General features: G+C 34.8%; 2 protein-coding genes across 9 annotated transcripts; one reads left to right on the forward strand and one right to left on the reverse strand.

Moving 5' to 3' along the window:
- Nucleotides 1–4,307: 4,307 nt before the first annotated feature.
- LOC102698960 (complement factor H-like) lies at nt 4,308–41,369 on the reverse strand. 4 transcript variants are annotated; one of them, XM_069194142.1, is made up of 19 exons: nt 41,237–41,369; nt 39,434–39,613; nt 38,862–38,967; nt 36,094–36,170; nt 35,070–35,252; nt 31,718–31,888; nt 30,599–30,793; nt 27,895–28,086; nt 27,301–27,474; nt 26,386–26,571; nt 25,887–26,063; nt 25,206–25,385; nt 22,859–23,038; nt 18,758–18,940; nt 15,806–15,829; nt 13,855–14,037; nt 8,211–8,402; nt 6,069–6,106; nt 4,308–4,530 (listed from the first exon to the last, which is right to left on the reverse strand). In XM_069194142.1, exons 1-18 carry the CDS (start codon nt 41,295–41,297, stop codon nt 6,084–6,086), a joined length of 2,667 nt encoding a protein of 888 aa, XP_069050243.1. In that variant the 5' UTR covers nt 41,298–41,369; the 3' UTR covers nt 4,308–4,530; nt 6,069–6,083. The 4 variants fall into 4 exon arrangements, with proteins under 4 accessions (XP_069050243.1, XP_069050245.1, XP_069050244.1 ...); XM_069194143.1 differs by lacking the exon at nt 4,308–4,530 and adding an exon at nt 4,625–5,973; XM_069194144.1 differs by lacking the exon at nt 8,211–8,402.
- Nucleotides 41,370–42,825: 1,456 nt separating this feature from the next.
- On the forward strand, nt 42,826–98,683 carry kcnt2a (potassium channel, subfamily T, member 2a). Of its 5 annotated transcripts, XM_015355533.2 has the most exons (31): nt 42,826–43,043; nt 58,207–58,286; nt 58,572–58,671; nt 59,191–59,223; nt 59,944–59,988; nt 60,391–60,439; nt 60,903–60,962; nt 62,322–62,396; nt 62,793–62,876; nt 65,444–65,538; nt 71,972–72,152; nt 72,564–72,728; nt 73,114–73,250; nt 74,620–74,683; nt 79,203–79,311; nt 79,539–79,647; nt 79,916–80,065; nt 80,830–81,059; nt 81,637–81,850; nt 82,555–82,660; nt 82,950–83,122; nt 84,724–84,795; nt 86,088–86,222; nt 88,118–88,229; nt 89,953–90,054; nt 92,190–92,273; nt 93,131–93,259; nt 94,406–94,426; nt 96,067–96,367; nt 96,766–96,850; nt 97,393–98,683. In XM_015355533.2, exons 1-31 carry the CDS (start codon nt 42,949–42,951, stop codon nt 97,508–97,510), a joined length of 3,513 nt encoding a protein of 1,170 aa, XP_015211019.2. In that variant the 5' UTR covers nt 42,826–42,948; the 3' UTR covers nt 97,511–98,683. The 5 variants fall into 5 exon arrangements, with proteins under 5 accessions (XP_015211019.2, XP_015211021.2, XP_015211020.2 ...); XM_015355535.2 differs by lacking the exon at nt 84,724–84,795; XM_015355534.2 differs by lacking the exon at nt 59,191–59,223.
- Nucleotides 98,684–144,179: the final 45,496 nt, after the last annotated feature.

Genomic DNA, 144,179 nt, shown 5'->3' on the forward strand with positions numbered 1-144,179 from the left:
ACTAGAGAAATCAAGAAAAGCTTTTTTTTCTAGAATTAATAAATGCACACCCTGTTCACTGGGGAAATTAAATCCACACTGAGCAATCTTCAATATGTTCAGAATATGACAGCGAGAATCCTATCAGGGATGCATTACACATGTTTTCAAGTCCTTGCACTGGTTACCTATCAGGTTTCGAGTCAACTTCAAAATCCTCATCCTCATTCAGTACCTACAGCATTGGCTTATTATCTGTCTACTCCCCACCTTTGTCCGTCTGACTCTGGTCTTCTAGGTGTCCTCAAGAATATCTACATTCAGTGGGTGACAGGGTCTTCTCTAGCTGCACCCCAGGGCTCTCAATTTGTATTCCCAGTGATATCAGTCACGTACCCTGAGTGCATTTAAATCTAACCTCCGAACCTTTCCCTTCAGAAGACTTAGTGTCTGTATCTGCTTCATTTTCTAATTTTGGTAGCACCTCTAACTGCTTGTCTTTCTTATATGTATTTACTTTGTAATCTGTGGTCTTTTTATCTGTTTTTACATCTACTGTATTGCTTTGAGATGCCACTTTTAAAGGTGATATATAAATAAAGTTTTTTATTATTGTTATAGAGAAACATGATCAGATTTTCCCTGGTTCTGAAAAAAAGATCTAAAGTATACTAGTTTGTCACTCTTCTCATTCCCTTTGCTAAATGACTTTTCATACTAATCTGATCAGTCTAACTGCCTGTTTTCTGTGCTTTCTCTATCCTGCTAGATTTGCAATTATTCTGAAAATTTTCTTCTTGAAATAACTCATTTCTAAATATCTTTTTTCACTGTTAACATCTTGCAGCAACTCTGCGACAAAATATACACTTAGCTCAACCTGACAGTTCATCCTGCTACCAACACTGAATAAAAAAATCTTAAGATTTCTATATTTATGTCTTTATTTAGTGGTTTCATTAGTGACAAAGGCTAAACTTTCTTGGAAAAATGTCTTTTATGTGTTGGTGAAAAAACTGACTTGCTTTAACAAAATCTGTTTACAAATCCTTTCACCTGGCAATCTACCTGAATGCCCAACTATCTGAGAAGCCCTCCATGAAACCATGGTTGCTATTAATTCATTTAGGGCTCACTGACAGAATTGCTGTTTTTTATACATGCTAATTTTCTGATTCCTCACTCTGTTTCATGTTTATAGATAAGACTTTATTGATCGCGAAGGGAAATTGATGTACATGTTCATGTACATGATGAACATGTTTGCATGTTCTTTTGTAACATACACCTTTTTGTGATTTTTTTGTATATCTAAGCAAGTGTTCCTGCATCCCTCTTCTGCACTATAGTCATGTCTTTTTTTCTGTTTGCTTATTTCAAAGCAACACCTGCTCCATTTCTAAAACTTTTTGCTCATGTGCATTTTTGTATTTTTTACACCTCTAGCACTTTAACGTCCTGAATTTTCATTTGCCTTAATTTGTAGAATGAATTTGAGTTTTAGCCTTAAAAAGTTTTCACTATCTTTTGTTTCTTGTCCTACAACTGTTATTATTGATCACAGAAGTATTGTACTTGACACGACTTCATTCACCCTTTCCTGAACGTCTATGACAGGCAGAGAGAGTGCTGTTTCTGGTGCGATCTTTTGCAGCTGACATTTCACTGTTTTAAATGAACAAGAAATTAGATTGCTCATAAATCGAATCTGTTTCGTTGGTTAAACGCAATGATCACAAGCACCACCATGGTAACTGGGATGTGTAGTTTTTAATTCCGTTTGAATTATAACTGTACGTACTGTCTTCATATTTGGCCAGGGCTTTAAAGAGAAGGCGCGCCAAAAAAATTCGGTGCCGTCATCTCCGCTTTAAAGGTACCCCTGTGCTGGAAGAATTTGACCTCGGAACGTTTGCCCAGCGTACTAGTAGTGTTGATGGAATCTCCAGAGTTTTGTGTTTCTGGTGATTGTGTTTTGGGCCAAGAACATTAAGAAAAATTTACCCTCTATATGTTATTGTGCGCCGCCCACCAGAATGGCTTGGGCAGGCAAGGAAGTGTCAGGACCCAAGAGCAAGGGTGTCACAGTCCAAGGGTAGTGGATGGCACACTTCAGAATGGACTCTGCTTCACAGGGCCGTGCAGAAAGCGAGACCAGGGATGGCTGGCCATTCTGCACCTGGAGCCAGGCAGGACAGGGTGCATGTAATCGGGGAAGACCTTCGGGAGATGTACCAGGTATTGCACTGAGCAGTGCACATGTTCTTCACAGTGGGTACTCCTCCAGAGACCAGGCCAAGCACTCACTGTCAGGGAAGAATGGGGAGGTGCCCACTGAAGTCCAGGTCCATTGGAAAGTCCCATGCACTACACAGGAAATGCAGGAAAGCTGGCAGGCTGAAGCAGCAGAATCCTGTGGAAAGTGCAGCGCTGGACTGTGTGGCTGGCAGAACACAGGGCTAGAGTGCAGAAAGGGGAAGACTACCAGAGCTGGCAGCTGTGGAGGAAAGCACAGCAAAGGATGGGCTCCCAAGGTGGAATCTTGGTGGGTCAGGACACAGGCAGGCAACAGGGAAAGCTCAGGCAGGCCCAGTGAAGCACGAGCAGATGGGAAAGATGAAGGCAGGGAGAATTCCACTGGGAAACTGCTGGTAGTTGGCACAGGGCATAAGAAGGCCTGACAACGTAATGCAGGACTCCTAAGGAGACTGGACAGGATTTACATAATCTGTATCACCTGCTGCAGACTGATTTCTCATTGCATTCAGGTGCTATGTGTACATTTATATTATCTCCTCAGAAACCGGTGCAGTATAGGCAGGAGGGAGGAGGCATGGTCCACAGCCACTACAGTTGCACACACCCCACACCTTTACAGCGTTATGGCACTGTAAGCTTATTTAATAAAGACTGGAGTCTTTCCACTGGAAAAGGGAGGAAGAAGCTGCATTTTCCAGTGAGCAAAATAAGGATTGTTAGATTATTTTCTGGGTTATGAAGCAAGTTGTTGGCAAATATGAGGTGTTTTGTGGTATAAAATTGTATAAAATTGCAGAACAGTTCTAGGCTTTTGGTTTCAAGAACCTTTCATTGCATTAGAGCTGTTTTCCTCATTGAAGTTGGATAGTAAGAAAATAAAGACTGTGAAAGAAATAGGATACGTATACTGTATTTGAAAAATGTGTGTATTAAGGGCTTTAAAGAAGGAGATTTCCTTTTGATTCTATAATATTCTGGATTGGCTTATAGAGTGTCCCTGTATTTATATAATAGTCGGCTTCTTACACTTACCTAAGTGAAGCTACTTCCAAGTAAAGTAGCTTGTCTAACTGCACACTACATGAGGTTGACATTGGCCCAGACAGATGGCAATCCTCAGGACACAGAGAGATAAACTAGCACTGCTTTCTATTTTATTCATAGCATGATGGTAGTGTCCACTGCTCCTGAGATCTTTTCCACAAGACTTCATCTGTAGTCCTGAAGGGACAATTGCCCATGTTGGGGTCTACTGTTTTATCCATTCACTTTATATTGTAAGAGTCCCAATATTTAGAGATGTGTTGTTTCCTCACCTGGTGGTGACCAGAAGGTGTACCTCCTTTTTTTGGAACTACAGAGTATTTAAGCATTACTATATACTGTATTTCAATGCAGCTGCAAATTGTTACTAAAAATTACAGCAACCTTTTGTCATGCTTGGTCTGGCCAAAATACTGTTACACTACCATTACTACCAGCTGACCTGTCACTCAACCTGATGCCGTGATGACCAGATCAGCATGGAAATCAATACTATTGGTCCTTAACTGGGTTATTTAAGGCCAGCATCTATGACATGTGCATGCCCAGTCTCATTGATCCTGGTGTTTGTTTGTGTACACTCACCTTGTTACTGAAATTTCTTGGTTTCAACTTCATACTTGGATTTCCCCTTTGACTGTGTTTTGTTTCTGGTTTTGGGAATGTGTTTGGTATAACCTTGTTTTTGATTTTCTTTGGCACATTGTTTGTTTAGGCTTTGACTCTGTGGCTCCCAGCTTGTTTTTATACCATGACCTTGGATTATTTTTCAACTGCAGTTCCAGATCACTACAATTCTATCACGTAAGAGATGCAATTATTGCCTTTGGTTTGAAAATGCTTTGTTCGGCTGTCAATATGACCAATACGTGTATAGAACTAAATATATTGTTTGAGTCCAAGTTTGTCACTACAAATTTTCATGCAGAAGAGGAGACATCTTCCATAAAAGATCAAGATTATTATTGTAAAGAAATATTACTCAGCATCAAATGAAAAAATAAACTTTAAAATAGCATAGGAAATTAGTTTTTGTTTTTTGAAAATATATTTGAAAAGATACAGCTGTTAAATCAAATGTCCAATAACCATGAGTAAAGAGGTGTATTTCAGAATTACAGTAAATAATAAAAACATGTTTCGAAATAATCAGAGTAAAATCACTGTATCCAGGCAAAGCAAGAAAGATTTCCAGATGTCACATGATTTTTAGATTCTTAGTGGAGTAGTCATATCCATATCCCACACCTGTAAAAGAAAAAATGCTGAACTAGTACAATATTTAATATATGGAGAACTAAGGTTTATACTTATGCTTTCAAATAAATAATTATTAATGATAATAATAAAATTAAGATGTTTAATACCATACTGTACATATTCTTCCATTGTGCTGTTAAACCACCAAAGTTGCATCAGCTCAACAGTAGAGCAGCAAGGAATCTATTTCAAGTAGAATGGTAGCAATATCGATCAGTTGAAAATTCTTACATACAGTGCCCTCTACAAGTACTTAAACAGCAATGTCAAAACTGTTTATTTTACAGTTAACCTATTTGTACTTGTGATCATGATAATAATATGAATGGCACATATACTGTTTTTTGGGTAAGTCATATGTTTCATCATATTAGAACAACACACCTTCAATTTAATCCCGTGATTTGATTTCAATTAAGAGTATTAAGATATAGTCACTTTTGGTAAATTTCAGAATAAGTTAGTACTGTGTATGGCTGCAGATCCTATTGAGGCAAGAACTGCATGAAGGGTGCATCCCACTGAATTCACTGAAGTCTTTAGACTGAAGTCTTTAGATAATCATTGAAGGCTCTTTTCAAAGACTTTGCTGCAGACAGTTTGAGTTCTAGCCTAGATTAGGGGTGATATTTTTCAATATGTAAAATGTGTGTTCATTTGGAATAACATGCAGTGTCTTTACTTCATTGGCTACTCCTTAATCCTCTTTTTCTCCTGATGAATTCTTTGGTTGAATTAATCATATATTTTGGAATATTTTCATGGTGCTTGGTTGGGTATGATATGGATCATTAAGGAAAAAATATGAGAAGTATTTTCTCCTACATATACTGTACAGGCAAAATATTTCTGTAAATATCATAACTCTTCCTGTTGCAGCAAGCATAAGTTACATCATCTATAAAGATGAGTGAGACAGTTCCAGAGGTGGTGATGCATTCTAGGCTTTGACATCTGTGAAGCACGGTGAAGGTCACATCATGGACTTTTATGAAAAAATAAAACATATACTGTATTATATTATGCTTATCATTCATATTAATCTCATAATCACAAATATGACTTTAAAGAGAAACAGCTTTTTTCTTGCTGTCCTAATACCTTTAGAAGTTGCAGTACACAATGTATTAAACATTTTTCAAGTTATTTCATTGTTGGATATTCTATCACCCTTGCCTCCAACTTGCAGCTAAACAAAGAGACAAGCAGCCCCACCCTGACAATACTTTCATCTTAATTTATTGTTTATCCACTTTAAATTAAATACATTTTGAATTATTAAATTTAATTATTTGATATTATTTGCAATGTGTGGAACAATGGATTCACATGTGCAGGGTTGTGGGCCAAAACTGCATCATAATCAAATATGCTCATATTCTCAATACAGGGCTTTCACTTAAGACTCTTAATAAGATGGGACAGTCAAGTCTGTTGAAAAAAGAACAATTTTATAAAGTAATTACTAGTGAAAATGTTGAAAACTGAACGGGTATTTATTAAACAAAAGTAAAAGCAACACTCACCAGTTCTTCAATACCTCAATATCTCCTGTATCTTTCACCTGTATGCATAAGAAAACAAACAAAAAAAATCCAACATCATTTTAACAATGAATTTCCCATTGTTTGATTTCAATTGTACCATCTGATTCTTATCATATGCATAATGACTTAATTTTAAATGATGCATGAATTGAGTATCTAACATTAATAAGAGCTTGTGAATGACAAGACCTTATGTGTTAACCCAATAATTTCCTTTTATATGCTAAAATATCTCCTTCCAGTAACACTAATTTAACACACACAAAGATGATCTAAAATAATGTAAGGTACAGATATTTTCTACTTTTGTTTTCCTATAGAAAATAAAATCAACCTTAATGAAATTACTCAAATAGGAGTCTAAATGACATCAGCAATTTGATCAATTACATAATGTTGTTTTCAATGCTGCTTACATCTCATTTTTATGTTTCTTTTCTACTGTAAAGGAGAACAGCGGTTCCTAACCTGTGGTCCACAGATCATATTCAGTCCACGATAAATTCACAAACTTCATTGGTTACTTCATACATTTTTACACAATCCCAGTACAAGTACTGATAAGCAACGCTTTTCTGTAAGTACATTCAGCTTTTCATGATCCATTTAATAATAGAAAGTATGGGCAGCATAATGGGCAGCATAATGTTGTGCTGGTTAGGCCTGCTGACTCATACTGTAATTACTGGGGCCCAGGTTTGATTGAATGTCTTCTGTGTGGAGTGAACTGTATGTTCTCCTGGTGTTTGTTAGGGTTTGCTGGGGGTGATCTGATTTTCTCAAAAGCCTCCCAAGATATGCTTGGTAAGGTTAACTTCTGTGTCTCAAGTATATCCGACCTTGTGTGCAAGCATGCATGCCCTGTGATGGACCGGTGTCCTGCTTAGGAATACAGTCCTGTCTTGTACCTGTGCTTCCAGGATTTGGTCAGGGATGCGATGAACCTTAAGGACCTTTAGAGGTGTAAACAGTTTTTTGAATGGATAACGGGGAGTGATTTATGCAATTTTATTGACGATATAGAAAGCAGAAACTGTACCTGAGATTTCAGAGAAGCCTCATACTTAAATTCACAAAATGTCACTATCACTTGAGGCATGCCTCCTAATCACAAGGTGACAAGAAGTAAGTTGTTAAATCAAAGCTAATTTTTATTGTTTTTTTTGATGGCCTGTTCAAGGAAATGAGAGCTTACTATGCAAACTCCTGCTATACACTTGGGCAAGTCTTACAATCAGCATGAAGGGATTAAAAAATAGGTGTGCAGCCCACTTGTTTGGCAAGTAGGGATGCCTTGGCTTGCGATGTTCCTCAGATACTATCAAATTAGATCAGCCTCATTAAAGGGGAACTGAAGACACAATTTCTTAAACCGGTTATTAAGTCCCAGAAACAAAACCAATTAATTAATTTTACACATTTTGAATTAAGCACAAAATTGTGAACTTTATGAAAGTACTGTTTATTGGGCCCATTGTAATTATTGTAACACCCTCGCCCAGTGGTGAGGAGGATGCGCCCCTACAGTAGGTGCTCATAGTATTGCTGGGCATGCTGGGAGTTGTAGCCGGGGAGAGTCTGAGGGTCAGCACGATGACCAGCAGCTGACCCTACATGTGTAATAACGTTATAGTAGTTCTAGTGTCCTGTGTAGCAATAATAGTGTATGGCCTGTTGTTAAGTAATTACCACCCTAAAGATGTGTACCTGTACTGTCAGTCTCCTCATGTGTGTGTATATCCTGTGTTTGGATTTGTATGGTTTCGATAAAAGAATAAAACAGTCGCTTGGTTAAGTTAATGCGTCTCCACCAGTCCTTTGTCCTGAAAGAGCCTAAATACGCTACATTATGTATTTCTAAATTTGACACTCTCCACAATGTATCCACAAAGAAAACAAACTGAAGACATTTTTTTGCAACATCATTTCGGTTTTCGAGTTCTATAGTCATTTACATGATCCTTTTTTAAACAAAAGTTAGCATATGTGACAAAGTACACAACGGTGTTAATTAAAGGTCAAATCAATGAAAACTATAGATTGTGTAAGAAACGGAATTCTGTAGAATTTCTGACAAAACAAATCAGTTTTTAAATATCAATGAAAATGAATTATACTTACATGTTGGATATTCAATGTCTCCATTAATGCACAGGACAGAAACTGAATAATAATAATTATTCCAGCTATCATAATAAACAAAATTATCTTTGCAATAAAATCTGAATTTCATGCCTTCTTCAACATATTCAGTGTTCCTTGGATTTTTAAGGTTGTAACGGTCATCTATAGGTGTTGGTATAATGCAAGGACCTAAAGAATAATAGTAAAATGTCAATAAAACTGGTGTTTTCAAAAATTATAATTAGCAGAGAGAGTAGTCTTTCATACAGTCTGTGAAACAAAAGTAAACCTTTCTAAATATTTCTGCACTGAGACCTTCCAAGTGACACTTGTGGTCCATTAGATGTTAGTGAAACGATTGCTTCATTTATTGTTTCCATACTGTTTATCATTTTTAATATAGATACTATATTTAATAATATTTTGTAACTAAAAGCTGACAATAAAAATAAAAGAAGCAGAAAATAACAGAATAAAAATAAAAATAACAGAAAGGAATTACACAGTGCCTTTGTGTAATTCCGCTGAAGGCAAATTACACAAAGGCACTGGATGAACTACACTCTCACCTTAACAGACACGAGAATACACATCCTGAGGGGCATTCATCATAGCGGGTTATTTCAACGGTGCGAACTTGAAAAAAAAAAGCCTAATCTACATCAACACATCGACTGCCTGACGCCCGAAACAAACACGATGGACAATGTTTACACTCCCTTCCGGGATGGTTACAAAGCCCTCCCCCGACCTTCTTTCAGCAAATCTGATCACGCCTCTGTTCTGCTACTTCCCGTTTACAAGCAGAAGCTTAAACAGGAGAGGCCAGCGTTAAGAACCATTCAACGATGGTCGGATGAATCAGATTTTATACTAAATCACTGTTTTGCTACCACTGACTGGCAGATCTTCCGCGAAGCTGCTGAAAATAATATCAGTCTGTATACGGACAATGTTACTGGCTACATCAGTAAATGTATTGAAGACGTGGTTCCCATGATTACTATTCGCACATATCCAAATCAGAAACCGTGGGTAAATGGTGAGATACGCGCCAAACTGAAAGCTAGGACAGCTGCTTTCAATTCTGGCGATATGGGTAAATACCAAAAATCCAGATACGACCTCAGGAAAGCCATGATCATATCCAGAGCGGATGTGTGTAAAGTTTTTAAAAAGACCAATCCACGCAAGGCTCCTGGCCCTGATGCCATCCCTGGCCGCGTTCTGATGGCATGTGCAGACCAGCTGGCAGATGTCTTCTCGGACATATTCAATCTCTCCCTAGCTCAGTCTATAGTTCCTTCCTGCTTTAAGAAAACCACCATTGTCCCTGTTCCTAAAAATCCAGAGTCAGTTGCCTAAATGACTCAGCGCCCTGTTGCACTCACATCAGTTATCATGAAGTGCTTCGAGTGGTTGGTCAAAGCATATATCACCTCCTCACTGCCTGACACCCTAAACCCACTGCAATGTGCATACTGCCAGAACAGGTCAACAGAAGATGCTATTGCCACTGCCCTCCATACTGCCCTCTCACACCTGGATAAGTTGTTTGTTGATTACAGCTCAGCATTCAATACCATAGTGCCCTCAAAGCTCGTCATCAACCTCAAGGACCTGGGACTGAACACCTCACTCTGTAATTGGATCCTGGACTTCTTGACGGAACGTCCACAGGTGGTGAAGGTGGGCACCAACATATCCTCTACCCTGACTCTAAACACTGGAGCCCCCCAAGGCTGCGTGCTTAGTCCTGTCCTCTACTCCTTATTTACCCATGACTGTGTCAACAGGAATAACTCAAACTCCATCATTAAGTTTGCGGATGATACAACAGTCATAGGCCTGATCACAGATGGTGAGGAGTCTGCATACAGGGAAGAGGTTGAAACCCTGGCAGTATGGTGCCAGGAGAACAACCTCTCTTTGAACATCAGTAAGACTAAGGAGATGATTGTGGACTATAGGAAACATTAAGGTGGAGACCACACACCTATTCACATCAATGGGACTGCAGTGGAGAGGGTCAGCAGCTTTAAGTTCCTGGGAGTTAACATCTCAGAGGATTTAACCTGGACCCACCACACCAACACCGTGGTCAAGACAGCACTGCAGCGCCTGTTCTTTCTCCGCAGGCTAAAGAAGTTCGGCATGCCATCACATATCCAGGCCAACTTCTACAGGTGCACTATTGAGAGCATCCTGACTGGTTGCATCACTGCCTGGTATGGGAGCTGCTCCGCACGGGATCGCAAAGTATTGCAGAGGGTGGTGAAGTCAGCGCAGCTTATCACCAGCTGTGAGCTACCAGCATCCAGGAGATCTACTCAGCTAGATGTCTGAAGAAGGCCAGGTCCATTCTCAAGGACCCAAGTCATCCCAGTCATAAACTGTTTTCCCTTCTACCGTCTGGTAAACGGTACCAAAGCATTAGGTCCAGGTCCAACACACTACGGAACAGGTTCTACCTCCAGGCAATAAGACTGCAAAATAGCCAACCTGTAGCTCCTTAGCAAATCACCTGTAATGGCTACATGGACACACAATTCTCACTATATTCAGCATAACTGCACTACATGTATATATTGCATACACCATGGACACATAACAGCTCTACTCACATTGAGTTTTATTCAATTTAAAAAATGTAACCTCAATTTTGTGATTTTTGTGTTTTTGTGATTTTTTGTGATTTTTGTGATTCTTGTAATTTTTGTGAGCTCACAGAAAAAGACATTTCATTGCCAGAAACTACTGCTGCACGCCGTATTGTTGTGCATTTGATAAATAAACTTTGATTTGATTTTTAAATATATTACCTTTCATAAAATAGTTCCCCTAATTTAACCCTTTACTCCCCTTCTCTCTAGGTGTTAGCCCTATGATTCTCTAGAAAATTTAGACATGAATCCTGTATCTCTCTGAATTCCCCCATTTCTGATTTTCATTTTTCATCCCCTTCAACCGTTGTGACACACAAGGACATTTTTTTCCTGTCTCCAAACACAGGCTATCGTTCGTTTTGCTTCTAAAAGTCAGATGGTTACCAACGAACACTCCTTTTTAGTCATCCTAAACTCTTCTGGGTATATATTAAGAATGCATAATTTAGGGTTAGGAGGCAATTTCTTACCAATAATCTGTGAAACTATATGCACTACCTTCTTCCGAAAACCCTGAACTTTTGAACATTCCCACATGCACTGAAATAAAGTGCTTTTGTTATCTTTGCATTTAATACAGAAGTCAGGAATATTAGGATTGAATTGACTAAGTTTATATGGTGTGATACTGTATAGTATTCCTATCCTTCCTATTTGATCATAATTTAAATCCTGACCTCCCAGGACAGAAATCTTCATTACCACAATGGGAGTAAACAGACATATCTGTGAAGCTTCCCCTAGAAATGAAAGGGTCTCATCCTAGACATTGTGGAATATCTTATAATAAAATTGAAAATTAAACCTATGTGATCTTTTGATGAGAAAATCATGTACATGACTGATAAATGTTATTCGCAGTGTTATGTCAATTTTTCTGCACTAATACACACAGCATCTCAAGTGCATTAAATATGCTTTACAGTATGTATTTGATGTACTGTACATACTGTATCAAGTACATATGTACTGTACATAGGTTTTGTCCCTTGTCCATACCTGTAAGTTTCTTTACAGGAACCACTGATTTTATAAAATTGCTTACATTGATATTTAACTTTGACACCATGCTTATATATATTGTTTTGAGGTCTCTCTGTAATGACATCACCATTTCATGTGCCAGTGGTCCTCCACACTTGACAGCCATATACAACCCAACACATAAATCTACAGCATACTTTTCATTACCTTAAACACCATATTTGTAATTGTTTCTCAAAGAAGCACCAAAGCATCTCCAAAATAATAAAAATACAACCATTAAGTTTGTTTGTACAGCACTGAAACTATTTTTAAGTAAAGCTGACCATAATATGGTCAAGGCATATAGAACAAGGAATATAGCACAGCTGATGAATTTCACTACTTTTTACCAGCAAAATCAAACACAGAATGCCTCATAAGACACAAGACAACCTAAGCTTCACAGCAGTGTATTTCATAATTAAATACAACATGACAATGCAATGCAATATTTTTTCATAAGAACTTTTATCTGGTGTAGCAGTTCTAAGAAACTCCCAAGTGTATTGATACTTTATCAAGTCCTTCCAAAGCAATATATATGCATAATATATACCCATGCCCATAATAACTTATCAAGCAATACTTAATGTAAATAAAATAAATAGTAATGATGGACTTTCTAATCTTTTCATTAATTCTTTCATTCTTTTCAGTCAGGACCTGGAATTGTTATCATTATCTTTAATTAATGTTAAAACAAAAATATTAATATACATTTTCTTTTTTTAAGGCATACAGTAGATAAGAATTCCATGGCCTGTCTTTATAGAATTTCTGGAAAAATGTTATTTGTTTAATGACTCTGAAAGTTGTTATCCACTGTAGTAGACAGTAGTAGAAATGTACATCCTATGTCTAATACAACTTATAAAATGTGTTTCTTTTTTTATTCTGTTTTTGTTCTGGATATTTCTTTCTATTGTGCATTTGAAGCCCATGTGGTTCCCTTGTATTTAAGACCCTAAACAGGGCTGTACTGTTTATACTTTTTAACATAATTAAGATGATTAAAAGGTGCATCCATTCCTTGAGGACATTGAACTTGGGTTCTATTTGGGGGCATGGTCTAATAAGTAGAGCCTTTGAAGCCAGTACGGTCAAAATTATGCACCTCAAAAGAACTGCACCTCAAAACAAATACTTTTTTTGTTTAGGCACTTAATTATACGTATGATATCTTGCAACAGTATTTACTTCCAATGTCCCAATTTGTTGAGTTAAAAAAGACAAATACATATTTTAACATTTTTAAACAAAACATGAGTGTACTAACTGCGCACTTTTATGGGTAAAAGACATTAAATATTATCAAAAATGTGAAAAAAAAGACTTGTAAAACATGATTTATAATGAATTGTCAACATTTAAAATGCTTAATCTCTCATCAGAAAAATGATGGACACTTGCCCTTTTTTGAAAATAGAATTGACATTTGCCTGAAAACTTCACTTGCAGTCCACACAGTCCCTACTATTTCCACTGATGCAGGGCCACCCTGATGCAGGTTTGAATAGGGGATCTGAGGGGTCAACCTGAAATCTATATGATTACGAAGTAGTTCAAGTAGGTATCTGTGTCAGCATGCGTAGGCTGTAAAGGAACAAGTTAAAGGCTTATTCCATGCTGAAAAGAGAAGAAAGAAAACAATGTTTTGGCTGTGGGGCCTTTGTCGAGGGGCTCCACAGCTGAAACGCTGTCTTTACTTTCTTCTCTTTTCAGCATGGAATAAACCTTTAACTTGTTCCTTTACTGACTACAAAGTATAATCACTTTTTACTTTAGAATCCGATGACAAAATCTAAAAATAAAAGTTATCTTTTGATGATGACCTCATATCCGTGACTGATCAAAGGTATTCTTAGAGATATACCGCATATTCTGCACTTACAGTACACACAGAGCATCTCCAGTGCATTAAATGTGCTTTCTGTATTTGAAGTACTTACGATGACATGTGGGTAGTTTTGTCCATTGTCCTTGTTGGCAAGTTATTTCACTGGAACCACTGATCTTATAAAATCGGGTACACTGATATTTAACTTTGTCACCATGCTTATAGACATTGTTTTGTGGCCTCTCTGAAATGGTATCACCGTTTAGAAGTGCTGGTGGTTCTCCACAATTGTCATCTGGAAAATATGATTAAGGTTTTTCATATTATAAAATATCCTTATTTAAAAATTTTCAAATAAGTTAATTACCCTAGCATACAATAAGTTTTAATAAAGTTATTTTTTTCAGGGTATGAACTTTATTTACAATATTAGTTTACAAAAAGAATGCTTCAGTTATAGGTGACTAGGAAGTGTCTCTAAGAGTCTAGATAAAGTATGTAACACCTAGCAGTGTAAACCTTTTCAGCTTAAAGCAAGGGGGATGTTTGCTGAGATATAGGGGGTCCAGAGTCTGTGATGAAAACAATCATAAAGTTTATCTGGGTTTACCTCAGTTAATTACGTTTTTGAAAGTCCAAAAGTCCAAAAGACGCCATATAAGATCAGATTGGGACAAAGAAAAAGGAAAGACCATAAGACAGAGAGGGAGACAGGAGGAGAGAGTGTGTCAGGTGAGAGAAGAGCTGAGTGGAATCAGTAATAGTTCTGGAGAAGTACAGTATTTGAACCTTACTAAGAGAGGTTGCTATTCTGTAGCTATTTGGGAACTTAGAGTTCCTGAGTGAAGAAAAATTCAGTTTAAAACAGCCTCTCCTGCTTAGTGTGTGCATTTTAGAACAGGGCAAAAGGCTTCCATTTATTTTGTGGCATCTGGGTTTGCAAAGAGAGATTTAATTATAGGTTGTATTCTATGTATATCTAGTTTAGTAGGCAGCTTATCTCTTATTCTGGCATTTGTAGTCATTAAAAGATGAATACTTGGTAAGAGTCTGGGATTTTTCTAGTTGGTTACGACATTAGGCCTTTGGGATGCCTTGTCTATAAACGTGCGTGTTGTATGTCTATGTTATAGTGTAGTTTGTGTATGGTAACTGTTCATATTTGTTTAACTCAGTGTGTCTGAATTATTATTATTTTTACCAGAGAATAAAGAACTCACGTGCCTCCTGTATAATTGTGCCAGCTGCTCAGGACTATTCATGGCAAAATCCTCACAAGTTGGAAGTTATGATTATTTAACTTATTGACTAAGCAGCTCATTGAATTCCTGTTATTCATCATTTTGTAACTTTGATTTGTTACCATATTTTACATAAACAATAATAATTCACACTTCTAAAGCTCTAACAAGTTCTTTTTTTGTGAAATCTTCAGTGAAGAGTTGTCAGTTAAAGCCACAACTAGATAAAATGCAATTACAAATGGCACTAATGTCACATACTGTATTCGTGTAGTCTTAGGGTTCATAAAGCGCTGCCAATGTTTTACCCTGTATACTTATTAGCCATGGTAAGAGACAGGTTTCTAAATAAGACTTTGATAAAATGTGAAATTTGTGAGGAAAAATATATTGAAATATATCAAGAACAAACAATGAAAAATATCGTGCTTGTAATTAAAGTTTACAGAACTGTGTAATTGTAGATTGTCCACTCGTGTTTTGGGAAAATGTTTCATTTAAGAAAAAAACTATAATTAAATGGACACACACTTTCTATGCTCCAAAGTTATTTATTATAACTCATCGATATGTGGTACATACAAACATACACCTTTGGCTAGACAAGGATCTTATGTATTCAGAGTTCAACCCAAAAGGTTTTAGAACAGGGAAGTTGATTTCAAGCCTTTTTTAAAAACATAAGCTTTTAAATTGGAATTTTAAAATAATTAACATAATTTTGATATACTTTTGAATACATGCTGATTCATAAATACTCAGGTTTAAATGCACAAGTGAAAATATCATTATTATTACTAGTGTTAGAAATTCAGTACTTACCATTTGAATGAATATCAGTGCTTCCTGTAAAATAAAATAAACTGTTTACTCATGCAGTGTTCCTTATAGAATATAAGCAGAGAATTCCACAACGGTCTCCTCTCTTTAAGTTAACATACATGCTTGTCTGGCATTTAATCATTGCTTTTTTCTGAAACTTTTTTCACTATATTAAAAATTCACACCTTATTAAAATTTCCTGTGACTCTTTTAATGTCCTATTTGGTATACAATTAGGACAGAAAATATCTACATATCTAAAAAATCTATAGCATCAGTAGAATAAAATTGATAGTATTTCCTTAACAACACAAAGGGCTATGTGGTCTGTTCTCGTTATTAAGCTATTAAGTATTCTTATTTAACATGACATTAATAAGATTATGGCTTTGTGAGGAAATGTTAAAATAATGTTTACAAGTATTCAATACATTTTTGGATTAAGATTGGATCAATATGAGAGGAAGAGAAGCTGGATTGACTATGCCAATAGAACGTCTGATAAATTAACTGATGTTGGGTCTGTGCAGGTTTCTCTGCAAGGGGGCAGAAAAACCTCCTTTCTTTGGTATATCATAAGAGCACGGAGGGCTTCCACAAGCCATTAACAGTGAAAGACCACAAAACACACATGCGTCATGCAGTGATTTGCTGGCTTTGATTCACATATTGTGGCCCAGGGGTCAGCAGTCACCACATATAGTTTTAGAATACTGTTATAGAGTGCTCAACCTAACGTTTAGGGAATTGTTTTCATTAATAAACCTGCCTTTTGTGAAAAGATGCTCTATAATATTATAAGCATTTAAAAATAATGCTTTACAAATGATCTTCAACGATTACTGTAATAGATGAGATGAACTAGTGGGAGTTATAAAATTACCTATGAATTCTCTAAGAATTCCAGCAAAACCCTATTAGTCATCCTTATTTTAAGGAATGTGGGTGGCATTTAGTCAATTTTACTTCATACCTCATATTTTGTAAGTCTGCTCAGAAAGAAATAATCATTACCAACTTCCACAGAACTGATAATAACAGCCAAATACCTTCCTTGTTGAAACGGGTAATAGGTATTTAGAATTGCTCCTTCAGAAGAAATTCTACTGCTACTTTCTTTTACATGTTGTTGGATTCCCTCAATTTTTAATTGACAGTAACCTCGAAAGACTAGGACAAAATCCAATGGGAGGGATCCAATACTTTGAAAAAGTATTCAATTTTCATATAATTGCTTTAAAACCTGCATCTGTGACACTCTGAAGCAGCAAACTCTGTTATACAGATAACCTACTCTGTAGATTCAAAGCAAAAAAACAAAAAGAAAGATGTAATTAGAAATGAAAGCTGAATATCAACATCATCATTGCATACACTGCTGTGGTCCAATCTAAATTAAAGCATGCAAAATTACCTTAACAAGCCACACAATTAGTTGTGTAGCATCTTTCTGTTTGCAGGAATAGTGGTTCAAATGATTCCAGAATTAATACGCCTACTGTACATGTGTACTGTAACTGAGTGACTACTCAGTAACTTTTAAGCAAAGGTTTAACCATGAAGAGCAAGGAACTTTAAAAAAAACTTTAAAAAAAGTTATAGTTAAAGTTATATAAAGACAAAGAACATGAGAAGGGCATACATTTCAAATACCTTAAATATTTATATGATCATTGTAAATATATGTAAAGAATAATATCTGATTAAATCCTCCTTCAGATTTAATTTAGGAACATAAAATCACTTAGCAGAACAGCAAAACATAGATTCAAAGCACAAAGCCAAAGTTAACCTGAGTCTCTTATGAAAGGCACTTCTGTGTCAAGTTTAGTGTAAACATAATATAAACATTTGACTTAAAAGAAAATTGCATTAGTATGATAGGGCCTTTGGAATCCTTGTGTAATAGGTAGTGTGTGGGTGATTAAACTGGATAATCCTTGTAGATGGAATATAAAAGTGTTGGAACAGCCAGTTATGAAGGTGAATCTTAGGAGTGCTGAGTACTTGCATCCTATCAGAGCAAAGGTAGAAGGACCAGGTGTGCAACACACAGTTACAAGGAATGAAGATGAGACTATAACTGAGAACACTGTTACGATCCCTGCCTCCCGGCAACGGAAGAGGCAGAAGAAGGCGTAGCCTTACTTCATCAGTCTACCTATCAGTTTACTTATTCACCACCACACCCCCGTCTCATCCTGTACTTAAACACCTGTCTTTTCCTACCTCCTCGCTCAGTATTGGTTTTCCTTTCGAGCTTCCTAGTTGCGCTACTCCTTCTTCTGCTTTGTGTTTTTCTTGGTTTTTGGATTACGGTTTTTCCCCCTTTGACTACAGTTTTTTGGATCACAGCTTGGCTTCGGTACTCACTCTCTGTTTTGGATCTCTGGCTTCCCCTGGACTCTCGGTTTGCTCTATCGTCTACGGTTTCGGATCATGGTTTGGCTTTGGTAACTCGTTCCCTGTTTGGATCTCTGGCTTCCCCTGGATTCTCGGCTCGTTTCTTCGACTACTGTTTTCTTTGGATCACGGCTAGGCTTTATCAGCTCCTGGAAGTGGGTTCATTCACTGGTTTCGGTTTCTCTTACCGAATCCCTAACAAACACTACTTTTTTAAACTATTTCACAGTCTGTAAGGGATCACAGAAACATAGCTTATCAAAAAGGAAAATGATGAAAGTCACACTGGAGATAATGACCTGGTTAGGTATATCGTTCTTAGAATAATGTATTTTCTTGTGTAAAACCATGTATCTGGGGTCACACTTTTTATTAATACTGAAAGGTTTTGAAAAAAACTAGTGTCTTTGATATTAAACATATTTGCTTCACATAGGATATATATATTGTAGGGGATTGGTAATCATATTATTTATTTTATTTTTGATAAAAGCTTGTGACAAAGAGAACAGCTGGCAGTTATATGAAATTATACATTGCTTTACTCACTTATGCATTCTGGAACTTGACTCCACCGTCCCTTTTCACAAAAAATCAATTTTTGTCCTTGAATTTCGTATGTTTCCTCACAGCTGTATTCCACCTGGGAACCATCACGATATTCATCCAGTAAGGGTGTAATAATTTTTGCATGTTCTACATGAGGAGGGGCATCACAAAGTTTAGTCTGTACTGTATAGGAGACAAAATTGTAAAAGTCTTTACATTTCTCTATCCTTCTTAGAGAACAATGAGTTTCTGGTGCTTCATCTTTAAAACATTAACTAGTAATGATCAAAACCTATCAAAACATATTCAGTGAATCAAAAAACATTTTAGATTGTAAACTAAATGCAATTGTTCTTGTAGTAAAGAGTCCTTGATCTCCTGTACCAGTTTCAATGTAACAAGTACAGTAAATGCCTTTTTAAAACCCAAGATTTTAAAACCTGTTGAACAACAAAATCTGTGAACCTGGGAGTTTCATTTGATGGTTGCAAATTAAGCTTGTGAGCACTGACTATCTGGCCACGTTAACAGCTGTGCAATTGAAAACAACTAACAGTTCGATTATTAAACAGGCTGAACAAGCTTATCAGAAGAGCAAGCTCTGTCATTGGGTCTGGCCTGGACCCCCTGGAGGTAGTGGCTGAGAGGAGAATGGTGTCCAAACTAGAGGCCATCATGGACAACTCCCATCCCCTCTATGACATGCTTGTAGAAATGAAGAGCATGTTCAGCAATAGACTGACCCATCCAAGGTGCAACAGGGAGCACTACAGGAGGTCATTCTTGCCTTCTGCTATAAGTACAACAGATCCACCTTGCGTCTGGGCAGAGGCAACATTGACAGTGATCTGTTTCTGGACTGAACAGTAAACTGATACATCTGTTCTTTTTCTTTTTCCCATTTACAATATATGTGCAGGGATTTGTGCAATACATTTATATTTATATTGTGCAATACAACTTTTTTTGTGTACTGTTCTGTTCTGTTTTGTTCTTTGTGTGTTCTAGACTCTTCTTAGTGTACTTCTCACTGTACTGATTGTATTGTATGTACTGTATTATTATTATTGTATCATTCATTACACTGTTGCTGTGTTGTCTGTGTTAAGCTGCTGTTGCACTTCAATTTCCCTCACGGGATCAATACAGTAGCTATTGTGATGGCAATATGTGACTACTGTGTCATAAAGAGCTTGATCTTTTACAATGTCAAATGTCTTATGAAAAGGAGAATGATACTTTTGCAAGACTATTAATACTATAATCATTTACTCTCTGCAAAGTGTGCTGTTATATAAATTTAAAATCAAATAGGACACATATATATAGTATACAGTATATGCATTTATATGAATGTATTATATACATTTATAAATTCTATTTTTTTAATAAAATGAGATTCTAAATTGCATAAGCATGGCAAATCTAAGGTTAGGTGTACAAGAATATTTAGTTCACTAAATTAACACAATAGTCTCTGTGTGTAATTAAAGTGGTTTAGTTTGACTTCCGAGTAAAAGCATTATTTATTTCTCAAATCAGTGTTCTCTCAAATAATTAAAGCAAGAGCTCACTACGTGAAATAACATATTGATGTGCTGAAGACCACTGATCACTTAAAACACATCGGGGATAAAATGGAAGAGCAGCACATATCATATTTTCCTTTGAGTACAATGAAGAGAAGGAATGGGAATCATACCATCCAGACATTCAGGCCCTCCTTCCCAACTAAGCAGCTAAGGAAACACCAAGCTGGTCATACTGTAGATACTACAGTGAAGCCAACAGTCACTTTGAAAATTTGCAAAATTCCAGGTCTGAAAATGGGAGTCATTGTTCCTAAAGACAATATCCTGGTCTGACATAAACCTGGCCTTATGCAGTATGTACAAGTTATAACAAGAAAACTTCCTAAAAAATGACTTCTTAAATCTCATAAAAGACACACTGAACACAAATGGCAGAAGGTTTTATGGTAAGGAAAGACACAAATTGAAATTACTGGTCTAACAGCAAAGCGTTATATCTAGCATAAGCCAAACATAGCACATCACTCATCATCATAGATGTGGATGCTTGTAAGGAAAAAGGGATTGTGAGTAGCATATTTGAATCCTAGAGAAAAGCCTGCTTGAGTCAGCTAAAAGTCTAAAAGTAGTTTAAAAATTCACACTTCAGTAGAAAAACAAACTGAAGCACAAACCCAAAGGCACAATGAAGGGGTATGACAAAAAGAGAATGAATGTTCTTCAGTGGCCCAGACAAAGGTTTGACTTAGAAGGAAGCCTGACTTAACAGTTGAGTTAACAATTAGGTTTCACTGTTTTGTACACTCCCAAATGGCCAGATTTCTTAAAACTCTCTTGAGTGGAGGTGTACAGTAACTTGTGTATTCTAAACGTGATAAGCTACATGAAAAGGAATAGGGTCTTAACTGATTAGGGTCTTGGTTAATTGCATAGGCTGACCTAACTTTCTGACCTTGTTTACACCTTATATGGTAAGAAAGTGCTACTGACCAATCATAAATGTATGTTTTTGTGCGAAACCTCAAGAATAAAAGCCTGTTGCTGTCCTTAGAAAGTGAGTGAGAGATGAAGTGGACCTGTAACTTCGTCTGTGCTCCTTTCTTTATTTCAATAAAGAAATCTCCAGCTCCATTTACCAGAGTCATGTGGTTTACTGAGAAAAGAGGTGCTGAAACCCAGGACCTTTGTGGCTTTGAGTGTCACTGTGGAGAGGACATTCCTGACACCAACTGGCATTACAAGGTAGGGAGAATCTCCTTTATTTGATGCGGGGAGGAAGGGGTTGTCAAGTTAAAATTTTATGATTTTGATACATAAAATATTCATGAAAAAGTTGGAATACTGCTGCGTACTTTTTTTTAGCTACCGCTACCATCTATTGCATGTGCATTAGGTATATATTACATTATTCTTCTGATTTTATTTTCCTCTACCAAAATCTACCTTTAGATTTTCTCGATGTGTGGATGTAAATCTGAAAGAGGCACATTGCTTTCACAACAAGCTACAGTATAATAATAAACTCTTTTTATATATCCAACTGAGTAATTCTGTTTTGATAAAATAGACCTACTCTTTAATTAATTTAATATTTAACATACTGTAATATACAGTTTAAAATGAATAAAAGTTTAAACAGTATTCAATCTAAATTCTATAACTTGAAAAAGATTGTCTCAAGGGGCTCAGCATTGACAGGGATTTGAAACCAGGTGTTTTTTGGCTTCCATACGCCACGTTAAGCATTCATTGCGCCACCTAGCAGTTGTACAAAATGGTACAGTCCAAACACAGATTTATTTTTTAAAAAGGGTTGTGTTACAGTGCGTTAGGGCATGTGCAATGCAAAGTGCTGCGGTATCCGACACGCATTCTGAATGATGGTTGGATCTGTATGGTAAGAAACTGCTACTGACCAATCATAAATGTATGTTTTTGTATGAAAATGTTGCTCATCTTCAAGATTAAAAGCATGCTGCCGTTCCTAGAAAAGTGAGTGAGATATAAGGTGAACCTGTTAACTCAGACAGTCCTCCTTTCTTTATTGCAATAAAGAAATCTCCAGCATGATTTACCAGAGTCATGTGGTTTACTGAAAAAAGAGTCTAACACTTGAAGCCAAGAATATTTATGGCGAGACATGATGGTTATAGTCCATCAACTATTAACAACAATCCTGTCAGGACAATATTTTTGGAAGGATGAATACACATAATTACAACCTCCCAGTGTGCAAATGGGTGCAGTCTCATCTAAAAATAATGACTTCCTGATGAAGTTCCTTCCACCAAGTACTGCCTTAGAAGACTTAATACTTATATAATCAGTGAATTCCATTTTGTATATATTTACAGAGGTTTGCAGACATTTACCCTTCATCACATATGTGTTAAATTTAATCATGTTTTGAAGAAAATAATTAAGATAAATTACAAAAATTGTAAACGTTACTGAAAACTCATGAACTTGCTATATTATTGGCAGGAGTGAATACATTTTGCAAGACAGTTTTCTTTTCGTTGTGGATAAGGACATGATTAATAATGAACGTATAGCCTGCATTACTTACATGTACATTCTGGAATCTGGCTCCACTGTCCATTTTCACAGAAAACGTCTTTGTCCCCTTTAATTTTATAATTGGTACGACATTTATATTCCACTTTAGAACCATTTTCATAGACAGACTGACGTGGTGGGCTAATTGCATTGTCTACATAAGGAGGCTCATCACAAGGTTTAGTCTGAACTGTTAGAGAAAAAATAAATGTCAGCAATTTTCCATTCTTCTGAGAAAACGTTAATTTTTTCACTAGACTTTCATTAGGAATGATCTAATCTAAAGGTTTTTTTATCCTTAAAAACTTTTAATATTAGTAAAGTAAATGCAACTTAGTTTTTGCTGTGATCAGGAATCCTTGATTATCTGTACCTTATTAAGTACAATAAGCAATTGTGTTTTTCAAAACTGAGATCTTTAGTATATTGTGCATACTGTACTTCCTCTTCTAAAACTGTGGCTCCAGAGATCTATACAAATAACACACTCAGAATATATTTTTTCCAAAGTTAAGGGATTGTCCTGGTTTTAATTTAAAAGTACTTAATATTAACATATTTTAACATACAGTATAGTAATACAAGGTAATAAAACAATGTTGTGAACTTGTATCTTTATCAAATCTAAGTATAAGTTCTCTAGATTCAAGAAATTCACTATCCTGACTACTACCAAACCACCACTATCGCTATGCAACTCTCTTTTATACTGTATGCTAACACACCACTAATGTCCCTTATGTGAGAATGGGCCCTCAAGCCCATCACCGATAACCTGCATTACCTAGCACACAAATTTCTACAATTGTTAGAGGCACTTTAGTGACCTCCAGTGGTCGATTGGTTGCTACTGTAGCCCCTCCATCTTCTGCACTACACTTCTCTGAAGATGCTTCAGTCTGCTTTCAGTTTCATCCAGAACTGTTCTGATGAACCAGCAGCCATATCACTCTGCAACTCACAACTGGCAACCCACTGAAACTAAGCAGGTGTGAGCCTGGTCCGTACCTGGATGGGAGACCTGGGACAAACTAAGGTTGCTGCTAGAAGAGGTGTGAGTGGGGCCAGCAGGGGGCACTCCTTCGGATGAGATGTAAAACTGAGGTCCTGACTCTCTGTTGTCATTACAAATCCCAGGGCGTTTCTCGAAAAGAGTAGGGTTGTAACCCCGGCATCCTGGTCAAATTCCCATTGACCCTTACCAATCATGGCCTCCTAATAATCCCCATCTATGAACTGGCTTCATTACTCTGCTCTCCTCCCCACTGATAGCTGATGCATGGTGAGCGTTCTGGCGCACTATGGCTGCTGTCGCATCATCCAGGTGGATGCTGGTTTGGCTCAGTAACAACCTGGCTGAATTAGGAATCAAGACTTTGCATCTATGCCCATCTGTCTCTCGATTCTGCCTCTATGCTGGACACCCTAACTGGGTCAAGCTAATCCTACGGTGCACACTGATTCCAAATCAATTTGTGGTAGTCATTCTCTTGTTGTTCTTTCGTATTTTCTTACTTCTTTTACATTTTCTGTGCTGTGTGCAGTGATGAGCATGGTCTCTGCACCAGTCACACCATCTGATGTGAGACATATCTGTGGTCCATTAAATGGCCTGAGGTACTGTCAGTTCTCCATGAGACATTACTTGTGCCAGCAATTTGGTTCCCATTAACTCTTCAGATGCTTTTTCCCTTCTTTTTCATAAAGGCGGACTGTTGCCAAACACCAGACATGATGAACGTAGCAATGCCCCCATAAACACTTTGTTGCTCCTCCCAGGCCTTTGTGTGCATATCCTGGATTCCATCTACCATGGCAATGAGGGCTTTCATGGAGTAGGGAGTCTATTGATGTATGACTTTACTCAGGATTTATAAAGGCAAATGACAATACCTGTCTTTATCAGGTTACCACATTGAGTGAGCTCTAGATCTGTATTGTCTGTCACATTGTGAATAAGCTGGATGAATGTGTCCAGTTCTATATTTGCACTGGACCAAGTTAGTGTGAGTGTTTGTGCTTGAGAGTGCTCGATTTATGCTTACCCATGAAAAGTATGGACACCCTAGAACTAAGGCCAAAATTCCACAATTAACATTTGGCATATTCACTTGAAAACGAGACATCTCATATGAGATACAAAGAGAAATTAAAGGATTAAATTTCTTTATCGTCTGTTAATTTTAGATAATTTTAGAGGAAGATCATAATGTTTGGAAGAACATGGACAAAGCCTTGTGTGAATGGGACAGGTTTTTTCTGTATTCTCTATACTAGTGTCAACTACTGTGGAAACTAAATTATCATCTGAAAAAATCCATTAAAGATTAGAAAAAAGTAATGCTGACATTACTCACGTATACATTGTGGCTTTTGGCTCCATTTTCCCTTTTCACAGAACATGTACTCTACTTTGATTTCATATGTTTCCTCGCATCTGAATTCCACTCTGGAACCATCACGATAAAATCTTTGAAACGGTTCCATAATAACTGCATGTTCAACACGTGGAGGGGTTTCACAAACTTTAACTCTTACTGGATAAAAGACAAAATAGTAATTTTTTACAGATTTAAATCATTCCTTCCTTTAAAACATTTTTGGAAACTTGCTTGGCAAAATTCTATACATTAAAGAAATTACATATGTATAGAAAGACCATCTTCAATACATTGTACCTGTTTCAATGCACCGAAACACCATTTAAAAGTGAATACAAATTTAGCTTCATCTTAACTTTGCTTGCATCTGTATGGAAAATGTTACATACTGTATTGTTTATGAGTGTCATTAAGTGTATAAATAGCAAATGTTAAAATCAAGTTTTAGAAAGTACACTCTGTTCTTACTACATATTTTCTCTAATAATTTAAGACTGTATAACAATATAACAATATAAACTATTTTATTATGTACTTTTCTCACAAATGTTCTTAATCCCTGTTTTAAATTGAGTGATTATGTTTTAAGCATTACAAATAACAGATTCTGTTCACAATTTTTTTAAATGTTTTCTACATTTGCTTTACTGTACTTACAAATGCAGTTTGGAACCTTCCATTTTCCTTCAATGCATGTTGCAAAGCTTTCCTTTTCAAATTCAAATGGTTCAAGACATTCGTAGTGTACTAAGCTTCCATGTGGAAAAAATGATGACTTATTATCTTTCACTTTTGCATTTCTGACTGTTGGAAGAGTGGCACAACTGTCTTCAGCTAATAAAGAAATGTAAATTGCTGTTCAGACACAATCCAAACTATGCACATTATTAATGTGAAATGTCATAATACATTGTATTAGTTATTCCTGTTGGAGACAAAATGCATTTTAAGAGGCATACAAAGCAAAATAATTTTTTCCAGTATTTGTTCCAGTTTAATTGCCTCCAAATATAGTATATACAGTACATTTACTGTACAGGTAATTAACATTTCTAGTTGGATTCTCAGGTACACATGTGAAGAGTTTAAAAGCTTTTATACCATCAGACTCAACATCAAGATTTTATGATATTGAAGACATACAGTATTCGCTTACGTATGCACTGTGGAGTTTCTGACCATTGGCCACTGATGCACTGAATTGTTCCCCACCACCCTTCTGTTGAGGGTTTATATTTTGGACTGCAGGCATACAAAACATTGCTTCCATTGTCATAAACCTCCTTCTTTGAAGAAAAATATCCATTAGGTAAATTGGGCTTAGTGCACATTCCATGTTTTGCTAAAGAAAATAAATAAATGTCAGCAAAAATGAAACTGTAAATCATCAATTAATTTACTTAAGAATTTGTGCAGAAAAATAAGTATGTACTGGCAATACATCTCGGCTTTGTGAAAGAAAATACTGTATTAATTATCTACTGTAGCTATTTCTGTATTTTGTGAAGAAAAAAAACAATTAAATTATATGTTTCACAAAAATAGTTTTGTATAAAGTATTTCGAATTAAACAGTTTTTACAGCAAGTCTTCTTTTTTTTTCTTTTTGACCTTGTGACTGTACAGGGTTCTGTTTTCTGTTACCCAGCATCTTCTTGGCAGTTTCAAAACAGAATAATGCATTTGCATCTCAGTTAAACCCCATACACAAGATTGGTGTAAAGCCAGTCTAATGGCTTCTATGAATTTAAACGTGCATTTATAAACAAGTATAGATTTACCTTTTACTTTACCTAAAGTGGTGTGGGAATACGGATCAAGCTTCCCAGCCGTGTTGTTGAAGCCAATACAGTGGTTTCTTTCAGGAAATAGTAGGGTGTGATTACTGGATCAATTAACTACTAACTACCAAATGGACTAGGTGGGCCAAAGGGCCTCCACTTATGTTCTTATTGGTGACTTTGTGCGAAAATTATGAATTCTACATTTTCAAAAATCAAAATATATAAGGTGGATGACAAATAAGGGTAAATAAGCAGAAAGACCCGTGAGTGAATTACTTTTAAACTTACCTGTACAAGAAGGAAGTTTGTCCCAGCCATTTTTACCACATGTGAGCCTTTGTGGTCTTTCTGGTTCAAAATTTGAATCACATCGATAATTAAGAACCTGGTTGTGTTTATATTGTGTTTTAGCTTTTTCGGTTACTCTTCCATTTTCAATAATCGGTAGGTCACAAACAATTTCTAAAAAATACAGAATATAGAACTGTGACTGTAAGACCATTTAACAAATAACTCCCCTCTCTTAAAACTCAGAGCCACACATTCAGAAAGACTGAACATAGGAAATGCTACGTTTTTTTTGTAAAAAGTACTATGAGGGCATTTCAGGTGGCACCATTAGTAAAGGCACTAACTTCAAGCCTTAGGTCAGGTCACTAGTCAACAGTGACTGGGTCTAAACAATGAGAGTGTACTGCCAGTTCACAGCTGCTGTTAGGTAGTCAGGGCAGTAAAGCTTGTAATATGAAATTCTTATGGTAATACCAGTATACAATAATTTGTTTGTGCATGTTGTTACTGGGCATTTAAATTTGAATCAATTAAATATAACAATTCTCATCCAGTATAAAGTGATTTAAGTAAAAAAAGAAAAGAAATTACCATGACAAATTGGTTCCGGCTCAAATCCATCGAATTTACATTTTGCTCTTTGATGTGTTTCTGGTTTGTATCCTGAATCACAAAAGTAAACTATTTCTTGGTCATAATTAAATACAGCTCTTGGATACACACCCCAACTATCTACTTCCTTGACACGTAAGCCTTTACCTCTAGGGCGCTGACAAGTAATAGCTGAAAAAAGAAAAAAGATAAAAGTTCATTCGTTTCTTCAAAAAGGCAACACCATTTGAAATATCATGTGCAGAACATTGTGTAATATTTAGGTTAGTATTCACAAACATCCCAACGTGGTTAGAAGTGTGTGGGAGAAAGACTATGCACATATAATGAAATGCGCAAACCATGAAATAAAATGTTGTACACAAACATGTAAAATTTTGCAGGTATTGAAATGTATAAATGTTGAATATGCTGAATGCAGGTATTTAATTTATACATGTTGAATATGCTAAATGCATGCACATTATGTAGACCAGAAGTTCTCAACTGGTGGGAAAAATAAGGTTTCAAAAGGGTCACAAAAGCTTTTACAGCTTATTTGAAATACATGCCAATTTTTTGCAACTATTAATATAAGCCAACTTTTTTATAGTATTTTATAAGTAGAAACATCAGACTCTGCTTCTAATCGAGCTTCTTCCGATATTTATTTAGTCACTGACTTGCATTTGCTACAAACCACCAAATTCTTTGAAACAAAGATTCTGATCCAATCACAGTAATTTATTATTCTCTGTGCATCCATTTTCATCCGCCTACTGCACATAGTACATGCGAGGCTGGGGTTTCTGCACTTTCAGTGATATCAAATATGCACCTCAACAGACTAGCTGTTGAAAATGACTTGCGTTGTACTCTCAAAATATGTGGTAAATATGCTGCATCAGAACTCACTTTGATAATGTTTTATCAAAAACATTGACCTCTTTAATTTAAGAGGTCAACTCTTAAATTCAATAAACTATGTTCAAATGTGAATTTGAATCATACTATAAGTTAAAAAATAGTTTAAATAAAATTATTAGCCCATACACTGTGGGGTGTATGTGTGTGTGATTTCATGTGAACTGAAAGGGGAGCATTGTATTTCATAGGTTGAGAACCACTGATGGAGACAAAAGTAAAAATGGTAACAGTATGAATGTGGTGTTCACAGAACTCTAAACCAAACCTATCATGTGTACATATTTGAATGTATGAATGTGTTTTAGATTCTTCTTTAAAAAACTACTCTGCAGTAGGAGTTCATCTGAACATGGAGGCCCTCCTTAAAATTTGAGAAAAATACTATTATTGAAGGAAAAAGGATTAAGAAAATTACTTCTCCACATTCCCAGTCTCTTCCCATTTATAATCAGTGGTATTGACGTACATCATTAAACCTAGACAGATTATATCTTAGCAGGAACAGGCATAGGTTCATTCCATGTTGAAAGGTAAAGAAAAGAAACACAAAGTTTTGGCTATGGAGCCATCTTCTGGTGTGCGGGAGGAAGGAAATGAACAGAAAATAAGGTATAGAAGAAACATGAAAAAACAAAAATGTTTTGGCTGTGGAGCTACTGTATGAAGGGATAGGATAAGGCATAGGAGAACAAAAGACCAAGTATTTGAGAAGGGATGTGGAAGAGGGAGGGGTAGGGCATGAAGCAGATGAGAATGAGTGTCTAAACACAGGGACAACAGGAGGAGAGGGGTGAAAAGATGAAGTCTGCAAATGCATAGAGGATTTAGAAGGAGATGAGTCTGTCATTTTAAGATTTTGGTTTTGGGTGTCTTTCTGCAGTAGTCATTCTGAAACCCTTCTGTAAGGATGGAAATGGAGAGGTAAGAAAGATTTTGGCTCTTGGAGGTGAAATGGGGAACTATCAATTTGGAGAGACCTTTGATCCTCACAGCTCTGACATGTTCCCTGAAACTGTCTGTCCGGCTTCTTCTTGTCTCACCAATGTAAATGGCTGTGCATCTTCTGGATTAGATGCAGTAAATGGGGTTGCTGGAAATACATGATGTCATCTGGGTGATCCGGAATTGTCCAGGGGGGCTTGAATGTGTGTAGTTACCTGCTTGAGCTTCTTCTAATATCTTCAAGTGCTACTTCTGTTAAGGAATGTATTCTCATAAGAACTGTTTTTAGGTTACACTGTATGTGCATTTGTACAGAGAGATAGGTAGCCGTGCTAATGACTTCCGTTGTGAATGTATACATACAACACATAGTATACACTATTTACAGTATTTTTGATTTTGCATTATCTTTCATCTGTGAATGAAATGGAAGCACATAACAAATGAAAAACTAAATCTAACTAATTCTTTGCAACTAATGATGTATTAATACATTCTAAGATGTCATAATACATTGTGTTCAAAGTCATCATTCAATTCTGAAACTACACATGGAAATGTAAGTTAATACTTTAGAAGATAAAAATCAAAGGACCCTTGTTACAAGGTCAAATACCTGACTCTGCAAAAAAAAGTTCCTATTTAAGGTACCTATTTTTAATGGCTTCACTAAGTGATGTACATTATAATTAATTATGTTTATTTAAACCGGTCAAAAATTTCAAAAAATGTAAATCAGTTTTAACATAATGATTGCATTCAGAATGGGATTAATCAAGATGTATTCAAACCTCCAGGATGTCTTTAAAAAACATGTTATGTTAATTGTTCTTACGGTAACAGTAGGGGTTCATTGACCACCCTTTAGTTTCACTTGTCCAATTGTCTGTGCAGGTCAGTGTAACACTCCTCGTGTTAGTAATAGTTTTATATCCAGACTGACATTTTAAGATAGCCTGTTCTCCAACATGATAGATGCTTTTGCTATAATCTCCAAAATCTGAATTTACAGGTTTTTCGCATGTTACTTCTGTAAAAAGAAAGGTATTTTAAATTCAGATAAGGAAGAAATAGGATACAGCAGAAATATGATTAGAATTCATATGTAATATACTATAAGCAGTATGATACACTGTGCCACATTCAGTACATTTACCTTCAAATGTTGTCCCTTTTTGCACAGTGCTGTAAAACTGTTATTCAAAAGCTGACCAATCAAAATTAAGACTTCTAAATGTTAGATAAGTTATAGTAAATATCAGCATTAACTAAATAGAAAAAAATAAACATGTTGATTGCACAAGTATTCAGATCTGTAAACATAATATTAAGAGGACATAGCTTTGGCAGCAATTACATCCACAAGTCTTTTTGGTAAGTTCCTACCAGCATTGCATGTCATTTGTTCAATCTTTTTCAAGTTGGTGGGGAATTGGTTTAAGACAGCAATTTTTTTCAGAAGTCTTTCCACAGATTCTCAATAGGTTTCAAGTCAAGGCTTTGACTGGACCACTCAAGGATATCCCCTGATCCCCTACATATTCTTACGCTAACTGTAAACTGTGCGTACATAAACTGTACGCATTGTGGTATTCATCAACTTTGTTTTTTTTTCTACCATATCTTGATGTGTTCTTTTCAGAGACTTAATCCCTCACTTGCTATGTAAATGTTATGGCTGAATCTTTGCATAAAATCTACTACCTGTTCTAGGAAGCTCACAGATAGACATATTTGTATTCTGAAATCATGAGAATAAAATTATTACAAACAAAGGCCACTTACCTAATTTTTGGCTTGTTAAAATAAATTTCTGAACCCAAATTAAAGTGACAAGTAGTACTTCCTTCAGATTGCTACTTCAAAGGGTCATGACTGCAATCTTTAAAGTAAAAAACTGTGCAAAGGTCTGAACATTTTTGTAAGGTGCTATATGTAACATTGAAAATTTTACCTTGGCATTGTGGTTGTGGACTCCAGCCTCTTTTAGTGCACTTTGCAATTGGTCTTTCAAGAGGCTTATAGCCTTTGTCACAATTATATCTAAGATCATCATTATTTCTGTAAGTTGGTTGATCATTTAGTATGGTGCCATGTGTTAATGTGGGAGCATCGCACGTTATTTCTTCAAAATAAAAAAAAACAACACATCATTTACAACTTTACAGGACACATTTTCAGTGTGAAACATATTATACAGCTGAGGTTTTAGAATTTGCATTGTGAATTCACATCAGAATTACAGTATTAATAAAATGTTATTTCTCATTATTTAGGGTTATTGATTGTTATATGCTCAAAAGTGTCACTTGGAAGTAGAGAGTGAGGCTTAATGTAAATTCATTTGCTTTTTTGGCATAAAATGCCTGGATGAATGAACGACAACCTTTCCATGTGGACAGGAGTGTCACAACACCCTCCCTTCTCTTGAGAAATGAGCTAGGGACCTTCTGCAAGGGTGAAGACGGGGTGAAGGAAGGGATGCAAAGGAACATGCAAGTGGGTAATATAGAAACTGATTTTATTTTGTAGGTGGATGGGCAGAAAGCAACGTTAGGGTCTGACCTTCTCCCAAGCTTTCATTTAAAACTTACTTGATAATCAAGTTGAAAGTTTTCTTGAATTGGCAGGGGCCATTCTGAGGTTGATATTACAGCATACTGAATGACCTATAATTTGATCTTCCAAGACTGGGTAAGTAAAATTTAAAAAACATTCAGAATATGCCTATGGAATGATGGCTTTAGATGAACATAGAATATTCAATTTTATGCTACTCTTATTTACTGGAATGAAGATCAGATCAGATGTAAAGCAATGTAACATAGTTTTGCTTCACCTAGTGTCGTTTTTTTTATTTAATAGGTTCCAATGAGTTGTGTCATTGCATCATTACAATTCTAGGAAGGACACAACCATTTTTTCTCCCATTTTTTTCTCCAGGTTTAAAATACTCATTGGACGTGTCCCAATATGCACACTTGCGGTCTTGCGCCCTTCGTATGCGCGTTCTTGCTCAAATCTGCAAGGGCATAGCGTGTCTATTTCTAAATTTGTGTTTCACGAGGGTGCTCATGAGTGCCCCCAGTGCACCCTCAATGGGCCATCTGAGCAGACTGTGCTGAAGGGAATTGTCCTCAATTCTTTGTGGAACAGTGATGCTTCATGTTCTAACCTATCAAAGTGGAGAGGAGTTGTCATTGAGAACTAAATATTTATGTGTCATTCAAGTTTAACTTATTTATAGTTTTAAAAGTCTTAATATTTCATGTAAAAATAATATTGAAACAATATTAATAAATAGTATATAATAATTATTATATAAATATGAATATTCATTTACCTGTGGTATATTTGTATATGCAATATTTAATAGTACAAAGCTTTGAGGTATTGCCAAGTTTTCCTTATTTAGTGAATGAACAAGTTATATTCCTCATACAATATGAAATGTATTTAGTAACACAAAGATTTGAATAAACAGCGACATTGTCAAGGCTTACCTAGTTTAATTCACCTGTTTTAAGTCAAGCCTGCACAATATGAACGAACATGATGTATTGCTACTTTTGTGCAGGGATAAACGAGATGACATTCAATTTGATCGAACTTCAAGCTGAAAATTAAAACTGTCCGCCACTGGAAAAGGAGCATCAACATGAAGTATTTTGAAGGTGAGCCATGTAACCAACGAGTGATGTCACACGAGGGTGTCCTATTACCCTTCTAATAAAATTGCACCCTCTAATACCTGCGCACTTTAAGTCGACACTTGAGCTTCGTCACAGAAGTGCAGACTTGGAGGAAGAGCTTAGGGCGCAGTGGGAGAATTAGGACATGGCCATGGTCAGATGTCCAAGCTGTTGATTGATTGAATGAATCTCAGTGTAACATTTACAGGCAGGTCTTTTTTGTCACCAGCTCCAGTAATAACTCTAAATAATCATCTTCAAACTTTCCTCTGGAAAGACCTAATCTAGCACTTTTCATAGATCACCTTAACCACCTATTTTTGAAGATGGTGATTATTTTATGTCTTGATTTATTAAGCCAGTTATGTTTGTAATTAAGGAACTTTGGTCCTTTTAAAGTGATAATATTTTTCTAAATAACTTCTGGTCATACTTGAATCATTTGTAACTATTTATAAGGAGAGTTTATAAACTCTCCTACTTTAATACACATATCACCTTCCGGAGTTCTCTCTGCATACTACTTTTGCACCCCATATCCACCCTTGGAGCGGCTCCACAGCTCATTCCAATTATGCAAACAAAAGGCACTTCTTATATAAATCATATACATAATATACATATATTCAATGCTATATTTGACAGACCACAATATATTTAATCTCCTTGGTGACGGTAAAAACTGAGAGGATACCATCTCCCTTCAAACAATTAAAGTGAAAAAGTGCTAATAATAGGTGCTACTGTAGGTGCTAATAATATTGTTTCTTTTAATTCAAAAAGTAATCCAACACAAATTAATAAACAGAGTGCATTTTACCAGACAAGGTTATGTACTGGATCTCTCAACATTAGAGACATGCACACATTTACAGGTATTTTTCCAGAAGATTATTTCTATTCTTTCCATAACCGCACTTTTGTTCATCAGTTACAATACAGGAAAATAATCAGAGAGAAATTAAATCTCATCTTGGATTTTGGCATTCAACTCTCTGTTTTATTGGGGATCTTTCAGTTTTGGATAAAATCATCACTTAGCTAATGCTTATATCCAAAATGAGCATGTGCAGCCATTTATATATAGAGTTACATTTTACCATGGAGCTGTGCTGTGCTCAACCTGGGATAAGATCACACAGCATTCCGGGTAGAGGTCGACATATCTGAATACTCCTTTACACAGTTTCTCTATGACTTACTTTACTCGCACTGTTGTTTTCAGACTCTTTTCAGATATAAAACATCACACTCCTATCATTTACGATGGCTAAAATGATAATCTGGCACAAGTGGACAGAAATAATCACTGACTAAATAGCTTAAAGTAATGAGAAACCGTCACCCTAGAAAAACTTCACTGTTGTGAAGTCTCCATCTTAACTTTCAGACCGTTTCTTTGCCTGCATTACCAACATTACGATTATTATTGATTAAGAAATCCTGTATTTTGTTGATTACCTAGGAGCCATTTATTTGTGTCATACTGAGATACTTTCATTCCAGAGTAATATAAGGAGAACTATGGACTGATTTATTTCATCCAGCCTTGTTTATACATCTGCATAATACACATACAGTATCTGTATAAATATTTTCATATACTTGTCTTACCTATGCATTTTGGGAATTTGGAACTCCACTGTCCATTGGCTGTACAAAATATTTCTTCAGATCCATCAAGTTTAGAGTTTGGAAGATTGCACTGAAATTGAATCACACCTCCATACGTCACTGGATCGCTTCCAACATTTGACGTTACACCTTCTGTGAGTTCTTCAGGTACGCATGTCACAACTTAAAAAATATTTAAGAAAGAATACATTATTTCCTCTAAGCTGTACTATTCTATGTCTTATTTTTTTAAGACCACTAAGTTTTGTTAAAGATTTTTGTCATAGTTGTATAAAAATAAACAGTGAATACCATTTTACATTAATTTCATCATGTTTGGCATAGTATCATGTTTAAAAATAAATATTAAAACACTAATGGGAGCAATTTTTTTTAAATAAGCTAATAGTTCAGATACTCTTTTCCCTAAATGCTCTCCTTTGTATTTTAGGTTACAGCAGTTTGAAAGGGAAATTTAGTTGATTTTTCAATTTTTCCACTTTATTTTTAATGATTAACTATAAGTACTGTTGTCAGGGACAGGTACTTTTTCTGTGATCCTGTGCGTAGCCATGAATCCTGCGGGATGCAGGGGCAAACAATCCAAAATTGTAATCCAGAAGCAAGGTCGACAGGAGAAGCTAGAGATCAGTTAAGCAGAAAGAGCCAAGACAAACCGAGAAGACAATCCAAAAGGTGAAATCCAAGAGATGAGATCGAAAGGGAAAAGTTAAGTCCAAAAACCAGGAAATCCAACAATACAAAAATGCGTACTAGAGAACTCTAAAGGAGGCTTCTCAATAGCGAGCATGGTTTGGTGCGTGAGGGAACTTTAAATAATGAGGGGAGAGGGACATGGCTGGATAATTGATTCGGGAGTGAGAATCTGTGGAATCTGGTACCTGTGAGAATGTGAGGAATGAGATCGTGAAACAGTGGGTTTGGGAATATAACGGCGTTTGCGAGGGCGAATGCAAAGCATGACAACTGTGGTCTTAAGCTTATGCATGCTATATATTCTTACCTTCACAATGAGGAAGATCGTTATCCCAACCATTCTCTCGACAATTGCGGGTACTGATCCTACTTGCCATTTGGTATCTACAGTGTAAATGAAAACCACACAATTGTCAATTTCACTCTTCCTTTGTAGGTTTACATTTCAAAATAGATTTGGAACTTGAAACAAATACAGAGTTTTTTTATTGAAACAAATACAGGTTTTTTAATGACTGCACTTACATTTACCACTACCATTTCCTCCAATAATCATATTGATCACCACTTTTGGATAACAGGCACGTACCAAATAAAGACTATTCAAACTACACTAAAACAATGTAAAACACAAGGTAGTCTCTAGTAAAATAGTTTCCTGTTCTTTTTCTAGAAGAATGGCATGCGATTAGGGTATAAATATTTCAAAACCTTGTGAACAAACATTCCACATATTTTATCTATGATTTTGTGTATGCAAAGTAGCAACAGCAGGCTTTGTAGATGGTGGTGCTTTCCAGATCCGTGAAATGGACATTGCTCACAAATATTTGCAATTCCAGAAATTCACAGCAGTGGTTTGCTCTTAAAACAACATATCCCTGAAAAATGTTTCTTGGAGTTTGAAAGGAACATACAAAATTAAAGTCTAAAGAATAAGAAACATTTTTGTCTACAAGGACAATGTTTCTGTAGAAGATTGAGAGAAAGTAAAAAGAAGAATGTTTCTGTAAAATGATCCATACATTTTTTTAATCAAGAAAGCCTTGTGTACAACAGAAACAATTGTTTTCCTGCCTCCAGGTTTTTGGTTTGCCTCCAATATTCTTGATGACACAGTGGAATCAGATGAGTAGAGCTTGTATTTGCATGTATACAGTATATGTGTTGTGTACAGTATGTGTATCAAATGTGACTTCATTGTCTAAGAGAGCTTTATAAAATCCAGAATATAATGAAACTAAGGCTAACAAAATAGCTTTTTCCGTACCTGGAAGAAGGTACATATGTATACATTTACATACTGTATATAAAGTAATGTTGTCTGTGAGACAAAACTAATTTGCCAAACAGCAAATACAGTAGATGACTCCCACATATAGAAGGACCATGCACTATAGTTAACTGAGATAAAATTTGAAAACTTGGTATTTTCGGCAAAGAAACTGTATATACAGACAACTGTATACTGTATGGTATAAGGTATTTAATCCAGATCCTGAAAAAAATCCCACCACAATCTTTTAAAATTCGGTGGTTTGAAATCTTTGTGTATGTTCCTCGCACAGTTAGTAACATCTGAAATATCATATCTCAAAAGTAAATAGGAATTTAAATGTTAAGAGCAAAAGTTTTCTCAAAACCCATCCACTGAAAAACTGAAAAATCCCTGTTGCTGGTATCAAAGCTGTCTGGTTTAATTGAAAAAAACTGAGATAAAATGTTGGAAATCCTGCACTCAGACAGAAAATTCTGATGCCAGTTCTCACATGTGCATTCCAAGCTCAGAAATATGGATTGTGCAATGTCTTGAAAGTGCTTTAAAGTGTTGGAAATAGCGGAAAGTTTAGGCATTAGTTTCCTGAGAAAAAATGAAAGAAATGAAGAAATGCCTTCCACGTTTCCTAAAAGGCCCAAAACAGTTTGATCTGCACCTTACAGACGGAGATTGAGTTCATTCACATGTGTGGTAATGTCGATTGGAGACATTAGTTTTGAAATCCATTTTTCATTTTGCAGTTGGGGGTAATTCTGACCTTTTTCTGACAAAAAGATCTTAATTGCATCAAGACATTCCACAAAGCATGCCAAAACCTGCCCGTATGTTTACCATGTTTGACTTACACTCACATGTGAATGTTCTGTGAAATACATTTCTGTGAAAACTACAGGCTAAACCCCCTTAAAAATGCAGTAAGTAAACCAAATTAATCATTTTTTCTACACCAAAAAACTTTGATTTAGTAGCATGTTGTAGAGAATTACAGATCAGTCAAACATAGTTTTTATTATTTTTAAAACTTAATTCCTTTGTGGTTTATTAGACATTTACTGCACTGCTGCTTTCATTGCATGTGCTGTTAAAAATCCTTTTCCAATAATGACATGTGGGCTGCAGGTGACAGCATGACCAAGCCTCCATACTAATCTTACCTTTCCAACTTAAAGAACTGCTCCATTACTTCAGTTCCTCTGCTTAAGCCCTTTATCTGCATACTCATTCCATTCAAAATCCTAGTTCTCACATATTGCCGTCTCTCTGCCTGCCTCTTTTCTTTCCATGCTTTCCAGTCCACACCCTCTCTGCCCCTCATCTTTTAGTATGACCACTTTTTTGTGCCCACACTCCATTCTCCCTATAAGGTACAATACTGGGACCTCTGTCTTCAGCGTCTTCACAGTGGGGTTCATTTTAAATTCTCTTAATTGCACTTTCCCTGGGATATAATTCAGTTTGATCTTCTTTATTTCACACCAAGCAACAATTAAAGATGCTTTATGTGTCTGATTTAAAATAGTTTGAAAACACTATTAACCAAGCTAATACTTAATGCATAAAACAACTTCAAAATAGTAACAGGAAGGGAAAAAGAACAGGTAAAGATCTGTTCCATGCTGAAAAGAATTTGCACCTGTCACGAGACACATTTTGGCCATGGAGCCTTATTGTCTCTTTTCCTTTCATTTTCTTTTCCTTGCAGCATGGAATATACTTTTACTTGTTCCTTTGCAGCCTATGCATACTGACGTAGCTACCTCCTAAAACTATAGCAAGGCATTATGTTATGTACATACCCTTCATTACAGATATATTGAACTGTGGATCCAAATACAAAATCTGTTCCTTTTATGAGCCTGAATGCCGCATTTAACGTATCGCCAGGATGACCACATGGTTTTGCTAAAGATAAGAAAAAAACAATTGCAATCAATTAATGCTCATCCATCTATTTTCTAACCCTTTTACTCAACGCAGGGCTGCATTTGAGCTCGAGCCTATTACAGCAAGAAACAAGACAGATTACACCCTGCATGGGATGCCGGTACATTGCAGCACAGACACACAGACACAAATACAAACACGCACACACTAACACCAGGGCTAGTTTCCCCAGAAGCCAATTAACCTACTGTTCCAGTATATCTTTGAACTGTGGAAGGACACTGGGACACCCGGAAGAAAACTCACATGAACACAGGGGAAACTCCACACAGATAGCACCTCAGGTCCTGAATTAAATGTAAGGCCCCAGTGCCGCAAGGCAGCAATGCTAACCACTGTGGCACCATGCCAACTGAACTAAGATGCATATCGATTAATATTAAAGGAATATTCAAGACAATTAGTAAACATTGTTTTTTCTTACGTTGACATGTTCTAAATCCCACACGTTCCCAAACATCATTTACACATTTATATTGAACTGATCCTCTGGAAATAAATCCTGCATGGCACTGATACTTTACAACATCACCATTATCATATACAGCTTTTTTGTTCTCTTCAGGTATGAAAGCATTTTCCATGTCAGGAGGATTGTCACAACCTGTAAAAAAATCAGGGAAACAAATTCAAATACAACTCTTGTCTCTGTCCAATACATATATTAGAATAATGTCACCCCCTAATTTCAGATATAACCACAGACACCAGGAACTTGTCACTTTTCCAGAGTTAGCTATAGCTTTTCGAAATGTAATGCTGGACCATAAGACATACAGAAATTTGAGTAGGGCGAGTTCCACCTAACCTTAGAGCCGGAACTGCTGAAAGTGTTCATCACAGATTTCTATTTCAGACTCATAACTCAATAATTGCTTAAAGAAAGATTAATTATTTCTCTCTTCTATGTATAACCATATTTATTTATTGGATCAATGGTGTAGATTGAGCCGTGGATAGTATTTCCTTACACTTTTCTGGACACTCCACTCAAACCACTGTACAGGTAATGAGGATTCCCCTTCACCACCACCACTGTGCAGCCCCACCTGGATGATGCAACAGCCATAGTGCGCACAGTGCGCTCACCACACATCGGCTATCAGTGGGGAGCAGAACAGAGTGATGAAGCCAATTCATTATTAGGAGAATTATTAGGAGGCATGATTGATAAATGCCAATGGAAAATTTGGCCATGACACCAGGGAAACACCCCTACTCTTTTCCAGAAACACCCTGGGATTTTTAATGACCACAGAGAATCAGGACCTCGGTTTTACATCTCATCTGAAGGAAGTTGCCTTTTATCACTATACTGGGATAATAGGTCCCACACAGACCGCACCCACTACTGGCCCCTCTAATACCTCTTTCAGCAGTAACCTTAGATTTTCCCAGGAGGTCTCTCATCCAGGTACTGACCAGCCTAACACTTGCTTAGCTTCAGTGGGTTGCCAATCCTGAGTTGCAGGGTGATATGGCTGCTGGAAAAATATGCAAACCTTAAACTAGAGATACTGGCAGTGGTAGGATTTGAATTCATGCCTCTGAAGACACTAGAGCCTTAATACACCGCCTCAGACTCACTTATCTTTTTTAACTTAACATAAACTATGTAAAAATGCTAGTGTAAAAATTGCAGGTATGTTGTACAGCTTTTCATGAAACTCCTTCTAATGATAATGTATACATAATGAAATAAAAACACGGGAAACCCAATATTACTGTAAGTGTTTACAGTAAAGCAAAATTCACGTGCATGCTGTATTTTTGTTGTATTTTCTCTTGTAAGTCAAATGTGTCAATTTGAACTGTTAAAAAAATTCAAACAACTATGTTGAGACACATAAAGTGTAACACACTTTCTTTGCAGTAATATACAGTACTTGTATTAAGTCCTTTAAGCTGGTTTCTCCTCATACTTTTATTTACAGATTAATATACTGTATAAAAGTATTGTAATTACTTGGAAAATGTATCTTCTGAAGCTTTTTAAGTGTCCCACCCAAGATTACAACAAAACAATATGGATTAAAGCAAATAAATAAAAAATGAATTAAAGCAAAATACAGCAACCCCTGAGCACATTGCTATAGCATATATTTTGATTATACAGTATATCCTAATATCATGAAAAAATAATTTTGACAACACTTTACCTTATTATGTCATAATAACTCACATTAATTCTGGATTTTACACCTGAAACATAAAGCAGGACTCTTACCTTCAACCAAAACTACAGCAAAAATGAAAATCCATAATGTAAGAATGAACTTTAGTTTCATGATTGGAATTTATTTCACCATAAGTAAGATGTGATTTCCCTGGAGAACCTGAGATGTGAAGTAAAAGCAAAGTACAAGGGATAAAATAGGCTCTTGTAGGTTAATTATTTTCTAGAGAAGTCCGTGTAGCAATCTGCTGTTCAAACACTGACTTCCAGAGAAACATTAAACTGAAAGGGGTAAAAAAACAAAACAAATTCTGTTACTGTATGTAATTGTAACACAACATGTACAGTAAGAATAATACATTCTTCAAGCTCTACAAAATTAATTTAACTACCACTGGTAGAATGCTGAGCCATGTTAAATCAGAATAAACACATTGCTATAGCTCTCATTCTAATTGCATGTGCTGTCACTAATAATATTGTATATGGGATGTAATAAACACAAATATACATGCCTATAGAGCAACACTTAATCTGCATTAAGCAGCGCATACTATGCTGTATGTAATGAATAAGGTTGTGTAATGAATAAGTACTTGTGAAAACTTGGAAAAAATATAATATTGGCTTTAATTTAAAATACAACTCCTTACATTTGATTTGATTCCTTTGAATTTTTAGCAATCTGTCTACAGGTTATCTATTTTTTATTTTAAAAGGCATTGTTTTTTAATTATACGGTCCAAACATCTTATCCTTTTCAAATCCAGACAAATGCAAAATATCAGTTTACCACAAGATGTCAGTAAGGGCTTTAACGGTGCTCTAAATAATAACCCCCTCCCCGCAAAAAAAAGTAAGACAGATTTACTATGTAAAATTATACTATTACATTTAATTTATGAAACTTAAAGGCAAATTTTATTTACACTTCCTATAACAGTTTTCAACAAGTTGCAGTCCCCTTGTTTGGTTTCGTACAGGCAAATCCATTGTAATTAAATCAAAGCTACAGTATTTACTTTTAACAACTGTTTTTTTTATCATGAACAGAACACGTCCTTGTCCGCCTTATATATATACAGTACAATCTCACTGCTAAAATACATCCTACAGAAAAGGTGTCAAGTCTAAAATATTCCAAACATCATGTAAGTAACATAAAGAAGGACTGACACTGTTATATTATTTATATATTTTGAAAACACAAGTATGTTTCGAACTACTTTTGAATAGTTCACATTTGACACAGAGTACAGTGGCACAATTTAAATTTGTAGTCCTCCCGATGAATGTTACAAGCTGATTTACACCAAAATTAATACACAGCGTTTACAAGCAAAGATGAGTCCATCTGTCGCGTGCTGGGGATGTTACTAATACAGCTGCCGGTGATGTAATGCTATTGGCTACTGGGTGTGTGAAGCGCACACAAGGGATGCATATACAGTAGATGTTTACTATTAGGAGAAAAAAAATCATTGCTTGTGACAGTTTTTAAGTTAACATCGGCAAACAGAAAAAAAAAAACTTGGCTGCGCATTCAATCGTCTAATTGCACAAAAATACCTTAATATATTTACTTGTCCTACTGTTATTCCTAAACCGATTTCTTTTATTTTAGGACACTGTTGCAGTATATTCATTGCTAATATGACCAGACACCCGTCTTCCGTTTTTCTAATCATTTATTCTTATTAATGGTTTTAATTTTCCGGTGTTTTTCGATTTCGTTGTTTATCTGAAGCACGCTAGAGGAGAAGATGGTAGATTTGGAAAACGAGGTACCCCCTCTTCCACCCAGATATAGATTTCGGGATCTGCTACTTGGAGACCAGGGCTGGCAGAATGACGACAGGTAGGTTATACAGTAAATGTTGTTTCATTTCACCTTTGGCGATAGCTGGTGTACTGGAAAACGCAACAGGTTGATGTATGTATCGTAAACATCCAGTGTCTATAGTATAACTGATAATGTTTTTTTTTAAGTAAATTTCCACAGCGCTTTGAGTTGGGGTCTTATTTTCTAATCAAAATGTTAAGAAACGTAACAATTTAAAATGCACCAGCTTTTGTATTCTTGTCCACATCAGTCAGAGTGGTCATCCGTCCATGCTTCAGTTGTATCGCATTTGTTACTCACCTAGCATCCGATCTTTGATCATTGCGTTCAGTCTCTTGCTTATTAGTTTTAATGCTTACTCAACAGATTTGATGCATATGAATATCTAAGGAACGATTATACAATTAAAAAAAACAACCTGTATTGGTAAATCGTCTGGCTGGCTTTGAGACGTCCTGTAAATGTGCTGAAGAATTCGGTTTAACCCTGAGCTGCCCAGAGTTCAATTTATTTGGCATTGATAGAACCGCCGTTCATTGAAAATGGCAATATAATATTCAAACAAGCTGCTATATTACACAAATGTGAATTAAAGAAAATAATTCCTTACCTACATATATATATAAAAAAATCAGACGTTATAAGATAAATCCTGTCAAGTTAGGTTGCATGGAGAGCACGTGGGTGAAATTTTAATGTAATTTAAATTTTAATATTCTCACTAGGAATATGAACCATTTGAACTATTGCTCTTCACATTTAAGAACGTTCCTTTCATTTAATCCTATAGAGAATTTCTAGATGCAGAATTCTGTAGACATCAAAGTTCTTGAATTTTTCCATTTTGGCTCCTGGTAACAGTTTTTAAAAAGGTTGTACATTTTGTCTCACGTTCTCATAAAAATAGTTTCACAGGTTTGAGTTTATTAAACATGCTAATATACTTGTGATTGTATTTGGGTCAATCAACCTGATCAAATAATACTCTTTTGTATCTCAGATTATCTTACCTTTTTTTTTTACTTTTAAAACTATAAATTAATTCAGAAAGCTTTTGAGAAGTTTGTGTAGAAATGGGTTATATAGGAAATGTATTTAGAGGGCCCTTAGGATGTACTATACTGCATTTACTCTAAATGCAAATCTGCAACCTTCCAGTTATGAATCCACAGTCCTAATCACAGATCTACATTACCTCTGAGGAAATGTTGTACCCTGTACAGAAATGGTGATGAAAGCAGAAGACAAAACTTTGGTATATAATACAAAGTAAGCCGGATATACACACTAGACAATGTACTTTGGTTTCTGAAGGAGAAACTGCACACTAAAAGGACATAGAAATCAAAGTATTAAGAAAGACTACTCCTCTCAACAAATTGCAAAATGACTTCACATTTCACTCAGAGCCAATTGCAAGATCCTGAAAAGGGCTTGTAGAACTGTAAGATGTTGTTGAGGAAGAAAAACCAAATATTTAAAAGTTGTTTGTTTGCCAGAAGCTTGCCCCATATTTGATTCTATCTACTGTATGTCTGTTTAAATATTCTTTATAATTTTTCACAGTGTTTGCAAATCCTCCTTGCATCATTTATAAAAATTAAAGAAGAGCAGTGTTCCTAATATTGAGTCCTGTGGAACAGCATTATTACATTGACCCAAAACAATCGAAGGTACCCTAACTGCCAAAAGATAAATGTACAGTAGATAGCACTCATGACACCCGTCATGACAGTGACACCAGGCATATACCCAATGTAGTGAAAACTTGGTTTAGTCCATAAGACTGATTGAGTAATCACAAAGTATTGATTGCAGTGTTCATCATCATGGGGCATAGGGTTACATGACTACAGAGAAAGCTAAATGACAACAACCTGAATAGATTATAAAAAGTTATTAGTAACAACATTCCAGTGTCCATCACTGATATAGTCTGAGTACAAGAAACCAGGATACCAAGCTCTGTGTAAAGTGAAGGAGTTACATAACAAATATTAATGTCCTATACAGGGTTTTTATCTTGATATTTTCTGTAATAGTTTACAGAGTGTGTTTGTATTTATATTTGGATATATTTCTTGATGTCATTTGCATAATGTAACTACTCTATTTTCATTATTATTTCCAATGCTACATTATTATTTCCAATGTACATGTAATAGACTCATGCAATCATTTATTTTTATTTGCAGATGCCTATTGCAATTGGCTCACACAATTTTACTACAAAGAAATAAAAATAATTTGGACTATGAAGAAACCTTTCTTAAGTAAAAAAACAGAGGATGTGACATAATTATTAAACATTTCCTAGCAGATAATGCTGTAGCTGTGGAAGGATCCTGGTTTTAGTATGAATTGTAGATTCAACTCTTAGTGGTGCTAAGCACCAGAGAGTTCATTTGAGTTACAGTTAACCATTTTATTTAGTAGCTTACTTGTCAGTAATTCTTTTAATTCTATAAACATCTAAAATTCGAAAAACTTAGAATTAAATAGAAGAATAAGAGTTTAAAGATAATTAAATAATGTTAGTATCAAGGCACTGCTATGATCACATATACATGTCCTGTATAGAGTATACTGTAGGAATGACAAGTAGTTCTAGCCAGTTTGTAGACCACCCAAACCAAGTGAAGCCTTTTTAGGTGAGTTTGCTGATTTACACTCATTTTATGCCTTAAGTTTAAAATGATCCTTATTCTAGGGGACTTTAATATACACATTGACTCAAGGTGTTCCAGTGTGGCTAAAGACTTAATTTTTCTACTGGGATGTTTTGATCTTACTCGGTTTGTTTGTAACCTTACACATAACAAAGGACACACCTCTCTGACCACTCTGACCACTTAGCTATTCTCTTCAATCTTAGAATGACCTGTTTCTAACAATTGATCAGCCAAGGTTTGCAAATTCTGCTCTATCCTCCTTATCTTGTTTCTCTTCCTCTGACCTTCTAGAGCAGTGGTTCTCAAACTTTTTGGACCAAGTACCACCCCTAATCCAACCAAAGCATCCAAGTACCACCTACAAGTCATCATCTCATAGGAACCCCAGAAATTCTCAATGACCAACATGAGCGGGCGTGCACACACACTCACACATACATATAATAAATATTATAATAATAAACTTTATTTGATATAGCGCCTTTAAAGGTGGCTTCTCAAAGTGTTTTACAGGAAAAAAAACATTAACAACAACTAATAAAAAAGCACCATTTCAGTGAGAGAGGTGAGCCTGTTTAGTTGAGCAAAGCAGATGTGAATTAATTTTTCGAGCTTTGATACAATTCACAAGTCTAACAGATATTAAATCGTCAGGCATTTTCTTGACGGCAAAGGTCTCGCGGTGGATGTTGTAATGAAACCATTAATTTCTGTAGCAACCTCTCTAATTCGTGCAACTACACCGTTATGTCGGCTTGTCATTGCTCTAGCACCGTCTGTACAAACTCAGACGCATTTTATCCAGTCGAGGCCATTCTCTTCGATAAATTCATTCAGAAGCTGAAATATGTGCTCTCCTGTAGTTCCTGTTGGTAGCGGTTTACAGAACAGAAAGTCTTCATGGGACATGCCCTCAAACTCGTATCTAAGGTAAACGAGCAAATTGGCCAAATCGACTACAGACTCATCTAATTGCAGTGAAAAACATCTGCTCATCTTAACACGCTCTGTCAGTGTACTTTTGATACAACTCTTCATTTCAATAATTCTATGAATGACTGTGTCTTTCAGGGGGAGGGGGGCAGCAGGTCGAGCTGTTTAGCAGCTTTTTCGCTTGCATTTTTCCGCGTTTCTGTTTTTATTTCCGTATTTATTTAAAGTTTTTATTTCATGCGCATGGGAGCAAAACACAGAGACGCTCGGTGTATTTTTCTCAAATTAGAACAGTTCTTAAATATTTTTCTGTTATCACGCTTTCGTGTGCTCACAAGATTGCCTGCGTTCGTATCACGTATTTCTATGCATTCCTGTGTTTAGAACCGTTTAGAACGTTGGCATAGTTCCAAAATCACACACATTCTCCTTTCTCCCTATTTGCTGGAGATACAGTAGCTTTTTTTAAATACAATTGGTCACTTGCATCAGTAGCACACATTCCTATAGAGTGGTATAGAATTACAGAGTATCTCTTGTGTCCACTGAAGTATTAGCACGCACTGTATCGTAGTACGTAGGCTGCGTATTCGACACGTATTAAAATACAAAATATGAAAACCCTTCCCAATTTTTCAGCGCACACGACACAGTTCCAGGGTCATTTGGCGTACCACTTGGCAGCACTCCACGTACCACTGCCGGTACGCGTACCAAAGTTTGAGAACCACTGTCCTAGAGGATAAAATACAGTTACTTGACAGTGCTCTTTTATCTACCCTTGACACCTTTGCTCCTCTAAAAACTCAAACCACCTCCTTCTCTGGCCCTGCTCCCTGGTACATTGACCATCTGTGATCTATGAAGGCAGCTTCCAGCAAACTTGAGCGTAGTTGGTGTCTTCCTGGCCTAAATGTACATTATTAGGTTTGGAGAGATTATTTGTCTGAATATAAGGTTACAATTGAGTCAGCTAGATCCACCTACGTCTCTGAAATCATTGAAAATTACCATAACAACCCCAGATATCTTTTCTCCACCACCAACAGTTTGCTAAAACCAAACTGCCCCACCACATTACCCGCCTCATCGCAACTCTGCAACACATTCTTAGATTTCTTTAGCTTCAAGATCGACAACATCTGGCATCACATTCTCTCCACTACGCATATCATTTCCATACCTCCTCCCTCTTTATCCAACATTTTGGATTCCCTTCTCTCCAACTTCTCTCTTCTTGACTCAACATCCCTCAATAAACTAGTTACACATGAACCCCACCACATCTATTTTAGATCCCATCCCCACCACTTTATTTCAGTCCCCACCACTCTATTTCAGTCCTGTTTCTCCTCTCTCTGTCATATTGTCCTCAATATTATAAATGAATCCTTGAGTTCTGGCATTGTACCAACGGTCCTCAAAACTGCTGCCATTATCCCCTCACTAGAATGTGCTGTCACATTTCAGTTACTGTAACCACCTCATGCCAAATAACCTTTTTAAACCCCTCCAATCTGGTTAAGTCTGGTGTTCCTCCGGGCTCAATACTGGGCCCCTTTCTCTTCAGCATTTACATGTTTCCGCTTGGTCAGCTTTTAAGATCATATGGCCTCAGCTATCATTTCTGTGCTGATGATACTCAAATATACATCCATACCAAACCCGACACTGATGTGGCTGTCTCTATTCTATCTTATTGCATCTCTGACATAAAATTTGGATGACTCAAAATTTCCTTCATCTTAACTGTGACAAGACTGAAGTCATGCTTATTGGCACCCCCCATCAACTTCCTAAAGCCAATCCTGTACCCTATCTGTAGATGGTTCTGTACTTGATATTCAGTCTAAATTGAAAAACCTTGGGGTGATATTCGATTCTGGTTTAACATTCGAACCACATGTGCAGCATATTGTCAAAACATCTTTTTTTCACCTCAGAAATATTGTTAGATTATGTTATCTAAGCCTTATGTTATCACTGTGTGGCTGAAAAGCTGATCAACACATTTGTGTTTTCCTGAATTGACTACTGTAATGCTCTACTTGCTGGGACATCTAAATCCACATTGAACAAACTGCAGTATGTCCAAACTTCGGCAGCCAGAATACTGACCATATCTAGTACAAGCGATCACATTACTCCTATCCTGGAGTCCTTGCACTGGCTCCCTGTCAAATTCCATGTGGACTTTAAAATCCTCATGCTCACCTATAAGGCTCTGCATGGCTGAGCACCTCAGTACCTGTCTGAACTAGTATTGCCCTACTCCCTGTCTTGCAACCTTCGCTCTTCTAATTCTGGTCTTCTAACTGTCCCCCAAGCCTGTCTACATTCTATGGCTGACAGGGCCTTCTCCCGTTATGCCCCCAAGCTCTGGAACTCTCTCTCCAAGGATATCAGAGAGTCACCTTCTCTAAACTCCTTCAAATCCAGACTCAAAACCTTCTTCTTTAGAAGAGCCTTTACTTAACTGGTTCCATTCTTTACCCCTACTTACAAGTTCCACCATCCACAGTCTCCTCTGTGTATTGTGATTTTGTTTTATCTTGTGTATTCTTTTTATTTATTGTTGTTGTCTTTCTGTAAAGCGCTTTATTTTGAACACAAGTGTCAAAACTGAGAAGATCAAAAACTCACAGGAAAAGTATTACTCTGGAAGTACTGATTAAGTACAGTATTTTGTTTGTTTTTTTGTAAAAACAGAGGTCATTAAAGTTTCTATCTAGACTAACTTTCAGTTGGTCATGTTTTTTTATTTACTGTACTGAGCAGGAAAATTAAGTGTCAACAGAAATACCAGAATCTATTCATGCTAATTCAAGTTCAGTGATTCCCATTTTATATTCCCAATTTATGTTTTTGGTACTTTCATGTAACACTTTTAACTTTTTCTCCAAATCAGGATTTTACCCAGTCTTGAATTTTGTCTGAAGAAGGCTCCACGGCCGAAACGTTGTGTTTTCTTTCTTCTTTTTTTCAGCATGGAATAAACCTATTACTTGTTCCTTTGCATGATTATGGTACTGTATAGTTACTATGCTTTGAACCATATAGCTTACAGTGAGCTTTAGGAATTAATTATGAAACTTTGCTTGTAACAGGCATGGGAATAGTAGTTCTGTTTTAGTTATTAAATACCTAACGTTAAGATGTATAATTAGCAATTTCAGAAAGAGATTTTTTTATTAATCTTGATACATCTAAGGTTAAAAAATGTAATATTGCACTGTGTTTTAGAAGATATTTTACTATCATATTGAAGTTGCTGAAATACTAAATGTCACATGAGAAATCAACATAACATTTTTATTGTCTAGTGTCAGTGTTTAGCAAGAGCTGACATTGTTAGTCTACTGTACATCATGGTGACTAGTCAGGAAACATTTTTGTTAGCAATTGTACTTTTAAATATAGTTAATTATATTCATCAGTAGTTATTAGGGTAATAACAGTGAGATCCTAATTGCTAGCTCTTTGACCCAGTAGTATCTAATTTTATATTACATTAAAAAAAGAGACAATAACAACAAAATTGTATTGGAAATGCAAAATTATACATCAGGAACTCGAGAATACACTGAAAAACAATTATGTACTGTATGTCTAGTGTATGTATACACAAATATACAGTATTATGATTAGGATTTTGTATGTTACTTTCCTTTCAGAATGGCTGATAACATGGATTCAGAGACACATAAAACACAGTTAACATATCTAAATAGAAATAGTAAATAGCTATTCTTTTCCATTCCTACTTAGAATATTCCATGTTGTCCATCATCAAAAAGCCTGTCCATCACAGGGTCCACAGACACAGGACATATCTTTGGAGCCACATATCTTTGGAAGGTATTAGGTAATTACAGTAGATAGCCTGTTAGAATCCCAAACAAATAAGGAAGTATATAGTATTCAGACTCCACATAAATAGTACCTCAAACTAGTATATTTATTATTGTCCAAGAACGAAACTGAAATATATTGCTTTCGTCTACTGCTATGTTCTCTCTAATATCAAAGACAAAAACCATTCAGATAGGTTTGCAATTTTTGATTAAACATAATGAATAATGATACATGTGACTAAAAAAGAAAAGATGACATGTCACCCAATATTTAACCTCACAGTATTCAGGGCTATATCCTAAATTTTAAAGAATATGCTCTGAAGTAAAGTGCAACATAGGGGATGCCTTCAAAAGATAATACGTTTGACAGGAATAGAGCGATTTATGAATAAAACATTATCCATTTTTTAAAAATAACCACAGCTTCCAGCAGGTAGCAAAATGACATTTATGTGGAGACACATACAGTAGGGATATTATCTAGAATGTTAGAGACCTATACCTTTGAACCTAGGTCACCCTGCATATTGTTTAGGGAGTAAAACACTAATATACTAAAATAATAAAAAAACTCAATAAATATGCACATACAGTATGCACAATATTCTACTTCATTTTCAGAGGAATAAAATTGAAATCAGTTCCTGTATGTGTCTGAATATATCAAGAGCAAAAACACTCAGGACTAATCAGCCTTCCCTTGGGAAATGTTTCATGCGAAGTGTTATTTGTCAAAGTGAAGATAAATATTTAATGAAATACACTGTTTTCCCAAAGAGGTGTCCAGGTAATGCTTTCTAAGCTGCTTCTTCTCACTAAACTATACACACACCATCTTTCACTGCAATACTGATGGTGCCAAGGTCACTTGTTGATTTGGATAGAACTCTCTAGCTAAATTCTGACAAGAGTAGGTTATGCTCACAGACTGACACAATGTAAGTGATTTCAGTGCTTTTGTGGGTGGTACTGAAATTATACTCTCAATGGAAGTTAGAAAATAGAACATTACTTTTTACACAGTGTTGTTATTTGAAACTAATTCCGAGAGTATAACTAGGATATAATTTTATCTATGTTACATTGCTCTTGGTTAAATTGTGGTAATTTACTGTACACTTTTTTACAGATATACTGTGTGTATAATCTATGTACTGGGATTTTTGAAGAGTACTTACAAATAATACACAATTATTATTATTTCAAAATATATATTTAACAAACCTCAGGACATGTTTTTGACATCTGAAATCATGCATATACTTGATCAGACCACTCCACAGGTTTTAAATTTGTCATTTAAGGTAGACGTTATCAGTTTTGTTTTTCGATGTTCGCTACTTCTATGTATGAAAACCCTAGTTTGTGTTGCTGTTGAATTTTGTGTCTAGGACACGACAGACTAATTCTGATATCAGAGAAAATGTATGAAAACGTACAAAGGATAAAATTATATTTTATGACAATTGTAGTCTATTTATAGAAACATCTTTAAGTTATACTTTTGCTGAAATGCATTTGATTTGCTAGGAAAACCTCAAGCTTTATAAGCTGAAGAAAGTATATTTTTATGCAGAAAGATGTTGTACAAGAAAGTAATCTTGTTAATGGACTCACAAGGAGCATAGAAATATGCTTGTACGGCTGTCTGAAAAGCATCAACCCAGAGGGGCTAGGATGAATTTTCTGTTTCAGGCATGTCATTCAGTACAATAAGATACAGCTTTCTCTTTTCAGCTTCCTACTAAGGCACATTGACAATAGAAGGCAACTATTAACTTTCCCTCTAGGAAATGCTTTTGATACAAAATTGGGATTCTGCAGAATATACAGATTTTGTACATTCCATTTAACTTACTATTACATAAAAGGGCCACACCAACAGTGGAGAAACCTCCAGGCATGATAAATGTCCATTAGGTTTTTCTAACATGCCTGGCAGCAAAATGTGAAAAAACAAGAGCTGACTAAGACGCAGGGACATTTTATCAAAGCTGTGGAGTTTTTCATGCTAATGCATTATTAAGTTAAGGCACAAACCTTTTCAGATTATGATAAGGCTGAATGCCTTGTGCTGCACACAGGGAATGTTTATTGGTGGAATGTTTAATAAAATGTGTGTTTTGATTTTCTTGAAGACTTTTTAATATTATGAAAAAGATTTTAGTTGGTTCTATGTTTCACCACTCATAAGGTCTAAGGTATATTGAAATGTCCAATCGTTTGTTTGTGCATGGCAGATCTCAAATGAATGAAAGATGTGCAGAAAGACAGAAAATATTACGTATAAAATTTACAGCTAGATTGCATTTGGTTGTTATTATTTTCTCATATATCATAAAATATGAATATATTAAGACTATGATCACTTACAAATAATTGCTTATTACTGAAAGGAATATGGCATCAAAATGTATAGACAGCTACTGACCATATACTGTGTAATTTATAACAGCGTACATTTTAACTGGGTACATTATAACTGTGCATTTTGTCATACATGCCTGCAAAAAATAATGATTTACATATTTTTAATCCAGCAATAAAAAGACAAAATTCTGATATTATTAGATTTAACAGTTGTCACAGGTTACAATTTTTCCAAATTACAGTCTAAAACCTGGGTTAACATCTCTGGTCCTGGGGATGCCTGAAGTACATCTGCTGGGTTTCACTTCAGTTGTGCTCTCTGTTTAGTTGCAAGTTTATAGCTATTTATTAATAATAATAATAATAATAATAATAATAATAATAATAATTGCTTACACTTATATAGCACTTTTCTGGACACTCCACTCAAAGCGCTTTACAGGTAATGGGGACTCCCCTCCACCACCACCAATTCATAGATGGGGATTATAAGAAGGCCATGTTTGGGGGAAATTTGGCCAGGACGCCAAGGTTACACCCCTACTCTTTTCAAAAAACGCCCTGGGATTTTTAATAACCACAGAGAGTCAGGACCTCGGTTTTACGTCTCATCTGAAGGACGGCGCCTGTTTACAGTATAGTGTTCCTGTCACTATACTGGGGCATTAGGACCCACATGGACTGCAGGGTGAGTGCCCCCTGCTGGCTCCACTAACACCTCTTCCAGCAGTGACCTTAGTTTTTCCCAGGAGTCTCTCATCCAGGTACTGACCAGGCTCACACTGGCTTAGCTTCAGTGGGTTGCCAGTTGTGAGTTGCAGGGTGATATGGCTGCTGACCGTGATATGGCTGCTGGCCATAAATTGGGATATATTACTTATGAAATGTAGTAGTTAAAAGGCAGCAGGCTCTGATATTATAAGGTATTGAAAACAGTTTAGCATTTCAAATTAATCCTGTTGTGTCACTTACGAGTTCAGTTATGTAGCTGAGAGCTCATCTGAAACAAAAACCAGCAGGTACTGTAGGTGTGTTACTTCTGTAGAGCTGGGAACTTGTATTCTAAAATACTGGTTAAAACACTCTGAAAAACATGGAATAAATACATTTTTCAGGTCTTATTTATTTTTAAATGCAACATGTGCTATTCTAAATGTACTAATGTTAGTCCTAGAAAGTGGCCAGTAGTCTGCAAAGAACTGGAAGTATTTTCTAACTTATTAGACTGATTTGGCCCAGATGAAGCCAGTTGATAGCAAAAAGCTTATATATAGCATCAGCAATCATAATCTTTCTGTAGATGTTTCTGAAGATTATAATACAAAAACAATATGCTGTGAAGATAATGGAGAAGATGGATGCTTACCATCCATTCTTCAGAACATTAATGAGGGAAAATGAAGTGCTGTGAGAACAATCCATGTTTTGTACATTGTAAAAAAACAACTAGTGAATGAATGTGCTTTGCAATGTAATACAGTTGTTTAATAATAATAATAATAATTGCTTACACTTATATAGCGCTTTTTTGGACACTCCACTCAAAGCGCTTTACAGGTAATGGGGACTCCCCTCCACCACCACCAATGTGCAGCATCCACCTGTAAAGAATTCAGAAGAATGTTGTTATTTAAAAAAAATAGTATTACTTTTTGCACTGATTAGACAGTAATTCTTAGTAACTATTCATCACTTCTGATGGAAATTTGGAAGATATGAATAATAGTACTGTAGACAACACTACAGGAATTACTAATTACTTTTGATACATCATAAATGTATGGTATCTTGTGTATTATAAGTGAGTAACCTTTATTAATCTTGCTTTATGGATGAGATTCTGATGTTTTGTTTTGTTTTTTAAATGTTTCACAACATATTCCCTGAAATTCCACTTTTGGAATTAATACATGGACTCAGAGAGGAATATAGTGGCTCCCCCTTGCTGTTATTAATCAGATCAAAACCAGCCTATACAGATACTCAAACAAGGCTTATTGATTGTCCATTTTTCTTTTCTGTTGTTTAGCAGGCATACTGTACATCTACAGTTGCGTGTAATTAAACTCAATAATTCCTTCTGTCCTTTAAAAACACCATTTTGTAGACCACTTGCCAATATTTATGTTCATAATTAAAATGTTCAATTTATGACTCATCAGGAGGACTGGTAAATGCATTCTTTCACACTTTAAAGACATAATTGTAAGCTTCAAAATCTTATACAGTTCAGCATGTGGGTGTACTTTTTTTAAAATGTGATTAAGCACAGCAGTGCATGATGTTCTGAACAGGGAAAATGTTCATATTCACATTTTTAAGATGTCTGAGTCCTTGTTCTTGCTTTTGCAGTTATAATGATCTAACATTATCTTGTGTATGTTTTTTTTTCTGTATCCGTAAAGGTTTTTGATTTTTACAAGTTTCTTGGCACAATTATTTCGAACAATCTTAAGTTGTATGTCGCAATGTTAAAACTGACATAAAAAGTGCAATAACATATGTTCTTTTTCAGACTGTGAAAGTTCACAAGGCTATTTTTTAAAATATTGCTACATACTTTGCAAAAAGTATCTTGAATCTCCTAATGCTCTAAACTTTGCATTACTGGTACATATATATTTCAAATAAATATATATTGCTTGAGGAAAACTATATAGCTTTGGTTAGTGCGTTCGGCTGTTAACCAAAAGGTTGGTGGTTCGAGCCCACCCAGGGACCCTGGTAGTCTTGGGGTGGAGCGGTGGCTCTGTGGTTAAGGATCTGCGCCTGTGGCTGGAAGGTTGCCGGTTTGAATCCTGCAGCCGGCAGAGGAATCCTACTCCATTGGGCTCCTGAGCAAGGCCCTTAACCCCAACTGCTCCAGGGGCACTGTACAATGGCAGAACCTGTGCTCTGACCCCAGGCTCTCTCCCTATCTGTGTGTCTCATGGAGAGCAAGCTGGGGTATGCAAAAAGATAATTCCTAATGCAAGAAATTGTAAAGGGTTAATGAAGTAATGTAATGTTAAATCATAGGCTGTGATTTACCCTCTCTTGCTTCAGTGTGTGGTAGTGTGCAAGAAGGCTCAGTTAATTATTGTTGATCACTTCTCATCCAGTTTATCTGTTCTGTGTTATAAATCAATTAAAACAATCACCATTCAATTCAAGGACCACACCATTCAAGGAACAGCTTGTGTCCTTCTGTTTCAGGAATTGTCATTTTTTATGTTTTATCTGAGGAAAAGTGCCGCATGCTTCATTTTGTAATTTTGGGAATTTTGACAGCCATTTTTCATTCTACATGGATGTAGTTGCTAGTTGTTTCTGAAAAGGTGCCTATGAATGAAATTTATTGCAGTGGTCCTGAGTGCAAGCCTGACAATTTTGAGCACAGAAACACAGGGGATGGGCTAACTGTGTGAGGACTGATATATGCAAGATGGAGCCAGGGCTGCTGCTTTAATAAAATAAAAGTGTGGCCTCAGGTAGTGGGGATTTTTACATTCAACTCTCGCCAGGAAAGCATGTTTCAAATGTAGTGCTAAATGATCTTGGGTTTCTTTCTGAATAATACACTTTATCTAGACCTAAGGAGCATTCTAGCCTTAATTTGTTTACCCATTCTGAGAACCAATGGAAACTTCTAGTTTCATTACTGAGAGGCTTCTTAATTGCTTAGTCAATGAAGGTAATTATTCAGAGGGCAGAGGAGTAGTCCAGGCAGTTTACAGTCCAGACATTGACAGGTTGAATCTAAGCTATGTCATTAGTCTCTGTTATAGAGATTCTCCAAGCAGTAACGTACAGTACATATGACAAAACAACACCAGTGCTCGGCAACATTAACTCTTGGGATTTGAATGTATGAGGAGCTGTTTGTGGGAGTTACAGTACATCGTTCCTCTAATCAATTTTTATATGTGTACTCTAGAACTTGTAGTGTGAAAATGCCAGAAAGCCCGTTCTATTAATAATAATCAAATGTACTGTATGCAATTAAATCTTTTTAAATTATTATTAAATTTTATAAGTTCAGAAACACGTACATTAATTATTGAGCAGAAGCAATTGTAACAATATATTCTTAGGAAAATATTGCTATATTACATGTATATGTAAAAATATAAATATCAAGTAAATCACATAGAAACTGAGATAAGGGTTAAGTACCATGACGTTTATGTTTATCTACGTCCATTAGATTATGAAATTGCGGAATTTAATAGTATAGAAATTGACAAGTTTACTAGTCCTGTCTCAATGCACATACTATAATAATAACTCCCATCTACCACCACCAATGTGCAGGATCCACCTGATTAGTAAGGCCAATGGGAAATTTGGCCAGGATCCCGGGGTTACACCCCTACTCTTTTCGAGAAATGCCCTGGGATTTTTAATGACCACAGAGTCAGGACCTCGGTTTTACAGTATGTCTCATCCGAAGGACAGCACCTGTTTACAGTATAGTGTCCCCGTCTATACTGGAGCATTAGGACCCACATAGACCGCAGGGTGAGCACCCCCTGCTGGACCCACTAACAGCTCTTCCAGCAGCAACCTTAGTTTGTCCCAGGAGGTCTCCCATCCAGGTACTGGCCAGGCTCACACCGGCTTGGCTTCAGTGGGTTGCCAGTTGTGAGTTGCAGTGTGATATGGCTGCTTTTTTTCAGAATACTGTAGATGTTTTAAAATGCTATTTCATCATGTACTATATGTCATGCATCCAAAATATTTTACTTATTCAAAGAAGATGACCAGGATATTTAGCATATCCAGGAATCACTTTGCCATGGAAACAAGTCAATGTGGAACCCCACCCTGTGGGAACGAGCATGATGTAACCAGTCATTAGTGAACTAGACTCACAAAGTCTAGTTGCATAGTCTGCAGCTATAGGAATTACCCCAGGAAAAGAAAATGGAGAATATGCATTTTCCTGGAAGTGTATTTACAGAGTACCTCAATAAAAATCTAAAACACACAAAAGGATTTACTGAAAGCCATTTAAATGTTACTCTCTTAATGACTTTTTGCCCAGTATCAATAATAATTTATACCGGAACATATTGATTACATATCTATCAAATATATCTTCAATGTAACAGAAAAAATATGATTAGATAAACGATTAAAAAGTTAAAAATATGTTTTCCTATATTTTATGTTATGTTTGTAGCATTTTGTTGCAAGAAAACCAGGACCAACTGAATTACATTTCATTGAACCAAACATGACTTCATGAAAGTGAAAATATAAATATTCAAATATTAAATAAATGTTAATAAATGTAGGTCCTCTTTTTTTAGCCGATTATTACTTTATGAAAGATTATGAATTGTTTTGTTTTTTTTCTTGCAGGGTGCAGATTGAATTCTACGTAAATGAAAACACATTCAAAGAGAGACTTAAACTATTTTTCATCAAAAATCAAAGATCAAGTAAGTGTTGGAACACAAGATTAAAAACAAAAATGTGGATTTTGTTAAGAAAAAAATATGAATATGTTGTGACACAAAAAGACAAAAAATAATTGCCTTCTTGCATAAACTATTGTCTCTTATGTAATGATCATAAACGTATGTTAAATTATAATCATAATACAAGAAACATAAAAATAGTGAATGTTTTTTTAAACAAAACAATATTGCTAAAACAAGATATATGATCTCATAGTCTAAATTAGTTATGTAGTCTTACATTGTTATGTATTTTCTTTTTTCTAGGCCTTAGAATCCGGTTATTTCACTTTTCTCTCAAGCTACTAAGCTGCTTTTTGTACATATGCCGTGTCTTACTGGACGACCCCACAAAAGGAAATGGATGGTAAATTAATTTCTTATTTTTCTACAAAAACAATTAGAAAAAGTACTACTACTGTACCATATGCAAAGCAAGTCTATTCTTTAAGTGATAAAAGTAAGACTCGCTTAGCCTACATTACACACAGTAACTCCAATGAATGTTTTAAATGTGAACAGAGCTTATTGTTCCATAGCAAGTGAACAGTTTCTGACATATTGAACAATAAAAGCACATGGAAATTGTTACTGCATCTAGTATAATTCATGACAGAATCTTAAAACTTTTCTCTGTAGTTCCTAATGGAGAAAACTAAACTATAGTTAGTATATTAGTGAAGTACTGTATACAGTGTCCTACTGGTAAATGGGCTATATAGTTGTAAGTATAGATGCTCAGACCCCTAGAATCCTATATGAAATTGCTAAGTTTAAAATTAAACATGTAATTTCTAAAAATGAAATATTTCTTTAAAAAGGTGAAAGATTCACAAAAAAGCTAAGCCAGGTAATTGACTTTTCTTCACATGTTCATTTTTTCTAGCATGGGAGACTGTGGACGGTACACTGATGTACTGTAAGATATATATTAGTAATAATATATTAGGTGGAATTATTTAAAGGAACTTAAAGGAACTGCAGGATAAATTAATTTTATAGGATGTGTAATCTCAAATTAATTTGACATAAGAGACTGTCTTAATTAATTTCATTTTAAATATTGTATCCTCTGCATTAAATTACATTATTTTGAACAATTTCATAAAAATATGCACATGGACCTTAAAAATTACTTAGTGATCTTGTGAATAGATCAATTATTGTCAGCATAGGCAGTATTTAGTAATTGTTTCAGGGTAAGTCAAGAATATTGTAAGTAAGATGTAATGAATAACAATTAAAAGAATAGTGCATGTTTAAATAACTATGAATGAAGTAAAGGCAATTGTTTTAAAATTTAAGTTACAATAACTACTATATATAAAGTAATGAAAATCTTCCATTTTAATCATATTGTCTAAGGCACTGTTGGTTATTGGTTGCATCTTTATACAAAGAACCCCTTAGAGGCAAGAAAATACAGTAGCAAATACAGGGGAACTTAATTTAAATTAATTGAAATTTCATAGTACAAAACATTTTAGTGACCAAATTCCTTTTTAAACAGAGGGGTGGGTGTAGTCCATTAACTTTTAAATGTGAACACATTTTAAAGGGGTTTCTCATGGAAGGTAACTGGAATAATAATTTTTCAATAAAGGGAAATAAAGCCTCTTTTCATGTTTTTTTTTTCAAGCTGGGGGTGTTCCAATCAGACCTATACATTATTAGGCATTGATTGGTAAGTAGCAATGTTATTAGTGATTTTTTCTCAAGAGTTGTTGAGTGTGGGTGTTTCCATTCTTCATTTCTGACAACGTCCACAAACAAAACTTTTAGAAAAGGGGTAGGTTACAAACTGTCTCGTTAAAATGAATGAAGAATAAATGTCTTTAGATAATGATTGTGTAATTATTGTTAAACAACAAGCACAAGGAAGAGACATGAGCACGTGTATAGCTAAAGGTTTGACTTTGTGGACTATGCAGAGCAAAAAAATATATACTATTTTTGAGAATGCTAAGTTTAAGAATTACAGGACTCTGTCCATTTAATATTCTCTAATAGGTGCTTTACAAGTTGTGGTATAACATGCTAGTACTTACTAGTCTTAACATCTCAAAACTGGAAATGTATGTCTCAGGTCTCCGATCATTTGGGTAAGAAGAAGTCTTCCTCTATGGGGATTACAGGTGAGCTAGCAGTGCACTTTTCTTTGGGGTTTCGGAAAGATATACAGTAAAAGCAAAGAAAGTAAACATTTACTGTATATGACAAACATTTAAAAGCCAAGGGATGAGAACCCTTTAATAAGTTTTTCCATCTAGAAAATAGCATATAGTATGTGGAAGTAACAGAAATCTATGACTCTGAAAATCATGTTTCTTGCTTGAATTTCTTTTAGTTTTCTAGGTGAAAAACTAAATCCGAAATAAGAGAAGTTCTACCGTCTAACACAATGTTCTATTTTGAAGCTGCTCTTTACTTTCCTTCCCATAGAAAATTTAGAATATTTACTGACTCCTTGTTTAGCTTATGGTTGTATTAGTTGGATGCAAGATGAATAATGTATTAAATAACTGGCATTCATTCAGTGTTTTAATGCACATTACCACTGTTAGCTTTATTCATCTTTTATATATTCTCTATACATAGGTTGCAGTAGCCTTGATAAGTCTCTTTGAAACAATGCTGTTGACTTATCTCAGTTACAAGGTAAGTCCAATGTTAGTCTATAGGTTGTCTTGGAAACTATGTGCTTCTATAAGCTTTGTACATCTCCTTATCAGTATTGGTCACAATGTAAAGGTCATGCAATGTTAAATAAAATAAATTTATTTTACCGTATCATGGCACATTCTAGTAGGGTTTATTTCTAGAATAGTGGACCTGTAGTTACATTTCCTATTGAATAGAGTAGCTTGAATATGTTGTATATACAGTTGCTGGCTTTCTAACAGAGCATGTTGATATATATGTTGATATATACAGTAAACATCAATCATTGACTCACTAAGATAGCCTACAGCCAAACAATCAAATAACATTTCTGATTTCTCACAAACTTAATAGAATTCAATGACATTTTAGAAATTGAAATTAGACCTGCTGTTTTTACACACTTGTCATTAACGATTGAAAGAGCGTTACACAAGTATTCTAATTATACATTTTCTTACAAGGTCTATGATAAATGAGGCCTGCACTGTTAAGTTATTAATGCATTTTTGGGATGCATTGTTAAGTCACACAAAAATATCTGTCTGGTCTTTGAGCATGTTTAATTGCTAACATCTTTATTTTTTAAAGTATAATACTATATAAATGTTAGACATTATAACTTTTTAAACAAGCTGCCTCAATATAATTCAAATGTACATTAAAACTGTTAATGTTGGTGCAAAAATTAAAAGATTAAAACTAAAAAAGTGAAAGCTGCTGAACTTTCTTTTAATTTGTTTGTGGAAACGGGTGTCATTGTGTCAAAATTCTGCCTTAACAACATGCAGACAACATATTTCTCTGCTTCTGATAATATGCTGTGTCGTAATGTAGAAGTATTTAAGACAATGTAAACCCAAAACTTAGAATAGCAGTCACTTTGTCTTACACATCAAGTCTGAGATAGTTCTGAATGATACGAAACCTCAGACATACCTCAGACATAAATGTGTTATGAGAAAACTAAATACAGTTGTGAGAAACAGTTTGTGATTTGGATTTCTGCATGAATGGCTCCTAAAATGTGATGTGATCTTCATCTAAGTCATAATAACACACACCATTTTACATTGTCTTATCAAACTTTTTTGAGCAAGTACCACCCCTGATCAAACCAAAGCATCCAAGTACCACCTACAGTACAAGTCATTTTCTCATAGAAACCACAGAAAATCTCAATGAGATTATATACAGTAGTACATCTCTGTTTGGAAATCCAGATAATTCCTAAGGGCTCAAAAACTTCTTACAATGGTAGGCCCACAATATTTGGTGGTGCTCATTTTAATGCAGCAGTACTACAGTATGTCTGTCTGTCAATCACTTACTTAAACTGCTTCTTTTTTTAACTAGGGCAATATCTGGGACCAAATACTCCGGGTACCTTTCATTCTGGAGATGATTAATACAGTACCATTCTTTATTACGGTAAGGTATCCTCTAATTGGGTACACGGGGACTCTTTAGGTTTAATACACGAAATCGTATGTGGTCTATATAATGATACAAATCACTAGTGACACAGAGAGTTTGAACATAGTGTATCTACTGTATCTTTGCATTGATTTTGCTCTTTCCAATATACAGCATATTTAAATCCTGTCAGTACTCTTGCATTAATAAGTATAATCTAAGTAAAGCATTTTGGTAAAAAAGGTGAGAACAAGAAATAATATTTCACTTATTGCCTGATCTGGATTTTAAAATAAGAAAGGCTTTGAAGATTGATCTCTTGCACCTTAAGAGGCTCTGTAAAATAGCTTTTGCAATATCACTGCAGCCTTTCAAAATAGTGTACACATTGTAAAAATGCCTGTGTTTCAGATCTTTTGGATTCCCTTGAGAAACCTCTTCATTCCCGTGTTTCTTAACTGCTGGCTAGCTAAGCATGCCCTGGAAAACATGATTGTGAGTACAAATTAATTTGTAATTTCTGATTAAAATATCTTCAGACTTTTACTTACTTTACTGTAATTCTCAGAATAGTTTTACATAGGGATACTATGGTTTTACTGTACCTTCTCAGTCACAAACTAAGATATTCAATTTCACAGAAAATATACTGTAGGAGTGACTTAGAACTCCCTAGAACCGCTCAGGATCAAGGTCCAGTCCAGTCCAGTACTAGTCCCATAACGCCAGTGTGTTGGCAGTTGTTCAAAGAGCTGGGAGAAACTGTTTATTCTGTTCAGTTAAGATATTAACCACATGGCCTAGTTTGTTAAGAGCTGCATGGAAATGAAACCTTATGACTAGCCCTCCTGGACCAGCACTGGATACAATCCTATTTTAGATAAAATGCGAAAAAGCAGAAACATATTCATAGTTGTTGAGATATATGAACATACAATCAGCTCAGTACCTAGTTACCTGTGTGATAATTAATAATTAACATCAACTGGACAGTGAGAAAGATATTTTTAAATTTACCTCAAGAAATCACTAATCCTGTGTCTCTGGAATTTGCCTCATTCCCTGGTTTTATCCGACAAATAAGGGAACAATACGTTACTCAGAAGCACAGGGTAATGTTAAAATTGAGCTCAGATAACATATAGTAGAATGTAGTACTGAACAGTCTAATGCTTTGAATAGTATGAAATGATTCATGATTGGTGATTTTTATACTATGAATATTATGAAATAGTATCAAATGAAAAGTTATGAAATGAATAGTATAAAATGATTCACAATTGAAATGTACTGTAATTGGTGGCAGAAATATTTGACAGAGGCTAACAGTCTATCCACCTTCAATAATGAAATCAGAATGATATCTTTACAACAGTTGTGGTTGTTTTGAAAGAGAGTAGAGATGCTTAGTTGAGCAGCCACGCACAGAAGAAAAGTCTCAGATGAATGTTCTAAAGGGGAAAACCATGCACAGGTGCTGGAGAATCTCACACACCACAGCAAATCCTGAAGAGATAATTACAGAGTTACTGCCTGTGCCTGGTACCATCCTCAGACAATAACCTACTGTAGGTTAAGATCTTAAAAATATGAGTGCTACAAGTGCTACAAAAGACAAAGGTGTTACATTTGGTGAGCAATACAGCATAATTCAGTTTTTGACTTACTTTGAGATTTCTGCTGCCAAATAACTAATTTGTTTCTTTGAAAATGTTCTATTTGAGCATGTGAATTTGCAATAAAAACCTGATTGGAAAAAGATGTGTATCATTTGTAATCCAGCTGAAAACATTTTAAGTGTCTGAATACTTTTGCATAGCACTGTACATAAAGTATATACTGTACACAGAAGTATAGAATAACTGATAGACAGGTGATAGTTGATAAAAAGTCCACATCACTTATAACCCAACAAATGTAATTGATCTTATGTGCAACACAGTAAGATACAGCAGTAGAATTTGTATTTTTGTTGATTTCTTTAAGAAATATGGCAAATTCTGTAAATTATAATACATACTGTACTGTACATGGCCTATGGGTGAATGTACAAATAGGAGTGCTTTTTGAAATTCCCAGTGTTAGGGCAATTAAAATGTATTTGTTAACACTGTCCCAAAGGAATTATCTCATATTTGTTTTACTAGGTAAAATCCCATAGGTTTTAAAGAAGAATTTATGTAGAGAACAATTCTACATTTTATTGAGAATGAAACTTACTCTTAGAAGGGTAGAAATCTAAACTACTAAGATGTAACTATATACTGTAAAAATAATTGTTACATCTAGTCTTGATATCTGTGGTGTGACTGTACTATTTTCCACATCTTTTCAGACATATTTAATGGACAGAGGGAAGTAAAGTAGGTCTAAACCCTTGCCAAATTTCCTATGAACAGGGGTTAATGCAGATAGCGTTACCATTAATTGCCTTTAGTTTCCTCTACCAAATATGGCCCACTCAGTGTGCATCATTATCTTCACAGCCAAATGTGCTCATAAACTATGATTATCTTTTTAATTTTCCAGTTGTCTCATCTGTGCACATATAGAAGACATCTCTCCAATTTTAATTTCAAAACAATCAGAGAATTAGATCTCTGCCAATATAGAATTCATTTTAGACCTCTGTTTTCTTGACTAAATATTAATGATGCAATATTGCTGTAGTATTAGCAAGGTTTTGGTGTTCAAACAGTAAATCAATTAGAAAATAAAACAAGACTGCTGAATTTGAATGCTACAGTACAATTTTAATGTGCAAATTGTTGTAGTTGTTAGAATATGTTTTGGTCATAACTACTGCTACTGTATGTACAGTATTAATAAGTAACCAGCTCAGTAAGCTAAATTATAAATCTTCAGGATGATGTACTGTAGCTGAGGGGACTGGTTACAAGAGAGGAAATAGCATGAACAGGAATTTAGAACAGCTTCCATTTTGAGGGAAATGCTATCTAAACCATCTCCAAAATAATTCAAAATTAAAAGGTTGAATCATGTTAACCTCAGAAGTATTCCAACTTTTGTTGCGTTGTAACACATTGTTTTTGTTTATTCAGAATGATCTTCACAGAGCCATTCAACGAACACAATCTGCTATGTTTAATCAGGTCCTTATACTGATATCTACACTGCTGTGTCTCATCTTCACCTGGTGAGTTTTTTTCTTACAGTGTTAAATCTGAGAAATATTATATTGTAAATAAATTGCTGCCACTTTCATCACAAACCGGTAATGCTGGAACAACACAAATTTAATTACAGTTCTTACTATTAGATTGCAACAGTACAGTATATCACATCTTTTCAGACTAATTTAATGGATAGAGGGAGGCAAAGTTGTTTTATACCCTTGCTGAATTTCCTACATAGAGGAGTAAATAGAGATTACATTACCGTTAATTGTCTTCAGTTTCCTTTTCTGAATGTGGCCCACTCAATGTGCATCATTTTCTTACAAATGTGCTCATAAACTATGATTATCTTTTCCATTTTACGTTTTATCATTTGTTTTTGCTTAAATACAGCCACAGACACTAACTCTCTACCAAACCTTTTAATTTTGGCCCAAATTTTTGTAAGAAAGCTACTCCAATGTATATTCAGACAAGGAAACAAAATTAAAAAGAAACTAAAGCTATATTTAAAAAAAAACGATTAAATAAAACTTTAAAGTACTGTATACCCAGTATACTAACAAATAAAAAAGAGAAAAAATAAATTGTTGAAATTATAATACAAAATTTAGAATGTGTCTTTGTTTTCTATAAAATTGCAAAACCACTTTTTTTTGGTACTGTACCTGATGGAAAAAGTCACTCACTTCTTAAAAATGAACTCCTGTGAAGTACAGTAGATCTAAACATAGACTGCAAAGGACTGTGTATATGGTTCTCCCTCACAGATGAGAAAACACCATTAGATTTGTACCTTTCCTCTGCAGGATACAGTCAGAAGACTTGCTTACATTACAGTGTGTGTTAAACTCCCTGCTGCTAGTGAAAATAGAGTTCCATTAGATATTCTTTCCCGCTGCGTTTCTTTTGCTGCAACCTTTCTAGAAAGATGGCCCTCTGGCTCATGAAACTATATTTTAATCAATAAAAATGTTTGAACATAGAAAATTGTGAACAACAGATACAGGCCTTGCATTGTGTATTTTAAGCATTCACTGTGACTGCTAATGTCTGATAGATTATTACAATCAAAGTGCAAGAGTAAATTTAAGCTCTAATTATCTTAGTGAAATATATGGAATATCCTCTGAAAGATGAGATTGTCACACCATATGACGAGACAGAAATAAAATTATTTCTGTATTCAGTGGTGATTATTACAGTAAGTAAACCCATGAAAAGGACTTTCTTATTAATGTGTATTTATTGTATAATGATACTGTTACTTACATATTGTACAAAAGACTACAGGGTAGTCAATGATAAAAAACAAAACTATTTTGCTTCCCCAGGCTAGAGTTTAAAACCAATTATATTACAGACCTTCTGTGTATTTGAGGTTATAGTTTAATGAATTAGATGAAAAGGTAATAGCAGTATTTAAAGTTAATTAAGGGAAATTGTAAAGGTTTATGACATTAAGATCGTGTCTAAGTCAAGAAAAAAAAGATAAGCAAGGAAACAAATGTATATGGCTACACAAAGCAAAATAAAATTTTAATATTGTCACTAGGGATTACTAAGGAGGGAATAGCAGTTAATTAAGACTTTTTACCCTAGGAATAAAAATAACCATGACTAAACAACATTTACGCTTTCCATGGAATACAACTGAGGTCAGATACGTATACTATACATCTTTAGCAGATGACCCATTGTAGTGTGCTTAGGCAAAACCTATTCAACTGCAAAATGTTATTCTGCCTGGCAGCCATTTTTAAACTTCTTTAAGAGCTTGCAGCTTGACCCAGACATGTGAAAGACCTTGAAATCTGTGGCTTCCCTCTTCTGTCCTTTCACTACTTTTTTTTCTCTTTCCTTTGCTTATCTCCGCAAAACCTCTGGTTTTCTTTTTCCTTCTCAATTATTCCCACTTTTATATTATTGTTGGATTTACAGTTTGTTTAGGTAGTCTTTCATGCCATGATTGGTCACTTTTGCTCATTATTGTATATAATAACATGTAATATTCTTTGTTTTCCCTAAAAAAACTATAAACAAATTGAGCATAAATTCTATTTATTATTTACCCATCAGATCTGTTTTACATTTTTAACAATTGATAATGCTGCACAGGAATAATAATAATAATAATAATAATAATAATAATAATAATAATAATAATAATAATTGCTTACATTTATATAGCGCTTTTCTGGACACTCCACTCAAAGCGGAGTGTCCTCTTTATAGATAACGATTTTTTACATTACACTTTACAGGACTGATTAATGTTCCCCTCTGAAAAGCTAACCTCTCCCCCGATGGGTGCATTGCTATTTAAAAACTGTAGTTTGCAGAATCCATATCACAGACAGTTAGTGACATGAGTTCAAACTCAAACTAACTACTGCACTGTACATTTGGGCCACAGAGCTCAATTATGAGTGAGTATCTTTAGTGGAATGAGCCAGTCAGAATCCTTAATCTGTTCTTTAATAGACTCCCCAAAGTATTTAAGGCTTCTCTCATGTTTATTTTCCTTCTGGAGCTGTGGACTGCATCTATATTATTGCTGAACATAAACATCGACCTGCTTCTTATAAGCCACTGCCACATAGGCAGTTGTAGATAGATAGATACTTTATTGATCCCGTGAGGGAAATTGCAGTGCAACAGCAGCTTAACACACACAACACAGCCACAGTGTAACGAATTATATACTAATAGTACAATACATACAATACAATACAAGAGTTACTCACAGTCCGGACACACAAGAGGAAACTAGAACAGAACAGTACACAGAAAATCGTATCACACGTATGAATATAAATATAGATGTAACCATAGATATAAATATAAATATAAATGTATTGCACAGGTCCCTGGCATATATTGCACAAAAGTGGTTGTAAACGGGAAAAAGAAAAAGAAAAAGAAAGAGAACAGATGTAGCAGTAGATGTGTATATGCGTTTAGTCCAGAAACAGGTCACTGTCGCTGTTGCCTCTGCCAAGACGCAAGGTGGATGCGTTGTACAGTCTTATGGCAGACGGCAAGAATGACCTCCTGTAGCGCTCCCTGTCGCACCGTGGATGAATCAGTCTATTGCTGAACGTGCTCTTCATTCCTGCAAGCCTGTCATAGAGGGGATGGGAGAAGTTGTCCATGATGGCCTCCAGTTTGGACATCATTCTCCTCTCAGCCACTACCTCCAAGGGGTCCAGGTCAGACCCAATGACAGAGCTCGCTCTCCTGATGAGCTTGTTCAGCCTTTTGGAATCTACTGCTCTAATCCCAGAGCCCCAGCACACCACTGCGTAGAAAATGGCACTCGCTACCACCGACTGATAAAACATGTGTAGCATCTTACTACACACATTGAAGGACCTGAGCCTCCTCAAGAAGTAAAGTCGGCTCTGTCCGTTCTTATAGATGGCCTCGATGTTCTTAGACCATTCCAGTCTATCGTCGATGTGCACTCCCAGGTACTTGTACGAGTCCACCATCTCCACGCCACTCCCATGGATGTAGACAGGAGTAGGTTTGACCTTTTTCCTCCTGAAATCTACCACCAGTTCCTTTGTCTTTGTAACATTCAGTTCCAAGTGGTTCACCCCACACCACTCCACAAAGCTGCTGACCAGTCCTCTGTACTCCTCCTCCTGCTCACCCTTGATACATCCCACAATTGCAGAGTCTGAGAATCTGAGAACTTTTGCAGGTGGCATGACTTTGAGTTGTACTTAAAGTCCGAAGTATAGAGGATGAAGAGGAATGGAGAAAGAACTGTCCCTTGAGGTGCCCCTGTGTTACTCACTTCCAGTTCAGACACGCAGTTCTGAAGTCTCACAGACTGTGGTCTGCCCGTCAGGTAGTCAGTGATCCACGAGGTCATGGAGGCATCGACTTGCATCTCCTCCAGCTTCCTCCTTAGAAGTAAGGGCTGGATGGTATTGAAGGCACTGGAGAAGTCGAAAAACATGATCCTTACAGTGTTGCCAGCCCTGTCCAGGTGTGAGTAGGCCCTTTGCAGCGTGTAGATGATCGCATCCTCCACACCAACACTGGGCTGGTAGGCAAACTGTAGGGTGTCCAGTGATGAGCTGACCAGGGGTCTCAGGTGGGATAAGACCAGCCTCTCCAGTGTCTTCATGATGTGAGAAGTCAGTGCAACTGGTCTGTAGTCGTTGAGGACAGAGGGGCGCCCTTTCTTTGGTACCGGGACCAGGCATGATGTCTTCCAGAGCACCGGGACTCTCTCCAAGCGCAGGCTCAGGTTGAACAGTTGCTGGAGCACTCCGCTCAGCTGATCAGCACAGGCCCTCAGAACTCTGGGACAGATGTTATCTGGTCCTGTGGCCTTACCCTCGCGCAGCCTCTTCAGCATTGTATTGTTACAGTTCATTTATCTAGTTGACTATAATACTTTACAAACATGATACATTTACATGTCTATCCTGTTACAAGCGTATTTGTACAATACAATAGAAAATGAATGAGAATGTAGTATTCTTATTTACATCTAAGAGTATTTTAACAGGTTATCACTAGTTCCAGTATGTTATTTTAGAAGTACCTCAATCAATGTAAGGAGCTGCTTTTTTAACTTGATTTTTATTCACAAAATATGTTTATTAGTTTTGATGTACATATTGTATATTATTGTACATTGAAAAAATGTTTTTAGCCATATTATGGGTGATTTGTTGCAATCACACACCAGAAAGATTAACAAAAAAGGCGTGCTTTAAACATCTCTAAAAGCCCTGGCCATAATAAAGAATTTTGATTCGAGTCTGGATCAATCTTGAACTATGATCAATCTTGAGCTTGAAGTTTCCAGCTTTCATCTATTTAAAATCTTAATTTTGAACCTTTAACAGAGCAATGATATTTATCATGCAATGTGTACAAATGCAGGCACTGATGTATGATGTGCTTCATCAAAACAGTATATACTGTAACAGACTTTTCAAATGCTAAAGACAAAGAAAATTTAGGTTTTAACACTTACAGTATTCCATGTTTCTATATGCAATTTAATATTTGGGGTCAAGTTTGCAAAATACTGTTTAAGACTGAATAAGATGGATAGACAGTATACAGTATGTGTTTTGAGAACTACAGTATAACATTGTGCCACTATGATACTACCTCAATATCCAAAAATGCAACAAGTCAGTTGAATCTGAAGGCATAATTTCCATTTTGGCACCCATTAGTTATTCTCACCTGGAGTTCATAATCTTTATTTGATAACTGCAGATACTTTAGTGTATGGTGTCTGATTGTCAAAATATGCAAGCAAATAACCTTTTTAAAAACATATGGAAAGTTAGTAAGCTATTTGGTCGATGTAGATTATTTGGTTGCTAGTACCTGATTGATCTGCCGATCTCTTGAAATCAATCAGGGTATCAGCTTTGACAGATATTATCCTAGAAACCTTTAGTCATGGCCTCCTAGCACTCACTAAAGCAATGAAGACAAGCCTGGTTACACACACTGTATTTAACATAGGAAGTATAGCCTCCGGTTCAATAGATAGTATTATTGATTTTCATTAATCATTTCACAATTAACTAATTTGGACTGGGTCTTCTGCTCAGCCTCTAGACATTGTGTTTTTCTCAACATGCTATTTATGGTGCAATTGCTTTTTAATAGCTAATGATATACTGAAAGGCATTAAAACACAAATGCTATTGGTTCTACTATTTACTAGTTGTTTTCTAAATTTAATCAAAAAGTTAACAGCCCACTTTGTGAGCCATTCTTCTTAAAAAAAGTACATTTTTGTATTGTACATCTTAGTGTATTACTCATAGAAAAATCTTCACATTCAACTGTACTATTCAAATATGGCACTAGAAGTTGTGCTTATGCATTGTGCTTCAAGTATTATTTAATGAACACTAGATAAAAATCATGTAGAGTATTTAAAGACACTTAGTGTACAATATAGCTTATAAATATATTTTTAGTTTGTTTAAAAAATAAAGTCCTGCAAATAAATTATATCCACTGAAATATTGTGTCAGTTAGCCTAAACCAATATTCCTGTAAACCACAGGTCTTCTTTTATATGTGGGTGGATAAACATATTTATCTTTGGTAATCATTGAACAAAATCAATTGAGTTACCAAATTCTTGCTTATCTTTCTCAATTTTGCATGACCAGCGGTTCATAAAACTAATATTGGCATATTGACACTGCACTGAACTCTGTCCTTCTGCTGCAGCATGCCCACCAAAGGCTATTTAGAAATACATCCTGATATAAGTTACTTTAGAGTGACTTACAGTATATGGCAAACCTTCTTTACATGTAAACCAGCACTGTATATCTGCAAATACTGCTTTAAGGCTTGGCTTGTTTCTTCCCTATTTATGGACAATATAATGTACTGTATGTAAGCAAAATGACCTTGTCTTTCTTTTTTTTCTTTTTTTTTCATTTTTAGCATATGTGGGATTCAACATTTAGAGCGGGCAGGAAACAAGTTGACATTATTTGACTCTTTGTACTTCTGCATTGTGACATTCTCCACAGTGGGGTTTGGCGATGTCACTCCAAATATCTGGCCTTCAAAACTGTTAGTTGTTATTATGATCTGTGTTGCCCTCGTCGTACTGCCAATTCAGGTAAGTGAGAACGTGAAAAAGAGCTATGTAAAATATTAGCCTCACAAAATCAGTTGGTCCTAGGGACCGAAATCTCTGCATCACAATTGTTAGAACACCACTGTAAATCAAAATAAAATAATAAAAACTTAAAAAAGGTTTTATAGTTTAATTTAGGTTTATATTCTGATATTCAACATTAATTCAACACAGCAGATACATAAATGCCAGATACACAGCCCGGTTTCCTAACTTAATGTTTCATAAACTTACAATAATAGTTCCTTCCCATGCATTTCATATATTTGAAAGGGCTTATGTGAGCTGTAGGTTGACAAGAAGTCTAAAATAATGGTTAAACAAGAGAAATTAATAAAACAGTACTTAGAATATTACTTCTAACAGAGGTTCTTTCATCATTTTATTTTACAGTTTGAACAGCTTGCTTATTTATGGATGGAAAGACAAAAATCTGGTGGAAACTATAGCCGTCACCGAGCACAAACAGAAAAACACATTGTGTTGTGTGTTAGCTCCCTGAAGATTGATTTATTAATGGACTTTCTGAATGAATTCTATGCCCATCCTAGATTACAGGTATGACCTTTAGCTGCTGTTACATTAAAACTTGAGCTCACATTCTCAATTTTATTGCACTGGCCTATACCATCAATCAATCAATCAATTTAATTGCGTTCTTGTATGGAAATACTATAGAATGATTGAACATCTTTTAGAGTTGTTTGAATCTGACATTAAATGGGCATTAAATGGGCAAATGACCTAAAAATATTGCTAGAGCATCAGATGGATCAGTTTTAGAGGTGGGTATTGTTTACAGGAGTCTTCTGTGAAAAAAAAAAGGTTCTAATTCTTCTAATTGGAAAATAAGGTTCTAATTATCTCAAACACAACCAGCAATGTTAGAACAATTTTGAGAACCATGAAATCAATCCTGTTGATTTGTGGTACCGACTTTCAGGACTATTATGTAGTAATACTTTGCCCAACTGAAATGGATGTTCAAGTCCGGAGGGTTTTGCAGATTCCCATGTGGTCCCAAAGAGTTATTTATCTCCAAGGATCAGCACTGAAAGACCAAGACTTACTAAGAGCAAAGTGAGTGACTATTCAGCTTTTATTTATTATGCAGTATCATTAGTGGCTTTTAATGGAAAACCAAATTGCAGCTTCTTTTTAAAATTCAGTTATTACTCCTACACAGTTCCAGAAACTGATTCAATACACACTGAGTCTAATTTAATAAGTTCCCTATAGTTATAAATTGGAACAATCAAATTATGGTTAGCAACAATGGATCAAAGCTAGAAAACGAGTGTAAAGGATTTGCTAGCTTTAAAGAACACAATTACTTCAATTAATTCAATTTTATTTACTGGTAGTAATCCTTGTTAGTATTCTGATCATTTAAGGCATACCATTATTCTTGTGCAAGATATACTGTACTGTATATATATGGAAAGAAAATTGTATTTTATGAATTAACATGAAATGCAAATATGAACAGGAGTTTTGATTGTCTTGTTGCACTTCTGCATGTCATTGTTCTCATTATAACCAAATATCACATATGCGTTTTTCTGCTTTGTCTGCTTGCATATTTGGGTTAGCTTAAAAAGAATGCTTTTTATATAATCTGTCCTCAGTATGTATTTTATGTTAGTTACAGCTGCTGTTTCTTAGTGTATTTCTCTGCTTTGGCTTGCGAAAATACCCTAATAGACCTACTGTAATAATTAACCTGCTAACAACACAAAAAACAAACTTTAAGCACGTAGTCATTCCAACCCTTTCAATACATACATTTAAAATGGAAGAAAAATTATTGTTAACTCTGTGGATCTGACTGGTGTCTATCACTAGAAAATGACACCATAATAACTCATTAGGTATCACAGTCTGTGGCTACATTAAGGATTAGAATTCTGTACAGATTTAAAGCATGTGCATATATTGTTTTTTAAATGACTTAGATAACATACATATAGAAAGAATCTAAAAAGCAATTAAAAATCTTGGTATCCATAATTGTGAACAAAACAAAAAAAAAATGGATAATGTACAGTAGCCTTACTTAGAACAAGTACAAATCATGTAATTCACTGCCATCTGCTGTCTAACACCCAATAGTACATCCTTACAGTACATGTTTTCAAGGATCATGTTTGATTATTTTTATTTTTCAATTTTTAAATGTTCATGCCTTTAAAGTAATTAACAAAGAGGTTAAGTTAAGATTCAGATATAACACAATAAAACTCTTCAGGGCAGTTATATTTTTAACTATATTTTTAATGCAGTTTTATCTGCATTAATGCTTTTGAAATAATTGTACTGGAAAAAAAACATTTAGTTCTTGAACTTCAAAACATTCAGATATTTCATTTGGCACTATTGTTTGTTTGTGATGCCTAAATTTATGATAATAAAAACATTACATTTCATTGTATTTTTTATTTTTTTCCAGAATGGACAATGCAGAGGCTTGTTTTATTTTAAGTTGTCGATGTGAAGTTGATCGGACTGCTGCTGTAAGTAGATTAAAACAGCATGAATAATAGCATGAATTTCACGATTTACAGATATGCTCATTTTAAGAAAACACAAATACGACTCACATTTTCTTTGTGTTTGGAAAAACAACACCTTGAGGAATCCAGCTTAGCAAATTGGACAAACTATTATTAGGCAGGTAATTACTTTATAAAATGTGACCTTTTCACAATCATGTGTAAAAATAGAAAGAGACCTTTGGTTCAACTGTATTGTTTAAACAGTTATATGTAAACAGTTATATTTACAGAACATATGAAAGAATTATTGTAAGAAAAAGAGGATATTAGATTTCTTTGGCCACTAGTTTAAGATCATGTTTAATGAAAGGATCTGATCATTTTTACTATATTTCAATTCTAATATAATGGTTAAGTGCTGATATAATTTAGTATTGTGGCTTCAGCAATATTTAAATTTAAGCATTCTTATCACACTTTAACAATTTAAGCGTTCTTATCACAAAAACTGAATTCTTATCACACAGTCTTTTTAAATTAAAACATTTATGTTGTGTAGGGTGTTATCTCAATTAATTTACGATACATAATGCTTTGCTCACTGAGGGTAACTCAAAATAATTTTGACTTTACCTAATAAATACATTATTCCTCATTCCTCAAGTTTATTAATATCCTCACTAAGAGAAAATAAGAGCAGCTATATAGAGCAGATAAGGAAATTTCTTTAGCAAACAATTATTGGTTTTTCCATCACATTTTAAGGTGGCATTATAAAATGTTTTTAAGACACTATGCTAACCATTAACAATTAAATAGTTAATACTTCCCACCACAGAAATTGAGATAGGCTGCTTTATGTAATAAGATAATCATATTTCATCATGTAGACCTTCTTGTACATTGTACCAAAATAATTTCCTTATTAGAATTAATTCCAGGATATGAATTCTAGCAACCAGGTCTGTGATCCTTCACTATGAAAATAAATCACGTTAGCAGTATGAAGGCAGAATAAAGCTCATTGACTTATATGAATCAGTCTTTTCATAGCTCATGTACTTCTGTTATGTCTTTTTATCAGCTAAAACAAAATGGTACGGTACTTGTAAACTAGAAATTGTTTTGTTTTTATGGTGCGTTATGAGAAGCAGGCAAAGATAAATAATGTAATGTTAGTATGTTCATTCGGTAAAGCTTTCATACCTTTTACAACGTTAAAACAAAAAATAAACATGCAACAAAAATGCAAATGTAAGGTTAATCCATATAAAAAAATGAATGTATGGTTTAGGTTACAATGAAAAAAAACATAAGTACTGTAGGTTTTTTATTTTATTGGAATCATTGTAAACTTGATTTTAAAATACAGTACATGCGTCTATTTTTCTGATAGGGTGCACACAAATAGGAATGTAGAAAACTTTAATATTGCACACCAGCAAATACTCTATAATTATCATATTATAGATATATATATCATAATTATACGGAGCAGTGCAGAATAATGGTTAGACCCCTGACTTTATGTTGTAAAGTTGTAGATTCAGATCACAATTGGGGCACTGCTATTGTACTCTTGATCAAGGTACTTCACATATACAAAATGCAGTAAAAATGATAGGAATTATATAAATGGGTACAAATGCATGTCACATTGGATAGCAACATCAGCCTATAAACATAATAATAATTGCCTGTATTATAAAATGCAGATGTCTATAGTAGAGACACATTGCAGCATACAGTGTCATTCTGTAATGTAACATACTGTACATTTGTTTCATACATTTCAGTAACAATAACATGGGAAGCATCTATGCTTTTTTCCTTAAATGAAAAGGAAATGGCTTATATATTACATTAATACAGTATTTCACTCTCATACATACCAAAGCAAAAAAACAGACATCATGCCTCAGGCAGAGCAAAGACAAGGTTGTGCATTAAACAGTATTAGCACATAAGAGGCAGGAGTGCTGCACTTATTACAGGCACTTCAGGCATTACATGCACAAAGCAAATCTCCGTGGTCTGGTGTAAGTCTTGTAGAACTGACTGATTTAGCCATCCATAAAAAACAAAACTCAATAGATCTGTAGCCCTGTAGATAGATAGATATATATATTATACTCTATATAATTTACAATACACTACATAGGTCTTATATTAAATCTAACATTATGGAAGTGATAATTAGAAATAAGTGAGAAGAACATCTGTATGACAGTTGGAAAATATTTAATATTAAATATAGACTTAGATACAGGTAAGTCTTGCTTAATAAATGCATTAGCATTATTTGAATAAACAGTATAGCCTATAACAGTGCATTTAGATTCTCAAAAGGATAGCAGTGGCTGTATAAAGTACTACATATGTCTTTGGATTGAGTATATGTATCGAAAATAAATTGGTCTGACATAATTAGTGTACCACAGGGCTCTATATTAAAACCACTACTATTGTTTATTTTTATTAATGATGTAAATCACTGATATTTGCTCTTGATTTAAGAGGACCTCTGAGTCTTCATATTTTCATTCAAGTCATACTAATGTTAATTAAATCAATTGTTCACATAATTTTGCTACTGTTTCTAGGTTTGTACTCTTCCAGGATTGTAAATTACCTATAGAAATCTGTTGGACTCTGACAATCCAACAATCTAAGAAGGTTCTCAGATTAAAATAGGATTAAAATCAGCAAAAAATGTAGAAGTTGCAAAGGATATTCAAACACATTTCTATAAAATTTAACACTTTGCAAACACCTGGAAGATGACAAATGAATATTAAAAGGTTTTAATTCAATTAAGCACACAGGATTATTGTATAAGCTACTCCAAGGTGTCCTAAAAGAATAAGTATGCAGTGAAAAGAAGCAGAAACATAAGATAATTCTTCACTAGGGCCATAGAGTACAGTACACTTCAATCTCTCCATTAATGCATTAGACACAATGATGATGACCTGGTCCTACTGCCACTAACAGAGTGGGAGCATCAGCAGAGTGTTACGCTACTTGCCAGATGGATTTTAGGACCCTATGTGTACAGTAGCTGATCGAAAAATAAAGGCGGTGAGGAGAAGAAAAGAGAATCCAAGCATACTTATCTGAATTGTAGAACAAAGGTCGTGGTCAGAGACAGGTTCGAAGGTCTGGAAGTCTAAGGTTCAGGAGTCAGGAAAATAGCAAGGTAGTCCCGGGGACGAAAAAGTGAGCTCCACTAGGTGAAAACCAATACTGAGCGTTGAGGTTTAGGTGATGTTGAGGTGAAGTAATCGGGTTGTGGCAATGGAATGACAATCTGGTTGGTTGATTAATTAGTATGGCGGCGTTTGTTGGAATTGGAAAGGGCTGGAGTCTGATTGGGAACAATCGTTTACGAGAGGTTGGATTCTGGTTGTGAGTAGCCGTGACAGAGAGCCTGTTACTGCTGAATCTCTATTGTTGACACCCAGAACAGTCCAGACATGATGAGAGTTTTAGTTTCCAGAAGACAGTCAGATCTCAATAAAACAGATCTGTGAACAATGTCACCTTAGGGTGCTGCTAAACTATGCTTACAGTATATAAATACGTATGCTGTACATATACAGTACTTTTAAAATTCTTTCAAGTCACAGAACTGCAGGGAAGGCACATAGTACAATTTAACTCCAACCAGACTGGCCGCATAACTGAAATGTATAACACAGACCTTAAAAACATGCATTGAAAATTGGAATATTGGAATGATATCAGGTATTTTGAGAAGAATCACAAAATTCACAACATTTTTTATACTTCCCAAAATGTTTCATGAACACCAAACAGAATTAAACAGCATAGAAATAAATTATTTATTTTATACAGTATACTGTACAGGTACATGTATTTACTGTGAAACATTAAAAACACAACCAATGCTAACGTTTTCAGTACAAAATTGTTGCATTTTTAATTCCTTTCACTTTATAGACATATGTAATATTACCCATCTGACCATAATTAGGAAGGTATTTATCCTGTGTGAGGCCTGGACTAGCTCCAGAAGTATAGGAGGAAGGGTGGGACTGGATGCATATGACTATATACCACCTGACTAAAGATGCCAGTTTATCAAAGGGCACGTACACTATATATATTGTATACTATAGATAGTGTAGTAAACTTACAAAATTAATCTCTTAGACACTAATACCATCACCTTGAAAGCCGCAGATTCCTGGACTTAATCATGTTATTGAAATACAGAATAATTAAAAAAATATTATTCTTTTTCCCTTAATACTGTATAGTCAAAATCATTATAACCTATTATTTCGCAATATGTTATGTCTGCAGTACTGAAGCATTTAAGTGAAAGTGTATACATTTGAACTAAAAAGGTAGGGTTGAGTATACTAAAATGTACAAAGGTGTGAGAAGCACTACTCATGCCTCTCTTGAGGCTTTCTTTGTGGTTTGTAAGATGACTTACAACATAATCATATCAATTCTGTATCTTAAACCACCTACTGTAAAATGCTTTTTTCTTATATTTACATTTCAGGATCACCAAACAATTTTAAGAGCCTGGGCTGTTAAGGATTTTGCTCCAAACTGTCCTTTATATGTTCAGATTTTGAAGCCAGAGAATAAATTTCATGTGAAATTTGCAGGTAACATCATATAGTCGAATAAGATATCTGAACTCAAAAGCCTCTTTAAATGATCTCTTAATGTAATGTACTGTACATTGTACTAAATTAATTGAGTACTCTATGATGTGTAATACTGGAAAATTAGTAATTATGTGTTCCCTGGTGTTCCCTGTCTTTATTGAGCTACTTATTACAATACTCAGTAACTATGAGATAAACAAAAGTCTTTTTTTACCTTAATATAGATCATGTTGTCTGTGAAGAGGAATTCAAGTATGCCATGCTGGCACTGAATTGTATTTGCCCAGCAACATCCACCTTGATTACCCTTCTTGTTCACTCTTCTAGAGGACAGTAAGTGTCAAGAGTTAAGGACATGTGGATAACCAAATATTTACATTTTACATATGAGATTTAAAACTCACACTGTAGCTATAATGTTTTGGGAATGAAGTTAAAGGCAATCCTTGTTTGTAGTTTTCACACCAGTTAATGAAGGCTATTCGTTTAGCTATACTGTAGTTCTTTGGAAACTTTTATGTACCGTATATGTGAAGAAGTGGTATCAAACTAAAGATTAATCTTCATTCCCATAAATGTATTTATTTATTGTTTTTTGCAGAGAAGGCCAGCAATCACCAGAGCAGTGGCAGAAGATGTACGGCAAATGCTCAGGGAATGAGGTCTACCACATTGTATTGGAACAGAGCATCTTTTTCTCAGAATATGAGGGAAAGAGCTTTACATATGCCTCTTTCCATGCACACAAGAAGTGAGTATTTGTGAAAAAGCAGCTTGCCTGAACAGGATCCTATACACAACTGCTTAAAACCAAAATCATTCATTTTAAACCAAAGCACTAAAAATATCACTATCTACAAATGTAATTAAAACCATGTAAGACATTAGGTTTACAAGAAGTATTCATCATTAAAGTCATTAAAGTAATTGAAAAATATACTGTAAAGTCAATGCATCATATTGTAAAGTATATTGGACCATATTTAAAAAAAATACCACTGCACTGAATTTACAAGGCTTGTGTCTTTTTTCTAATAAGAAAACCATATGTGAAATACAGATATCCTACAGCAGTTTTATGAGGATGATCATTTCAGAGCCCATACAGGGAAGGTATACCTTCCTTTTTCATGTAGAGAAATCAGGGGTTGTCTGCTATTTTAAAAAGCAAAATCAGAGTAGGTTTAGCAAAGCAGTACACGCTGTTTAACAAAGACCCACAGCTGGGTTGGTGCTTGGTTTCTGGGTTAATTGTGTCATGTCTGAAGCAGTTCCTCATCTCAATGTCTCAATGTTGTAATGTCTGCACTGAAACTGCTCATCATTTTCTCTGAGTGAACCACGTTTCAAGGTCATCATTAGCATGTTGTTTTCCTGCTCTCCCTGTTCTGTTAAAGATTTGAAGCCAACTACATATCCAGAGAAAACAGATTTGTTACATTTTTCCAAGTGGATATACAGCATACTGTATATATACTGTAGATACTGGCTATACTGTATATTTGTAATCTCTAGGTATGGCGTGTGTTTAATTGGTGTGCGAAGAGAAGATAATAAGAACATCTGGTTAAATCCAGGACCTCAATACATAATGAGTTCCAACGACACATGCTTTTACATTAACATCACCAAGGAGGAAAACTCAACTTTTAAAAATCAACAAGAGGAAATGAAAAACAAGTCATTAAGATCAGGGTATCATGGGCCTTCTAGACTACCTGTACACAGTATTATTGCTAGCATGGGTAAGTGAACTATATGTCTTCAGTAATAAGAATCTTACGCTGTGATTATAATAATTAGAAAAGTCACTGAGCAAGAATTTTCTATCACATGTTTTATTCATACACTTATTCTAGTTAGGAAGTAGATTTCATCAAGGCTAATAATTCAGTGTCTGACTCATATCAAATAAATTGATGAACAACAATCTCAGGTCCTAAACAAAAAAAGGTTGTCTGTATAACTTTCTAAAACTTATTTTTAAAGACAATCCTTTTCAAAAGGTACTACTTGTACTCATGGAATAAGTAGTTTGAGTCTGAGATCTGAACTTAAAATTGTATTTACCAAAGGAATAAAAAGTAACATATTACATCTTTTTTTACAAGTGGTATTTATTCTATCCAATACTTTGAATTGGCTTTCAAAAAGCCCTGTTGAAATCTTTATTTTATATTGTATGTCTTTAAACATCAAATTTTCAAAAGGTGATTTGTTAAATCTTGGTAGCTTAAATGTCCTGATATTTACACAATGAACAATAAGTATCCAACAACAAATTTCTATATACTGTATATATTTTTAATGTTTTTATTTAAGGCACAGTTGCAATAGATCTACAAGACACAGGATGCAGATCCTCCACAGGCCCAAACCTGTCTCTTCCTGCTGAAGGATCTAAAGGGAACAGGAGGCCCAGCATTGCTCCTGTGTTAGAAGTAGCAGATTCATCATTCATTCAGACATGTGACCTACTCGGTGATCAGTCAGAAGACGAAGTAATCCTTTCTGACTGTGAAGGATCACTAGAGGAGTAAGTTTATGTGTTTATAGTTGGTGTGAAGTTTTGAAGATATTGCCGTCACAAATATTCCTGAAGTTACAATCTTATATGCTCTTAATAGCTTTATCCCAGCACTGATCTTGACTCACTCTTTCCTTTTCATTTCTCTTTATTTGCTATCACACACAGGTGCTATTAAAGAGAAGTGTGAATAGTTCTGAATTATATTTCCAATCAAAGTGTTTTGGGTAGCAAATGTGCCTGCTCACATATTTCCTAAATAGAACAGGGCTATACTGTTCTATTTAGGAACATTGAAAAATATGTCAATACTGTAAAACTACAATATACTGTATTGACCTGATCATAGAGGTCATATACGTATTAATGGACCACATGTGGCACATCTTGTATTGCAGCTTATGCACTGCTTCGAAGCTCCGCATACCATATCTGTGTCACAAAGAAATATATCACAAAAAGTACAGAAAATATTAAAGGATAAATAGAGTATTGTATTCTACATGACTCTGCTTGAAAATCTATTTGAAATACTTGTGTAGTATTCAGAATATGCATTTGTAATAAAACATTCAGATCCATACCTTTCCTAAACTAATTTCTCTGGGACATCCTACTAAAATGAGTTAAATATCCATTTTAATTATGCATTTTTTACAATTTAACAAGAAAATGTTTATAACTACTTTCTGTGTAACATTGTCTGTTTTAAGGTATATCAAAGGATATCCTCCAAATTCACCTTATATTGGGAGCTCTCCAACATTTTGTCACCTTGTTCAAGAAAAGGTGCCATTTTGTTGCTTGAGGCTTGATAAGGTACAGTAACTGTTATGCCAAATATGTCATAGTCCCCTTCAGCACTGTCTATATAGAAATAAGTCTAGGATCCTGACTGTAGGGATACTGGTAAATGTCAAAACATGATTAAATAAATAAAATCGATTAATTCACGTAAAATAATTACAGCTAAAGCTGAATCTACTTGCATGACTTCAACAATTTGCCATTAAAACGGCTTATACTGTAGATTTCAGAAAACAATATTACAGAATGTCATGCAATAAAAAGGTTATGTCAGCTAACTAATACATTTGTTTGTTTTTAGGGGTGCCAACATAACTATTATGAAGACGCCAAAGCATATGGCTTTAAAAATAAACTGATTATAGTTTCTGCTGAGACTGCTGGTAATGGATTGTACAACTTCATTGTTCCCCTAAGGGCTTATTACAGACCAAAGAAAGAGCTTAATCCTATTGTTGTGCTCTTGGATAACCCGTAAGTACCTTCATATCTGTAGGATAATGCCATTTTTGCAGTTCTAAATATACTTAATCTTTTTGAAATCGTACGTGTTTGGTGAATTGTGTATGGATTGTAGATCAAGCAGTTTTTTATTCTGTTACTTAAAAAATAATGACTTGTACATTGTTTTTTATTACGCTTTACCTTTTATTATGCTTACCTTTTTAGGACCAGTAATGTTTTAATTAAGTAATTATAAGAAGGATTGAACTGATCCTCAGCTGGAAATAGCACTTTTAGATTGACTAGAAAATTATTAAAATAACAAAATTAATTAAACCAGATAATTAATAAAATGAAATACTTGTTATCAAATAAATGAAGGGGGAAGGCTAGAGTAATGGCTGTGGACTTACTGGCATACAGTGGATTATCATGAGCTCCCTGCATGCATAATACCGTAGGGCAATTTAGCCAAATGGTCAGTAAATGCAGCTGTGTAATTATAAAAATAATTAATTAATAATTGCTTACACTTATATAGCATTTTTCTGGACACTCCACTCAAAGCACTTTACAAGTAATGGGGACTCCCCTCCACCACCAACAATATGCAGCATCCAACTGGATGATGCGATGGCAGCCATAGTGCACCAGAACACTCACCACACATCAGCCGTTAGTGGGGAGGAGAACAGAGTAATGAAAGCAATTCATAGATGGGGATTATTAGGAGGCCATGATTGGTAAGGGCCAATGGGAAATTTGGCCGGGATGCAGGGATTACACCCATACTCTTTTCGAGAAATGCCCTGGGATTTTTAATGACCACTGAAAGTCAGGACCTCAGTTTTACGTCTCATCTGAAGGACAGTGCCCTCTTTTTTTTACAGTATAGTGTCCCCATCACTATACTGGGGCATTAGGACCCACATAGACCGCAGAGTGAGCTCCACCTGCTGGCCCCACTAACACCCCTTCCAGCAGAAACCTTAGTTTTTCCCAGGAGGTCTCCTATCCAGGTACTAACCAGGCTTACACCTTAGCTTCAGTGGGTTGCCAGTAATGCGTTGCAGTGTGATATGGCTGCTGACAATTTGGTATTTTATTTTGGGGGATTAAACTGTAGAGTATTATATACTCAGTTTGCTTAACATAACAGAAAATGGGGAAAGTTCATTTGGCTTTGATGGACTAGTAATACAGTATAGCTTAAATTGCTTTAAAAGCAAATGCTTATTCAGAAAAATAAGTTGAAAAAAGTTTTATTTGCACATATGTTTGTTCACGTGTTGGAATTTATTATGAGACAGAAGTATGGCAAATGGAAATATAACAATTTTCACCAGGTAAGGTTTTGTAACATTGATACCATGGTAAAGGTATGAGCATCAGAAAAAAAACATTTTTAGTTTAAAACATTATGCTGTAAATTTAGAGTTAAATAAAAATATGAAAACCATCATCATCTTTCAGTGCAACTTCAAATACAGTATAATTGATAATTTTATCAAATATTTATTAATTATTATGTATGTCTTAAGAACTCAACATACCCTTATTCTTTATTTTTTCTTATTTTAACGAATCAAAACAGAAATAAGATCAGTTATCTCTATCTGCCCATTTTCTAGGCCAGATACACATTTTCTTGAAGCAATCTGTTGGTTTCCAATGGTTTACTACATGGTTGGCTCAATTGATAAGTATGTTCAAATTCAAAGCATGAGATCATTTGCAGTTGTTTTGCATGATTTGTGTTTAAAAGGCCTTCAAATTAGTGTTTTTTAGTTCAGACGGAATGGTTTTGGATTTTCGTCTTTAGTCTGATTTTGTGGTACTCTACTTTTTTGTGACAACTCCGAATTTTCACGTTGCATGGTGTCTTTTAGCATGTTGTGTTTTTGTGTTTCATATTGACTTGATTTATTTAATAGCATTATATGTATTATATTATTTCTTTGCGAATTTAGGCAGATGCCTAAAAGGAAACAGGAAAAGGTATCCCAATGTTAAAAAATGGATGCAATGTTGATCAAATTTAATAATGTCATAATATCATATTATTTATTAATATCATGAACATCTTAACTCAAAAGAGACATTATATTTTATATGAGATTAGGTGAGGATTATGGCAAGTACATTAAATTTACTCTCTTTTTAGCAATTTTGTTTAATGCATAAACAAGCAACTTATGTTCATATTTAATGTGCTAAACTACTTCAGCATAATTGTATTCATAATAACAATGATTGCACACAGTAAATACAACTCTAAAAGCTATACAGATAGTTGTCTTTTTACACAACAGGTTATAATAGTGTCTTTGCTACATGTATATCAAGAAGCAGTGCTTTGGCATCTTTGCAAACTTACACTTGTGCAGAAGCCAGATGGGTGAAGCATGGCAGCCATTAAAAACCAGCAGCCACACTACCTAGAAGATCAGATGGAGAATCGAAAAACTGCTTCACATAAATATTTTATTCCATAAAATGGAAACTTTGGGTACATGTAGGCCAGATCTTGGACTAGAATTTAGACAAGACTTTGGGCCCAGGCACAAAATCTTTTTAGTTGGAAATTCTGGTCCAGAAGAAAGAACCACCTACTGGTCTACACATACCACTTACAGCAGCAACCTTGCTTGGTTTCTGAGATTTGACAAGATTACACTACAAGGTGATAATGCTACTGACAACATTGGAAATGGCAAATAAAAAGCAATGCTTCATACAACTGTTAAAATGTGCCATATTACTTTCTGCAGATTCTGTGTTGGATATTATTACACTCAATAGTATGGTATTGAATCATTTCTCACATTTCCTTTAAACAGATTAATTCTTGTCTTCTCTGAGGATATCAAATAATAGAATCCTGTATCATTCTTTGTGGGTTTCCAGGAAAACATGGGTGCATGTAATAGCTGCAGAAGTTTGCCTTTATTGCTATGTGCTGTTTTTAGATAAACCCGGTCATGTTTTATCAAAGTCTAGATGATTTGCTTCGTTGTGGAGTTTCTTTTGCTGCCAACATGGTAGTGGTGGATAAGGAGAGCACCATGAGTGCAGAGGAAGATTACATGGCTGATGCTAAAACCATTGTGAATGTTCAGACACTGTTCAGGTAAGAAAATCAATAAAATGTCAGAGCAGAAAGTTAAAAAAGTTAAAGTTTTTAAATTTATGGAAGTCCATGATAAAGCCAGCAAACTCTCACCTTACACCTTGCTTTTTGGTATAGTTGGTACTGTATCTAGGTAGATGTGTACAGTATATACTGTAAGCTTTCTTCTTTGTTGGTGTTAGTGCACTGTCTGGATCATCCTGACAGAAAATCAGAAAGTAGATACATTAAAAATAATCACATTCATATAGTTATTTCTTACAAGATATAAAAAATTGAATTGATTTGAAATGGCAATAACCAATTTTTAAAGGAAGCTATGGAGGATGTATACAGTATATGCAGTATATGAAGAAGTACAGTACATAAATACAACTACCCTGTGCTGAACCTGAGTTTCCATGGCAACAGAGAACCAGACCCAATAATGAATTTAACCCTTGAGATACTGAAGAAAAGACTTAATGGTTTCATTGTTAATGTGCTAATGTACTTTGAAAACATTTTAAACTGAAACTACTTTAATAGTTCTGTACTTGCTATACTCTACAATGGAAGAGGTTCTAACAAGATAATACCTTGTCACCTTTGTAAAAATCTAGTTGTCTGAGAACTATAAAAATATTTAGTAAAAAACAGTAAATGCTCTCTGTCATTTTGAGCAACTTAATCAGCCCAGTTTGTATTTTAACATTTGAAATTTTAATTGATGATGAGTCTACAAAAAACAGTTCATTTCTGAAATAAATACTGAAGAAAATGTGAGTGTAAACATCTGACTTATTTTGAACAGCAGATGGCAATATTGGTTTGTAACAATAAATGAACAGCTATGTAGAAAGCAATAAATCATCCAGACTTAAGTACTCAGGCAAAGGACATTCAGCAGACCCTCTAAAACAGGAAACCATTTCATCTTACCTGTTATTCTTTTTATGTTTTCCAGTTTTATCTTTAAGGACATCTCACTTCATTGCTCATATGGTTTCAGCATTTTTGAGGAACCATATTATTTATATTTCAAATGTTTGGACCTCTTTTGCACTATTATTTGAAGGAAAAGGTCTGAATGTACTATTTTATTATACAAATAAAAAGGCTTCTTTGGCATTTGCAAGACACTCTTCAAGTTTTTTTCATTTGTATTTTAAAGCAGTTTTTAATATTAATAATAATATTATAATGTATCCAGTAAATCAGGTATGCAACTGTTAATATTTATGATTTTAGCAAGAGACTTCCATGTACATTAGCAGAAATCTAAATATTTAATTGTGATTAATTGTATGGCCATGTCCTTTGTTTCCAACACTTAAAACAACAACCCATCTATACAGTTTATAACACAAGCTGAAATTCAATTTTCAATGTTTTCTTTTCATCTGCCATGTTTCTATGTGAAACAAGTATATTAAACTTTGACTTTGAATATAACCTCATTTTTTTCAGAGGAAATTCGTTAACGGCAGATAAATGATATCTTTGATTTTAAAATGTTTTGCTGCTACTGTTGTTCACTGTGGAAAATATGAATTCCTTTTATCCAAGATTAAATAAATGTGCAAACCTGACCTTTTGGAATATTAATTACATTTGCAAACATGTAAAGGGAAGAATAAGGAATAACAAACAAAATCTGAGAAGCTTTTAATGTAGTATGGATATGTACTGTATCTAGCTCTAGGAACAATGATTTTGAGAAAATACTTATGTAACTCATCAATAAAGGAGTTGTTTTTTTTTCAGCATAGGAAACTAATGTCAATAATGTTTTACTAGTGGCAGCATATTGCTGTATCTTAAAAGTCCGTTCATTTATAAAGCAATTCTTTGTGTCTGAAATTGTTTATACTTTATTAATACTTTTGTATTAATTCACTGTGTGATTTATTCAGGCTGTTTTCAAGTCTAGGTATTATCACAGAATTGACTCATCCTGCAAACATGAGATTTATGCAATTCCGAGCCAAAGACTGTTACTCCTTGGCCCTTTCTAAACTTGAAAAGGTAAGACAAAACCAAGTATTTTTTACTTGTTCAGCTACACAAAAACAATCAGTGTGCCTATGTTTCAACACATTTTGTTGAGGTGTTAACAAAGTAGAGAGCCCAAAGAATTTTGGTGAGATGTATTTAATATGAAGTTGTATTCAGTATATCTCAGCATATTTTATTTTCTGAAACATTTCTTTCTATATTTACATTGCCCTCCAAATGCTATTACACCCCCAATTAAATATGAAGAATAAATATTAAATAACAGAAACAACTACAGATTGTATGTTTCTTGCACCCAAAGATTTTTGTTCTTAAAAATTCTGAAATTGTTAAACAGTAATCTTGATAGCATTGCAAAAAAGCAAAGTCATATTAAAGTCCAAAATTTACAGCTATTATCAATCCTTTCCATCCATTCATTTAACAAATCACCATGAACTGTAAAGATCAGATATCAAGCAGTTGCATAAGAGGCTTTTCCTTATTATTTTGTGTACTTGTTTATATATTTATCCTGAATATTTATCCTGAAAAGTTATTTAAATATTTATCCTGAAAAGTGGCAGAGCATATGTTCTTTTCTTAAGATCTAACCTACAAAATTGAAGCCTTTGTCATATAGTGTCCCTATATAATTATATAAATGTATACTCCCAGATGTCAAAATACAACAATTAAGGCTATGGGTTCCAGAAATCACATGTTGCATTTTGAATGCATTTCAGTCTATACTGTAGCACTTATAATAGTGCCAGTGGGTTCCAACAAGTAACAGGCAATGGATCTTGTATCAGTGATCTCTATTAAAGGGATTGAGTGTACAGTACAAGTTGTATCAACAAACAGCTTGGCACACAGACCTAAACTACAAACTCACTAACACGAGAAGACACGACCTGATACTATAGTAGTTAACTGACCCACCCTTCTTTAGGGAGAAAGCTCTGTGCAGCCACATACAGTGAGTGAACTACAAATAGAGCAGCTCCCACAAAAAGTAGGCTGTACAGGGCCTTCTGTCATGGTCTATTTCCATAGTTAGAGAGAACAGTGAAATCCCTTAGAACAGTTTTCATTGTTCTAAGTATTATAATAATAATAATAATTGCTTACACTTATATAGCGCTTTTCTGGACACTCCACTCAAAGCGCTTTTACAGGTAATGGGGACTCCCCTCCACCACCACCAATGTGCAGCATCCACCTGGATGATGCGACGGCAGCCACAGTGCGCCAGAACGCTCACCACACATCAGCTATCAGTGGGGAGGAGAGCAGAGTAATGAAGCCAACATTACACCCCTACTCTTTTCGAGAAACACCCTGGGATTTTTAATGACCACAGAGAGTCAGGACCTCGGTTTTACATCTCAGCCGAAGGATGGCGCCTGTTTACAGTATAGTGTCCCCGTCGCTATACTGGGGCATTAGGACCCACATAGACCGCAGGGTGAGCACCCACTGCTGTCCCCACTAACACCTCTTCCAGCAGCAACCATATTTCCAATACTTCGTAAAGCAATAAAACTCTACATTTTACATCACTATACAGTTGTTACACCATTAGAGTTACATATTAGAGTTCTATTGTTGTTTAAATGTTTATCTACTGTACTGCTGTTTTTTAGGGTCTAGTAATTTTCCAATAACACAAAGAGAACACCAGCAGGGGGCTGTATTGTTCTTCTCATTGTACTGCATACAGTTCATTATTGCTCCTTTCTTTTGTCAGAAAGAACGTGAGAAAGGTTCCAATTTGGCATTTATGTTCCGTTTGCCATTTGCTGCTGGAAGAGTATTCAGCATTAGCATGCTGGATACACTCCTGTACCAGGTAATGTATTCTGATTTTTCAAACTTATTTCAACAGCAGTCTATTAGCACCTGATTTACACGAATATACCCTGTAAATTGTAGCATTTTTCTGTGCATAATCTTAATATAATCTAACACATCCTGACTGTCAGTGAATATAAGGTGTTATATTTTATTACATATCACGTACAGGTTCAGATTACTACTTGCTTTAAAATAGAAACTAATTTAGCATCTTGAGTGGGGAGCTGCATCAGCTAGCATTGACTGCAAAGGCTCATGCATGAAGAAGCTTCAACAGCACACACATTGTGTCTCTGCTGGTTACTTTTTAGCTTGGAATTAACATGTTCTTAATTTAGCACTTGATGGCTACCATACACTTTGTATATTCAATACACTTTTCCTTGCACACACATGAAGAAATCGATACAAAAACAAGATAAATTGCTCACTTAGATATAGGGATAGGCATAACTTTTTATTATGTGCTGAATCTGAAATTAGAAATTAAAAAGATGACCACGGAAATTCAAAAATAAAGTGGGATATGAGAAAACCTTTTATAAACCTTTAAAGATTTATAAAAAAGAAAACCACACATTTAACTGTGCTCAGTTACTCATAATAAACTATAAAACAAAATTGATAATGGCAAGGTATAACTTGAGTACTGAGTAAAAAGACATCACTTTTGTGTTGTCAGTTATGTAGATAAATAAAGACATCAAAGTTTCTTTGGATCATCTTCATTTTGAGGCACACATTCTCTTAGAAATGCTCCTAATCTCTTTAAGCTATGCTATTGTTATCAACCGTTTCACATGCCATAAACCTATGAAAATGGGAATGGTAATTTATCTTATTCCACTTCTCATATAGTGCAAAGTTAAACCCATCCTAGAAAAGTATGAATTAAGTAGAGTCCAAGAGTCACTGTATAAAATAGCGATCCAACACCCACAGCGAACCCACCAAGTTTCTAAATAAATTATGCACAAATGTAATATACTGTACTGTATACAGTAAAATCTAAGTATGTTTTATTTTATGTTTAATGCTCATGTGGTATCCGACAAAATTACAGACTCTAATGAATGTACAAATATACAGTGCAACAAAAGAAGCTCATCACTCTATTTAGGCGTGTTTTGGCTTAATTTGACTAGTTGATTATTTGTGACCAAATCTCCTACTTTGAAAGCCATGACTGTTAAATAAGCACTGATTATAGAGTTACATGGGCATAGGTGAGGAGGTGATTTAACTTGTTGAACATCAAGACTGTTGGGGGAAAAAAAAGGCAATTAGTATGTCTTGCAAAGAATGGGGAGGTCCAAGTGTGATGGTGTGGGCATTAGTGCCTACTCACTACAGATCTCCACTTGTAGTGATTGATGGCAATAGGAGTGCATGATGTTACATCAATGAAGTCTTGGCACCTTACTTGCTGCCCTCTCTGCAGGCTCATCTTGAGGTGACATCATTCCAGCAGGACAACACACATCCCCATGCTGCTTGTTTAATAATGACTTTATCATGAGATGAGAATATGACAGTTATGCTGTGGATGCTGTACCCATCAGACTTCAGCCTAACTGAACATTTGTAGAATGATCTTGGATGATGTATGGCAGGTTGGGCTAAGAGAACACTGAACAGGCACAACTGGACACAGGCTTGTCCAGACTCTACTAGAGGTATAGGACAAAATCCCACAAGACAGCATCTATAACCTAGTACAAAGTATGCGCTGCAGATGTTCCATGAATATTACTACTAGCCTGCAATTTTTAGTTATACCCCTGGTTGATCGACAAATGTCAATCGACATAATGAGTTTACCTGTTTCATGGCTAATAAAATATCAGTGAGCCTTCTACAAAAAAGTTGCTTTTCTGATAACTTTGTGAGTTCATTACAGTTAAAAGTGATAACACAAACTTACAGTAGTTTAAAGTTATACAGTAAATGGCTGGATGAGATACTTAGTTCAATTAATTACTAATTACAGAACAATCGAAATTATGTGAATGGTCTCCTCCTGTTTGTAACTTTTTGTACAGTATATGTTTCTTTTGATGCTCAGTATAAACATAAAAATACACATTTATGTGCACGGTATGTCACACGTGTCATTTTGTTCACTTTTAGTCTTTTGTGAAGGAATATATGATATCCATAGCAAGGCTTCTTCTAGGTTTGGATACGACACCAGGGTCTGGATTTCTGTGTGCTGTAAGTACAATTGTATATTTTTTGTCTTTTGTTGTAGATAAAAAAGCAAAAGATAATTACATTAATAATTGTTAAATTTTAAGACTAAAGTAAAAGTTCTTATACAATGCAAATAAACAAAAAGGCGTTTTTATATAAAAGCAATGTATATAGTACTTCATAAAGAGATTTTAGCATTACAGACAGTAAAAAGAATGAATGTATTTTAAACCTGAAATATAAACTTTGAAGTAGTTGAAAAGGGACTACTGTGAGTTAACCAGTAAAGGTAGTTCAGACATTGGCCATTTCAATCAATGCGATTAGCCAGCTGTTACTAAGATGCTCCAAGAAGTGGTGCACACCTGGCTCAGCACTGGTGGGGGATGGGTGCGATCAAGTCATCCAGGATAAATACATCTTTAGCTCATCGTGCTGTTGCAAGTCTTGACATTTCCTGAGTCCTTGCAAGCTTGGTGTGTTGCCAGTGAGATGCACTGCTTCTTCTGTCAGTGTTAACTCTCCTGTAATGTGCTCTGGAAGTCATGACTGTAAAAACTTATAGGCTTCCTTGATTTTGAGTGTATTTGTCTTTGTTCTCCCTGTGGTGCTGCAGGCATGACAGCAGTAAGCCATGTAAATAAATTTGTGACTCCAGTGTTTGATAGAAAACTTAGATGTCCTATTTTGTTCTGAAGAATCCAAATATTTCAATACTCTGTAAATGGAGTTGGTTTCTACAGTAACTATTTATATGTCAAGCACAAGATGATACATACAGTAAGCCATTTTCATAATCTGAAACTCAAATGATATTGTTTGCTTCCTTTTAATGTCCTAAATTTTATAACAAATAATTGTGATGTGGATTGTTTTAGATGAAAATCACAGAAGATGATTTATGGATCAGGACATATGGAAGACTTTATCAAAAGCTCTGCTCCTCTGCAGGAGATATTCCTATTGGGGTCTACAGAACTGAATCACAAAACTTACCAGCATCGGAGGTAAAGCTATGTACAATTAATTTCTGAATAAGATTTCTTATGTTCTGGGAAGCTTAAAATCAGTTAAGCTTAAAAATATATACCAAAATATGTACCAAAATACTTCAATAAATGAATTCTTGTGTGTTAGGGGTTGCCACGTTCTCAACACGCAAAATCTGATAAATAATTATACATGCTGACCACTTTGCCAGTGTCCCTTCAAAAACCCAGACAGTGAAATAAACTTATATTAACAAATTAATAATGTATCTATACTTTCAATTTAGTCTGTCTATCTGGACTGCACAGGTAAAAAAAAGAGACAAGCAGCCCTACTACTGTATGTGACAAATCAAAAGGAACTTAACTGATTCAATATCAGGAAAAACAAGTGTTTCATACTCATCTAACTTTTACATACTTGCACTGACCAATCAAAAACAACAGTGAAACATACCGCAGGAAACCAAATGTAAACATATTTAAAACAGAGAACATGAGGCACTTTTTTCTACAAGTGTTGTGGTAGTATGGAACAAACTATCCTACCATTTTGTCAAAACTGACCCATCTTCTTTCAATAAAAAACAGAAAGATCTTTGAATTCATTAGCTAATAATTAAGATACAACTGCAATATTTTGTGAGTGTGCAACACTTAATTTCAACCTATTACTTCTCATAAAATTGCATAACATAATGATTGCCTGAAGCTACTTAACTATGTACAGAGCTGGTACATACATACAAAATGTTTTAACTTCAGTTCTTTAACAGACTGTTCAATTATTACTTGATTACTTATAATATTTCTCTATTGTATACTGAAAAATGTAAGAATTAACTGTATTATTTATTCAACAAGATCAAGGTTTCCTTATTAATATGAAAGATCATTTAGTCTGTCGAAACATTTGGGAATTTTCAATCAGATATGTTTTTTGCTGACAATAATAAAATGCACAGTAAGTAAATACTTTGAAAATAATTTACTGATCTGAAAGACTTGACAACGTGGTCCTTTTTTGCATCATATCCAAGAGTTGCATTTTTTAATTTGTTCATCTGGCAAAACAAGTATAATTGTGCTCTTCTACTTACTGAATGTAGATATAATGTTCATATCACCAGTGTCTTTTTTTCTTTTCTGTTTCTTAACATTAAGTCCAATGAATTGGCCTCACAGGTAAGTAGTTCATTATTTTGTTTTATCATTATTTCATCTTTGTTAATGTAGGATGGTTTCAATAATAAACATATAAAGGAACACTACTTTTATGATGGAATAGGTTCCTGAGTGTTTAAGACTTTAAATATGCATTTATGCTGATATTTTACTGTGAAACAAAAATGAAATACTTGAAACTTTTTAGCCTCTCATCTCTTATCTCAATATTTGTAGATATTGTTTTCCTGTTAAATCATTCAACTATGGCATGCACAAATTTCCCATTATCAGGTGTATCTGCCTGATGTATTTTCAATATTAAAGAAAGATATACCTTTCATCCTCACAGATATGTTTCACAGTATTATTTCAGTAAAGTTTCAAAAGCATTCTTACATGGCGCAGGTAAATGGTGTTCTTGGCATGAAATCACAAGTATTAAATTCATAGTCTGAGTTTATGTCTATTGATAGTTGGTTTTCTGTTTAATAGACTGTAGATTGCCACTGTAGATAAAGATAATCAGTCAAATGAGAAAGACTGATGTTTTATATTCAGAATTCTTCTAAAATTGTTCAAAGATCAACAACAATTGATTCAAACAGATCAAAGGCCTGTTTGTCATTAATTTTAGTCCAAAAAACATAAGGATCACATTTATTGACATCTCTAAGTATTCTTTTATATTAAAATTAACAAAATTATATTAACAGAACAGTCTGTGCTTTGGAAGTGCAATGGACATTTCCTGTTTCACTAGGTTATACTGGTAAAGGAGGTAGCACACAGAGGACATTAATTTAGCCGCATGCATCTTATGGTCAGAGAGCTCTTTGAAGACCACATACAAATTGTCACTTCAAGCTAAATAATACTATAAAAGAAGGCACTATTCTTTTATAAACTAAGTTTTTAATTGAATGGAGTTTAGAAATAGTAAGTAAAAATAGAATAAATCAATGGGAAGTTACCTGAAATTTAGAAATTTACAAATATGTGGGGATAAACTGTAAATTTATAACTGTATTAATTTAATCAAATTAAATTAATTTAGTGGGAGACAAGTGTCATTGTACCTTTTGCAAATAGATTGAAATTCCAAGTCTTAATACTCCCTGGCTGTGATATGACTTTATAAAGGTGAAGTTCTCACATGTTAAACAGTGTATTCATGTATCTCAGATCAAAAGGCTGTTGTTTCACTATAGATGAATAGTAGTGCTTAAAATATGACCAATCATTTTAAAGAATTATACACTGCAGGTGTACAGCACATCAAGCAGCACAGAAAGATCTACAAGTTCTAAGAAGTTTTTGAATAAAACAACTGCACAGCGGCTCCATTACAATCACATGTATCTCTAGTGACATTATCAAAAGGTTTGTTATGAGAATACTTGAATACATACGTTTAATATATTTTTTAATTCTTTTACTTTGCCTTTACTTTCATATAATAATGTTTAGACCACAGGACATCCAATCTACAGTATGTAGTACACGGAAGTAAAATCTAAAATGTTCAAATAAAAATCTTCTCTTGTGCCAAGGATTACCATTAAGCCTCTCCATGCAATGCATGTATTAGAGAAACAGATATTACGTTCACTTACAAATACCGTTCTGTACATTTATTTTTATTTTTGTTTTTAATACAGTCCCAGATTTCAGTTAATGTTGAAGATTGTGAAGACACGAAAGACCCAAAAGACCATTTCATTTATCGGAACAACCACCGCAACTCAACATCCAGTGACCAATCTGATCGGCCGCTACTTCGAAAGAAAAGCATGCAATGGGCAAGGCGTCTGAGCAGAAAGGTGCCAAGACATGTCAACAAAACTGCCGAAAAAATCAGCCAGCAGAGAATGAACCTGTGCAGAAGATCGGAGAGACAAGAACTGGCTGCACTGGTGAAAAACAGGATGAAGAATCTTGGTCTCTCGACAGCTGGTTACGGTAAGATTAAATCAAGGTCAGCTAAAAGCAGAAGCACAGTGAAAACTTCTGCATACACTTAATATCAGTGTTTGCAGTATAACTTTGTTCTGTTCCTTTATACTATTTATATTACCATTATACTTTCAATTCAATATGAATTTGATCAATCTTTAATACTCTGTCTTCCTTATTTTGTAAAGTTTGTGTATATGGATGTTTTTGTATTTGGGACAATATGGTTGACCTTTCGCTTACCAATGAACAAACAGCTTGTGTTACAAGGACCTGGATTTGTTTCAAAAGTGGCAATAGTTTGTTCATGTATAACCCACCGACATGGTGAAAGATGAGGCCTTCTTAAAAATGAATGTTTTTGGCCTCCTGACATACTTTACAGTTTCCTATTTTTTATCTAGATGAAATGAATGATCAACAGAGCACACTTTCATATGTTTTAATCAATCCATCCCCGGACACAAGATTGGAGCTGAATGATATTGTGTAAGTAAAACAATATATGAATTAGATAGAACTCATTATTGGACTTTTAAACAGCTTTACAAATCTGCTGTATTTCAGAAATTAAAAAAAAAAGATTTTCTTTAAATCTCACATAGAAATCTTTCAAATAATTCAAATAATGTACTTTCATAAGAACATGGTACAGTATGCATTTCAGTAAACAGATCATTTTATTGTATATATATACTGTATGAATTAAGATGGTATTTAGATGGTTCTGCTTATATTTCTTTTATTTCCATAATTCATTGCAATTTGTCATTTACAAAAAGACAGCATAACCCAACAATGTGCAAGGTACAGTATATGATATATAGGAGTTAAATATACTGTATAGGAATCATTCAAAAATAATTAAAAATAAGTAACTACTAAATTTGGACTAAAAGACGTGTCCTAGATGTGTATTTACTTTCAATTTCCAGAGGTTTATAATGTTAAAAATTGTACTTAACCTAGAATTTATAACTAGAAGTGAAGCATCCTTTTAAAATGGCAATTTTTTCTTTCCGTTCATACAGCTATCTAATCCGACCTGACCCACTGACCTATGTTCAAAAGAATTCAACTAACAGAAAAAGCAGTGTTGGGAATAACACAGGAGGTGGACAGGATACAAAAGATGAAACTCAGCTCTGACTTGTTCATCTCACAACTAAATGAATTGCCTTACAGTGTTCAGAACCGGATCATAACAATAAAATAATAATATATAACGACTTTACAATTCATGAAACAGCATTTTTACAAGGTTGTAAAGTATCATCAATCTGCATTCTGTCAACATCCCTTCTGACTAGAAGTGTGATACATTTAAATAAAATATAGCCAAGTTTTCAACAGAAAATAAAGTTCTGAGACAACCAATATATTCTGAGACTTTTTGCATGAAAGAATACAAAGCATTATCTGTGTGAAGAGCAATGTGAAAGACCTGATGACCTGAGTATTTCAAATAAGGATATACAGTATGTGTCTTCAGAAATAATAGCAGTATAAAAGCTGAAAAGGTGGTGCTGTTCTGTATTATATAGCACTTTTAGCATGATGGCCGCAAATTAATAAGTCAAATACAATTTACTTTATGGCTAATGTTAGTATCCACTTCCCATGCATTTAATGTGCTTTTATAGTTAAGAATGCAAATTACAGACAAACCAAAATAAGCTACGATAAAAACCAAAACATTTAGAACATATATAATTTATATTACTTTTATTTTCTCAACTGAGATCTTGATACTTTCTGAATAATTGATTTCCTAAGGACCTGCAAATCTTATTTATGTCTTCTAAAGCAGCAACTCATTCAGGCTAACTGAAGAAGCTGTTTTTCTTTTTTAGGTTAATAAGAATGATTGAACATGAATAAAAACATAAAAACTATCTAACAAGTCTAAATATTAATCAATTTGTGAAATTCCTTGCTTACAACCAAAATTATTGGTTTGTTACAAGTCTGTATTGCAAAACGGTTTTTATCCCACAGGAGTCTAACTTTGCCACCACAATGTGTGCACAACGACTTTGTATTCATATTTTTTTATATTCATATAAAAGAAGAGTGACCATAGAAGCAAAGATAAGTAACCCTAATACATTTTTTTTATCATTTAAGAAAACTATTAGTCTAAGATAAATGACAGAAATTATCATTACTTGCCACAGTAATATAAGCATTTTCATAGAAGTTATGATATACAGCATTTATGAAATATAGATTATATATCAGCATCATTTATATTAAATTGTAAGAGGCCCAATGTGGGTTTGTACCAATCCTCTGATGAATAAAACCTGGAGATCATCATTATTATTTGTATTTCTACATTTCTGTCACAATACTATAACCTACAGTAGGTCTTCGCTTACACTCCATTTTCTCATCACATACTTTCTATTCACAAGTCTCTTAACTTACCCAATTTGAGGACTCAAATCTTTGAACAGTCAAATGCCAACAGAAGAAACTGATTATAATGAAAGGAAACTCTGAGGACCCCTCTCATGCAGTTTCTAGCGGTGCTCTAGTGTAACTGCACATTGCTCCAGTGGTATGTGACCGGACTTTGACTACTAAATAACTCTTGTAAATTACAATAATGCAACAAGATTTTAATAGTCTACCACTGTGTAAGTAATTGTCTTTAACCATAAGATGCATTCATGGTTATTGCAGATACTTAATTATCCACAATAATCTACAAGTGTGGTGATGTGCATACTAGAGTTAAATTTGATTCACATAAAATATGAATATATCAATTGTTCTATTTCATTTTTTACATAAATGTTACAGAAACAGATTCAAATGCATACTTTGCATAATCATTGGTCTTGCAAAAAATATTATTCACAGACCTTATTTAATAGATATTTAACTCTAAAAGTAAGCTTCAGAATTTGTTTCACAAAGTCGGTTTAAGATCTGGCACTGACAAACACAATGCTACGTTAAAGGAATATCTCGCTTGAAGGTTTTTGAGAAGGTGCCAGTACATGCTATACAAATGAAAGATAATGGCTGAATCCTTAAAAAGTGTTCTTACAACTCATAAATAATAAGTTAATATACTTAAATACAATTGTAACAATTTGGACATAAACAGCTGGAAATGAATGGGTTCTCTGACTTTTATTTGCTTTAATATTATACTGATATTAGTTTAATATACACTAGGTGTCAAAAATGAAAACCGCCTCACTATTACACCCTGTCAATATGTAGATCTTTTTGATTGTAGACAACAAGCCTAGTTAGATGTACATTTACATATACACATCTGACAAAACAGACGTGATCAGCTTATTGATAGGAATAAAAATTATTTCAACTCAGCCTTTATTTAACAGGTCCTCACTGCTGTATACTACAGATTTAAAACTCTGAAAAAGAGATCATTTTATCTTTTGTTTTGATTGAATGTAATTTGAACTTGTATTTAGAATACAAACACTGCAGAAATTCTGGGAAAAAATAAAGCAAATAAACAATGAGACTGCCAATTTCAGGTATAAAAGAAAAGATCCAATGATTGAGATTACCTTTTCAAAAAATTATTTCGTTAATTAACTGTGTATTGAATTTTGGAGAGTAAACTAATGATTGTCTAGATAAGCTTACATGCATTATGCACTACTTAATTATAGTGAAATAAAGTCTTGAATTTTTTCTTCTAGTATAATATCCTAGTTGTGATCACTTTTGCACTTGTAACACAAATAGGAAAACAAATTAATTTGTTTACATGAGTCTGACACGTCATCTCTAAAGATGAAGAACACAACAAACTGACAGGCTGTGGCAATATGTTTTAGCGTTACAGCCAGTTTCAGAGTGCTGCTTCACTCAACAGACTAAAAACACAAAGGACAGATATAAGGAAATCCCCTCAGAGAACAGAAAACAGAGGATTGGAAGTGTGACATTTTACATGTCTTCAGGGAGACTGAGTTTACTGCTGACAAAAACTGAAGCATAAGAGGTAAACAGTAAAAATTACAGCTTAGTTTATGATAAATAAGATGAGTCTCTCTGCAGGGAGAAGCTTGGGAAAAGTGCTTTAAAGACCACTCTGTCTCGCTGTCATTTTAAAACCTACAAGCTACAATGATAGAAAATTTGTCTTAATAATGTTACCACTACAGAGAACATTCCAGAGATGGAAGTGTACTGAACAAATATTGTAGTCAAGGTCAAGATGGATAAGACTTTGTGTATTCTTCAGATTTTTAAATGCAGTATTCAGTACCATGAATGTAAAAAAAAATTGAGCATGTTTATTGAAGAATGAGAGTTCATGTTTGTAACTGTTAAAAAAATGTATAAAATTGACCAACCCCCCCGGATCATTTTACTTAAAATGTTCTTGAGAACTAGGTATTAAGTTAAAAAATTATAAAGATATACATGTATTTTGTTAATATACCAACATGTTCAGTCTAAATATAAAGTATTTGGTCAATATGCAGTCTGGAGTTTATATCAGTTTTAGACGCTGATTTAATTTGAGAAAACAGTAAACCCCAAAAGATATAATAACTTTATGCCTCAGTACAATATTCAGTACGATACATATTTTCTTATTTAAATTGAAATGTTATTTTACTTGTTCTTTTATCATTTGAACCTCATGCATGGTTAAAATTATTTTAACAACATTTTAATGCATTACAATTATACTGTTATCTTTAATAACTTAAAAATGTATACGTTATGTTTTTTAAAACATTCAATTGGTCTGTTTTGACATTAATTGTATTACCTGAACAGATAGTTACAGCATGTATCTGTAATACATTGAAACTAAACAATCATATTCTGACTTACTGCTTCTAAATCCTTTATACTGTGTGAAGGAGCTTTGAAAAGCAATGTTACTTTACATGCACAGATAAAACATCACATTGTTCTGGATCAGGTAACATGGAGGACTGATCTGGTCCTCTAGTGTAGGTGTTTTGTTTGGAGTTTTGAGATACAAACCTTGAATACTATTGACTTTTTTTGTTTAATTAAAAGTATCTGTGATCTTCATTTTCATAAACAATTCATAATGTCAATTTGACTTACTGTAAATTAGGTTGTACATAACATGAGTGCCTAAAACCATATTATTGACTTAGGGTAAAAGAATAATTGATCACTTTGCCTGTCTGGATTTGTTCCAATTGTAAAAGACATTGTACTGTATACGTAGCATTAGGACCACATCATGTTCTGTTGCAGTATAAGGGCTTTATAATCCACGACTGCAGTATAGATGAATTCTTGTTTGGAAGAGACAGGAGATGTGATCATAGTTTTAATGTAGAGCTTTATGTACAATACAATGTAGAGCAAAGAAAAGGTTTGAAAACACCTCCTCTTTAGACTAATAATTCACCTTCACTGTTGCAAATTAAACTGTGACCTGTGTGCTTTCTCTACCAAAAGAAATATAAAATATTTTAATCTGAAGGAATTCCTTTATGTACTGTATAAAGAAGGTATGAGAGAGGGTGACAGTTCACAACTTTGATTGTACAGCAATAACTTTACAACTACGGAAACAAAGATAAAATACTGCTGTACTTTTTACAAGGTCAAATATGCTAATGGCTGAATTTCAAAAGGTTTTTGTGGGAAATGTTCATCTTTGCTGCTATTCCACCTATCTTGATGTAATGATCTGATGCAATTATGGTCTTGACAAGTGATCACATCAGCAGGATGTCCTTACCTTTACTCAGTTTTAAGATACTCACAACTACCACTTTGCGAATGTTGACTACTCCACCACAGAGCCGAACCTGAGGGGTTTAAGAAGGTTTTCCATCTCCCTTGACCAGGAATTTGCTGAAAGTACAGTAAGTGTACTTTTTAATTAGATGTACAGTATGTTTTTTAAGAGTTGTAGTCTTATAGTGCAAGCTCCACGTAGAAACTGAGGGGAAGTGAAATTAAAATATGAAACAGGAAGCACTTTTTTGTACAAAGAGCTGAATAAGATCCTTGATGATCAAGGTACAGTACCACCAACCAAATGGGCTTAATGGCTTCTTCTCATTTGCATCTGTTCTTATGTTATCTATGCAGTGTGCTTCTAAAGACATTACCATTGCACAGAGGAGAAAAATATCATACAAATCAGGAATTACGTACTGCACATTGTATGTGTCATTTCAAAAGAAGATAACTGCAGCCACACTGGGCTAATGCTGAAATATACAGTGAAGCAGGTGAACATTTACACTTGTGCAAACTTATAGTTGAATGGTTGTTGAAAGATTTAATTCTGATACAATTTTATTGTGTGATATGTTTAATCTGTCATAACTGCAGCACTTTGTTAAGAAATGCTTCAGAATGCTTCCAATATTAATTTTTCCATTTCAATCAATATTTAATTAAATCTAGAGAATTTAAAGGACATTTGACAGATGGTTTGGTATCAATTGTGTTACTTATTCCATGATTTATAACACCACTGCAAGATACAGTATTAACATTTTGCTTTACGTCTGGCATTAGTAATTTGTTTTAATGTGACAATAATTCTGTGTACTGTAATACCAAAATAAATTGGTCTCTGTGTACAGCAATTTACTGTACATACATCTGAACCAGCATTAACGTGATTTTCTTGATACAGAATAACAATCCAATTTGCTACAACATGAAAAAGAAACTGAGCAAAAACCTGGGAGATTACATTTAATTTAGACAAGTTGAGGGATTTGCATGCAGGTAGCCAAAACAAACTATAGATGTAACACTTTATATATAAACTATTAATAAAACATGGGACACATAAGATAGAAGAAAATGAATATTATATATAGGAATATATATATATAATTTAGACTATTTTGTACAATTTTGGTCACCACATAGTAGAAAATATATTGCTGTTCTGGAATAAATGTATAGAACAACAACAAGACAGATTCTGGTACTTTGACACAAGTTTTCAAAATGTTCAAGGGCATTTATTTAGTCAACTCAGCAGAGATCCTCAAAATACACAATAAAACACAAAGCAAGTGACAACTAAGAAACTACAAAGAAGTGCATTTAAAAACTGAGAGCAAGAGGCACTTCCTTCCAAAAGGTTTGTGGTTGTATTGAGCAACCTACAGTACACAGCTACAGTATGTTGTTGAAGGCAATGCTTTGGCTTCCTTTAAGAAATGGGTCAATTTGTGAAAACAGCCAGATGAGCTGAATAGCCTTCTTGTAATTTTAACTTTACTCAACATATTAAATGAGACATAAAGAATGTCTGTGAAGATGGGTGTGTCAGTGTGTCTCATTTTCTCCTTAATATGGGCAAAAGTTGTTCTGAAGAACACCAACTTTAAGTATTAGTTATTTGAACTTGGAAGCTACAGTACCTTATGAAAGTGCTCTCTTCTTTCAATGGTGTCCCATTTTGTTCAATTTCAGATGATGTATGAATGTACTAACTGCATTTTTCTGCATTTGGTGTGTACGGTATTAAATGCCAGCTAAAATTAAAATATAGGTTGTATAATTATTCACTCCTTTGCTATTGCAAACCTAAATTATTTCTGGTGCACAAAAGTACATAGAGAAGTTACAGTTAGTTGAATATCTCCTGTCTATGTGCAATGGTAGAGCTTCACGTAATTTTTAAAATGGGACATCAGTGAAAGGGGTTGAATACTTTTGCAAGGCACTGTATATAGTAAAAAATAACTGTTGATTCCAGACGTTTAAAAAGAAAAAATAATATTTGCACATACAGTATAGATAGGCATGTTAAGTATGATATACCATCAGCTAAACTCCAGTGGTTCTCTTAAGTACTTTTAACTATATAGTTTTGGTGGCATGTCATTTGAAGGATTAAGATATGACTTCGTGTTATGCCATTGTAACAATGAACAGAACATTTACTGTTCATGACCCTGACAATAGAATTGTTTAAAACTGAATGAAGAGAGTATCATCTTTGCTTTTTTTCTCTGCTGATAAGTCTTAAACATTAGAAAACTATGCAAGATAACCATTAGCTAGAATGTAATTTGAAAAAAAAATGCATTTCCAGTACCAATATTGTTTGCCCCTTGTGCCTCATTTTATTACATGCCTCCTATCTTACTGACACATCACTGAATCAATTTTGAGATTCTAAATTCCCAATTAAGCAGTTTTGTGTACTGCTGTATTATAAGTGAGACTTCCACAAATGATTTTTAAAATAAATATTCAAAACATAGTTTCAACTCCAACAGATAACCAATTCATGCAAACCTTGAGAGCCAATCATCATTTTTGCAAGATGCCCCATGAAACACAATGTTATTGAAGACCTGACTGCAAAATCAATTCTTGTTAGCACATCTTCGAGAACATTAAAAAACACTGCTGTGAAAGATGGTAATTTAATTATGAGACATTAATCAGATGACAAAGAACACAATGGGCAATGGATTTGTTAATTCATCACACAAACTCAATTAAAATGTTTTACTATTATCTTGGTAAAGTATTAAATTCAAGCCTACAAGGAATATGGTAAAACAACAATTCCCATTATGATGTGCAGCTCTCCACAAAAAAAATATATCTGTCTTTCAGGATTTTTTAAGTACACCGGATGCAGTTTGTCATCAAATCAATGTCCACCAGAAAATCTTAGAAGCATACTCCAAAACAGCAAGACACCATAAGTGTGAATATGTGAATAGGAATAACATTATATAAGAAAATTTAGAGTGAACATCAACATAACTGCTGTACCATAAAAGAATGTTCTGCTGATCCAAGACAGGCCTCTACATACTGTATATACCCATAACGTTCAAGTAGAAAGCTATGCCTTTATCTTTCAAGATACAGCTGCATATTGCAGTTTAAAAGTCAGTATCCAGATTAAGATCCACATTATCAAACACTGAACATATCCTTTCTTTCTATGCCAATTCTGATTCTTATCATATAAACCCAGTCAACATTTGGAAGAAAAGAAAAAAGATGAGGTGCTGTGTGTTGCAAAAGAGGCCTGTAATTTTAAATCCTTTTTGTTTTATTATTTGGAACCCAACTGGTTATATTTCAATTACAGTAAACTTCACATTTATTCCTAATTAACAGAAAAGGAGAGAATTCATGAGAATTTTCAGAAATCTGAAAATTACTTGGTTTCATAATGAGAAATTCTTTATTCTTAGCTGTCATGGCAATGTTAATCTTACTGTATATATACAGCGTACATCTTGGTGCCAACAATACACAAATGCAGCAAGTATTTTAAAAACTACCCGTTCTGCTAATTTGCTGTTTGCAGCACAATCAATTACTGTATCTATTGGCATGTAAATACATAAATCTAATTTATGTATTACTTTTATACAGATGAATCAGATTAATATTTGTGTTAATCAAATTTAAAGAATCACAAATTTACTGATTTGCTGAATACATTTAAATCCATTTGTAACTGACTTGTAAAGGAAAATTACAAGTCAGTTACAAGCCTGCTAAATGTTTGACCATCAGTTTTATACAAAGTGCCTCAGAGCTATCATCTAAGCTTCTTAAATAAATGTAGGATTCTTGCCAAGTGAGTACATGATTTCCATCACTGTGCACAAATACATGCAGTATATAAAAACATCTTGAGTATATTTACAAAGCAGATAACAGCAAGTCATAAGAAAACAACATCAAGAGGGCTTCAATGTATACAAAATGTTTTTCAAAGACAAGACATTACTACCCCTATAAGCATTACAAAAATTTAATTTGTTAAAATAATAGTTTAAAAAATACATTATTTTATGTATTTTATCTGCTTTTTTTGTCTTCCATGAAAAAATCAGAATGCACTGCTTAATTTGGAGAAGGTCTTTTTATCTGTTAATGTTTTTTGCAAAACATTGTAAATGTATATGCATCTACAGTATATAAAAATAACCTAGAATATATATATCGTGGCATTTTGTCAGTATACAAAGAAGAAACTGCATTTCTTGTGACAATGGATTTCACGTGTGTGGTAACACTGTAAAACTCCTAGAATCTTTTATAAAACATGTAAAAAAGACATGAATTGAGAAAGAGGCTAGATACTTATTCAAATTTGCTGTAACAAATGACTAATGCAGCAGTATAATATGCTGTATAATATGCTTAATATAGAACAGATGTTTATTAAAGGAAAGGCAGTATAGTAATAATGGAAAAGTTTGACTTTTTTCACAATTAGTTTTTGTTTTCCTTTCATTTTATCAATAGCTGCAGGTAGAGATGTTTATATTTAGTTTTATATTTAAAAAATGATAATGACAACTCTCTAGCTTCTCACATACTGTACTTTAATGGGGTGTACACACTTTAAAATCTGTACTATTAAAATGCAGCAAAATAACCCTAATGTTAATATAATTTTTACATTGTTAAGCCATATATTCCCCCCTACTACTAGTAGCTGTGTTAAATGATAATGAATATATAAATATGAGAGTTGCTGAACATCGTCTTTAAAACTGCAAGAAGTTGCAAGTGATATTCTAAGTGACGCTATGACTTCTTTATCATGTCTTTGTCTAAATACGGAAACTCCTTAGCCCTTCTTTAAGCAACAACCACAGTGACAAAAAAGAAACAACCATTGAAACAAAAAAAATCACACTTACAGGCTTAGAAGATGCATCTAACACAGACAATTCCCATTGTAAAGCAGTGCAGATTTTATTCAAAAGATGACGTGCTCACAGCCAGTCACGTATTTAATTCCTCATATAGTCAATTAACTTCAAATGAAGACACAAAGACACTGATGAGACTTGCAAGAGGATGAATAACTTATATAATAACTCCTCATTAGCTCAGAACAGACTGTGAAAGAAAGAAAATACTTAAATTCTTGGTTCCTGTACTGTGCTTAATCATTAAGCTAGGATTTATCCGACAGATTGCTTTATAACAGGTGTTTGAAAAATCACTCCCTTCTATCATTTATATATGTTTTGTACATTTTTACAGACTAGTCTAATTAACATATTTTTATGTTTCTTTTTTAAATGTTTATTTTTAATAATGTGATCTTTACCTACTGTATACACATTTTGTAATGACAATTTCTCTGTTCTGGAAAATGTGGTGGGATGCTCTTCATAACATTAAAGTTTAATTAGCTGCCAGAATAAGAAAACTAACTTAAACAGGGACAGTTTTGGTGTTCATGGTTATAATGCACATAACATGGTTATAATGCCCTGATGATCACTAGCATAACATAGACAGAAGCCTCTCTTCCAGTATATTGATATAATCAATTAAAAAGAAATGTATGGAAGATTCAAGCTCTCAGCCCCTTCACAATGCAAAGAAGGAAAGACAGAGCGTTACAAACTCAGTCATGCTTTAACAAATCTTTCAGCACAGATCCCCTTGACAAGGCTCAGAAATCTGGCACTACAAAACCTTAACACCATTTGTGTGCTGCCATATTTTATGAATAAGACATATTATACTGTATACATGTACTGTATAAACAGAAATGTAGAATTCACCTCAAGAAAACAGTCTTCTTACAGACAGACAACAAAACCTTAAATTCTGTCTTTAGTGCTCCAAAGAAACGCATCTAAAATTTCATATTAAATATATGAGCTCCAGTAAAGCAGGGAAAATACCTGAAAAAAGAATCATATTAAAAAAATAATTACATAGTCTAAAGGAGCAGAATGCTTGATGGATCTAATAAGTGCACTCTCATGAGCAAAAGCAATGCAACTGAATATTTTATCCCATATTGAGTTCATTTTTCATGTGCCCAAGAAAAATGCCTAAAATTGTCCAAGATAATTGCCTTTTAAAACATGAAAGCATGTGGCAATTGCCTATGGAGAATTTATATAGTAAACCAACTCAAACCTCTAGAAAAACACATTGTAATTTAAGACTTGAATTCATATAGTCTGTATCTGTATGGGTTACCTAGCCATTAAAGCATTTAGAACAGTGACAAAATACAATTTTTATTACAGACTGATTTGTCCACTTCATATTTTATAAAAAAATCAATGCTGTATTTTTTCAGCGTTATATCAGAGTAGTACCTGCTATATTTTGGTGGACATTATACTTTTAGAAGCGATGATTTTAGACTTACCAGTTTATAATAATATAATATAATACTAATAATACTAATACTAATACTAATAGTAATATTAATACTAATACTAATACTAATACTACTAATAATAATAATACTAATAATAATTGTACAGGCAAAACTGTCTTAAATCATGCTAAGACAGACTGGTTAAAATACTGTCCCTGTACTGTACCGTAGGTTCAAAAAACACCTTGATGCCAGGAAGCACAATGCAAATGCAATGCTGACAGTAACAGAGCATAGCTTCTTTTAGCAAATCTCCCCAGGTTTAATCTGTCGAGCCATCTGTCTCATTCTTATATTCATGGTGGTTTCATCATACCCCAGCATCCTTGAGGGGAAAACTGATCTTTGTTCTTTCTAAAAGGCTAGAGGAATGAAAGAAGCAATACATACACAACTGTGCTGCAAACCACACTTCAGCAATTCTAAATACTTCTTCCTTCCTTCGTGCTATTGAATCTACACAGGAAATGGAAAAGGTTGAACTGTTTTTTAATACCATTGACAAACGAAGAAGGCTCCACAGCTGAAACGCTGTGTTTTCTTTCTTCTCTTTTCAGCATGTAATAAACCTATTACTCGTTCCTTTGCAGCCTACGCATGATGATGCAGCTAGCCACCTGTTATTTAATACTTACAGTACCCTGTTAAAACTATCCCTGCAGTCCTGAAAAAAAAACACTAAAATAAATGTATCTTAACTTAGCTTAACAGATCTGGTGTCTCTAATTGATCACAGGGATCAAAATCTTTATCTGTAACAAACTTTTCAGCTTATCAAACAAACAAACAAACAAACAAACAAACAAACAAACAAACAAACAAACAAGGAGAACTGAACATAGATGAACATGTCACCCCTCCCACCTCCACCTTTGGTCAAATTCCTCCCCAGTTGTTGGCCTAAGGATCCCCTATAACTAAAATGACATTGTTACAATCAAAAGCAACATGCTGTAAAGCTCTGACTGCATCAGATGACTGCACCAACCTACAGTAAGCCAACTCTGATCACCCTACACCCTACTGCTTCAAGCCCAGCATCACAAACCAAAGTAAAAAGATCCATAAACATGGTATAAAGATAGGAAAGGTTCCAGTGATACAAAGGAAAGGAAATGTGGAGGCTCCCAATACAGAACCAGCATTGCTGGTTGCTGTGGTCTGACCAGCTAACCATTTCCATTTCTGCCCCTATGAGAAGCCCATATTAGACTCATCATCTAGTAAAAGTACAAATGAAGAACATAAAATGCTGCTGTTTAGAATAATGGACAAAGAAACTTTAATCAAAAATATAACCACCTCTGAATGCCTATAAAAAGTGTAAAAAGGTACCCACATTGATCCTTTTTCGTGTGGGTTGATTAATAAACTACCTATAGCTTTTGAAATGAAAAGATTGTCAGGATTTCCTCATGTACTGAAAAGCTAATGGCTAATGTTTTCTTTCCTCTAGCACATATTCTCTCATACATACTTATAATCCTCTGCATTAATGTGGTAAACAAAATACAATAGAATTGCAAATACCATCCTAAGGGGGTGAAAAGTTTCCTTTGGTAACATGGTAAACTAATTAACAAAATTCCTATTTTTCATTTTAATAACCATGTTTCATTTACAAGTCACGCTGTAAATACTCTGAAAAGGTATTAAAAGCAATCCCAAGGGGCTGTAAGCACAGAAACTACATAGCTAAGTACCGAATCCTTCCAAGAAGCTTGATTATTAACATTTAACAGTAGTTTTGCACTACTATAAGTCTTAGCCTGCCAGAAATTCACCTTGTAAATTATTGCATAGATCTGTACTACCTTTGGCAGATTTTTACTGTTGTTATTTTTTCTTCACATAAATAGAAACAGATTAAACTCTTTTTTTTTTCAGTGTGTGCATATACTGTGCAGTATACTGTATGATCTGATTTTGCATTAAGTATTTACCCAATGATATGCATTGTTCACATTCACATTCTCTCCAGGGTCATTGAATAATGGACTTTTCAAAGTTTGAGTATTATGGGGTCTACAAAAGTTTGTGCAAGGAAGGATGCACTGTATGCTTGCTGTGTTCATTAAGTTTGCAAGACATGGAAGATTTAGCATTTGAGTCATGGGTTTATCGTTGGAATACTAAAACGAAGACTAAATTAATTTAATGGAAGCACCTGGCATTTCCACTCCTGCAGCACACCGCCACAGAGCTGGCAAGATTATGTCTACTGTCTTCTGAAGCTACAGTACTACAAACCAATGACATGCCACACAAAAATACAATCAATAGTTAATAATGTAATGGGTTAGGGGCTGTGAATAGTTAATTAAAGGGAAGTTAAAATTATACATTAGAAGTATCAATTAAATTAAGCAGATCAAAATTCTAATCTGGTCTTGACACCATTTCTCTATGCAAGTAAAGCAAATACCGAGTGGCACACTCCACAGTTTTCTTCATTCCTCTGGCACAGTGTGGCAACAATATAACAACAAACCTGCAAACTTAAAAAGACAAATATTTGTTTATAATAATAGACACGCTGTTCTTAGAGATCTCTCCGTCTCATTTTGTTTGTGCAAACAAAATGAAACAGTAAGAACTAAAACTAGACATGCCAAGTCTCAGGCATTAAAAGCAAGACAAATGCAATCCAAGGCCATCTCACTCTCACACGCTGCTTAAATCTCATGTATTGCATTCATACAGACATCCCCCTCACAGAAAATGACATTTCCATGAAGGAAATTGGAAAAGAAAAGAGTTGTGAAGAACCCCCCCCTTTCCCATCTGGAAAACCAATAAAGTGTCACAATGTTATTTTTCAAGGCATGGTATAGAATTCTTCAAAGGGAATTTCAAACACCTTACTTTGGACATGCTTATCAATTATCATTTAAAGGATGTCCCTACTAAAGACAATTACAAAATGAGACTCCCTGAATTTTGCAAGAATTTGCAACACTAGGTACATCTGGTTTGGTCTTGATAGTCTTATCTTACCTGTATTCATACCAGGAAACTCCACTTCTGTGGTATTTCCATGACCCTACTTGTATTGTTGGGGCTGGAAAGATTAGGTATGTTAGCTAAGGATTTTTATTTCTAGCAATTTATAGAGATGTTCTCTATACTGTAAGTTAAAAATGGGCATTGTTGTTATAATGTCAACACCAATCTCAATCTTGTCTTGAGGTAAAAACAAAATGTCTTGGAAGATACATATTATCAAAGGAGTGGGTGGTGCTAACAGTTAACAAACAGTAGATTCAACTAGTTTACTGTTAAATTTTTAAATCTTCCTCAATCTCACCTCTACAGGACTGGTCCAATAACTGTTATATAAATGTATTAAAGTTATTAATCCATTCCTGGATAGGACATTATGTCAGTCTCCATGGAATTGGATCACAGGACCGAGTAGGTCTTAACACAGATGACAAACGGCAAGACAGAAGGCACAACAAGAAGCAAACTACAGGGACATGGAAAGAAGAAAGAAGGATGTAAGAACTGACAGGAAGGAAGCAAGGAAAACATCATCCTAAGAAGACTGGACCGATTCGTTTTCATCTGATAACGACAGTATTTGAGGAAATTCTCATTTCTGTGTAATTCCCAGACTAATGCCATCTTTCTATGGATAATGATGCATTGTTTACAATAGGGAAAATAATTAATTCACACTTTCCTTATTGGGGAGATATAATGGAACTCATCCATCTGTTAAGTGCACTTGCAGAGACCATCTTAACCTCTTCACCATATCTATTCACCTCTGCATGTGCTGCCAAAAAGTCTTCTGGTGCACGATTCACATGATTTGTGCTACAGACCATACCACGCTGGTCTTCAGGATAGGTGCTGTCTTACAGATTTGAGAAGACAATAAGAAAGATTTTGGCAGGGCACAAACAAGTGTTTAGTACACTGCTACACTGGGCAAATGCTGCCCATTGCTATAGAGTGAAAAGAGAACCCAGCCCCCCACTGTGACTGTAGCACTAGCTTTGTACAAATTTTATTTTGCCTTAAAGCTCTGTAGACCCAAGCAATTTTCACCTTGGGTGCTCTGTGTGCCTTGGGACAAGTCCTCCTGCAGGAAGTCCTAATGACTGAATCCTTCAACAAAGGCTGCGGTCTCGTAAGAAATGGGAGGGGAATCAGAGGTACCTGGCCTGTCAAGTCTCATTGACCTCCAGAAGCTTATGGGGAATAGCACCAAAACTGGTGTACTGAATCCACCACAAGGGAGGCATCCACTCCTCTTTCCTTCTCCTCCAAGTTCAAGAGAGACTTCTTGTCTCTCAGTGCCTCCAGACAACATGGGATATGCATGTCCACACAGTCTTGAGGTGAAAAGGATGATGCAGAATAGTGCTTAAACTTGTCATATGTCTCGCAGGTTTTGTTTTTTTATCATGGAACTGTGCTGTTTTTTTGCATTATTGTCATGTATCTTATGTTTAGGAGCTCTTGTCCTGTGCAAGACCAATTCCCTTATGGGCATTAATAGTTAATTCAAGTGTCTCCATGGGTCACAAGTAATGAAACCAGTCATTTTTTTATCGATAGTTTGGATATTTCATTTCCATTGGTGATGACTATTTTCAGGCAATCCAGGTTCATTTTATGATGATCTCATAAAATGATTTCATTTAGTGCTATTGTTAATTGTACTAATAGTTGCACTCTATTATTATTATTATTATTATTATTATTATTATTATTATTATTATAAAAATGAAATTGGTCATTTATTTTCCTCCCTGCTACCCATACACAATCAACTACTGACATGGAAAATGGATGTATCTATGGTGGCATCAGCAAATATTTACTCCCAAAATATATTTTATAAAATACATTGCTGATACTCATATATATGCACATACAAGTTAACAGTGATAAATAAAATCAATGTGTCACACACTTACACATCAGTCATACTAAAATTGAATCAAAATGTTAAGCTTTTCCAATTAACAAACATTATCAAACGCAAGCAGTTGAGTTTGTAGAATACTCCATACTGGAAAAGCTATTTGCTGCCATCATTTTTTAAGATCTCTTACATTGTATGCACCCTAAGGGAAAGGGGGTATTTTGATGTTATTGCCTTCTATCGCAGTGTAACTACTTTGCTGATAAATCTTATTTATGAAAGTGTTAAAAGCATTAGACCTTCACAACCATTACTGCCAAGGTAAAACATAAAAGATTTGTGAATAACCTCCTAAATGTTAATTTCACTGTACAATTACAAATTTGTGATAGCAGGATTGAAGATCTGCTTTATCTAAAGTATAAAACACATAGAACCACAGAGTTGAACTCACAAATATCCAATAATGGATTTAAAGAGAATATACAGATTACAGACCTACACTATTCATCCATTTATGCACTGTATAAGACAAGGTTGGACCATAAAAAATAGAAAGACAAACCAAACTACAGTATTTATTGTTAAACATAAATGAGAAATGTGTATTAAAAATTAATCATCCCAAACCTGAAAACATGGATATGTACTTTACAGTATATGGCTCGGGAAAATAACCAATATGAAAAATGACACACCATTATAAACTTCTTTTCAGTAGCTTTTATAACAAACTTCCAGATGGACACCTATTTATTTCACAACTTTCATGCCATTACGCATTATTGCCAGGTAAAAAAGGCTGCATTGCTTTTTAGAAAACCTATTTTATTTTAAATTACCATTAAATTGGAGCCTTTACATCTATTGTACATTTCATGAACTGACTAGAGACAGAGTAAAAGAAAAAGTACTCATTATATATTAGCTGGATTTTTCATGAAAGCTCATATTTTCTTTATTCTTTTTTTTCTTTTCTGAGAGTGGACAGTTTCAGCTCATCATAAACTAAGAGGAAAGAATTCTGTGGTAATCACATATCTGAAAGAGTTTAAAGAAAGCGTGGGACATAAATGAAAACTGTAAGACCTTGTATCAATGGATAATGTTGTAATACCAGGATAAAATCTATTGTCGATGAAGGAAGGAAGGTTCTGAACTGAAAAAAAAAATGGTATGAGACACTAGTGAAAATGATCTTTTAGGACTGCATTATATACTAAGAGTCATTAAAAATTCAACAAATGAGTATGGGAAGCAATAGAATTTGTTGCGATGCTAATGCCTCCCAAAATAGAAAGCCTTTCATGAGGAATACTGTCAATTGTGCTTGCAAGGACCATATTTAAATTGTGGGAAATGTACAGTATACGTATGTGTATGAAAATAAGAAACGTCACACTACAGGGCATTAAAGTGTTTTTAATACATTGACATTAACAAGTCAAAAAAATATTTATGTTAGAATGACATTTACCATATATTAGGTCAGGTATGCCTGAGTAGGAAATAAATCATCAATTCTCACTATAGCGATTCCTTGAATATAAGCTATAAATATTTATATCTTATATACAAAGATCATATACTGCTCATACATTTTTTTAAACACAAACCACCTACTGTATGTGCTTAATGAAGAATCTCATTTTTCAAGTGGACAACATGCATGGAGAGATTGCTTATGTACAGAAAACATTTTCTAAATTTATTTCCTGTTCCAACAGCTGTTTCCAAACGTCATACTACAATACATCACATCTGAGTGGAGGTGCTGTAGTGTTTCTTTCAAAAACATCAGAAAACTAGCAAGGGCAAGCTGCACATTAATCTCGCATTGACTCATTCATGAATATTCTAATGTAGACTGAAGTACTTCATTAATTAGTAAAAAACCCTTTCTCAAGACAGCAGTACGTTTATTAAAATATAGACTGTTGGCAAAAGGGGCAAATGCTGTACAATCTTTTAACTTGTTAAATGTATTTTTGAAAGCTATTTTTAAAAATATAAGCATTACTAGCTTGTCTTTGAAGTACAGTAAAGGATAAAAATCATGCCTTTTGCTAGGGCAACTGATAAAGAGAATATGTACAATCTCTATAATTGGGGTGAAGGTGTCTGGTAACCTTGAACTGCTACGACTGTAGATTTGTTTCAGTGCCTAATGGGAATCAAATAGCAGAAGCACATTTTTTAAACATTTTTTATATTAAAGACAACATTGATCTGTTTCTTAGTCAGATATATAAATTCATTCCCATAACCAAAAATTCATGAAGCATACTAAATCAATCCACAGTATCTCCAAAGTGGGTTTCCATAATTAAGTCTCTATTCTGTATGGTCTCATCCGATTCAACTATACAATATGTTATCAAAACTCCAACAAAATACAACAGTTTTTTTTTTTTAAATTAAGTATGCAGCTGGAAATTTCCAGCTGCCCTTGGGAAGTTCAGTATCCCTGCATCAATGCATTCTAAAAACAGAAACCCAAGGTTTTCTTTTCCCCCAGTGAATATGCCTTACTGTGTCTAGAACTGCAGCAGTTTATTTTTCTAATACAAAGCAACTCTAATGCTTTGCTAGTTATCTTATAATGCTTTAAAAGATTAAAAGATTAAATTGAAAATGTTCAGTGTAAGTTAGGGCATTTACATGAAAGTGCTTGTTTTACTCCTAAACCAGCACATTCATGTTGACAGTATTGACACTTGCAGAACATACAGCACATAAACATCACTGCAGACCAATAGTCTGGCCTATATTTTTTATGTCATTATGAAATGTATCCTTTTTTGCAGCACATAAAAAATGCAGGTGAAATAAAAAAAAATAAAAACAATGATCGGAATTCAACTGTATATGTTTGCTGTGTATGGGAATACAGTATATTACAGCTTACCTATAATATACAGTACCTACAGTACAATGAGCATGCTTTTAACCACAGAAAATCATGTACAGTATAAAGAGGAAACTATACTCACATATAATGACATATGCATGTGTGAAGAATACCAGCTCATCAGCATTTGTGAGCTGTGCTTGTAGAGTAACTGTGCTAGCAGTGTAAAGGTACCTACTGTACATTACCATTTCACTGCTACCATTACCATTGTTAAGAAGGAATCACTGACAGATTCAGTGCTCTCCCTATGTTCAATAGACATGCTTTTACCTACTGCTTAATTGTTACAGTTGACATCCCTCCCCTAGAGGGCGCTCCATTTTACTGCTGTCAATAGGTCCCTGTGATCGTTTATATGTGTTCCAGGTGTGCCTTGTTGTGTCTCTCCCTATTTATTCTTTGCTCCTCCAGGACTCAGGGCTCAACATTAGGGTACAGATGTCTTTAGGCCCACGTAGCACTAGGATACAGGCCTCATCCCCGACACCTCCTGTGTTCTGAGACCAGGGTCTGGATGACCTCGCCCCATTATCCCAGGATCTACATGTTGGATTTTAACCTCGTCACGTCTCAGGGTGGATCTTTTGCTAATGGACTCTTGGACTGTGTCTTGACCCTCCTTTGGACCTGCTCATATTTGGACGCCACTCTTTGTTTCCCCCGCTCACTGTCTCACGTACTGTCACTGTTATTTTGTGCACCATTAAACCCCTGTGTGTCTTCCCATACCACGCCTCCTGTTTCCTCCAGCTCTTACTGCATCGCACGGGGTCTACTACAAAACTTGACCCTGTCCGTAACATTATTAGCTGTGTAAGTGTTTATAACCAGCAATTTACAATAACTGCAGCCTTAACAATTGCTGATACACTTGCACTGTAATATTAAAAAATAATCATTTCTGTTTCACAATACACTTTCTATGGCAAGTCATAAAAGTACAGTATTGCACACTGATAAAAAAAACTTAAAAAATGTAACAAAACAAACCTTATTTTTTAAAAAGGACTTTAAACAAGTATGAGTTCTGGTCAGGATCTGGTCAGGATTTAGAAGCACACTCCCTCATGTTTTGGGGAAGGACATTCAGCAGCCTTAGAGCATACAGTTGGCACACAAGACAATCATTTAAACCTCACAGACTGGTCTAGAGGACAGATATTGTAGAGTCTCACACCAAGTATCTGCAGTAGGAGTACAGTTAAACAAAAGGTTAGTAATGAAAAGTGAGACAAGATATTCAAAGCTTTGAAAATCAATGCTTACATTTTATAATAATAATAATAATAATAATAATAATAATAATAAACTTTATTTTATATAGCGCCTTTAAAGGTGGCTTCTCAACCTCAACAATAGAGGAGACCGTGGAAGTGGTACTAAGAAGAGCAGAGGGGTGAAGAATGGAACCAGTTAAGTAACGGCTTTTCTGAAGGTTTGAGTCTGGATTTGAAGGAGTTTAGAGAATGTGACTCTCGGATATTCTTGGGCAAAGAGTTCCAGAGCTTGAGGGCATAGCAGGAGAAGGCCCTGTCGCCCATACAATGTAGACGGGCTTGGGGGACAGTAAGGAGGGCAGAATTTGTAGAGCGAAGGTTGCGAGGTGGGGAGTAGGGCGATAAAAGTTCAGAGAGGTATTGAGGTGCCAAACCATGTAAAGCCTTATAGGTGAGCATGAGTCTATGCAGAATTTGACCAGAAGCCAGTGCAAGGACTCCAGGATAGGAGTAATGTGAACACTATTTTAATATAAAAAATGAAACTTTGACAGTGTAGAGATTCCAGAACAGAATATTAAAATTATATCAGTCTTCCAACCTGCAGGTTCCAACCTGCTGACAGCCTGTTGCAATTTTATCTGGGTATTCTTGGAATTTCCAGCAAGAAGGGCATTATAGTATCAAGTAATCAATTTCCAGAGAGGACAAAGCCAAAAACCTGAGCCCAGCATTAGGAAATTTTAGAAGAATTTTAACTACAGTATATTCATCTTCGCTTCTTTTCACCACTGAAAAAGATTTCCAATGAAAATAAGACTATTCAGGCTTCAGAAATTACTTTTTCATTTGAACCAAAACTTGAATAGGTCACAAATATTTCAGTTACCATAAACTGAATAATGAATTTTGAGTAGATGTACAGTACTGTACAGTATGTGCCACATTTATACTGCAAGCACGATCAATTCTGATGTGTTTCCAGGCCAGTGGGTCAAATTGAGTGCTGAACACACCTGGCTCCCTGAAGAAAACATGCCCTGTAATTCTTCTGGCTGTGGGCTAACAGCCATCAGCTTATTGACAAATTTTATCATTTGTTATGTCTCTAGTGGTTACCTATCTTTTTCAGTCAGATGCCTATCTCTGTCAGCAGGAAATAACCAAACCTACCAACTTTTATAATCCATTAAAGTTTTTCAAGGAATGCTAGGCCTCGAATGGATTTTTGTTGCAAAATTTGCAAACTCAAGCTTGACGTACAGGTACATTATATTGGACTGAGTGTCATATTTCACAAATGAGGTACCTGTTTCAGTTGCAGGAACTGAAAATGGCAAAGCAGACTAGGAAAAAAGACTGTTTTGCTCACAAGAAATAAAGGAAGATGTTATTTATCAGATTAAATGATTTTCAGTCTTCTAAAATTAATACACTGAGATTCTAAATAATTTACTGACAGATTTCTAACTTTTAAAGGTTTGATACAAATCCATTATTTATTATGCCTTAAGGACAGATATAGAAATCAAACCTGATGCAGTTCTTTCTGTATTTTCTTTTCTTCTAAAGGACTTCTGGGTGTTTTGATCCAAATAAGTAAAAGCCCCAGAGAAGTTCTTTGATCTGTACATTCTGAAACTTTCCATTTTTTTGCTTTTCTTATAACTAAATTATAATACTCAACAGATTCACATTGAAGAGGGTCCAAAATTAATTTCTGTAGATTTTGTTATGACCAGAAAAATATTGGACATTAGAACAAGTTTTGTATAACACATATTTCCGGAAAGAAACAACAACAATATGGTTAATTTTTAAAAGTAAGTAAATAAATATTTAATGTTTACTGCATTTCAACACCATGCAAAACATTATTTCTCTGTTTTCATGAAGAAAATCAATAAATATTTTGCAGTAAAACATTACTATATTACTGAGATGGTATTTGGCAGCAGTGTGGATACTTGCACTGCATTGCAGCCTTTTACCATTAGGTAACTTTATACTACTAAGTCTGCTTTCCTCAATGAATATATCATACTGACTTTAATTAGAAAATATTATGTGCATCATGAGACCTGCTTTTCACAGCTCACTTTAGGATCTGCTTGGAAAGAAAATAGTGAGGACTACTTGACCTAAAATGGTAATTGTTGCAGAGGGAAATCTGGTACAATGTGTCTCATACTAGCAAATCTGCTACAGTATATTATAGGCAATTGGCAGTCCCATGGATCATGATCATGTGGCAAACCCTGCATAGCTCACTTTCACTGAAGATGTTGAGGAGCAGTTTATAAAACTAGCAACTTAATAATAATTACATTAATATTAATAATTGTCTAAATACCACCATTTATACAGTAGGTACAGCATAACTGACAGTCATTTCTTAATATTAATACAAAGGTAAGTAAACCAAAATTAATATACAGTCGTTGATGTCAGAACTTAAGAAACAGAGAAGTGCCATTTTTTCCATAAAGACTAAACTATACTGTGTTTTACACATTTTAAATTCAATCCAACAACCCCATAAAACGGCACAAAAACACAGACTGCAAGCCCCTAACCGCCATGTTAAATTGCTCTGCAGTTCACAGAATCAGATGCATTTCTTATTCGCTTTGTCCAGTAGGCCCTTCAAAATTTCATGCTCAGCTGTGGTATGAGCAACCGATATTACTTCAAAGACAGAATACACAACTTCACAGAGATTCCAATATAAAGTAATAAAATACATTAAAAGAAAATCATTTCCTTCAGTATTTCACTTGGAAGATTTGAGATCCTCCCAAGGTAATGTAAGCTGTCACGCTTATATGGGTTTTCAGATTTTTTTTTTGTATCCAGCAGATCAAGTAAAGGACTGGATAATATGCTTGGGCAGCTTCCTGATTGTAGTCATAGGAATTCTTATCACCATTTTAAAGCCCATGACCAAATCAATCATAGTACAGGACTATTGCCAAATATTTTGAAAATTATTTCCCTGTATTGTTTATGGGTAGCATGGAGGTGTTGTGGTTTCCATTGCTGCTTCCAATCTTTTGAGCTGTGGTTTCAGGGACCTTTCCCGTAGGATTTGCATCTTCTTCCCATGTTCGTATATGAGTTTTCTCCTGGTATGCTAGTTTCCTTCTAACCCCCAATTACAGGATAGTTAGGTTTAATCAGTTATTATATATGATTTTTTTCTCTACATATCATTTAGGTTAATAGAACTCATGGTCTTCTCAATAACGTGCCTGAGCTTCTAGAATAGGTTCTTAGTTGCCACGACTCAGGAGGAATAGTGTCTTTCAAAAAAAGGATCAATGTGTAATTTGTGTCCAGTGTAATTTTTTAAATTATTTAATCTCACCCTTTGCACACACACATACTGTATATACACTGTATATATTTTTCTATAATAAGCAACTGTGCATTTTTCTAAATCTTAAGTATGAAATGATTTTAACACAGCCCTCTGTGTAACTTTAATACACTTTTGATGATCATTGGACCATGGTATACCACTAGTATGCTTTTTCTCAAACAAATAATAATGAAAACACCAAACATTCTGAGCAACAAGATGCTGAGACCACAAAAAGCTAATCTTAATATAAAAAAGCACATCTTGCTGACCAAGAAATATTTTCTTCTGAACCCAATTTTCTTTAAGTCTACTGCTGTTCAGATTTTTTGTAGCTCAGATGAAACAGGAATAAAAACATCATAACAGAATGAGTTATGGATTGGATACAGTATCTCTTTATTAAAAATCTAAAAATGTTATTATATAATTGTAGTAGAATTGCTCAAAGTCATATTTGTCATAATAAATAAGAGAACACAATGGTAAAATGTACTGTATTCAAACCTCAATTCTTATACCTTAAAATTTAAACTAAACCAAATTTCCCATAATATACTGCTCTTAGGAAGTGCAGCCGAAGCCTCCGTAACTATATAGAGACCTGGGGTATAAACTTATGCAACACATGACATTTCCTATGAGATTACAGACTGTAGAACTAACAAGCCACACAGCTCCTAAACAGAGGTTTATCCAAGTTCCCTAAAACTTACTTTGAAATACAATGCTATATATGAGGATCCTTACAGTTCCTACCTGTCATCACAATTATGCAAGAAGTGCTTAACCATAAAATTAATCAATTACACTGTTCACATGCAAAATGGATTACAACCTTCTGTATTCAACATGGTATCTAGAACATACAGTCACAATGTGACTTAATCTTTCCATCCATTTTCTATACACTTCTTCCAAATCAGGGCTGTGATGGAGCCAGAGCCTATCCTGACAAGCAATAGGCACAAGGCAGGGTACACCCTGGACGGCATGCAGAGCAGACACAGAAATAAACACATTATTTCCCAGGCATGCAAACACTTACGCCTACAGCCAATATTCCTACAAGCCAATTAATCTACTAGTATGTTTTAGGACTGCGAGAGAAAAGCATACCACCCAGAGGAAACCAACAAAAACAAAGGGAGGACATACAAACTGCACACAGATACCACACCAGGGCCCAGCAAGGCAGCAATGCTAACTACAGCACTAGCATGCTGCCACAATGCTACTTTATGATCAATGCAAAGTTTTTCATCTTGTTCCCTCATCTTCACCTTCAAATTCCAAATTCCAAAGGCGTTAAAATCACCTAACGCTGTAATTTGATCTTAACACGTTTCACATAAATACTGTACACAACGTATGTATTAGCCATTGTAAATATCTAAAATGAATAGGATGCTACAAATACATTGAGTAAGTGGAAATACCTCACTGCCTTTTCAATTAATCTTTAAGACTAGCTTCACTTTTATTTCTTTTTCCAATTTTTTGTCTTTCAGGATTTTACTTCCTGCCAAGTAAATGCATTTCACATTACTTACATTGTACAGTTTTTGAGAGATCATATATAATCGATAATAAAACCACAGAGAAAGTCCCAAATGGAGTACTTTCACTTCATTACCAGGCTTACTTGGACCCATTTAGTCTTTCTCCATTGGTTTTAAACTATTAATGATTTAGATACCTGAAAAGCTGCCTGATTGTTTCCATGGAGAACTTGAATTAAGGATGTCTGATTTAGACAATCTTTTCATATCACCTATAAAGCATTCATTTTTCTTTTTTTATTGCCATATATTTGACACTAGCTGGGGGTATTTCATTTAATATGGAGTACAGATTCTATTTTTATGAAGATAATTAGATAAATGTTGCCTTTTATGAAAAATGCTTACCAACCTAAATATGCAGTTCATCATCCTTTTCATAGTTCTACATGCAAACCTCATTTAGACAGCCAGGGGAATAAATCATAATGCACAGTGTGTCTTTGTTCCTTTGTCTTAAAAACAGGAGTAATGATCCTGTACCTAAACTGACCATACAAAAAAAATATGTAATTCTCCAATTTGAAACTCATCAGACAGTTTAAATTCAGATTATTCAGTTGCCAGAATAACATATTGCATAACCAAACAGTAATTCAGCAGTTAAGGTCTATAGTTTTACTGAAATTTTATGAAAAGTTTTACATCTTTTATTAGGCTTCCCAACAAAACATTGAAAAAAAAATAAGAGGGACGGTAGATTCATTGTCCAGTTTTGTGAAATGCAACTGGGGATACCAACCCACTGCCAACATAAAAGGCAGTTAATGCTGCTGTTTCTTTTTGCTGGTAGAGTGTCAGAGCTGTGCCTTTGGCTTTCAGAATGATACTTTGGTGCATTGTACTATTCATTCATTTCAGCTGCTATTAATACAGACTTTTATATAAAGGAGATCGGACACTTTGAAATTATCTATAGGATAATTTTTTTAAGTACTGTAGTTCATGGCTGACAGAAAGGTAGGATTTTACATTAAATTACCAGAAATTAAACAAATCGAGGTATTTCCGGTATATTAACTGTACTGAGACCAACTTTTATATATTATTATGGATCTTAAACATCTGTTGAGAACACAAACTCCACTGCTAAAATGATGGGGTAAGTAGAACATTTTGTATTATCTTGCATCTAATCTTGGGTTTGCATTCTAATAGACATGGTCATATCCCAGTGCTTGAGGTAGCGTAAGCAGCTGTCTTTTTTCGTAACCAGCACTGAGTGACAGTTGAGTAGAGGTGTGGCCAGCAACCAGGGCAAACCTTAATTTGCTCCACAGCATTCCTGCAAGAACAAGCCTGACATATATACTTTAGATTTCAAGGAAATTAATAGCACTGCAACTCTACTGTAGTAATTTTTCTGTATAAAATTTAATTTACAGCATCATTCCAAGAAATATTACTTATCAAGAAGTACTTAAACATTTTACTGCTCAGTATGATATTTAAATAGCACTTACTGTATATTTGTGTAGTTCAAGTGGGTAGCTGCGTCAGCATGTGTAGCCTGCAAATGAAAAAAGTAATACAGTCGGTTTATTCTATGCGGAAAAGAGAAGAAAGAAAACACAACGTTTCGGCTGTGAAGCCTTCTTCTTTACACCCGAAGAAGGCTCCACTGCCAAAACGTTGTGTTTTCTTTCTTCTCTTTTCAGTATGGAATAAACCTATTACTTATTCCTGAATATTTGTGTCTTCTAAATAGGAAAAAATCGAATTATCAAATAATTAAAACCAAAATCACTCTACTAAAGGAAGTTGTAGAAAACTACTTATCTTTTTCAGAAGAAATCCAAGGCTTCCCCAAATGATAATTCATATACTTTTGTATTAAAAAGTAACATTAAAAATGTTTTACTATGGCACATCTACATTGAATCAACTAGTTCTGAACTTTTTCAAACACTTAATGATCCTTTGCATTCAGCAGGGAGGTGACACTCTAATCCATCATCTACTTCTAATGTGCTTCAGACATAGATTCTCCAAGTATGTATGGCCATGATTTATTTGGCCTCATGTGCAAAAAAAGGACAAATTACCCAAAGTCTTGAAATGAGGGGGGATTGCTGACTGAATCAAGTTATAATGAATGGATAGTGGAAAACCTTTGCATAATACATCAGATAATTGACACTTTTAAAACAGACATCAGGAAGAACTATAAGGAACTTTATGCTAATGTGACTTTGAACAAAAATGCAAGCTAGACAAAATACATATGCCATAAAAAGTTAACCTTTTTACTGATATTTTGCTTATCAGGTGGGATGGTATAACACTTAAGTAAAATCTGATATAAAAATAATTGTGAAACAAAGAAAAGTAGTAACTATTAAATTCAAGTAACATGATATTGCCCAATCTCATGTACAAATAATGCAACCCAGTCCAGCCAAGTGATGATGGAGGTCACCGAGATTGGCTGTCCTGTGAGCAATCAAAGTACCACACTGGCATAAGGACTATAAAAGCATCAATAGAGATATAGTGTCATTGTAGTGCAGTGACCGGTGTTGAATATTACAGCTGTTCGGATGGGAATATTACACAACAAAACTATAGAAATCAAAGATTTGTGAAGGCTACTTTGTGCAACAGATAGAAGACTCACTACATATTTCAGCAACAGGTAGTGTATTGCCAAGTCTCTGATGAGGAATGAAAAACTTTAATTGTTCATAAAAAATAGAAAACCTTTATTTTGGAAAGGTAAGCCAACAAAGAGGTTGAAAATGGCAGCAGACAAAAATGGAAAGTAGAGGGAGCAAATCTGGAAGTCATTACATCCAATTCTCAGTTTGACTTGTTTGAAAATATTTCACTTTAGTTTGTTTCAAGACAGTCCACCAGACAGACATTTGCTGGGGATTAGTCTTAGAAAATAATAATGACCCCAAGCATGCAGCCAAAGCAGTGACGATAGTGAAGGAATGCTCATGAAGCACAGAGTTTGAACATGATTATAACTGAGACTATAGTGGGTGATTTAGATTTTGTAAAGTAATCAGATACTGTGGAGGAATGATGAAAAGTGGTACTGGGTATTACTGTAGCAACAGCATTCTTTGTTCATTCATTAATAAACCGAATGGAGGAATGAAAGAAAAGTGTCATGTTTCATGTAAAATAAATGTCAAATACTTTTCCCCTATTGTTGCAATTCATTTTACCTATGAGTCTTACATGCATATTGTGTTTTCATATTTATTTTTCAGATGGATACTGTCCATATACAGTAGATTGTTTAGAAGGTCAGATCTAACTCTAAGATCAACAATATAAATTGATTTTTAATTTAATTAAAGAGTTTCAGTGATGGAAAACAATAACAATATCTATAGAAAATATAATTGCTCAAAAAAGTTCGGGGCCTTCACCCATTTCTATAAATCTGAATTTTGTATAGCAGTAGGAATGATGTTTGTTATTCATTACTTGTATTCTTTGCGAAAACGTATTGAACTAATAAAAAACAAAAGATGTAAAGACAGACAAGCCTCAATTTGATTTAATCTTGAAAAAACATAATTAAACACAGGGGCAAGAATAATGTAAACTGAAAAACAGGCATGCTGCCATACTTAAATTAAGTCCTAAATTTAAGTCTGTTAATCTCTTTGAAGGTCAGTATTGAAAGGAATGATGACTCATTATTCAAGCCTTTAAAGCTTCCTTTGAAGATTCAGGTTTCAGTTTAATTTCAAGGTACATGAACAAACACAAATTTTCTTGTATTTTAACACATTTTCCTTTCATTGAATTACCATTTTGTGTGTTTTTAATTTTTCTCCAAGTTAACATTTAATACAGAGGTGGGTTGTGCTTTTTTTTACCATAGCAACCACATTATACTCTCACATCTTTCTTTAATTGCTTTCCTTTCAGTCAGCTACTCATGCACTTTCAAGGTTTCCATAGAAATAGAAAATATTGTATTTATTCATTCCTCCCTTCTTTCGGCACCCTATAACATACTATTTAGACAGGGCACAAAACAGAACTTATGCAATCAGAAGGAATCAACCAGCAATTATTAACATACAGTATACAGTACATCAGACTACAACCACAAATTCTTAAACACTTTTAATCAAGATTTCTGCTAATCACCATTTGTCCTGTGTCTTATCAACTCTCCTTTAAATATTTTGATTGTTTCACTTAAACAGTACATACAGTATGACTTATCTAAAAGTGTATCGGTAATGCTACTAATGCTAATCGGCCAGCAGCCATATCACCCTGCAACTCACAACTGGCAACCCACTGAAGCTAAGCAGGTGTGAGCCTGGTCAGTACCTGGATGGGAGACCTCCTGGGAAAAACTAAGGTTGCTGCTGGAAGAGGTGTTAGTGGGGCCAGCAGGGGGTGCTCACTCCGTGGTGCATGTGGGTCCCCAGTATAGTGATGGGGACACTATACTGTAAATAAGCGCCGTCCTTCGGATGAGACAGACTTCGGATCCTGACTCTCTGTGGTCATTAAAAATCCCAGGGTGTTTCTCGAAAAGAGTAGGGGTGTAACCCTGGCGCCCTGGCTAAATTTCCCATTGGCCCTTACAAATCATGGCCTCCTAATAATCCCCATCTATGAATTGGCTTCATTACTCTGCTCTCCTCCCCACTGATAGCTGATGTGTGGTGAGCGTTCTGGCGCACTATGGCTGCTGTTGCATCATCCAGGTGAATGCTGCACATTGGTGGTGGTGGAGGGGAGTCCCCATTACCTGTAAAGTGCTTTGAATGGAGTGTCCAGAAAAGCGCTATATAAGTGTAAGCAATTATTATTATTATGAATGTTAACCAAGAATATAACATTCAATGTCACTCTCCGTTCATTATTATTATTTTATTTTAAATCTTCATAAGGCCACACTGCAATATTTTACTGGTGGGAAGAACTGGGTGGCTAACCTAGAGTTTATATTCATATTCTAAAAGACTCTGCAGAAACTTTGTATTTCACTGATGTTAGTGCTTGTGAAACAAAAGAGTGGAGGGTGAGGTGTAATTCACATTTTCAGCAGTTCCTAACAAAAAACATTTAAGCACAGTTATCAAAATGATTGTGGTCTGTAATATGTCAGTTGTGTTTTAGTATATACAGTACCTAAATTTGGAATTTTTTATTACTATTCACATGTATACTAAACACGCTTAAAACTTAATTAATCTGTGATCATTGCAAGACAGAGAGTGTAAAACCTCCTCTTTGTAACCCACAATCAATGCACTTGCATGCCCTAAGTACTGCAGAAGTGTATAACACTACATCAACTTCAAGCATTTTAGGAAATGGCGTGTTATAATACTAATTGCAGAGCACATATTTGCATAATGAAAGAGACGATAACTGGCCTTTGGCCAACACTGCTAGTTGTTTTGACTAAGTGTTAGCAACAGACAGGCCAACAATTTTTCTCCACTGAGAAACTGACACTAAAATAATATTTGTGCCTGAAACCAATCACATTAAATAATCTATGTACTGTAGATATGTATGCAAATAATTTTTGCTGTCTCATAACAAAAACAATGTTATCTTTGAGGGATCATATGTTTTTGATAATTATTCTGCATGGAGCATTTATAACTAGTGATGCAGGTGCAAACTCTAGATTGCAATCAGATACTAACAATTGACATACAAATCTTTAGTAAAAGATCTTTTACTGACATTCAAGTATTGTGTTCCAAAAAGCCAAATTAAAATCATATGCAATTTGACAAAGTGATATTTTAATTTTGCACTTTCAGTTGCCTCTTTAGTAGAATGGGTAATTAATCCCTAAATCAATTTAGTGTCAGAGGCACATCTGCCTTAAGACTTGATTGCAATTCTCAGTTTGTCATTTACAATTTCAGGGACGTTGTGACATACAGAGATAAAGGAAATACGTTCAGTTAATTTGCAGGAGGTTGCAAAGCTTTTTTGTACAGTATGTGATATCCTGACAGTTTGGGAATAGGACTATGACAAAGGAAAACTGACTTTAAGGCAGATTTACTTCAGAGACTAAACTGATTTACTACCAGTGGTAGGTGCCAGAGAATGATGTGAAAGGTTCCTGTAGCACTTGCATTAGTTTGTTCTGTAATCCATTTCATGTTAAGGAAATGTACTTACACAAAAACTCTACTCTGAGAAGCTTGTCAACTGCAAAGTGACGAGCAGTGAATAAGAGCTGAAGCTCCTCTGAGCCCTGTGAGGTTCATATTTCACACTTTTGAAATGTTTGTGTTTGTGCAGTAAATATGACACCGAGAACACATTGGAAAATGTGAAGATCATTTTTGCATATCTGGACATTCAGGAGGAAAATGTATAGCTCATATACTTCTGCTCACTGATGTATAGAAGTCTCACACCCAGGACCTTCCTTTATGTATAATCTTTTGAATCCCACCACCCCATCTACACCCTTGCAGCAGCTCCCTAGCTCAATCATTGAAATAGTGAGGGGGGGGCACAGCCGACCCTCACAGCTGCACTGTCATTCCCTCAACTATGCAGGTCATACCAAATTTCCTACACATATTTCATTCTTTTGTCACATTCATTAGGATCTAACTGAACTAATGAAAAGTAGTATGTCATAAATAGTAATTTAAAGACAATACAGATAACTATTTTTAAGTAAATATGGTAACATTTGATATATTCATGTTAATAGCAATGTTAGGTTATGAAGTAGTTAAAATCATAGCTTTTTAGTAATTTCAACTGTGCAGAAAGGTCCAGCCCTTGGATGTGAATAATAAAATTCATTCTCCCTTTGCTGACAAACATTGTTGGAAGAAAAAATATCTTTCGGTCAGACAGTTCTACAAACAAGATTATAAACTCTCTGTCCTCACATTCACAATAACTCAAATATACAGTAATTCTTTGTAAGATCTGACGTTTGACAAAAGTCATATCCATAGACTGTATTCCAATTAACATAGTTTACAATTAACACAGATTGAAATTAGCACAGCACAGCAGGGCCATTTTTAAGTTACACTACATATGGTAATATTTTCTATCGAAACATTTTTCCAAACTGCTTTCAAAAAGAGACACCACCTTTCACCTTTTTGGAATCTAAAAAGTATTGAATAAAGGTTCATAGTGATTTGACTCAACTATATAAAACAGCAATCATCAGTTAATGGAAAAATGGCAACAAGCTTGAGTACTTTAAGAAAACACTTAAGATAATTATTTATATTTATATTTATATAGTAGTGCATTGTAAAATAGCTCATTTGTCTCACTTTTACCGGTACAGGGCTGAATGATAATGAGTGACCTTGTCCATACAGAGCCTCGTATGCAGAAATACTGCAAGAGGTACTGTAACAGAGAAATTTAATAAGCACATACTATCTGATTAAAATATCTAAATATTTTAAAGCTACTTTACTAATAATACAATTTTATTTCATGAATGTCAGATTGGTGTTCTTCCTAAGCATTTACTATTGTTTAGATGTCCAACTTTACCATTAACTGTTGATGTACTACTATATATCATGTTCTGTAATAAGCAAAATGTCTGAAATAATGGACATGCTTCTCCAGGTTTTCTGAACATATCATATTACCTGTCATATTATTCTTCTTTTCCAAAGCCTACTGATTTGAATTAATCACAACTCTATCACATTTTACACTGTAAGCCTCAAAGAATATGTCACAAAAGTATATGTGGCAGACTCCCAAATTACAAAAAAGCTTGTACAAGAAAATATCTGCTCTATTTGTATCAGACAGCAGAAGATATATCATTGGAAACTATTTCAGGAAATTGCAGTGAAAATTAATATTAAACAATTCCTTTTAAATATTTTAAGGAGGAGAAAAATCTGCTATCTAGTAATGAGACGTTATTTGTCTCCATATGACAAAGTCCAAAAATAAAACTACATTGGGGAATTACAAAGATGAAAGATTACAAAGATAAAAGACATAAAAATAATGTAAGCTCTCTAATGAAAGAACTAGCAGGTGCAGAAAAGAACAAGGGTCATCTTTTTCAACATGCTGCACCAAACAATGATGCTTCACCATCAAAGAAATGATGTAGAGAGAATCTTTTGAAAGCAACAGTCATCTGCACTTTTTTCAAGCAACACCAATCACACTGATCCTGCTAATGATTTAGATGTAGATGAAAGTGTCTTTATTGATTCTGCTCTTTTACTGTTTAATCACACCTTAGTAGTTTTCTTCTTGTAACACCTTTCTTGACAAATTCTAACATTAATCCATATGAAATTACACTTAACTCTTATAAACAGATGCAAGGTTATGAAACCTTTATGAATAGACACAGCTCTTAAATCTGATTTTCCTTGCATACAGCACATACTATCCAAGCAATTGGAACATTTTAGTGTTTATTTATAAAGTTCAATGTCAATTTATGATACAACCAAAATGATGTAAATAATCAGGTAAGTAACATTTCTTTGTGAATAATGTTTCTAAAGCCAAGGACAGCATAGTTGATACAAGCCTAACCAATATAGAAGGCACTCAACCATTTATGTGCTATGTCTAGGGGAATCCTGAGCATAGTTGGTTAGTGACATAGCTCAGACTTGAAGGAGGCTGGCTGCGAGACATGTATGTCTGATCAGGTGAATTTTACTTACTTTACCTGTTTCTTATCTGCTGCTTGCACAAGCTGTACTTGTAACAGAAAATAACTCCTTAAAAATGAGCTGATCATGCAAGGCAAAATCAGATGTTCTTTAAACTCTGTTGCTAAACTGCCATTTTGTCATTTAACCAAAACATATTAGTAAAGAGAGCAGAAGTTGCTGTGATTGGTGAGAACTCTCTCCCACCCTGAGTTTCTGTTCTGTATAAAAACTGTAAATTCTAAGCAAGCCTTTGAGTCTCACCTTTCAGAAGTCTTTAGTCTGTAGGTGCACCCCCTGTATGCATACAAAAGAAAATCTTTCTCTTTCTCTCTCACACATGGGTGTCCTTATTGGAGACACAACAGACTCAAGCCCGTAATATCTGAACACTACAGTATAACATTCGCTCTGAACAAGTACTTTTATTGGATGATCAACTCAGAAGCCCCAAGACAGTCTTGTGAATGTGAATGTGAATATAGAAGAATTACTGTGATAATACTAATGTGAGATAACAATTAAAACACCATATCACCGGATAAGTCATTGTTTGCAGGATAATGTGGTGCCTGTCATATTTATACTTTTAGTCATATCTATTTACTTCTCTGCTGTTTTGTCACAAGTTTCAGTGTGTGCCCAAGACAAATTCAATTCATACTATTAGAACATGAAATCCATTTGCCTGGTTAATGGGAAATTATACTGAACAGGACTTGAATAATTGGTTTCTACAATATAAATGTGTGCCTTATGAAATTATTACTCCTGCCTTTTATAGTTTCAAAACTGCCAATGGTGATTTCTGTATTTTTTCAGAAAGATGAAAAAGAAAGTACAACAGCTTTCATAAATGTCAGAACACCACTCAGGTGCTACAGAAGGCTTTTGTGTAAACCTGAGTGTAGTTCGATTTCCAACCCTGATGTGTTCTCCTGCAGAATGACTCAGACTGATGGAGCAACAGAAATGAACCTAATGAAACAGTATCAGGAAATGCTTAATGCATGAGAAGTGTGAGAATGTGCTTTAAGACTAATGGCTGCCTCACAGGGTAAGAGCAGGAATTAATAGGGCAATGTCAGACCATGCAACTCCCCTGGGTCTACCCACATCCAAAGGTTCAGGGGGCTTGAAGGATTTGCAGTTCACACTCTGCATAAAGGTAACAGATAATAAAGAGTAGGTTGCTGACAGATGACCTATATTAGAAAATGTTGCAGCAGCCCAGGAAATGGAGAAAATATTCATGAGCAATTTTAAAAGGGTCTAATAACCCTTTACACATTGATATTCATCAGTGTTAATAAAAAGACAAAAAGCCAAGAATGCAAATGAAAGGAAAGGCACAGTCTTTCTACATGACCAATGAATATTACCTATTTTCAGCCAAGAGGCATCTTCCCAGACCTGATTGAATGCTTGCAAAGAAATGGGAAAGTCAAGGAAAACTAGTGTCTGCAGGAAATTGTGTTGGTCAGATACTTCTCTCTATTAACCCAAAACCTCATTTGTGTCAAGGAGAGTAGAATTTTCATGATGGTTCACCTTCAAAATGAAATATTCAATAACATTTTAGGAAAAGTGCACACCCCTGTGTCATGGACAAATGCAAGGCAGTTGTTGTAGTTGTTGTTGCTTTTGGTGGATATTCGATGCAGAAGTGAACATTGTTAACAAACCTAAAATGACAATTCCCACAGTTTATTTTAACAAAACCTATGTAGAAATAAATACATTGATGTAAATCCATTCTTTGTGTCTCTCCATTCCATTTGCTATCACTTTGAACATTTTACTTAGAATTCACATGGTTATCAGTAGCATGTTTAGTTTTGCAAATATATTTATGGAAATGTTTTTTAACTAAGTGACCAATATATTCAAAAACAGGCCAGTTATCCAATTAGTGATGTTTTTTTTCTTCTTTTTACTGTTAATATTAGAGTTTTGTAATAGCCTACTGAACATTTTACACAGCACCATAAAACTTCCCTAATTAAATTCCGGATTTATCCTGTATAAACATATATATATACACAACAAACACATCTAATGTACATTCATGTCCAACACAAACTAAAGAAAAAATAATACCAAAAAAGAGTAGGGATATTTGAATGATTTAAAAATATTACAATTATTTTATCACCTAATACATGGATATTGTGAATTATTAGCTAAAGTTTGAAATACAATTAACAGCCCTAAATACTTTAAGTATAGATTACATGAATAAACTTTATTGTGAAAAGTCTTAACTGAATCTTTACATACTTAAAAATAAAATTGCACTGTAATCATCTACAGTTAAAAACATATTCCTAATTTATCTTCAATTAATTTCAAAGTAGGGTACATAATTTACTAATATTATTACAATTCACTTAGCATGCTCTTCCTGTTTATCAATTGCGGATCTAGCTTAGCCAATTTTATCATTAGTTGTTCACAAGAAATCCTGTGGCATGACTCTAATCTTCCATTAGAGCAATTGCAAATGAGCAGACAAGAGAAAACACCTATGATTAAAATAAGTTACTGTATTTTTAGGAGAAATAACAGATCCTGAAATAAATCTCCATTATATGATAACACTACTTTTATATGGGAAAGTATTTTATAATAACTTTCCGGTTTTGTAGTGTAACATGATACTCTTTTAATATTGTTTAGAAATAAATAATTGATTATTATATATTCTATCCACACAGATAATACTGTAACTTTGTCATACTATAAATTATGCATATCACCGATAATGCAAGATTAGAAGCAGCTCTCAGTACAAAAAAAACAGATATGTCTTGCAGTTTTTTCCTTTTTTAAACAAATTACAGCAACTAGTAATGGTTCACATTACTAGTATTTTAAGATAAAAATTCCTTTCGCTTTAAAAATGATTCCTTTTGCAAATTATTACTACTATTAGACCAGGAATTTAAAAGACATAAACCATAATTTGCAAGCTTCATAAATACAATATAATTATAACTTTGAATTGTTATACTTTATTATACTTACACATGTTTTTCACACTGCTGGTGACGATCAAACACACTTGGCACTATTAGTAGAAGGTCACCTGCAGTTAATATCCACTTGGACATTGCAGTTTTTTCTAACAGGAGTGACTATGATATATATAACTGGCCCATCTGTCTATCAGCTTTAGATCTTAGAGGTTCACCTCTGTATTGATTTCTTTCCTATCTTTTTCACCAAGTGCAATTTGTTGCAATCTGTGCCTGTTTTTGATTGATGATGTGTTTTCACTCATCTTATTGGCTTTGGTCCTGAATTCCTTTTGTTTCTCTCCTGTATGTTTTGTCTGCCTCTGTGCTCCTGTTTACTTATACAACTTATAGCTTATACAACAAAGCAGACTAATATCCCATTCTAGGCTTCAGCTTTGAAAATATAAACCCGAAATGAAAATTTCCAGGTACAAATAATACTAAGGACTTAGAAAGCTTTAGTGCTAGCACATTTGACTGCATTTGTTTTGGAGAAATGCCTGTAATGCTGTTGGCAGCTGAATCCTTATTGCAAGCACTTTACTTTAATCTGGTTACACAACTAGGAGGACCCGTTCATCTGTAAAACACCTGAATAATATAAAATGTTCTTGAATTGTTTTCTGTTATGATAACATTCAACTTTAATTACTGTGTTTTACTTTTGATTCTATAAAATCTAGCATTCTAGATTGTAGAACCACTTCTTACCTTTCTGTTCTAAAGGAATTATTTTAACAAACTGTTATATTGCACAACTGCTCTGCATAATATACAAAAGACACAACTTTCAGTTTTGGCTTGGTCAGTTACTTGAAGATTCAGGGCAAAAATGCATAAGTGGCATAGTGGCAGTGAATTTGGTTTGAATAGCCTCTGTTGTCAGGCTGTGTCCTATCCAACTAACTAAAATCAGTATCATAATTAATCATTCATGAGTTTGTGTCATCAATTTCTATGAAAAGGATGAATGGATGAATGACCAGATTAAAAAAAAAACGAATGTCTTCAGTAAGATAAGGTAGTTCCAAAGAGAAGATTGAAAGCAGCTTGTTTTAAAACTCATCATGCATATTAATTATGTAATCCAATACACATACTCAGAACCATGGAAAATGTTTCAACAGAACTACTGCAAAATAAGTACAGCAATTTAACATCTTGTTATTCACAATGCTAACAAAAATATAAAATGCTACTGTATATATGGTATAATATAGTGTAGTGAAAAACCTTCATTGCAAGCCCAGATTCAAGATGAAAAAATGAGGACCCTGATAGGTTTATTAAAATTTGGGTAAGGTTTTAGGTTTTTGCAGCACTTGTATTACAGTTACACTAACAATCAAATGTCTGACTTTGGAAGGAGAAAAAGTGAAATAAATGTTTTAAATTGATTCTAAAAAATTAATTTCTCCCTTCTCCAACACCTCTTGAACCCATAATAGAAAGCAGAGAATTATGGTCCTGGTAGACCCTCTGGACCAAACGTTGGACAACTGAGACAACAATATGTTTGGTCCAGAGGGTGGGACATTTGATTGTCCCACTTTTGAAGGGGGACCCAAATGGCAGTACCCCATCTTGGACCCTAAACACATTGGGGTAAGTCACAAAATTATCCAGGTCTTCTTAGCGGAATCTGTCACTGACACACAAAAAAAGATTTGTACTTGGCTGTTGTTGACAGAAAAACTTACAATAAAACAGATGACCATCAGCTAATATTGGTAGTTGTTTCCCAACAGTTCTTAAAATTATTGGGGAGATAACGCAAACATTGTTACACGAAATACAGAGCAATCCTAAAATCATGAATAGTGAATACTCACCCGCAGGATTCTCTTTTATGCAATTATGTTCTACAGTGATTATTTTATAATAACATGAAATAAAAGAAAAAAAAGAAATATACAAAAAGATACTATACAGTATCAGTTCTGTACTATGATAGAGTAGATATCCTCTTATGAGCTAACTAACCTACTGCTACACCAGATACCCAGTAGAAAACAGTTTGATGGTAGGGATTTACTTCAAATTATGTAAATGCTTCACTCATTCATTGCCCCACTCCCTCAATACCACTCCTCAGAAGCTGTAGTTGGTAAAGCAAAGAGCTGTAGACGCCCTCAATAAAAAAAGTAAGGTTTTCTGTTTTTGATATATTCCCATCCTCCTAAATTTTTAGAGCTCTTTCATTGAATCAATAGCTACTCAATGGTTACAGCACAAGCTGACTTAGTGTGACTTTTGGGTTCAAGTTTTTTGAGGAGTAAGCTCCACAACTTGCTGTTCTCAATGAGCATGGTTTTATGGAAAAATAAGTTAAGACTGAGGAATGCCCAATAAATGTGAGCTGTATCTGGTAAAAAGCCAGTGCATTCAATGCCAAATGCAACAGATTGAAAAGCTTAACCCCTTTCTTTCATATCATAGTTATTAGGGCAGTTAAGACAACAACCCCGTTTAGGCAAAGCAGCATATAGAGCCATGCCGAATATGAAAGAAAAAAATGTGCAGACAACATTAAAGTAATGCTTCTCCTAAATTACAATTCTGTCCTAAAACACAGCCCCACCATCAAACATACCATATGTTGTCTAAGAATTCCAACCTAAACCCTAGATACAGTAAAGGTTTGGGAGGTTAGGGTTAGGATTCAGATTTTCTTCCACGATTTAAAACAACCTTCCACTCATTTAAGTGGAAAATACGACTCAGGGCATCAACATATTGGTTTGAAAAGACTAAGGATCCAAACCAAACCCCTAAAAATGTATCAACTATGGTAGAATTTTATTGTTTAACAAGTATTCCGTAATTGAATAAGATGTATTGAATGTTGTTCTCAATGAGCATGGTTTCAGGGTTTAATACCTTAACCTCTTTAACCCTGAAACCTTGCTCATTGAGGATACCCTTCAACACATCATTTTCAATTGCAGAATACTTGTCAAACAATAAAATTGTACCATAGTTGATACAATTTCTTTGGTTTGGCAAGGTTGCATTATCATTTCAAACCAATATGTTGATAGCCTGAGTCATATTTTCCTCTCAAATGAGTGGAAGGTTGCATTAATTAGTGGAAGAAAATCTGAATCCTAACCCTAACGTACAAAACCCTTAGCTAGGGTTACGGTTTGAATACTTAGAAAACTTAAAGGATGTTTAATGGTATGGCTGTGTTTTAGGACAGAAATGTAATTCAGGAAAAGTGTTATTTCAATGTTATCTTCACATTTTTTTTTCGTGCATATACTGTAAGGCTCTATACACTCCATTGCCCTAAATGGAGTTGTTGTCTTAACTGACCTAAAAGCAAACGTATGAAAGAAATGGGTTAAGCTTTTCAATCTGTTACATTTGGTATTGAATGCACTGGTTTTTTACCAGATACAGCTAACATTTATTGGGTATTCCTGACTCTTCTCTTAAGGCTGAGGAATACCCAAAAATGTTAGCTATATCTGGTAAAATGCAGTGTATAGGGCCTTACAATATCTGTAAGATAAAAATGTGAATATAAGATTGAAATAAAGCTTTTCCTAAATTTCATTTAGGAAAATTTAGGAATTTCAAGCATACTCTATGTATGCATACTCTAAGAATTCTAACCTTAACCTTAGCTAAGGGTTAGTATAGGTTAGTGTTGGGGTTCACAGTTTCTTCAAAAAATTAATACAACCTACCGGTGTATAGGGCCATACACTATACATGTATTTTATACATTATTCTGAACATCCACAAAACATGAAATTCTTGAATCTTGTTATCCCTAGTGAAATACTATTTATCTTGGACCTAGTTATAGATAGACTTTGAAAGAAACTTACCTCTTTAGTTATTCTGCACTCTATATGAAAAGATTGGCAGTACTTGACAATCCTAACCCTACTGGACTCACAACAGCATCATATTGTAAGGCTTACGGCCGACAGGCACTGTGTAAGAGCCGGCGTACCAGAGCAGGTGATGTCACCGCCCTTCCCTGTGATAGCAGGACTACAGCTACCGGGCTGTAAAGAGATCTCTCTTCGGCTCACCGGGGTAGGTCACTGCAGAGAGACGTGGGAGTCCTGGGTTTGAGCCCCTGATGGTGAGGGGCTGACCTAATGTGGCAAGGGTGCCTGCCTGAGCCCCTGTTGCGTTATATTGGTGTCAGAAGCGGGGTGGGATAGCCCTTTGCTGGGGACGGCGATTTAAGCGGGGGAGAGTGTAACGCTTACAGCCGACAGGCACTGTGTAAGAGCCGGCGTACCAGAGCAGGTGATGTCACCGCCCTTCCCTGTGATAGCAGGACTACAGCTACTGGGCTGTAGAGAGATCTCTCTTTGGCTCACCGAGCTAGGTCACTGCAGAGAGACACGGGAGTCCCGGGTTCGAGCCCCCGACGGTGGGGGGCCAACCTAATGCGGCAAGGGCGCCCGCCTGAGCCCCTGTTGCGTTACAATATCTACTGTTATTTATCCTTTTAACTGTATTTGTTTTTGGCATAGATGTACAGTATATCATATTAACTTTTGTGTTAATTGCTGTGTTTAAATTTATGAAAAAAATATTTACTGTACCTGCACAGTTTCCTACTTGTTGTCATCGTCCCATCTTTTTAGTATACCATTGGTATGTGCCTTCTACAGTGACTTTGGCTTAGGGATACTGGAAGACTAGACTCCACTATGGAGTGGCAATCTTCATCGCACCTGAAGGTGTTAATCAAGTACTGTAGATGCATTTTTCTTGTGCTCTGATCCCTGCATTCTTTCTTTCCTGGGTCTTTCTCCAAGTACAGTGTGCATATTATAATATCCTCATCCCTCCTGCACAGGTCTCTTTATGAATCGTGAAATATATGAGGATTACGGCCCTCATTTTTCTTAACTAAAGTTAAATTGAATTTATTAACTTCATTGATATCATGCTTGCAGGCATCCTTGTACCAGGATACTTGGGTGTCTAGTGGGCTAAATAGTCATGCAATACACACATTGTTAATTTGGAAGCACAGCTATTCAGTGGGTGCTAGTGCATTTGAACAACCACTACGTTTACCATTCTATCCTGGTAGTAATTTTTCCCCCATTGTCTGTTTATGCTTCTGTCCTGTTTAATCAGATGATGTGGTTTTCCATGTTTGTTTCATTCAATAAAACATGAAAATATTGTTACATCATAAAATCAGTGATACACAGAAATTTAAGCTCTTTATATAAAGAGATTTTAAAATGCATGAAAAGAAAACAGAAATATTAGTAATACGGATTAATGAATAATTTTTCTCTTCCACTCCACACCAACTTTCGGATAAAATTTGACATTTACAGTACATTCAGTCAAATAAATACCTAATTGTTTAGCATTGTTATTATTTTATGGCTAAATCTATTGAAAATGTCCACTGATAATTTCATGAACCTTTTTCTTTGCTTAGGCAATATTCATCTGGTACAGACATTTATTGATGATTGTATTGAGAAAATACAATATTTCTAGAGCTGTAGTGTAATACAAGATTCAGAGAAAATCTTTCAGTAGTCTACTGATATCTGCAGAACACAAGTGAGAGAGGCCTGTAGTGGTTTTAATCTGGGTTAGCTGTCAAGACCAGTAAAAATCGGACATGTTTAAGTAGGAAGAGTGAAAGAAAAAGTGGTAAAGAGAAATTTGCTTTTTCAATATTGCATTCAGGAGATTTCAGTGTAGAATATCAAAAAACAGTTTCTTGTAAGACAGCTTAAGTGTGATGGGTATTGGCACACAAAGACAAATGGAAGTAATGAGAACCACAGGATGTTATCACTGTCACTCCCAAGATAATTCTTGGGACGTTAAAGTTAAATACTGGCAGATGTTCTTCCCTCATCAAAATTAAGAAGGTAGCATGCTGAGATGTACAAGTATGAAAAAGAGTAAAGTGAATGGTCAGAATGCTGTTTATAATAAGATCAGAATGACCTCCAAACTTTACAGCTATTTGAAATCCAAGGTGCCATAGAGATTATATCCTCTGTAATTTGACACACTCAACTTGTTTTCAGACATCTTAGGTGAATCCTGTTAGAAAAGCCTTATTTGAAAATGCAGTAGAATTGCAGAAACCTGTTTCAGAATTACTGTCTTTGCTGGTTTCATTCCCATGCCAATTTAAAGTAAGCTTCCGTGTCCTGAATGGGATAGAAGTCTTTGGAGATATTCTGATAATACCATTGTGTGGATACAATAATATTTTAACTACGGTACAATGTCTGTTGCTTCAAGGTTAACGGCTGCATACTTATACCATAGCATATTTTCTACTCTGCTTATCTTCTACACTGAATCAAACATCCAAATTACACCTTACAAAAAATATTTTTTGTATTTATATTAACAGTTCCTAACCATCATAGAGAAGTATGGTAATACTGTAACTTGAATCCAACAGTGGTAGTCATGAAAATGTAAATATTAAAGAAATAAAATAGTGTACATAAAGCAAGAATTTAGTGCACACCCACTTTTGCGCATGTAAATAATTTGTATTCAAACAAATCAAAGGCTCAGACTATTTGGTGAAGTTTTGTATCCATTTATTTACATTAAATTAAAATGTGCATGTGTCATTTAATAATCCAGTATTATTTTGAGAAAACTGGGAAACTCAATCTAACATAATACAATTTTTGTATAATGCATGGAGCATTCAAAAATTCATTCTCATTGACCACTATGATGATACAATACATATGATGTTTTTATCACTTCTTTTGGCACACAAGAAAAATGGTACATATACTTTCATATACAGTAGGTAATATATATATTCAAATATCTTGATATTGGTACCATAGATACTAAAAAGAATGAAATGCTTTGATCACATCATAATGTTACTTGACAAAATGAACTGTACCGGGATTTTTTTAATAATCTGAAAATGAGTGAAGCTGTCATCTTAAAAAAAAAGTTTAATATAATAATACCCTCAGGCCAAAGGTTGTTCATTAAAAGTGAGGAAGATTAATTTTTAATGCATGAAGGAGATCTCTCAACACTGAACATTTTTTTGATGTAGAATTTGATATGCAGAGGTTACAAACTCTAAAGTTGCCCCATGAAGGGGAAAGGGGTCAAAGGATAAGTTTTTTCTCTGCCACTTTCTGCTTGGCTGCACATACTATAGAATTCTTTTCTTTTAAGCACACACTAAAAGAAATGTATCACAAAATTGAAACCACTGCTTAAAACACTAAATACATTACATTTTTACAGTATATCCCACTTAATGAGATGTTATCATTGTGTTATGTTATTATAATTATCCAACCCAATTCCTTCTTGTGCAGTACACAAGTTAAAAACGCTTATTTAAAACACCGTTAAAATAACATTGTACATTATTTCTGTTTATTGCTGAAAATGGCATTGGTAAATGTTTTGTTAATTTGATTACTAGTTTGTACATATCCAAAGACATTAATTTGTAAATATCAGTGATAATCCATCATATACTGTATACATACTGTATGTGTGTGCTGTACAAAAATGCTGTAATACAGCAATAATGGTTGGGCCTCTGAAGTGTTGACCATTGTTGTCATAATTGCAACAGTAAAACAAACTAATCTGTTTGAGGGGAAATAAATTAAAATACCACTAAAGAGAAAAATGTGATAAATAAACAGTAAACCTGATTACCTCAACAAATAATGCATTTTTTACACAGTGAGTTGAAGTTCTGCTACCAGCACATACTGTACAGTACCGCACTCAATAGGATTTACAAACATACTGGTTAATAAGCTGCTTATTAAACATGCGTTCATTACTCAGTAAACTTTAAAAGCTGTATAGAAACTTTGTGACAACTTGGTAAGCCCTGCTGGTGCAGACACAAGGTAAACTTAAGTCATTCACAAAAAAAAAACATTTACATCAACAGCCCTTATCTTTTTCTAAAAGAAGTGAAGCACCAGAGGGAAATTTTAAATAGTTTTATGTTGTTAAACGTACGTGCATTAAAGAGTGAGTGGCTGAAGCACTGATACAAAACCGTTCTCCATCTTTGGAATAAGACCTAAACCAAGGAACTGCCAGTTAGGTTATTTTAATAGTGCCTGTCTCGCAGTGGCACATGCATGTATGATAAGTTAGGAATAGTCCATTACATAAGTAATGTTTTATGAGACGCTAAATAATATGCATTAAAGGAATCATGTTTTTGTCAACTGTTATTTAATTAAAGATAGTATTTACAGTATATGAAATGTGTGGAGATTATATTAATGTTAATAATAATAATAATTGCTTTTGTCAACTGTTATTTAATTAAAGATAGTATTTACAGTATATGAAATGTGTGGAGATTATATTAATGTTAATAATAATAATAATTGCTTACACTTATAACAACTCACAACTGGCAGCCCACTGAAGCTAAGCAGATATGAGCCTGGTCAGTACCTGGATGGGAGACCTCAAGGGGAAAAACTAAGGTTGCTGCTGGAAGCAGTGTTAGTGGGGCCAGCAGGGGGCACTCACCCTTTGGTCTGTGTGGGTCCTAATGCCCCAGTATAGTGACAAGGACACTATACTGTAAACAGGCGCAGTCCTTCGGATGAGACGTAAAACCGAGGTCCTGACTCTCTGTGGTCATTAAAAATCCCAGGGCGTTTCTCGAAAAGAGTAGGGGTGCAACCCCGGCATCCTGGCCACATTGGTGGTGGTGGAGGGGAGTCCCCATTACCTGTAAAGCGCTTTGAGTGGAGTGTCCAGAAAAGTGCTATATAAGTATAAGCAATTATTATTATTATAAGGTAATTTGTGCTGCTTACCTTGATATTCTACTTCTATCCTTATCTCTCACAACATAGTTAGTGGTGCTTGATACCAATGTCTGAGCACTGATAAGTTTGGTCTCATTTTAAGCAGTCTATTGAGCCACAAATAGATGTTTCCTCATTTAGGAGTGAGCAGGCCGACCCTGAATCTGCTTCCATTTTATATTTCCTGCTGTTAATCAGAAGTTCTACATAAAACATTCTCCTTTGTTCTTTGTGATGTTTATTCCATCCATGACTGTCATTCTGTACACTCCCTGTTTGTCCTTAGAGCTCCTTATCCTCTGCTTGAGTCACTGACAGCAGTGTTACAGAGATATTGCTCGTCCAGCAAACTTGTGCAATGTGGCCTCTCTTGCTGCAGTTGTGGCACACAGTTATAGAAAAGTAGCAATCATTCGGATTGTGTGAACCTCCACATTGAAAACAAAGTATATTTTCATGTTCTCTGCCACCATACTGGGCCCTAATTTGTTTTTTAGGTATGATGCACCTCCACTGGCATTAGAATACTTGTTTCAGGTTCTTGCCTCATCTGGAGAGAATGTATGGTGGCTGCTTCTAAAGTCAGTGCTTTTTCCTCAGCCATTTTAAAGGTAAGTTTTGGCCCTGCAAGTAAGCAGAGCTGCAGAGTTCATCACTAACTTGCTGCACAACATGTCCTCCAGCTGGCGTCTGAACTCACAGTGCAACCACAATTTCCTCAACCCTATGTAGCTACAGTATGTAGCTTGCAATGGGTTGGTTTGGCTGCTGTCTACAATGATAAAAATGAAATCACTGCAATATAGTGGAAGGGGTGGGGTCATATTTTTTCCATAAACACTCAATTAATTCTGCATAAGCCAGTTCAGGATGTTTTCACGAGACTAGGAGAGATCTGAGTGTTGAATACGTACAGTAGCTGCCCAACACATGCTTAAAGGAACTGAATATTTATTTCCAGGGCTCACTATGTCATTTGCATGAAGAAAATACTCTTGCTACTATGTGTATTCAAGCCACAAATATTTTTTTGCTGGCCGTAAACTCTTCCGGACATCCAAAAGTCACCATTTTAATCAATGCTTATGCCAATTGCTCAACTGGCATCACGTGTGGTTCTCTATCTGTGTTTCTTTCCCTGCATGGGCTTGATATATACAGAACTTGTGACTACCTCTTCCCTCCACCTTGTCACCAGTATTATATCTACCCAACAATGTAGAGGCATTCAAAGATTGTGCTGAGTGCTAATTTTATTGAACAACATTATAGCT

The sequence above is a fragment of the Lepisosteus oculatus genome, chromosome 9, assembly GCF_040954835.1.
Source record: "Lepisosteus oculatus isolate fLepOcu1 chromosome 9, fLepOcu1.hap2, whole genome shotgun sequence".
In the NCBI taxonomy this organism is placed as follows: domain Eukaryota; kingdom Metazoa; phylum Chordata; class Actinopteri; order Semionotiformes; family Lepisosteidae; genus Lepisosteus; species Lepisosteus oculatus.

Bases quoted from the DNA above. Each gene is read 5' to 3' on its own strand.
- LOC102698960 (XM_069194142.1), bottom strand. From the start codon at position 41,297: ATGAAACTAAAGTTCATTCTTACATTATGGATTTTCATTTTTGCTGTA. The intron at 35,253-36,093 runs GTAAGAATATAT...ATATTTTTTAAG, and splicing joins CGATCTTCCTCATTGTGAAG to TTGTGACATGCGTACCTGAA. The intron at 30,794-31,717 runs GTAAAATTTTCA...TTCTTTTTACAG, and splicing joins TCCACAACCACAATGCCAAG to AAGTAACATGCGAAAAACCT.
- kcnt2a (XM_015355533.2), top strand. From the start codon at position 42,949: ATGGTAGATTTGGAAAACGAGGTACCCCCTCTTCCACCCAGATATAGA. The intron at 58,287-58,571 runs GTAAGTGTTGGA...TCTTTTTTCTAG, and splicing joins CATCAAAAATCAAAGATCAA to GCCTTAGAATCCGGTTATTT. The intron at 88,230-89,952 runs GTAAGACAAAAC...TTCTTTTGTCAG, and splicing joins CCCTTTCTAAACTTGAAAAG to AAAGAACGTGAGAAAGGTTC.